Genomic DNA, 121,896 nt, shown 5'->3' with positions numbered 1-121,896 from the left:
AGCACTATGGGTGTACCTACACCCCAAGGAATGCAGCAGTTTAAGAAGGCAGCTCACCACCACTTTCTCAAGGGCAATTAGGGATCGGTAATAAGTGCTGGCCTAGCCAGTGACGCCCACATCTAATGAATGAATAAAAAAAAACACACGTGTGAACCACTTGAACTGCTAATTCCTTGGGGTGTAGGTACATCCACAGTGCTGTTAGGAAGGGAGTTCCAGGATTTTGATCCAGCGACAGGGAAGAAACAGCGATATAGTTCCAAGGCAGGACGGTGAGTGGCTTGGAGGGGAACTTGTAGCTGGTGGTGTTCCCATGCATCTGCTGCCCCTGTCCTTCTAGGTGGTAGAGGCTGCAAGTTTGGCAGGTCCTATCGAAGTTGCTTTGGTGAGTTGCTGCAGTGCATGTTGTAGATGGTACACACTGCTGCCACTGTGCATCGGTGGTGAAGGGAGTGAATGTTGAAGGTGCTGGATGGGGTGCCAATCAAGCGGGCTGCTTTGTCCTGGATGGTGTCGAGCTTCTTGAGTGTTGTTGGAGCTGCACCCATCCAGGCAAGTGAAGAGTATTCCATCACACTCCTGACTTGTGCCTTGTAGATGGTGGACAGGCACTGGGGAGTCAGAGGGTGAGTCACTCGCTGCAGAATTCCCAGCCTCTGGCCTGCTCTTGTAGCCTGGTATTTATGTGGCTGGTCCAGTTCAGTTTCTATGCAAGCTAATTCTTTCCATAGATTATTCCCTCCCTCAAGCTCAAATTATTTTAACTCCCAGTTGTCTCTGGGTACCGGTATATGTGGATCTCTTTAGATGACCATGTCCATACCTACCTGCTGTCTACTTTCTGTCTTATGATCCATCCTGTCTGGGATCTGGTTATCGCCCTGTCCAACCCCTCCCCCACCTATCCAGTTTAAATGATTTTCAATTGCTGCCTTAATCTTGCATAGAAGCCTCTTTGTTGTTACCAGCCAGTACAAGTCCTTTTTATGATGATAGTTTTTTTTCACTGATCCATGGAATGTGACATCGCTGGCTAGGTCAGCAGTTATTGCCCATCCCTCTTCCTTGAACAGAGGCCCAACCAGTCCCCATCCACCACCATCCTCCTCCACCTGACTGAACTTGTTCTCACATTGAACAACTTCTCCTTCAACTCCACGCACTTCCTTCAAGTAAAAGGTGTTGCATGGTCCTAGTTATGCCTGTCTTTTTGTGGGATATGTCGAACATTCCTTGTTCCAGTCCTACTCAGGCCCCCTCCACCAACTCTTTTTCCAGTACATTGATGACTGTGTCGCTGCCGTTTCCTGCTCCTGCCCCGAACTGGAAAACTTTATCAACTTTGCTTCTAATTTCCATCCTTCTCTCACCTTTACATGGTCCATCTCCGACACTTCCCTTCCCTTCCTCAACTTCTCTATCTCCATCTCTGGTGATAGGTTGTCTACTAATATCCATTATAAGCCTACCAACTCCCACAGCCACCTCGAATACACTTCTTCACACCCTACCTCCTGTAAGGACTCCATTCCATTCTCCCAGTTTCTCCTTCTCCGACGCATCTGTTCTAATGATGCTACCTTCCATGACAGCGCTTCTGATATGTCTTCCTTTTTCCTCAACCGAGGATTTCCCCCCACTGTGGTTGACAGGGCCCTCAACCGTGTCCGGCCCATTTCCCGCACTTCTACCCTCACCCCTTCCCCTCCCTCCCAGAACCGCGACAGGGTTCCCCTTGTCCTCACTTTCCACCCCTCAGCCTCCATAACCAAAGGATCATCCTCCGCCATTTCCGCCACCTCCAGCGTGATGCCACTACCAAACGCATCTTCCCCTCCCTGCCCCTGTCAGCATTCTGAAGGGGTCGTTCCCTCTGTGACACCCTTGTCTACTCCTCCATTACCCCCACCACCTCGTCCCCTTCCCATGACACCCTCCCCTGCAATCGCAGGAGGTGTAATACCTGCCCATTTACCTCTTCTCTCCTCACTATCCCAGGCCCAAAACACTCCTTTCAGATGAAGCAGCGATTTACTCTTACTTCTTTCAATGTAGTATACTGTATTCGCTGTTCACAATGTGATCTCCTCTACATTGGGGAGACCAAACGCAGACTGGGTTACCGCTTTGCAGAACACCTCCACTCAGTCCGCAAGCAGGACCCTGAGCTTCCGGTTGCTTGCCATTTCAACACTCCCCCCCTGCTCTCATGCTCACATCTCTGTCCTGGGGTTGCTGCAGTGTTCTAGTGAACATCAACGCAAGCTCGAGGAACAGCATCTCATTTCCCAATTAGGCACACTACAGCCTGCCAGACTGAGCATTGAGTTCAATAATTTCAGAGCATGACGGGCCCTCCATTTTACTTTTATGTTCAGTTATTTTTTTCTTTTTCCTTTTTCATATATATGGTAAATGGAAAAGTCCTGGGGAAAATAGATGTACAGAGAGATTTGGGTGTTCAGGTCCATTGTTCCCTGAAGGTGGCAACGCAGGTCAATAGAGTGGGCAAGAAGGCATACGGCATGCTTTCCTTCATCGGACGGGGTATTGAGTACAAGAGTTGGCAGGTCATGTTACAGTTGTATAGGACTTTGGTTCGGCCACATTTGGAATACTGCGTGCAGTTCTGGTCGCCACATTACCAAAAGGATGTGGATGCTTTGGAGAGGGTGCAGAGGAGATTCACCAGGATGTTGCCTGGTATGGAGGGCGCTAGCTATGAAGAGAGGTTGAGTAGATTAGGATTATTTTCATTAGAAAGACGAAGGTTGAGGGGGGACCTGATTGAGATGTACAAAATCATGAGAGGTATAGACAGAGTGGATAGCAAGAAGCTTTTTCCCAGAGTGGGGGATTCAATTACAAGGGGACACGAGTTCAAAGTGAAAGGGGAAAAGTTTAGGGGGGATATGCGTGGAAATTTCTTTACGCAGAGGGTGGTGGGTGCATGGAACGCTTTGCCAGCGGAGGTGGTAGACGCGGGCACGATAGCGTCTTTTAAGATGTATCTAGACAGATACATGAATGGGCAGGAAGTAAAGAGATACAGACCCTTAGAAAATAGGCGACAGGTTTAGATAGAGGATTTGGATCGGCGTAGGCTTGGAGGGCCGAAGGGCCTGTTCCTGTGCTGTAATTTTCTTTGTTCTTTGTTCTTTATTTTTTGTGTTTATTTTATTTTATTTCATCCTAGTTTGTTCAGTTTGCTTACCCACTGTTTTTTTTTCATGTTTGTACTTGCGGCTATTCAATTTTCAGTCTGTTAACACCCTATCTGTACTAATACTTTGTCTTTCAACACACTATTAACATATTGTTTGCCTTTGCTCCACGACCTTCTGATCAGCTATTCTGTGACCTTGTCCTATCTACACCTTCTCCTTTGTTATCTCTTGCCCCACCCCCACTTTACTTGCTTATAACCTTTTACATTTCTAATATTTGCCAGTTCTGAAGAAGGGTCACTGACCTGAAATGTTAACTCTGCTTCTCTCTCCACGGATGCTGCCAGACCTGCTGAGTATTTCCAGCATTTTTGGTTTTTATTGTCCGTCCCTAATTGCTCTTGAGAAGGTGGTGGTGAGCTGCCTTCTTGAAACGCTTCAGTGCTCCCAGTTGTTAATGCAAGTTGTTTTGACACCAGGTTGCCAGCCATTCCTTTGCATCCTTAATTTTATTAGTGACTTTCCCTCCTTACTCAAACACTGGAAGTATACCAGAGAAAACTACATCTCCTATCTTTTGAGTTTTGAGGAAATACTTGTATTAATCCCTTTTATGGCCTCTATATTATTTCCTATTATAACTGTTACCCCAATGTGGACCTTGTACTGACCCCTTGAAACCTTTCCCTGCCATGCACTGCTCTAGCTAATGGTAGCCAGCTCACCATTCTGTGAACTTTGTCTTTCTAGCATCCGCTGCTATCTATTTTAGCATCACATTATCACAATCCTGTCCTTGATGAAAATGGTCTTTAGCTTGGATGATACAATCTCTAGCTCTGAAGTTTGTTTGACCATTTCACTGACCTATCATTTCTCATTTAATGAGTCTAATGCTAACCACTGGTCCTCAAAGATCCCCTCACTATTGCCTGACCCCACCCCTGCCTCAGTTCATCTGCTGTTGAAACCCTCATCCATGACTTTGTTACTTTTAGACTTGACTATTTCAATGCTCCCCTGGTCAACCTCCCATCTTCCACCCTCCATAAACTTGAGCTCTTCCAAAACTCTGCTGTCTGTATCCCAACTCACACCGAGTCCCATTCACCCATCACCGCTGTACTCGATGAGCTGCATTGGCTCCTGGTTCAGCAACACCTCAATTTTAAAGTTCTTATCCTTGTTTTCAAAAGCCTACATGGTCTCATCCCTCCCTACCTCTGTAAGCTCTTTCAGCCTTGCAACCCTCTGAGAGCTCAGTGCTCCTCCAATTCTGGCCTCCTGTGCATCCCTTATTTTAATAATTCCACCAGTGACAGCCTTGCTTTGAGCTGCCCAGGCTCTAAACTCTGGAATTCCCTCCCTAAACCTCTCTGCCTCTTTACTAGTTTCTCCTTTATGGCACTCCTTAAAACCTACGTCTCTGACCATCGTTTGTCCATTTTCCTAATGCCTCCTTCTGTGGCTCAGTGTCAAATTTGGTTTGATAATGCTCCTGTCAAGTGCCTTGGGATGTTTTATGTTAAAAGCGCTATTTAAAATGCAAGCTGTTATCTACCCTTGTAAGTTCTTGTATCTTGCTCTGAGGCCATAACTTTTTATTTAAGACAATTGTATCTGACTATCCTTCTAATGCATCTGGATTTCTTATTTTGAACATTCCACAGCAAAAACACCTCATGGCCTCTATTTTAAATTTTACTCCAGTCAAATACTATCTCTTCAGTCTTATCTTTCCTATTTGCCCTCTTTCATACAAAACTTTTCACTTTACTGTCATCCTCTTTGCATTTCAGCTGCCTTCGTGAATTATTTTTAATTTTGCCTCAGTGGCCTCCTCTCCACTAGTTTTACCCACAGGTGCTCATTTACAGCTGAGCACCTCTCCCCTAATAGCAATTTCTTTTCACCAGCTCACCTTTTGAAATGCATTATTACTTATATGACCCTTTTTTAAAGAAAAAAACCCTTACTCCTCTTTATCTGCAGCCATTCCTGAGGCTTTCCAGAGTAGGGCTGTCAGGGTGAGTATTTCATCATGAGGCTCATCCTCAATGAGAGCTCCTACTGGAGACCAGTAGATACCTGTAGTTTTATCCAATCTTGGGGAACTGATCGCGGGACTTTTCCAATGTCATCCCAAGACAGAGGCTGTAAAGGGGAGTGCGGGCAGGATTGGAGGCAGGATCAAAACCTGAGCTAAAGACATTCACCCCATCCAACATGGCAGCTAAGCTAGGGCATTGTGATAGTTCACGGTAACGTCATGCACCTATTTTCAAATGAGTTTATAATTTGTATTCTTTTTAATAGTAGAAATATAATAAGAACTTTGGAATTGTTTGGAGCTGCGTTACATAGCCAGAAACCCTGTTGATGCATGCAAATGGAGGGTTTCTGCCACTGAAGTAACTTCTGGAGCATCTGGAGCACTGCGAGGCCTTATCCAGCCCTTGGTTTTGTGTTCAATCTTTCGCTTTGTTCACCCACTAGTCTTCAGTCCTCGCTATAACTCAGGACACAAAAGGGTAAGAAAGCTGCTGTCCAGATTGCCTTAATGATGGTTAATGCCTTTTTTTATTCTTTCACGGGATGTGGGCATCGCTGGCTAGATCAACATTTATTGCCCATCTCTAATTGCCCTTGAGAAGGTGGTGGTGAATCGACTTCCTGAACCACTGCAGTCAATGTGGTGTAGGTATACCCACAGTGCTGTTAGGGAGTTCCAGAATTTTGACCCAGCAGCAGTGAAGGAATGGCAATATAGTTCCAAGTCAGGATGGTATATGGCTTGGAGAGCAATTTGCTGATGGTGTTCCCATGCATCTGCTTCCCCTGTCCTTCTAGGTGGTAGAGGTTGCGGGTTTGGAAGGTGCTGTCGAAGGAGCCTTGGTGAGTTGCTGCAGTGTATCATGTAGATTGTACACACTGCTGCCACTGTGCATCGGTGGTGGAGGGAGTGAATGTTGAAGGTGGTGTATGGTGTGCCAATCAAATGGGCTGATTGGTCCTGGATGGTGTCGAGCTTCTTGAGTTGTTATTGACTGAAAACTGGCATCTGTGATGCTGGGAACCTCAGGAGGAGGCCGAGATGGATCATCTACTTGGCATTTCTGGCTGAAGATGTTTGCAAATACTTCAGTCTTGTCTTTTGCACTGATGTGCTGGGCTCCCCCATCATTGAGAATGGGGACAAAAACAGAAGATGCTGGTTAAACTCAGCAGGCCTGGCAGCATCTGTGGAGACAGAAGCAGAGTTAACGTTTCAGGTCAGTGACCTTTCATCAGAACTGATGTTCTCTCTGCACAGATGCTGCCAGACCTGCTGAGTTTTTTTAGCACTTGCTGTTTTTATTTCAGATTTCTAGCATCCACAGTATTTTTCTTTTATTTAATTGAGGATGGGGATATTTGTGGAGTCTCCTCCTCCTGTTAGTTGTTTAATTGTCCACCACCATTCACAACTGGATGTGAGAGGACTGCAGAGCTTAGATCTGGTCCATTGCTTAGCTCTGTCTATCACATGCTGCTTCCATTGTTTGGCATGCATGTAGTCCTGCATTGTAGCTTCACCAGGTTGATATCTTATTTTAGGTATGCCTGGTGCTCGTCCTGTCATGTCCTCCTGCGCTCTTCATTCAACCAGGGTTGATCCCTGATCTGGGGGATATGCCGGGCCGTGAGGTTACAGGTTGTGGTTGAATACAGTTCTGCTGCCGCTGATGGCCCACAGCGCCTCATGGACACTAAAGGCCTGCTACCCGACCCGAACCCGACAGGAGCCGACGACATGTGTCGGGTTCGGGTCGGGTCGGGTCGGGCCCCTCATCCGGGTCCGGCTTTCGGGCTCGGGTCAGGTCGGGTCAGGTCGAGTCCAGGTTGGGCTGGGTTGGGTCGGGCCAGACACACACGGTAAGTGCTCTGCTGGTATTTATTGAAATGAAAAAACTTACCTGAGCTGGGAGTCCAGGAGGAAACTGAGTCTGCACAGTGAGCGAGTGACATCATTATGATATCATCACGCATGCGCTGCAGCTTCCTGGAGGTTCCGAGTCTGAAGGTAAGTAAAGTGATGGTCGGGTTGGGCTTGGGTCGGGTCGGGTCGGATCGGGTCGGGTCGATTCGGGCTTGGGGCAAAATCGGAGGGACTTGGGCTAGGTCGGGCCTGCTGTAGTTCCGTCGGGTTCTTTTTCACGACCTAAGCAGGCCTTTAATGGACGCCCAGTTTTTAGTTGCTAGATCTGTTTGAAACCTATCCCATTTAGCACAGTGGCAGTGCCACACAACACGATGGAGGGTATCCGCAATGTGAAGACAGGACTTTGTCTCCACAGGGACTGTGCGGTGGTCACTGCTACCAATACTGTCATTAACAGATGCATCCCGGACAAGTAGATTGGTGAGGACAAGGTCAAGTAGGTTTTTCCCTCTTGTTGGCTCCCTCACCACCTGCCACAGACCGGGTCTAACAGTATGTCCTTCAGGACTTGGCCAGCTTGGTCAGTCGTGGTGCTACCGAGCCACTGTTGGTGATGGACATTGAAGTCCCCCACCCGGAGTATATTCTGTGCCCTTGCTACCTTCAGTGCTTCTTCCAATTAATATTTAACATGGAGAAGCACTGATTCATCAGCTGAGGGAGCAGTAGGTGGTAATCAGCAGGAGGTTTCCGTGTCCATGTTTAACCTGATGCCGTGAGACTTCATGGGGCCCAGAGTCAATGTTGAGGACTTCTGGGACAACTTCGTCCTGATTGCATACCACTGTGCTGCCACCTCTGGAGGGTCTGTCCTGTCAGTGGGACAGGACATACCCAGGAATGGTGATGGTGGTGTCTGGGACATTGTAAGGTATAATTCCATGAGTATGACTATGTAAGGCTGTTGCTTGACTAGTCTGTGGGACATCTCTCCCAATTTTGGCACAAGCCCCCAGATGTTAGTAAGGAGGACTTTGCAGGGTTGACAGGGCTGAGTTTGCCTAGGTTGATGCTTTTTAGTCTGCTTGGTTTCATTGTTTTTAGACTTTTCTCCAGTGGTTTGGTTCAACTGAGTGGCTTGCCAAGACATTTCAGAAGGCATTTAAGAGTCAACCATATTGCTGCATGAAACTTTCCTAGAATAAAGCCAGAGCTAGCTCTCAAATTTCTTTTGATTGAGATCACAAGTGTGTAAGTAAATCAACACAGTATAAACCCATGACCACCACTCAAAGGCACAGTACCACCCATCACCAGCACCACCTCTTTTGTTATGTTAAATCAACAGATCACGACAGCATTGTGTGTGGTATCGCTTTATAGCAACATCAGGATGAAGTGCTTAACACAGCTTAATATCGGCATGCATTGGAAGACAGCCTCAGTATTGCAGGCACCTCAATACAAGATCAAGTTTTGGTTCCTTTACATCCACTTGAATGTAAATCCACTGCAAAACATCATGCAGCCTCCAAGGTAACCAGTTTGAACATGCTGATTAAGATGGTATCACATGCTGCTTATATACAGAGCTAGGGACTGTACCGTACAGCCGACCCTTACTAGCATCTTTTGGTATTGGCTGATTTTTTTTTTACCCAAAAGCACACTAGAGTGGCATTTTGTTTTGGATTTTAATACCTCCAGATATTTGCATCAAATTCGTTCTTATCATTGTTGTTATTGAATGACTCACCCCCACAAAAGCCCAAATTTAGGTTGTTGTTAGAAGTCCCTGCTATATAGCAACATGCACTGCCTAAACTCATAGCAGCAAGTAGATTACAGATAGATGGACAGAAGCAAAGACAGAGATTCGATGGTGACATGTATGACTATTATAAGCCTGATTCATACAAAAAGGAGATAAAGGATAAGGTGTGGAAAAAAGCACTTTGTGTATTAGATCAATAACCAGTAAGGGTTGAAATTAATGATTGATTTTCATTCTGCTGTGGAAGATTCCCATTTTCTTACTAACTGCTTTGATGATGTCCTTCTCCCCAACCAGAATCATATGGAAGACAATTTATAGAGGTTGATAATGAGCAGTGGAATATTGTGACCTGTGCATAAGGGAACTGACTGTAATAACTTCATATAGTCAAACTTGCGTGAAGTTCCATGCTATTTCAGTGAGATTTTTGGAAGTTTCAGTGAGATTCAAGGTCACTCCATAGACCTCAGTGAGTCTTGGTGAGATTCCATGAAATCTCAGCGAGTCTCTGTGTCACTCCGTGAAACCTTGATGAGTCTCAATGAGACTCCATGAATCCATGATGAGTCCTGTGGTAGCTTTATATAAATCGTTGTTAGTGGAGGAATGGTTACCACCATCTGAGTTTTGATACTGTGTGCTGTTGTTAGTGACTATGATGCTGAGTAAGTCTCAGTGGGCTGCCATAATATTCTAATATGCTTCTACAAAGTGGAAACTTGGAATAGTGCCTAAAACCACCATTTAACAAAAAAGATTAAACCTCAAAATTGGAAATCCAAGGTTGGAAATTTAAATTTCTGCAAACACAGAGTTCAGATTGTATGAGGATAATGGGATGGGATTCTCATTAAAATAGCTGCACTGTAATACTGTAATGTTAAATATGCCAATTTACCTCCTTAAGGATGTGCAAAGATGTCCTGCTCCAGTTTGTATCACATACAAAAATAGGTAAAACCAGACTGGGATGAAATTACACTTCAACACATTGGTTAACGCAGTCACTTTGTGCACTATTCTAATAAAGTGTTAACCTGAAATTTCAACACTAGAGTTGAAAGAATAATAATAAATCAACGTGTCTGACCAATGGACATTTGCCATTCCAGTGAAGCACCACAGATAGCATCAAAGCAGTCCAAACTAAATGGCCTGTTAATACAGTAGAAAGGAAAGTTCAGTAACATACTGATGTACTAGATGCCACTATTGTATTTGATTAAATACTGTAACATATCCTATTTACAGAGAATTCAAGACATCTAGAGATGCAAAATCATTACAACACAGTTTCTTTCTTCAGATTCAATACGAGGCTCCAGAGAATGGAAAGGGGCATCGGAATGGACTCTCAGCTTCAAAATCTTCAATCTAACATCGGTAGAGTTAGAATTCAACAAAAACACAACCGGAGGACGACTATTATTTGATTAATATGCTACTTGGAGAAGCTGGATACTTCTTATGACCAGCTGCTTATGGGAAGTATTTATCAACAAGTATTTTCTATAGCAACAAAAGCTCCTGGCCATTTAATGAAGATTTGAGTGTTAAGTAACAATTGGCATACATAGGATAGAGAGAATGAAAATAATTCTATTCTATAAGGTGTTTCAGAGAGATTTCATGCAATGGATCACTATATTTCTAAGTCTCCTGTTCTGATTACTATTGTCACCACATTGTGTTCGTTTCACTGTTAATACTTGGGATCTGTGTCTCTACAGTTGTATGTAACAAGGCACAGCCAATAATTCTACACCAACTGAATTACTTGCACAGCCCCATAAATATTGAAATTAGAGTTCCCAAATCACCCCATTCAGGAACATCAAAGTTAATTCTGGTCGCTATTGGTGGCCACACTTCTATTGCCTGAACCCTAGGCTCTGGGATTCCCTCCCTAAACCACTCTATCTCTCTCCACCCTTAAGACACTCCTTAAAACCTTCTTCTTTGACTAAACTTTTTATCAGTGTCAAATTTTGTTTGATAACACTCCTGTAAAGCACCTTGGGACATTTCACTATGTTACAGGTGCTATATAAATCCAAGATGTTGTTGTTGCTGTTAGTTTTCTTTTGTTTGTTGGGTGGTGGATGGGCGGGTGGAGGAAATAAATTTTGTTTCCATCAGATGAGGGCTGTAAGAACTGGGAAATAGAAAACTTTCATCACTTCAGCATTCAGTATCAGTATCAAATCAATACACAGCAGCTTCTGCATGGGATGGATTAACACTGTCCCCACCCTACGCCAACAAGATGGGCTTACCCCACCCAAACTCAGCAAAGCTTCAATATAGCAATTCCATTTGCCATAAAAACTATACATTTTCTCCTCGGAGCAAGATGTCTACATTAGGTAAATTATGGGCTATTTTGTGTTGTAAACCCACACCCAACAGTTGACCACCACCACTCCCAATACATGTCAGTTAGGACCCTAATGGCCAGCAGGGAGAACAAAATAGGGGAGTTAGGGGGCTGTAATCCATTAGGCTGGGCTTGTTTTATACGCAGGTTCCAAAGGTAACCAATGCCTCATTTTTTCATCTGATGGATCTAATTTTTCTTTTTCCAGATGGGAGCAAACAGTTCAATCAATTAAGGGACGAGGGTTATGTGCTTACTTGCCATGTTATACTGATTGTTCAGAACACAACAATTTACATCCCAACAAAACCAATTTCAAAATAAATTCAACTGTTGGCTAAGCACAGATGGGAACTTGTGTTAATGCACTGTGCCTGTCACTTGCGCAAGTTTCATGTCTTGCCTCGTTCAACTGCCTTGTGAGCAGACATTTTATCTAGACTCCCTACTCTGTGACCTTATCAATCAAATGAGCTGCACAGATGTCTCTATATTGCTTCATAATGACACTGATGATGGGATTCTACACAAAATGCCTACTTCAAGATTACATGATTAGCAATTTGAAAGCATAAAACACAGGAACAAAATGAGGGTGAATGACTGGTAAGCACCCTTAAAACCATTTAGAATTATGTTGTAATTCAGTGAATACTTAATCCTCCTTTACTTGTTGATGCCTTTTATTGCTAACTTCTTTAACTGCAGGAAAGTGGAAATACAGGTAAATGTAACTAATTATTGGAGGTGTCTTGATACATTAAACAGAAGATTTGTCAACAAAAAATACAAAAAGATGACAATGCTGTAACTCAAATAAAAACAATAAATGCTGGGAACCCCCAGCAACTGTAGAGAGGACAGACAATATATCAAAGCAAGCATTAACCCTTCACCTGAAATGTTAACTTGTCTGTTCCTTCAGATGTTGAATATTTCCAGCTTTTTTTGCTTTTGTTTCAGAAGCTGTTTGGAAGTATTTTTTTATCTTCACTTTTCTCCCTTTCTCTGCCAGAAGCGCTATATAGAGTGGGGATTTTACAGGTGCCAGAAATCTTCCAGTATGTGACCAGTGATTGTTGTAAGCTATTCAACTTTTGAGTGCAGGCAGGCAGGCAGGCAAACTGAGCCTAATTCTATTCTATTCAAACATACATGCTTTACCAGCACAAGGCACTGGACAACAAACAGGAATGAGATAAAAACAAGAAATGCTGATTTCAATAATTTCAGAGCTTGACGGGCCCCCTTTTTTATGTTTAGTTATTTTTTCTTTTTTTCTTCTTTTCTCTTTTTAATTTGGTTATTTTATTTTAGTTTTTTTAGTTTGGTTAGTTTATTTCTACTGTGCCTACTCTCTGTTTCTGTTTTAATTGTTTTTTTAATGTTTGTGCATGGAGTGCTTTGTGCTTTACAGTCAATTCTCACCCTCTCTGTGCTAACGCTTTGTCTTTCAGCACACCATTAACATACCATTTGCCTTTGTTTCATGACCCTCTGGTCATTTATTCTCTGTGACCTTATCCTATCAACACCTTCATCTTTGTTATCTCTTGCCCTAGCCCCCGCCTTACTTGCTTAAAACCTTTTATATTTCTAATATTTGTCAGTTCTGAAGAAGGTTCACTGACCTAAAATGTTAACTCTGCTTCTCTCTCCACAGATGCTGCCAGACCTGCTGAGTATTTCCAGCATTTCTTGCTTTTATTTCAGATTTTTAAAAATTCATTCATGGGATGTGGGCGTTGCTGGCCAGGCCAGCATTTACTGCCCATCCCTAATTGTCCTTGAGAAGGTGGTGGTGAGCTGCCTTCTTGAATCACTGCAGTCCATGTGGGGTAGGTACACCCACAGTGCTGTTAGGAATGGTGTTCCAGAATTTTGACCCAGCGACAGAGAAGGAACGGCGATATAGTTCCAAGTCAGGATGGTGTGTGACTTGGAAGGGAACTTGCAGGTGGTGCTGTTCCCATGCATTTGTTGCCCTTGTCCTTCTAGTTGGTAGAGGTTGTGGGTTGGAAGGTGCTGTTTAAGGGGCCTTGGTGCATTGCTGCACTGCATCTTGTAGGTGGTACACACTGCTGCCACTGTGCGTCAGTAGTGGAGGGAGTGAATGTTTGTGGATGGGGTGCCAATCAAGCGGGCTGCTTTGTCCTGGATGGTGTCAAGCTTCTTAAGTGTTGTTGGAGCTGCGCCCATCCAGGCAAGTGGAGAGTATTCCATCACACTCCTTACTTGTGCCTTGTTGATGGTGGACAGGCTTTGGGGAGTCAGGAGATGAGTTACTCGCTGCAGGATTCCTAGCCTCTGACTTGCTCTTGTAGCCATGGTATTTATATGGCTACTCCAGTTCGGTTTATAGTCAATGTAGCCCCCAGGATGTTGATGGTGGGGGATTCAGCGATGGTAATGCCGTTGAATGTCAAGGGGAGATGGTTAGATTCTCACTTGTTGGAGATGGTCATTGCCTGGCACTTGTGTGGCGTGAATGCTGCTTGCCATTTATCAGCCCAAGCCTGGATATTGTCCAAGTCTTGCTGCATTTCGACACAGACTGCCTAAGTATCTGAGGAGTTGCGAATGGTGCTGAACATTGTGCAATCATCAGCGAACATCCCCACTTCTGACCTTATGATTGAAGGAAGGTCATTGATGAAGCAGCTGAAGATGGTTGGGCCGAGGACACTACCCTGAGGAACTCCTGCAGTTATGTCCTGGAGCTGAGATGATTGACCTCCAACAACCACAACCATCTTCCTTTGCGCTCAGTATGACTCCAACCAGCGGAGACTTTTCCCCCTGATTCCCATTGACTTCAGTTTTGCTAGGGCTCCTTGATGCCATACTCGGTCAAATGCTCCTTGCTGTCAAGGGCAGTCACTCTCACGTCACCTCTTGAGTTCAGCTCTTTTGTCCATGTTTGAACCAAGGCTGTGATGAGGTCAGGAGCTGAGTGATCCTGGTGGAACCCAAACTGAGTGTCACTAAGCAGGTTATTGCTGAGCAAGTGCCGCTTGATGGCACTGTTGATGACACCTTCCATCACTTTACTGATGACTGAGAATAGGCTGATGGGGCAGTAATTCGCCGGGTTGGACTTGTCCTGCTTTTTGTGTACAGGACATACCTGGGCAATTTTCCACATTGCCAGGTAGATGTCCGTGTTGTAGCTGTACTTAAACAGCTTGGCTAGGGGTGTGGCAAGTTCTGGAGCACAGGTCTTCAGTACTATTGCCGGAATATTGTCAGGGCCCATAGCCTTTGCAGTATCCAGTGCCTTCAGCTGTTTCTTGATATCACGCGGAGTGAATCGAATTGGCTGAAGACTGGCACTTATTATGCTGGGGACTGCAGGAGGAGGCCGAGATGGATCATCAACTCGGCACTTCTGGCTGAAGATTGTTGCAAATGCTTCAGCCTTATCTTTCACACTGATGTGCTGGGCTCCCCCCATCATTGAGAATGGGAATATTTGTGGAGCCACCTCCTCCAGTTAGTTGTTTAATTGTCCACCACCATTCACGGCAGGATGTGGCAGGCCTGCAGAGCTTAGATCTGATCTGTTGATTATACGATTACTTAGCTCTGTCTATTGCATGCTGCTTACGCTGTTTGACACGCAGATAGTCCTGTGTTGTAGCTTCACCAGGTTGACACCTCATTTTGAGGTATGCCTGGTGCTGCTCCTGGCATGCCCTCCTGCACTCTTCATTGAACCAGGGTTGGTCTCCTGGCTTGATGGTAATGGTAGAGTGGGGGATATGCCGGGCCATGAGGTTACAGATTGTGGTTGAGTACAATTCTGCTGTTGCTGATGGCCCTCAGCGCCTCATGGATGCCCAGTTTTACATTGATAGATCTGTTCAAAATCTATCCTATATAGCATGGTGGTAGTGCCACACAACATGATGGAGGGTATCCTCAATGTGAAGGCGGGACTTTGTCTCCACAAGTACTGTGTGGTGGTCACTCCTACCAATACTATCATGGACAGATGCATCTGCGGCAGGCAGGTTGGTGAGGATGAGGTCAAGTATGTTTTTCCCTTGTGTTGGTTCCCTCACCACCTGCTGCATCCCCAGTCTAGCAGCTGTATCCTTTAGGATTCAGCCAGCTCGGTCAGTAATGGTGCTACTGAGCCACTCTTGGTGTTGGACATTGAAGTCCCCACCCAGAGCACATTCTGTGCCCTTGCCACCCTCAGTGCTTCCTCCAAGTGCTGATCAACATGGAGGAATACTGACTCATCAGCTGAGGGAGGGCGGTAGGTGGACATCAGCAGGAGGTTTCCTTGTCCATGTTTGACCTGATGCCATGAGACGTCATGGGGTCCAGCATCTGCAGTATTTTGCTTTTATATTAAACAGGAATGAGAACCTTGCCTAATCTGGAGCATTGAGGCCAACTTTATTCCCAGATTCTGTGATAATAGTTTTAATTAAAACTAAGATCAAAAATTTGAAAACATTATTGCAAAACTTTGTGCTCTTGATCATACAGCACCTGTTGCATAGCAAAAAAATCTCCCCTCGTAACATTGTGTTCTTACAGCCATGTTTTCAAGTACACTACACCAGGAACTCAACCCTCCTGAATCCTCCTTTACATTCGAATGCCCCCCACCCCACACCATTTAAAAACTAACTCTCTGCTGGAACTCATTTGCACTGCTTTTAAATCAGTTATAGACAACATTTATTCTACAGAATTGCCTCATAAACGTATAAAAGGAAGACAGCTATATCCTCTCTCTTGTCTCGTGTATCCTTTGTTAGTGTTTTTGTGCTTTAGTGCAAATGGTTAGAGGCAGCCGGAGAGCAGGCATTTAATACAGAACTTCCTCCTGTCCATGTCATGACCTTGCATCCAGTGATACTATGAATAGGAATAACATGTCGAGGACAACACTTGGCATTTATGATGTTACGTGAGGGGAGGTTCTGTACAAAACGCTTACACCCTTTCGTCCTCTAACTTGCAGATCAATATTGCAATAACTAAGAAACCCAGGAGTGTCCAGATATTTCCCAATACAACTTGAAGCACTTTGGTAGAATATATTTTCCCTTTAAGCTCTCTCTTTCTTACTCTGCTCTAGGTTTGTTCTTGAAAAATAGGTCAATAGTTGAGTCAGAGTTTCAATGGAAATACCCATTTTAGCATTGTCTATCACCTAGGTTGGATTGAAACTATAGTTCCTGGGTAGTAGATGACTCCATCTTCATGTTCAAATGGTTTGTAATAACCTAACTATTGACCCAGGTCAATATTTGTGTTGGAATATATTTAGAACCTAAAGTTGACTGTTAAAGACGTTGCTTAATTTGTCTTTTAAGCACTGACTTGTCAGCTTATATTGAATCATTTTAGGTCAAAATTGTATTTGCATAAGAGACAATAGGTAGGAAATTCTACAGAGACCTTTGAGAGGGTAGAAGTACGTTGTGGCATGATTCGCATCTGGCATTGTGCTTACTAGTGACCCTGTCCTAAATCTCAGGGATGGCGGTCATTTGAATACTTAGAGCAGGTACCAGCTCTCTTCGCAACGCAATAGAGGTGCCTGCTCACTGAGGAAGCACAGGTTGGAGTGACACTATGCTGCTTCAAAAGGAAGCAACAGAGGCCTGAAACAGGCTGAAGTAGAAAGGAAAAAAATGTGTTTCCACCTTTTCAACAGTAATCTATCCTCTTGGAATTATTACCATTCCCTTCTAAGCTGTAGGGAACTTCCCTAGACCCAGAAGGCCCTACATCTGCTTTTAGCCCAGGAATGGCCCAGACATGGGCCCCAAAATTGTCCTTGATGTAATAGAACCTAGGGTCTAAGAAGCCACCTCGAGTGCAATTTAGAAGGAAGTGTAGGAAACCTGGCAGATCCAGATTCTGCCCCAAAATCCAGATTCCGCTGCAGTTTCACCTCTTGGATGGGACGTTTTAGTGCGGCAAGTATAAGTCAGCACAAACATTCATCATGGAGGGATTGGGAGTGGGGTGGGGGGCTGCATGCAGGTTGCAGCTGGATTGCCTGCCCTGGGACAGGACACCCAGTGTTAACATGTGCCAGTGCAAAGGGGTTGAGGATACTGGCGGTCCCTCCAAGTCAATGCATAGTTCAGCTGGTTCTAATCAGAGGAAGTTTGTTAAGGAGAGGCCAAGTGTTTCTAGCTAGTAGAAAAGAGACACAAACCCACATGGTAGCTTAATGTGACAAAGTCTTCCTAAAAATTGTCTGGCAACCTCTTTTGAGGGAGTTGGGGGAAGAAATAATGCCCGAATAACCATGCACCATTTTTCTCACAGTGATGTCTTGCATGTATGGTGCAGTGATGTGTTCCAAGGTGATTGTGTCAGCATATATTTTGTATGTAAACAAAGGTTAAATGTTGATTAAACACTTTTTATGAAGATGGTGTCCCTTCATCAAAGTATTTTGGGATTAAACAGAATGAGAGAGACAAAAAGAGGGAGGAGGAGGGTAGTGAATGAATTTGATGGTGGAAACTAAACGTGGGCTCTGGTCAGAATGTTGATCAGTCACTGGGAATGGGATTTGCGTTGTACAGAGTGTGCCAGCGCTCAATCTTCTTATCTTTGTTCTTCAGACACTCGTACCAGTGCTTCAAGCAATCTCCTTTTGCATTAATGCCCATTATAATACTGCCTGTTACAGAGGGGAGAAAAAACGCTATTATACACAAATAACGCCAAAAAAAATAAAGACAATGGACTAGAGAATCAGGTTCTCCAATCACTGCAGTCAAGCCATTGCTATCCTTATTAAACTTAATTTAGTTCTATCCTATACTGTTCCCCGAGAAATGACACTAACCCAATCTACGTATAATACTACCCAATGGTTCTGATAAAAGGTCACATACCTGAAACATTAAGTCTGTTTCTCGCTCCACAGATACTGCCAGACCTGCTAAGTATATCCAGCATTTTTTGTTTTTATTCTACTATCTGAAGGAGTTTTCCTCTCCTCACCTACCTGAGCATGGGGGTTGAAACACACCTAAAGTGTAACAGGACCAGAGCTCCTCCTTATTTGTGGGGTCAGGTCACTATAATGGCTCCAATACTGCTCCAGTGCAGAAATGCCCTTTAGAAATGGTTTGCACCTAAAGGAAGGAGTGGAAATTATGCCCTTCTTCTGGGGGGCAAAGAAAAAGTGCCAGAAGAATCATGCACCTGTAAACGCTGCCAGCTTCAAGGCCTTTTGCCACTGTCCAAAAACAGCATCCAGTTGGGCTGCAACCCCAATATTTGACCCACTATCCCTTTTTTTGGAGTCTCTGGGAATTTGCAGCCTTCTTGGATTTTCCAACCTGAAGGTGTCTGGGCAAAGTACTGTGGCCCATTTCCCAGGGGTGTCATTGCCAAGCAGAGATCCAGAAAATGGGACAGGACGTGTGCTGACATCACTCCCTTGTCATTACTATCTGATTTACATGTTTCAGCTTATTCCAGGCAAAAGCTCCTCTGCATACCCCAGAGAAACTTGCAGAAACGCGCATGAAACACAGAGCTTGGAGACCCAGCATCATCGGATTCAGCCCCTTTTTTCTCTGACTGCTGAAATAAGCATACTCTGCACACAAAACAGAGGGAAACCCAAGCTGTCCTTCCCTTTCAATTAATCCGTATATATTTGAAGAAGTTTTTAGCGTGAGGAAAGAGTTCTTCCTGAGATTTAATGGACGACTTGATTCTTGTAATCCAAACAGATCTTTAATAGTTATAATAAGATTAATATTCTGAAAGGCTAGGACTAATCTGTTTAATCGGTTTCCCAGGTTTAAACCACACCACTTGTTCAATTAAACCCTCACTAGATTAAACAGAGATGGTCGAACAGCTGAATCGTGTGTGGCCTGAATTCCTTGCCAGCATTTTAAATGTTGAACGGCAGAGCCTAAAAAGATAAATGATCAGCTTGAGTTTAACAATTTGAGTTAATGACTTTGGCACAATTTTGCTGAAAACATTGGTGTTAATGTCAATTTTCCACCCCTAGATTGTTGTGGATTTGGGCTATTGCTAAGTTTCTAATCTTCTATCTGCCCCAGTGCCAGTGGCAGGAAACTACCGCTTCGGGTGATGGGGCCTGGACCAGTTGTTAACTATTTCCTACATTTCTTACTGAATTTTTCCAGTAGATGTCATTCACATTCTGTTCGTTCCTCATCCATTGTGGTAGAATGTTTACCTTTCCTGTCTTTGTCTTTCAAACACTTGCATATCTGTGCTCCCGCATGCCCCGTCCCATTTGACATAAACCTTCATGTAGTGCGTGCACTTTACACTTCATTCAAGCATTTTCATAGAATTGTTACATCGCAGAAGGAGGCCATTCAGCCCATTGTGTTTGCACTGGCTCTCTGAATGAGCAATTCAGAGACTTAGTGCCATTCTCCTGCCTTCTCCCCTTAACCCTGCACATCCTTCCTTTGTAGATAACAGTCTAGTTCCCTTTTGAATGCTTCAACTGAACCTGCCTCCACCACACTCTCACGCTGTGTGAAAAAGCTTTTCCTCATGTCGCTTTTGCTTCTTTTCCTATTTATTTTAAAGCTGTGCCCTCTCATTCTTCATCCTTTCACAAGGAGAAATCTGTTATATTTAAAATTTGTTATATTGTTTATATGCAATAGTTAATACATTGTGAAAGTTGTTAGTAAATTTGAATGCCCAACCTCTTTTTTTTTGGTTTTCCTTTTTGTTTTCTTGAATGGATCCTTACTTGACCTTGGCAATCCTGTAAAAGGGGCATTTCCAGCCTATCCATGCTAGATCTCACTTTCAGAGACCAAGACCTGCTACAATTTTTGGATTTCCAGCTCTCATCGTCTTTATTTCTACCTTTAACAGTTCATCCTGTGGTTCCCAACCCTTTCGTTTTGTGCGCTGAATTCCATATATTGTGATCAAAATAGTAAGCTCAGTGATGAAGGCAGAAACTAGAGAGTGAATGAGCTATGAACATGTGGCACGAAGGAAGGGGAAGTAAAGAATGACTTGCAGAATATATCTGAGATCACACGATAGTTATATAGGGCCCAACTAAATCAAACTGGCCTAAAATCTCCCAGACTGCCAGCACTAGCATTCCAACATGTGATTTTATTCCTCCTTTCATTGGGTGCCAATGCCTAGGAGATAAAAGTAAATGGAAGCAGGCACCATCTACATCCCCACTCAAGAATTCTCAACCCATGGTCTCTGCAATAAATATTGCAGACGATTGTGGCACCCTCACCTAGATAACACTGCAGCCTAGCAAGGTGGAAAAGTATTTTCCCAATTCAGTGTTTCCTTTCCTGCACTGACAAAAACCAATGAGCATTTCTCAAGTGGATTTCCCATCAGGAGTGAATGTAATACTGATGGATTAGCTTCACCCAGGTAGGAATATTAGTCCTTCTTGGTGTTAGATGCTAGTTACTTTTTGGTAAAATCTTCAGCAGTGGGGTTCTTCATCACCTTGGTCTGTCTGAGGAATGGCAGACAGAGGACGAAGTAATTGTAAGGAGGGAGGGTTAAGCCTACAGCGATCTGTCACTGAGTATCCTGAAAGGGGGGAATCAGTCTCCCAACAAGCTGTGAGGCTAAATTAAATCACTGCATGAGGACTTAGATTGAGCATTTGTTGATGAGTAAATATATTATGCACCATTGTACTTGGATGTTTAGAATGTCAAGATGGTTTGTATGACATAAACTGCCCTGTTGTGAGATACGCTAGTTGTGTTTACATATATATTTACGGTTAGGATTAGGTTTAATCTTATATGGTTAAGGTTTTTTGCTCTGGTGTTATTAGACACATGTTGATTTGCACTGTAGCTAGAAATAATGAAATGGTTAAAGTTGTGCATTCCCACGATGCTTTAAGGTTTAATGTGTCAAGGGAGAATTTAGGTGACTATTTAACCTCTGTTGACTTCTTATAGTTGCCACATGCGAGTCTTGAGATAAGGACAAGGAGGTCAGGATGATTAGTTGCATGTTAGGTGTTAAACATGCCAAGTTTTATAATAACTACCTAAAATCTGGGGGTCTTGTTCACAGTAACCATCATCTAGCACTGTGTGTGACTAGAGACCTACAAAAATCCTGAGCTTTCCTTAAAAATTTGTAGAGACAGTCAGGATCGAAAGGATCAATGAGAATTATGTTGGAGAAAAAATGAATTCCATTTATTTCTCTGTATGTCTGCTGCTTAGAGACATTGGGGGGATTTTATGTGGGCCACTGGCTGAAGTGCCAGCGAGAACCCTGCATCACCTCCTCTGGAGAAGGCCTGCAGCATTACATGCCAATTAGGCACTTAAGTAGACAGTGGGGGCTTTCCCTAGGATTAAGAACACTGGCAAAGGAAGTCCCGTCTGCTGAGAACTGCCAGTAGTTCTTTTACTGAGCAGCACCAGCGCAGAGGTGGTGGCTACTGCTGGCAATGAACCCACCGGAGGCCTGGGATCATCAAGGGACTCAGACTACAGGTGAGTCAGGACGAGAGGGGCTTCACAGGGTAGGGATCATGGGGGAGGGGTGTAGGGGGGGTCAGCAGCAAGGGCAGGGGGTGGTTCTCAGTGTCCCCCCCTCAAGCACTAAGTGCCTTTTCACGAGGGGCCCCCTCCACCGCACCCCCGCATCATTGTTCAAGTGAAGCTGCAATGGGTAGATGCTCCTAGCTGGATAAGAAGCATTAGGCTAATCAGTGGTTTTAGCGAATTGAACTCCAGTTGTACTTTGTGCACAGTTAGGGTTCCTGAGCCTCAACTCTGCCAGTCTGCACCTAAGCTCTCTGGACTTGGATAAACTGAATGTGTCACATGACTTCCTCTGTAAATTGAAATGGAATCCGAAAGCTAAAGTCTGAATGCTATTCCCTGGGGTGTGCTCCCTTCAATGAAATCATTTCCAACTCACAACTCACCAATATAATCATTGGCTTTGCCAATGTCGTAATCCCACACGGAAAGCTCCAGAGTTTTCTTGGCCAGGTCACTGTGTTTAATATCATAGAAGAATTCCTACATGAAGAAGAATGAAATTGGTAACCACATGTTTTCATGCTTTGACTAATACTAGAAGAAAATAAACAACCTGTGTGAGCCACTTAGAACGGAATTGAGGGCTCGAGATAGAAGTGAAGGAACAATGTGGGCCCTAATGGATTTTGAAATCTAATGTAACATAGTTTCCCTCAGGACCCTTTGGGATGTCTGACTTCGGCTATGCTTCAATAAACCCTCCCCAGCAGCTAAAGTTTACATTTTCAATTTCACTTTGGAAAAATATAATAGCCACAGTCAATGATTATTTTATTAAAGGGTACAAATATGTCCTTTCTCTTTGAACTCATTCTTTCACATTGTTACTGCCACGTGGTGTGATGTGGATGATTGCCACTCTTCAACTCCCCACCTGACCTCAGCAAGTGTATTTGTATTACAGTTTAGCCCCTTGGTGTTTTACTTCTCAAATAAACAGACAGTGACAGGTTTTCTTGTAGGTTTTTTAAAAACAGAAAGTCAATTGTTTAATGATCAATACGTCTTATCCTGAAATTGTTGCAATCTCATTCACTCGCATTCGCTCGCACAAACACACACAAGAGGAAACAGATTGAGGAGGGAAAGGGTTAGGTGGGCTGTGGCAGGGGAGAAGGGTTACGATAAACATGTTGAATTCTCTTGAGACTCAAGTTCTAGATAGTTGCAGGCCTGATATGATTGTAGATTTCTCTCTTGATTGACGGTTCTGTTGAAGATGGTAGCTCACTTCGAGCTCTTTCTGCTGTATAATGTAGATGTCAGAATTTTTCAGTCAGACGTGTTTTCAGAATCCTGGAATGCTAGCTGTTACAAATTGCTTCACTTTCTGGGTTAGTCTCTCTCTCCCTCTGGCTGTCTTTGTTTTTAAGGTAAAACTGTGTATCCTCTCACCTCCTGTTCGGAGACACTCTGGTTTCTTTCCCATAGTGATCACACAAGGTCCGCGGTTGTGGCTACTTCACACCTCCTTTGTTTTAGAAGGAGACATTCACTTCCGGAGTGTTTTTAGGATAGGTGTAAGATGGGTTTCATTAATGCCTTTTTGCTCTGAAGATGTGTCCTTTGTCTTTGTCAGGCTGTTTGAATACACAAAAGGCTAATCCCCTTTTTCTTTGGCAGCCATTTTTGACCATTGTTCACTTTCTTAAAAAAAGGTTCATGTTTTTAAAGACAAAGCCAGTTTTTTCATAACTCTTCAGGGTTAGTCTTTGAATGTTGAATCATCGCACATCTGACGTGTGTGACACCTCCCCCAGAAAGGATTTCTTTGGATTTCATTTTTATGTTGTTTGGGTTTAGAAAGAGGGAAAAAGAAATAGCAAGATGGTTTAGGGTCACACCACTTTACGCATTCATTTCATTCACTCCTCAGGCTTCCAGCCTACATTTTTCATCATCCTTTCTTTGGATGAGGTGCCATCATAAAATTACATTTCTTTTGGTTATGTCTTGCCAAATGGAGTTGTAGTTTCTCTCACACCAGTTTGTACTACTTTAGGAATGTTAATCTCCAGGATCATGTGATTGTTGATGAAGCTTGTAGTATGCAAATTTCTGTTACTGCTTGTGACAAGGTTCCCAGTTTGTACAAGCTTTAACCCCTTAACTACTGCTTCCATAATACATGGTGTTTACCGTTCAGGTTCTGGCACATTGATGGTTCTTATTTCTAGGGTAATAGCGGCACTGTTTTTTAGCCCATGCAAGGGATCAAGGATTTCTGCCTGCCCTTTGTTCTGGCTGGGTTCTGACTCTAAATTATTGGGTTTGATTAGTTTTGGATTTGGAACCTGAGTGTGTGATTCATCAGAGGGTAGATCCATGCTGACTTCACTATTAGTTCTCTTGTGATTTTCACAAGTGTGGTTCACTTTAGGGTATGTTACCTTCCCTTTTCCTTTTACTTCAAGGATAGGTGTTTCCCTAATCTGCCCCATGTCCTCTGGGACACTACTGCTCGCAGGTGGTTGTTCAGCTTCCACTGCACTCCCCTGTGGCACTTCAACTAGGTGAGGCATTTCCCTCACTGTTGGCTTTCCTGTTTGGGAACTTTCATTGTCGCTATTTAAATTTTAAAAAAATGTTTCAGCTAACCATATCTTGGTTGCTTTTCTTGTAGTTTTATCAGCTTGTATTGTAGCCTCTTTAAATCTTTTTGATTCTATCTGGGCCCTTTTAAATTCTTCTGGCTCTCTCATCCCCTGTGGGATTTTTGGGTCTTCCCCAGCCCTCTGCAGTTGTGCAAAGTTTTGTTTTCTCCCCTCAGTTTTTCCAGTTTCTGTGGGCTGCTCTGGACCCTCTGGGTACAATATTGTGCTTCCTGCCAAGTCATTACCCAGCAATAGGTCTACCCCTGAATGGGTAAGCTTGGAATGATTCCAATTGTCACTACCCCAGTGACCAATGTACTCTGTCGGTAAATTTTAATTAAGGGAACGTTCAACCATTTGCCAGTAAGCCCTTTTACTATTACCATGGTATTTGTTCTGCTTTCCTGTGGCATTTCTGTCAGTTTAGTTGCCAGTTGGGTTTGAAAATAACCAATATCCCTAAGGATTGTTATCTCCTTGTTTGGTGACTAGAACACAAAAGGAGTCATTTTTCCTTTGTGCAAAAAATTCTGATATGTGCTCTGCTCTTGTGTTGTATTAGACACATGCTTATAACCTTCAAAGCCACAGACACAGGCTTGACTGCTTTGCCTCCTGCTGGTTTTTTGCATACCAACAATTGGCCTGGACATGCCCAGATTTATCACACTGGAAATACATCTGGCGGACCCCTACTGGTTTATCCCCTGGTTCCTTCCTTTAAAAGTTGGAGACTGGTCGGGTTTTCCTTCCCTGCTCTCCTTTTCTGGCAAGCCCATTTCTGCTTCCTTGACACCCCTGCTATCTCTCCCTTACTTGTACGAGTTACTAGACCAAAATTTATTCAGAGTTAGGGATTTATGCATTAATTCATAGTCATTGGCCATTTTTGCAGCTTCCCTTACTCTTGTGTTTCTTTGTTCTTCGATGTGGGTTCTTATGCTACTTGGGATGCTATTTTTAAACTCTTCCAGCAACATAATTTCTCTCAAATTTTCATATGAGGGTTCTAGCTTGAGAGATTGTATCCAGTGATCAAAAGCCATATGTTTGATTCTTTCAAATTTAATGTAAGTCTGTGAATCTTTTCTAGGTGTGTCAGATTCTTTGTCAATATGCTTCCGGTACCAGCTCATATGCATTTAGAATTGCAGTTTTAGTTTGTTCATAATCAGAGGAACTTTCTTCTGATAACAGAGAAAAAGCTTCATGAGCCCTACCCATCAACTTGCCTTGTAAGAGCAGTGCCCAAAATTCTTTTGGCCATTTTAGCCTGGTGGCTATTTTCTCAAATGAGATAAAATATGACTCAACCTCCTCTTTATTAAATTTTGGCACTAGTCTTGAGTGTCTCAGCACATCAAAGTTTTACTCTGAATTGGGTATAAGGTTGGAGTGACTTGCAACATTTTCATTTAAGGTTTGCAGTCTCTGTAACTCAAACCTTCTAGCTGCTTCCTCTCCGTGCATCTCTCTTTCCTCTTTTTCCTTTTGAAACTGCATCTCTTCCCTTTCTTCCTTTTCCTTTTGAAACTCTCTTTCCCCTTTTTCCTTTTGAAGCTGAAACTTTCTTTTTCATCTGTAACCGAATTCTAGCTAGAATTATTTTTTCAGACTCTGATTCTAGGCTTTCCTCTTCTAGTTCAGGAGTGAGTTTAAAATGGTTGGAATTACTTTTCATCTGTTTGGGTTTCTTTGCTTTTTGTTTGCAAGTGATTCCCACCTCTGTAGCTAAGCTTCTTAAATCTTCAACACATGATTTGTTTACCTTATCATGGGATATCTCTCCCTGCTCTACAAACTCCTTAGCATTAAATGTGGCCATCTCTTGTTTCTAGCACAAGAGAAAAGACAGAAGAAAACAAGAAAACCTGTTTGTTTATTTTTCCACAAGCTTAGAGGTCAGTTTTCCTCCCGTTTTCCAAATCTCTCATTCATCTGGCGGTTCAGATCCTGGCATCGAGCCCCCAACTTGTTATGGCCACGTGGTGTGATGTGGGTGATTCCCACTCTTCACCTCACCACCTGACCGCAGCAAGTGTATTTGTATTACAGTTTAGCCCCTTGGTGTTTTATTTCTCAAATGAACAGACAGCGACAGGTTTTCTTGTAGGCTTTAAAAAACAGAAAGTCAATTGGTTATTGATCAATACTCCTTATCCTAAAATTGTCACGACCTCATTGATTCACTCATTCGCTTGCACAAACACATGCAAGAAACAGACCGAGAAGGGAAAGAGGTAAGTGGGTTTTAGTGAGGGAGAAGGATTCCGGTAATTCAGTTGAATTCTCTTGAGACTCAAGTTCTAGATAGTTACAGGCCTGATATGATTGTAGATTTTTCTCTTGATTGACAGTTCTGTTGAAGATGGTGGCTCACTTCCAGCTCCCTCTGTTGTATAATGTAGATATCAGATTTTTTCAGTCGGGCATGTGCTTTTTGGCTTGCTGGAATGTCAGCTGTTACAAATTGCTTCACTTTCTGGGTCGGTCTGTCTCTCTCTCTCTGGCTGTGTTTGTTTTTAAGGTAAGACTGTATCTCCTCTCACCTCCTGTTAGGAGATACACTGGTTTCTAACCATGGTGATCATGCAATGGCCCAGGTCATAGCAACATCACACCTCCTTTGTTTTAGAAGAAGACATTCAAATCTTGTGATTTTCACAAGTGTGGTTCACATTAGGGTACATTACCTTCCCTGTTCATTATACTTCAGAGATAGATGATTCCTTAATCTGCCCCATGTCCTCTGGGACACTACTGTTCGCAGGTGGTTGTCCAGCTTCCACTGCACTGCCCCGTGCCACTTCAACTAGGTGAGGCATCTCCTTCACACTTGGCTTTCCTGTTTGGGAACTTTTTTTGCCCCTATTTAAATCTTCAAAAAAGGTTTCAGCTAACCATATCTCAGCTGCTTTTCTTTTAGTTTTTATCATAGCTTCTTACAAGGGACCATTTCCTTGGGGTTCCAGCATGGTCTGTAGCCCCGCAATTTCCCATTGTCGCCTGCTCTCCTCCATGCCATCCCCCTTCAGTTTCAGGCAGGAGTCAGCGTCATGACATTTAAATGTGGCCCACTAGTTAAAATTGTCCAGGCCCCTAGCAGGCACCATCGCGGGCACTTTCCCACCTGCTCCAACTGTCCACTGCTGTCCCACTCCAGGTTAAAATTGGGACTTCTGATCCTGAATGATCCTCACTCCAATTTGGAAGGTGCTGAGTGGAGGCCGGGTTTTGTTTCTCCATAGCCATTTGACTGAGACTTGGCTGAACTCATATCCTACCAGTGTGTGGCACCGAGGCTTGGTCTGGTGTACCTCATACAGAGCCACTTCATAAACTAATAATGATATGTAACAACAATAAAGATCAATATAGTGTTCACGCTGTGTTATAGCATATGAACTTCAAAGTCATTTTTGTGATATTAGGAGATGGAAATATTGTTTTCTTATGATATCTGTTCATCCAATTCTTGGGAAGAAGCATGAATCCAGGTTATATCAATATATGAAACATTGTTCTGCTCATTTAAGCAACAGGCTCTAGTGTTAGTGTAGGGAACTACAAACTCTTCATGAACTGTATAATAATTGTATGATTTTGGTTCCTAGTTTCTCTCTTAACCCTCATGTTTCCAGACTGATTCTTTTTTTCCCTTCTCCTAGCCTCGGCACACCGAGGCCAAATATATTCCACCCCAATATATCTTGCCTGGGGAATTCTGAATATTAACAGATTAGTATAAGGAGTTATTTTATTGATGGTGGAATCATGTGTATCGGATGTTTACACACAAGATTAGTGAGCCTCACCTCATTAAATTCAGGGTTCAGCGTCTTCTTCTTGATCTGAGTTTTTTGCTTGGCCTTTTTTCCCATGTCAGGCTTGAGACAGCTGAAAGAAACCAAGAGAAACTGGCATCAGGGTTTTAACTATATCAAGGCTGGAATTTCATGAGAAGGGGAGAGTTTTTGTCCAGTCAGTACCATTTATATCAAATATTACAGGCCTGTGGCACGGAATCATCATGAGTCTGATTTAAAATTTTAAAAATGTCTTAAGTTATTACTTTCTGCCTCTTCTGGAGTTTCCCCATGCCACACATTAGTCGTTAGCCAAGTGCCTTCTGCACTGCCACTGCCACTGCTGTTGCTGTGCAGTGTCTCAGGGAAACGCTGCACCGAGATTTGCTTCTCTCTTCTGTGGATAACTCCATCAGATTATGGTGGAGATCAGGAACTCATTCAGTGGGAAATCACAGACATGAATCTATGTCTCATTTTACTCAATGCCTTGGCATGTTGGAATTTCAAAGCCCATAAATGTAATTTGTAAACTCTCTAAGTCCTCGAAAGGCACTAACGGGCTGTGGTAAACTTCCACAGGAAACAGATTCCAGCCACTTCTCTCAACTACTCATTCTTTACATTTCTTTTTATATTATTTATATATTTATTTGTTCATGGGATGAGGGCATCACTGGCAAGACCAGCATTTATTGCCCACCCCTAATTGCCCTTGAGAAAGTGATGGTGAGCTGCCTTCTTGAATTGCTGCACTCCATGTGGTGAAGGTACGCCCACAGTGCTGCTAGGGAGGGAGTTCCAGGATTTTGATCCCGCAAATAAACGATGATATAGTCCCAAGTCAGGATGATCTGTGACTTGGAGGGGTACTTGCAGGTGGTGGTGTTCCCATGTGTCTGCTGCCCTTGTCCTTCCAGGTGGTGGAGGTCACGGGTTTGGAAGGTGCTGTTGAAGGAGCCTTGGCAGGGTCCTGCACTGCATCTTGTAGATGGTACACACTGCTGCCACTGTGCATCGTGGTGGGTCATCAAACCCATGATGATTCCATGCCACAGGCCTGTAATATTTGATATGAATGGTACTGACTGGACAAAAACTCTCCCCTTCTCATGAAATGTTTAAGCTGGTGGATGGAGTGATGATCAAGCAGACTGTTTTGTCCTGGATGGTGTCGAGCATCTCAAGTGCTGTTGAAGCTGCCTTAAGCAGGCAAGTGGAGAGTATTCCATTACACTCTTGATTTCAGCCTTGCAGATGGTGGACAGGCATTGGGGAGTCAGGAGGTGAGTTACTCGCCTCAGAATTCCCAGCCTCTGACCTGCTCTTATAGCCACAGTACTTATATGGCTGGTCCAAAGAACAAAGAACAAAGAACAGTACAGCACAGGAACAGGCCATTAGGCCCTCCAAGCCTGAGCCGATCTTGATGCCTGCCTAAACTAAAATCTTCTGCACTTCCGGGGTCCGTATCCCTCTATTCCCATCCTATTCATGTATTTGTCAAGATGCCTCTTAAACGTCTCTATGGTACCTGCTTCCACCATCTCCCCCGGCAACACGTTCCAGGCACTCACCACCCTCTGTGTAAAGAATTTGCCTCGCACATCCCCTCTAAACTTTGCCCCCCTCACCTTAAACCTATGTCCCCTAGTAATTGACTCTTCCACCCTGGGAAAAAGCTTCTGACTATCCACTCTGTCCATGCCGCTTATAACTTTGTAAACCTCTATCATGTCGCCCCTCCACCCCCGTCGTTCCAGTGAAAACAATCCAAGTTTATCCAACCTCTCCTCATAGCTAATGCCCTCCAGACCAGGCAACATCCTGGTAAACCTCTTCTGTACCCTCTCCAAAGCCTCCACGTCCTTCTGGTAGTGTGGCGACCAGAATTGCACGCAATATTCTAAGTGTGGCCTAACTAAAGTTCTGTACAGCTGCAGCATGACTTGCCTATTTTTATACTCTATGCCCCGACCGATGAAGGCAAACATGCCGTATGCCTTCTTGACTGCCTTATCCACCTGCGTTGCCACTTTCAGTGACCTGTGGACCTGTACGCCCAGATCTCTCTGCCTGTCAATACTCCTAAGGGTTCTGCCATTTACTGTATACGTCCCACCTGCATTAGACCTTCCAAAATGCATTACCTCACATTTGTCCGAATTAAGCTCCATCTGCCATTTCTCTGCCCAAGTCTCCAACCGATCTATATCCTGCTGTATCCTCTGACAATCCTCATCACTATCCGCAACTCCACCAACCTTTGTGTCGTCCGCAAACTTACTAATCAGACCAGCTACATTTTCCTCCAAATCATTTATATATACTACAAACAGCAAAGGTCCCAGCACTGATCCCTGTGGAACACCACTAGTCACATCCCTCCATTCAGAAAAGCACCCTTCCACTGATACCCCCTGTCTTCTATGACCGAGCCAGTTCTGTATCCATCTTGCCAGCTCACCTCTGATCCCATGTGACTTCACCTTTTGTATCAGTCTGCCATGAGGGACCTTGTCAAAGGCTTTACTGAAGTCCATATAGATAACATCCACTGCCCTTCCTTCATCAGTCAGCTTCGTCACTTCCTCAAAAAACTCAATCAAATTAGTAAGACACGACCTCCCCTGCACAAAACCATGCTGCCTCTCGCTAATAAGTCCATTTGTTTCCAAATGGAAGTAAATCCTGTCCCGAAGAATCCTCTCTAATAATTTCCCTACCACTGACGTAAGGTTCACCGGCCTATAATTTCCTGGATTATCCTTGCTACCCTTCTTAAACAAAGGAACAACATTGGCTATTCTCCAGTCCTCTGGGACCTCACCTACAGGCTACAGCCAATGAGGATGCAAAGATTTCTGTCAAGGCCCCAGCAATTTCTTCCCTTGCCTCCCTCAGTATTCTGGGGTAGATCCCATCAGGCCCTGGGGACTTATCTATCTTAATGCTTTGCAAGACACCCAACACCTCCTCCTTTTTGATAATGAGATGACTGAGACTATCTACACTCCCTTCCCTATGTTCATCATCCACCAAGTCCTTCTCCTTGGTGAATACTGATGCAAAGTAATGGTAACCCCCAGGATGTTGATAGTGGGGTTTCAGCAATGGTAATGCCATTGAATGTCAAGGGGATACGGTGAGATTCTCTTTTGTTAGAGATGAACATTGCCCGGCACTTGAATGGCATGAATGTTACTTGCCACTTATCAGCTCAACCTGAATATTGTCCAGATCTTGCTGCATGCAGGCATGGACTGCTTCAATATCTGAGCAGTTGCAAACGGGACTGATCATTGTGCAATCATCAGCGAACATTCCACTTCTGGCCTTATGATGGAGGGAAGGCCATTAATGAAGCAGCTGAAGATGGTTGGGCCTAAAGGCCTGCTCGGGTCTGCAAATGAGACCTGACCCGAGCTCGACCGAACCCCATCTGACCCCGAGCCTGACCCAACCAGAGCACCTTCCATTTTTTCCCGCGCCCAACCCGACCTGACCATCAGTTAACTTACCTTCCGTTTTTCACTTTGTTCCTTACCTGCACAAGCTTAAAATAACTGTAGCAAAACCACCTTTAAAGTCCAAAAAGTAAATTAACATTCAAGTCACTTACCTGAGGTGCGAATAGAGGGTGTCCGATCCAGCTCAACCCGACCCTAGCCCGAATGCCAGACCTGGAAGTGCGACCGAACCCGAACCCGACACATGTTGTTGGGTGTCGTCGGGTTTGGGTCGGGCAGCAGGCCTTTAGTTGGGCCTAGGACACTATCCTGAGGAACACCTGCAGCAATGTCCTGGGCTGAGATGATTGGCCTCCAACAACCACAACCATCTTCCTTTGTGTTAGGTATGACTCCAAACAGTGGAGTGTTTTCTCTCTGATTCCCATTGACACCAGTTTTGCTCGGGCTCTTTGATGCCACACTCGGTCAAATGCAGCCTTGATGTCAAAAGCAGTCACTCTCACCTCACCTCTTGAATTCATCTCTCTGTTCATGTTTGGACCAAGGCTATATAAGGTTTGAAGCTGAGTGGTCCTGGCAGAACCCAAACTGTGCATCGGGGAGCAGGTTGTTGCTGAGTAAGTGTTGTTGTTAGCACTGAAGACAACACCTTCCATCACTTTGCTGATATTTGAGAATAGGCTGATGGGCTGGCAATTGAATGGATTGGATGTGTCCCGTTTTTTGTGAACAGGACATACCTGGGCAGTTTTCCATTGTTGGGCAGATGCCAGTGTTGTAGATGAACTGGAACAGCTTAGCTAGTACTGAAGTCTTTAGTACTGCAGTCAGGATGTTGTCAGGGCCCACAACCTTTGCTGCATCCAGTGCCTTCAGCTGTTTCTTGATATCACGTGGAGTGCATCGAATTGGCTGAAGATTGGCATCTGTCATGCTGGGAAGCTCAGGAAGAGGCCTTGATGGATCATCCACTCAGCACTTCTGGATGAAGATGTTGCAAATGCTTCAGTCTTTTACACTGAAGTGCTGGGCCCTGCCATCATTGAGGATGGGAATGTTTGTGGATCTTCCTGCTTCAGTTAATTGTTTAATTGTCCACCACCATTCATGACTAGATGTGGCAGGACTGCAAATCTTTGAACTGATCCGTTGGTTGTGGGCTCGCTTAGCTCTGTGTATAACATGTTGCTTCCACTGTTTAGCATGCATATAGTCCTGTGTTGCAGCTTCCTCAGGGTAGTGTCCTAGGCCCAACCATCTTCAGCTGCTTCATCAATGACCTCCCTTCAATCATAAGGTCAGAAGTGGGGATGTTCACTGATGATTGTACAATGTTCAGCACCATTCGTGACTCCTCAGATACTGAAGCAGTCCATGTAGAAATGCAGCAAGACCTGGACAATATCCAGGCTTGGGCTGATAAGTGGCAAGTAACATTCACGCCACACAAGTGCCAGGCAATGACCATCTCCAACAAGAGAGAATCTAACCATCTCCCCTTGACATTCAATGGCATCATAATCGCTGAATCCCCCACTATCAACATCCTAGTGGCTACCATTGACCAGAAACTGAACTGGAGTAGCCATATAAATACCGTGGCTACAAGAGCAAGTCAGAGGCTAGGAATCCTGCGGCGAGTAACTCACCTCCTGTTCACTGTCGCTTGCTCAAAATCCTGGAACTCCCTTCCTAACAGCACTGTGGGTATACCTACCCCAAAAGGACTGCAGCGGTTCAAGAAGGCAGCTCACCATCATCTTCTCAAGGGCAATTAGTGATGGGCAATAAATGCTGGCCTTGCCAGTGACACCCACATCCCAGGAATGAATAATAAAAAGAAAGTTGGAGTTCCTTTTTAGGTACGTGACTTTATACAGTGTTAGGACATGAAAACCAATCACAATCTTGCCTTCACCCAGCACTCAACACAAACATCCATTTTCCAACAGAGGTCACAGGATAGCAGTTAGGGTTGAAAACTTTGATATTTATCCCTCCCCACTCTGAGGTCATTGAGGTTAGCTGTAGTCTTTGGTCTGCGATTACATGTTGCAGGATAACAAGACAATGTCAATATCTGGTCCCAGATGTACACGAATATTTGCACTGAATGGCAATTCTTGCAATGACCTACTCACCTGATCCTTGAGCTGCTGCCCCATTTCAGCAGGCACATCTTAGCCAGCCTGCGAAGCCCTCACCTCAGGCAGGCAAGGGCCTCATTAAAATTCAATAGTCTGGGTCTCCTGTAATTGAGACCCTGATGATGTATTAACACTGGATATTCCTGTTTGGCAGCTGACAGACTCACAGGAGCATTGGGGGTGATGGAGCAGCAGATCTAGAATAGGTCTAAAAAGCTATGCATTTTTTTTGTAACAGTTTCCTGGTGGGCCAAGAGGAGCAGGAGTGTGTCACCTGGACAAGGAGCTCTAAGGCGACAGGCTTAACTCCAGGGTTACGATCACATACTCCCCGTCTCACCACTTAGCTGCCTGCTGCGGACCGCGCACAACAGATAGGAGGCTACTTAAATATGCAAATCGGTGTCCTACACCTACTGTAGGATCCTGATTGCAATTTTCAAGGAAAAATGGGTGAAGTATGCACAGCACATGCTCGTCCCACTTTCTCCAAGTGTTTAGAGACCTAACCAGCAGTCCTAAAAGTACCTGGAAGACCTTTCCTCTTTGCCACACAAAAGTCTTCATCCTGCCACTGTCTTTCTTCCGACATTCGCTCCCCACCTTTCCCTGATGGGCTTTGCTGTTGAATATGTGCCCATGGTAGGATGCCCTGAAAGTTGTTCGGGCCTCTCAAATGCCAGTTTGGATGGTGCAACACCGATAATGCACCCAACGCAAATGGTTGCACCATTGAGGAAACACACCAACAGACATAGAGGGAAACTTTGTTGTTAACAAAGTGAGCTGTGAGCCATGTTTGTACTGTAACTGAACATGTACAATGGAATCTATCTGAGATAATCAGGAACTGAAAATAACAGGCCCAGAGTCAGTTATGAACATTTTGTCCTCAATTGCTTGGTACGGTTCAGGCAGTCATCAATTTTTACCTAACTTAGTGCAGTAGTAATAGAGAAAATGAACTGATCGCTAGATGAACAAAAAGCAACACAGAATGCTTGAACAAAATTATCACCACGAAAACTTGGGCTGAGAACAAAGATTGGAAAAAATAAATATCAGGCAGAAAGCAGAGGCTAGATGCCAAAACAGGCCCACTGAGAGAAAAGAACAAGAAGCAACGACTAGGCATGAGACGGACCCTTAGGCAGAGAACAGACAGGCAGCAAATTCTACACATTGAGACCCACTGGCAGAACATATGTGTGTTGCTGAGTTTGCACAATGAAACAGGCTACCAGAACAGTACAGCCTAGACAGAAAGCAGGGACTAAAACTGGACTCTGACAGGCCCAGTGGAAAAGGTTAGGAAGGATGCAACAAGTAGAAAGGCAGGTACAGCATTACATACATTTTGACAAACGGGTCAGAGTATCCATTGGCATCCATGGCAGCTAAATGAACACAACGTATAATTCCCACGATCAGGCCTCCCTGCTGGCTGTTGTACAAGAGGGAGATAAGAATCCGGCCTCGCTCTTCAGTGTCAACACCATGCTCGCCCTGCAGGGAGAGGGCAGAGAATGCATCAGTGAGAATATGCCCATAGAATGGGTCAGACTGAACCCTACTCTAAATATTTCTATACAACATCATGCCGGGCTGTGCATAATTGAGTTATTAATTTCTTCCAGAATATACCAGTTAAAGGACCATGTTACCATATGAGGGTGTTGGGGGAGGGGAGGTGGTGGCAGTGTCTTGGAATAGGCAGGATCCACTCGCTCCCCAAGGACACATTGTACAGCGAGCTCGTCACTGGTATCAGACCCACCGGCCGTCCATATCTCTGCTTTAAAGACATCTGCAAACGCGACATGACGTCCTGTGACATTGATCACAAGTCGTGGGAGTCAGTTGCCAGTGATCGCCAGAGCTGGCGGACAGCCATAAAGGCGGGGCTAAAGTGTGGCGAGTCGAAGAGACTTAGCAGTTGACAGGAAAAAAGACAGAAGTGCAAGGGGAGAGCCAACTGCGTAACAGCCCTGACAACCAATTTTATCTGCAGCGCCTGTGGAAGAGTCTGTCACTCTAGAATTGGCCTTTATAGCCACTCCAGGTGCTGCTCCACAAACCACTGACCACCTCCAGGCGCTTATCCATTGTCTCCCGAGACAAAGAGGCCAAAGAAGAAGACTCGCTCTGAAAACTCTTGTTAGAACAGCCAATGTAACTCTGCAGTCAGAACACACTGCTGCACTAAGAAAGTAGTTCAGAGTTTTTTTTATCAGGGAACTGACTTACAGGAACTGCCCTGGGAGTGGCACCTAAAAATGCTATATAGGGAAACTGTACCACAGATACCATTTAAGGGAAGTGTATGACAGGAGCTGTAACTCCTCTGACAACTCCTCCTCCTTTCAGCACCTCGTCTTGTTCCACCTCTCATGCCTCTCATATAAAATCCTTATTCTGCTTTGCCCAAGTATCACACCAAGTTTCTCTCGGAGATATCTTTGCTTTCCTCCCTTAGCCTCTGCACCGAGCGACCTCTCATCCTCTCAACCCCCTTCACAACTCTGCTTTCTCTCTCTTCAACGCCCTCCTTTCCTCCCTGAAGCTCTCCCTTTATATAAACTCTCCTATCCATATTTGCAGCCACTCTTCAATCTTGCCGTCTCACGTGGCCTTGCTACACCTATTGTAACTATCATTGATAAAGCAATCTCTGATCATTTCCTTATATTCCCCCTCTACACGTATCCCCCTTTCCCCCTCCCAACCCCTCTTCCTTCTGTGTCTGCTCCTGGAAAGAACTCTTCCTTAAGTCATTAGGCACAGCACTTTCAACTATTTAGCCTTTGGCACACAATTCATCATGACATGTCTGCGGCTGCCGATTTGCTAAATCACACCCACTCCATCACTTTCAATGCCCTTGTCCCCATTACAACCATTACACTCTCTCACCCTAGTTGTTCCCCTGGTATACCCCTAATCTCTGCTCCCTTAAAACTAAGCAACACAGATTTGAACGTTTTTGGCAGTCAACTGGTTTAATCATCTGTCGCCAAATCTGGCTGGACCACATAAAGCCTGCTTGCCATCGCTAAAACTGGTTACTATTCAAAGATCATCCAGAAATGCAAAGATAACCCCCAACTTCTCTTCTCCACCACAAACTATCCTCTTAAACTCCCCTCCCCCTGCTTCCTCCACCCCCAACTCCAGCAAAAAATGCTTTTTGTCGCAAAGATCGAGATCATTCGTTCAGCTGCCTCTGCCGCTTCCCTTCCTTCCCCGAGCCCACTTGGCCAAACTTCCCCTAATGTTCCCCGCTGCCCTTGCATTGATCTTTTATCTTTCTCTAGGTTCTATCCCATCTCCTTGCCTTGCCCTCTCTGAACTCATCTTGTCCACGAGACCAACTTCCTGCTCCCTCGATCCTATTCCAACCAAAATGTTGACCACCCAACTTCCCTTCCTGGCCTCCATGTTGGCTGATTGTTAACGATTCCCTCTCCTCGGATAATGTTCTTCCTCCCTCCTCTTCAAATCTGCCAACATCATCTCTCTCCTCAAAAATCCATTCTTGAACCCTCTGTTCTTGCAAATTACCCCCTCCTACCAACCACTCTTTCCTCTCTAAAGTCTCTGAATGCCTTGTCGCCTCCCAAATTTGTGCCCATCTTTCCTACAATTCCATGTTTGATTGCCTTCTGTCAGGTTTCCCGCCATACCACAGTACCAAAATGGCCCTTATCAAATTCACAAATGGCATTCTTTGTGACTTGACCAAGGTAAGCGAGCTGTCCTAGTCCTTCTCATCCCATCTGTCACCTTTGACAGTTAACTATACCTTCCTCCTCCAACACCTCTCCTCCGTCGTCCAGCATGGAACTGTCCTCACTTGATTCCATTCTTATCTACTGAATCATAGCCAGAGAATCACCTGCAACGACTTCTCTTGAGCAAATTAAAGCACATGGCATAGGAGGTAATATACTGGCATGGATTAAGGATTGGTTAACAGGCAAAAAACAGAGATTAGGAATAAATGGGTCATTCACATGTTAGCAGTCTGTGACTAGTGGGGTACTGGAGGGATCAGTGTTTGGTCCCTAGCTGTTCACAATATATATCAATGATTTGGACGTGGGGACCAAATGTAGTATTTCCAAGTTTGCAGATGACACAAAACTAGGTGGGAATGTGTGTTGTGAGGGAGATGCAAAGTGGCTTCAAGGGGATTTGGACAGACTTAGTGAGTGGGCAAGTATATGACAGATAGAACGTAATGTGGAAAAATGTGAGGTTATCCACTTTGGTAATAGGAATAGATGTGCAGAATATTTCTTAAATGGTAAGAGATTAGAAAGTGTAGATGTACAAAGGAACCTAGGTGTCCTTGTCAATAAGTTACTGAAAGCTAAATTGCAGGTGCAGCAAGCAATTAAGAAGGCTAATGGTATGTTAGCCCTTATTGCAAGAGGATTTGAGTACAGGAGTAGTGAAGTCTTGCTTCCATTGTACAGAACCTTGGTTAGACCACACTTGGAGTACTGTGTGCGGTTTTGGTCCCCTCACCTTAGGAAGGATATTATTGCCATAGAGGGAATGCAATGAAGGTTCACCAGACTTGTTCCCTGGATTGTGGGACTGTCCTATGAAGAGAGATTGGGGAAACTGGGCCTGTATTCTCTAGAGTTTCGAAGAATGAGAAGTGATCTCATTGAAATCTACAAAATACTAGATAGACAGGGTAGATGCAGCTAAGGTGTTTCCCCTGGTTGGGGAATCTAAAACCAGGGGACACAATTTCAAAATAGGGGGGAAGCCACTTGGGACCGAGATGAGGAGAAATTTCTTTACTCAGAGGGTTGTGAATCTTTGGAATTCTCTACTCCAGAGGGCTGTGGAAGCTCAGTCATCGAGTATGTTTAAAGCAGAGATTGACAGATTTCTAAATCCCAATGACATAAGGGGATAATGAGGATAGTGTGGGAAAGAGGCATTGAAGTGGAAGATCAGCCATGATCATATTTAATGGTGGGGCAGGCTCGATGGGCTGAATGGCCTACTCCTGCTCCTATATTCCTCTTCCCACTCCTGCATCGCTAGCTCTGCAGTCCTCCAAGGATCTATTCTTCACCCCCTTCTATTTCTCATCTACAAGTTACCTCTCAGCGAGATCAACTGAAAACACATGAGGATTCTCTGGTATGCTGGTGACATTCAGCTCTATCTCACCACCAGTTCTCTGGACTCCTCCACTGTCTCTGATTTGTCATACTTGTTTGTTTGTCTGAAATCCAATGTTGGATGAGCAGAAATTTCTTCCAACTAAATATTGGGAAGACAGAAGCCATTGTCTTTGATACCCAGTACAAACTCTGTTCCCTGGCCACTGCTTCCATCCCTGGCAACTGTCTGAAGCTGACTCAGACCATCATAAACCTGGTGTTGTGTTTGACCCTGAAATGAGCTTCCGAACACCCATTCACTCCATCACTTAAATTGCCTACTTCTACCTCCACAACATCACTGTAACATCACCTGACTCTGATCCTGCCTCAGTTCATCTGCTGCTGAAACTCTCATCCATGCCGTTGTTATCACTTGAATATTTCACTGCACTCCCAGCTGGCTTCCCATCTGCCACCCTACATAAACTTGTGTTCATCTAAAGCACTGCTGGACATATCGTAATACACTCCAAGTCTCATTCACGCATCACCCTAGTGCTTGCTGACCTACATTGGCTCCCACTTGACAATGTATCAATTTTTAAATTGCCCTGCATGCCTGTGAGATATCTGCACGACTCCAATTCTGGCCTCTTGAGCATCCCCAATTTTAATTGCTCCACCATTGGCGGCCTTGCTTTCAGCTGCTTGGCTCTAAACTCTGGGACTCCAACCCTAAACCTTCACTGACTGTCTATCCTCCTTTAAGATGCTTCTTAAAACCTACCTCTTTAACCCGGCTTTTGGTCATCTGTCCTGATATCTCCTTCTGGGACTTAGTGTCATCACTCTTGTTAAGCACCTTGGGATGTTTCGATAGGTTAGATGTGCTATATAAATGCAGGTTGTTGTATGGGGAAACTGTACAGCAAATACTGCACAAGGAACGCATACTATAGCAACGAGACTGAGAAACTTTAGTACAGATACTGTCCCTGCTCCCTCCTGCATTTTGGACTTTTACCAGGTTCTTAAGGAACACAGACCTGTCTTGGCAAGCATAGGCTCTGTCAGGCCTATCAGGAGTTGAACTGGGAGGAATTTTTTTGAGGAATACCAGGAATGGCCCAGCTACACTCCCTCGATGTTAGGGAGAATGGGTGAAAGATCTATCCTCACTACCCCCACCAGAATATCTTGGGCTCCTCTGGACAAATAGGAATCCTGACAGAACCATATTTTGCACCTACCACCCACCCCCCCACTCCCCCGCCTCCCCAACCCCGGTACTTACTCCAGAGATGCGCTCAGAGCTGAATTGGAACAACAGCCCTTGAGTATTGGACACAGGGTTAAGCCTGATCCTGTCCTTACCTTCCCTTTTATTCACATACTCATTTTCCAGCAGGAGTCACTGGATAGTTCCCAGGAGGTGGATCCTTGGTCAACACATTCCTACCTACCCCCAATTAACCTTTGACCCGCTTGCTTATCAAGAATCTATCTACCTCTGCCTTAAAAATGTTTGAAGACTCCACTTCCACCGTCTTTTGAGGAAATGAATTCCAAGCCTCACGGGCTGTGAGCCCGAGTTCTAGATTCTCCCACAAGGGGAAACATCCTTTCCACATTCACCCTGTAAAGACCCCTCAGGATCTTCTATGTTTCAATCAAGTTGCCTCTTACTGTTCTAAACTCCAGTGGATACAAGCCTAGCCTGTCCAACCTTTCCTCATAAAACAACCCGCCCATTCCAGGTATTAGTCTAGTAAACCTTCTCTGAATTGCTTCCAACTCATTTACATCTTTCCTTAAATAAGGAGGCCAATAGTACAGTACACCAGATGTAGCCTCACCAATACCCTGTAGAGCTGAAGCATAACCTCCTGACATTTTGTATTTAATTCCCCTCATTATAAACGATAACATTCTATTAACTTTCCTAATTACTTGCTGTACCTGCACACTAATCTTTTGTGATTCGTGCACTAGGACACCCTGATCCCTCTGCATCTCAGAGCTCTGCAATCTCTCACCATTTAGATAATATGCTTTTTTATTCTTCCTGCCAAAATGGACAATTTCACATTTTACCCCATTTGCCAGATCTTCGCCCACTCACTTAACCTATCTATGTCCCTTTGTAGCCTCCTTATGTCACCTCCACAGCCTTCAGGTTAAAAAGTTGTAACACAGTTCATAACATTTATTTTTATTAGAGCAAAATACTGAAGATGCTGGCAATCTGAAATAAAAACAAGAAATGCTGGAAATACTCAGCAAGTCTAGCAGCATCTGTGCAGAGAGAAGTAGAGTTAATGTTTCAGGTCAGTGATGAAGAGTCAGCATTTCTTGTTTTTATTTCATAACATTTATTTGCCTGGGGCATCTGCTTAATATAAGCTGTTATGAAAGCAGTAATTGTATAGACTTAGCAGTTGGCAGGAAAAAAGACAAAAGCGCAAGGGGAGAGCCAACTGTGTAACAGCCCCGACAAACAAATTTTTCTGCAGCACCTGTGGAAGAGCCTGTCACTCTAGAATTGGCCTTTATAGTCACTCCAGGCGCTGCTCCACACACCACTGACCACCTCCAGGAGCTTACCCATTGTCTCTCGAGATAAGGAGGCCAAAAAAGAATTATATAAGGAGTGCAGCAGAGCATGATTTAAAAAAAATATATAGGGCTAGAAATGGGCTTACCCCTATTTTTGGGGGAGGGATCACGTTTTGTGATCACCCCGCACTCATTCCATTGGAGGTGGCAGGACGCAAATTTGGTGCTGCCACCTTATTACCATTCTTGCAGTGTAGAGTCAAGCAGATTCCAGGTTGCTGTGGCTGCTTCTGCACTCAGCAGGCGGGGGCAAACAGCATTGTGCTGAGAGAACATGGTGCAACCATTACTCTGTAAAGGTAATCTATCCCTCTTAAAGGGAAGCTGCACTGAATAATATTGCTGCAATTTAAAACATTGAAAATGGAACACTAGGGCAGAGAGAGGGTTCCAGGGTGACGATGTGGCCCTGGACACATTAGTGGTGGAGGTCAGCAAAGGGAAGAGATGGCATGGTTCCTAGGTGGGTGGAGGGGTCCATGAGGTCCTCAAGGACCATCCTCAGAAGGGAGTGGAAGCAGGTGATCAGGGAAGTCAATTCCTGACGTCTGGACCTAAGGACCTGGCAGCAATGCCACAAGAAATCTAATGATCTCACATAGGTGGTCAACATTAGTGAATGTTCTTTCACATAACATCTACCCACTGCTGCACCAACCTTTCACGCTGCTCAATGCGCCACACCCCCATCACTCACTCAGCAACAGCCCCTGGCACTCTGCACTCATGTTGAACATCCAGATAATCCACCTTCCCTTCACACATCTACCATTGCTGCCAGTCTCACCCCCACCACTTACTGCCTCCATACACCTCCAGCTATTCAGTTATGATAGACACATCACCCAATCACAGTGCTACACAATCACTGACATTCTGCCCTCTCTCTCTTGTGGGATGAGATGGTACACAATAGAAAGGAGCAGAGCTGAACTGGCAGGGAAGCAGGACACCTGTATCTCCTGAGCCCTACAGAGGAGATGGCTCTCTGCCTCATGGCTTCAACAAAGCTGGTGTCATCCGATGTTGTTGAGAACATTGAGGATGATTTCTTCCTGTTTTATGTCCCTTCTCAACTCACAGCTCACCTACAAGCTGCTAATGGGTAACCGTGGACCTCTTGCTTCCCACCCTACACCCCACTTCCCTTCTCATTTTCTGCTTTATGGACACTTAAGAACTGCTGCTTGCCCAGACACGGCAGCTCAGAGGAAGAGGGAGCAACAGCCACAGCACTAATGAAGAAGCTCCATCACTTGATCTGACACTCATAGCTGCCAGCTCAGATACTGGCGCTGCATGTACCTTGAAGGATACTGTAGAGTTAGGATCAGCACATGGTGGTCACTGGCCATGAATGAGCCAATTGGCAGAATAGGCATTAGGTTTTCCAGCCATGTCTCAGCTGTTTTCCAGCAGCTTGGAGCCGTGATGTGCTCAGGGGTACTGTGCCTCAATCCTCTTTCTGAAGTGTGAGTGAACCCGTTGGCTTTATATGTGCCATCCCATATATGGGCTAATACATGCAAGTAAAATACATTGAAAGATGTTTCCCATCATTTACTCTGATGAAATCTGGATGCCAGGGTTACCAGCTTATCCCAGGTATCCCAATTCACATGTTAGCAGAAAAGGCCTTGGAATTTTTCCAGAGAGGTGTCAGTGCTGTTGCTCCCATTGCATTTCTGTGCATAGACCCCAGGAGTTGCAATTAGCCAGGAAGAATACAGCATTTTTCAAGCAGGTCAGACGGAGGCTGCCTCTTCCTTTGCATGTCACAGGCCACTTATATTACCACACATTGTGAGAAGTGTTCTATATAACTGTTTATATCATGTTTCACTGTTGGGCTTATATAATACCAGCTTTTATAACAGCTTCTTAGAGAAAAGTAAATGTCCCAGCTGTTACACCCTTGGATGCATTTTTTTTCTCCAAGGTCCACTACTGATAGTTTCCAGCCCCAGTTCAGCACTACTCCCTGATGACGGCCCTCGAGCCCAGTATCAGCATCAAATGACCCTGCGTTGAAATGTTATATGAGGTCTGGAGGACACCTCCATGATGGATGGAAGTTCTCGATCAAACTGGAGAGACCTTCACTATCAGAAAGCCCAGGTTCATGTCTGCATCAGGTATTTGAGAGAGGGGACAGACTATTCAATTCAAATACAAGCATCCTCTGGGTTTTGTTTTGAATACATGTTTGATTTGTGCTGATTCAAATTCCCTAAGCCGGTCCTGGCTCTCTGCAGTGCAGGAGGTTGGGGCAAGTGATGGTTACTTCTCTGAGCCAGAGGCATCCCTGAGCAGCAGTCAATGATGTCAGGAAGTGGGGTGGGGTGGGGGGTGGGGAGGCACTGCTGCAGCCTGAAATTTAAAGCTGAAAGATTGCCCAGGACACTGGAGGCAGCGCCTGAGAAATCTATGCCCCATCGGTTAGGATTATATTCACTGGAGTTCAGAAGAGTGAGGGGGGATCTCATAGAAACCTATAAAATTCTAATGGGATTTGACAGGGTAGATGCAGGAAGGATGTTCCCAATGGTGGGGTAGTCCAGAACCAGGGGTCATAGTCTAAGGATATGGGTAAACCTTTCAGGACTGGGATGAGGAGAAATATGGGCGGCACAGTGGCGCAATGGTTAGCACCACAGCCTCACAGCTCCAGCGACCCGGGTTCAGTTCTGGGTACTGCCTGTGTGGAGTTAGCAAGTTCTCCCTGTGACCGCGTGGGTTTCCGTCGGGTGCTCCGGTTTCCTCCCACAGCCAAAGACTTGCAGGTTGATAGGTCAATTGGCCATTATAATTTGCCCCTAGTGTAGGTAGGTGGTAGGAGAATGGTGGGGATGTAGTAGGGAATATGGGATTAATGTAGGATTAGTATAAATGGGTGGTTGTTGATCGGCACAGACTCGGTGGGCCAAAGGGCCTGTTTCAGTGCTGTATCTCTAAATAAATAATTAAAAAAAATAAAAATAAATAAATATTAACCTTGTTTACAACCCAAGGGCACTCAGGTCAGTTGTCGTGACTATAATGCCACTTTGTTTGTAGATCAGCCAACCCACTATAGACAAGGGATCAAACCTAATGTTGCCTCGTCTAGGCTTGGTCCTCTGCTGAAAGGTAATTTAACCTACAGGACAATCAGATAATCCCAACAGAGGAGGTTTAATCACTCTATAATTTCATATTTCTGTTGCCTATTGGCACAACTTGATGCTGTACCACTTGTATGCCAAATTGCATGATCCAAGTCTACTTTGGGAGATCGGGAAGGATGTTCCTGATGGTGGGGGAGTCCAGAACCAGGGGTCATAGTCTAAGGATACGGGGTAAATTTTTCAGGACTGAGATGAGGAGAAATTTCTTCACCCAGAGAGTGGTGAGCCTGTGGAATTTGCTACCACAGAAAGCAGTTGAGGCCAAAACATTGTATGTTTTCAAGAAGGAGTTAGATATAGCTCTTGGGTCTAAAGGGATCAAAGGGTATGGGGCGAAAGCGGGAACAGGCTACTGAGTTGGATGATCAGCCATGATCATAAAGAATGGCGGAGCAGGCATGAAGGGCCGAATGGCCTACTCCTGCTCCTATTTTCTATGTTTCTATGTTTACTTCCCTGACCTGCCATTTGTTGCTGAGCCTCCAGTCTGCACCAAGTGTCATCAAGGGGCATACGACGGGAAGAGGGAAGGAAGGGGTAGTTATTAGTTTGCCCAAAGTGAAGATGGGAAGCATCAGTTCATCAGGGGATTGGGGATGGCAGGGCCAGTGGTTACCCTTGCCATTTCCCTTTCAGACACAATAAAACAAAGCACATTACAGAGCTGCAACAAATCCAAGTTTACCTCATCCTCATAAAGTGACATTCCTCGTATTGATCCAGCCGTTGAACCTCGCTTTACCTATGGAAATATTCACAATGCATTTAGGGACTGTGTGGGGGCAGCAAGTGAATAAGTTAAAATGTCAGTCAGCCCATCCCTACCTCCAATATCAATCCTCTAAAGTTAGGAGTGCGAGCAGACTCCTCTCAACACTGTCAGCATTGTCACATTACCAACGTATTGCCTATTCATGCCTTATTTAGGGCATTCGTGTGACTCGCGTCCACTTGAAACAGTGTCGAGACCACCCGGAACTCATTTTACACACAATCTGATCTCTGACAGAGAAAGTTTCAACCCCCTGGTTTAGTTGATTGAAACCCTGTTCCTGGAGTTGAAAATTCAAAGCTTTAACTGACAAGGAGACCCAGCCCTCTGAAGAATAAATATCTGGTATTCCCTTACTGGCACCACTCTCTCCAGACAGATGTTGAAGTTCTTTGCTTGATTGGGTTTGAGTTTTTTTAGAGAAACTCTGGTCTCTCCGATGAATTCATTGTGACCAAATTTATCTTCATCCAGAACAGAGATCCTGTATTGAAAAGAGAGCAATTCAGGTTATGACGACAACACCAAGCACAGTGTGCATTTATATAACACCTTTCAGGCAGTAAAGCATCCCAAGCTGGTTCACAGAAGTGTTACCAAACAAAATTTGACACCGAACCGTATAAGGAGATTTTAAGACGGAAAACTAAAAGTTTGGCCAAAGAGGTCGGTTTTAATGAGTGTCTTAAAGGAGGAGAATCGGCTGCAGAAGCGGCGAGATTTAGGGAATGAACTCCAGAGCTTGGGGCTAGGCAGCTGAAAGCATGGCCACCAATGGTGGAGTGATTAAAATCAGGGCTGCGCAAGAGGCCAGAATTGGAGTAGCGTAGAGATCTGGGAGGGTTGTAGGGCTGAAGTACGTTACAGAGATAGAGGCTGGAATTTTACAGTGGATGGATGGGAGCCAGACTCCAATGTAAAAGTAGGTGGTGAACCCGCTTCCGCCTAGCCTGGGGATCCGTCCCGTACTTTAAGGGTCCCCAGGCTTTAATTGTCCCGAGGCGGGACTTCCACCCACTTGAGGGAGGAGGTCCCGCCTCAGTGAGCTGCCGGCCAATCAGCAGGCTGGCAGCTCTTAGTCCCAGCAGCGCCACCGGGAGCGGTGGCCACTGCTGGGATTGCAGCCCAGCCAACGCCATGGATCCACGAGGGTAGGTAAGTTGGGCATGCCTCACCAGTGGGATGGGTGCTTCCCTGGTGAGGCTGGAGTGCTCGTTTGGGGGGTGGGGGGTGTTTTGGGTCCCGGGGGTGGGGTGGGAGGCAGGGGCGGCCCTCAATTGGGCACCCTGTGCCCGACTGCCATGCCCCCCCGCTCCCCCCTCACCCAGGTCACGGAAAGACCGGCAGCTATCGCTGGGTGGCCTTTCACGTCCTCAGCGCACCCGCTTGCCATGGGTAAAATACCCTGGAGATGAGCGAGGGCCCTTAAGTGGCTACTTAAGGGTCTTGATTGTCCTTGGGCGGGTGGGCGGGCGGGCTGTTTCCCACCCCCCGCCCAACACTGTAAACTTGTCTGCAGGTGGAAGCGGGGTGGGTAGGCCTCCTGGAGCCTGCTGCTCAATTTTACCCCGCCCCCATGCCACCATCCGACCCACTGGGATGGTGTAAAATTCCGGCCAGAGAGGGGTGAGGCCGTGGAGGTATTTAAAAACAAGGATGAGATTTTAAAAATTGAAGTGCTGCTGGAATGGGACTTGGAGCGAGTTAGGATATGGGCAGCAGAGTTTTGAATGAGCTCAAGTTGATATAGGGTGGGAGATGGGAGGCTGACCAGGAGAGCATAGGAATAGTCAAGTCTAGGGATAGCAAAGGCAGATTCACAAGAATTCAGGGGCTTTATTACAAATCAGACAAATAAAAGAGTGAGGGAGATCAGAGAAACATGATATCATCTTTCTTGAGAAAGAATTGACACTTAATTAGTGGGCTGCTTTGGTCTAACCAAATTCTTGCAATTTGGAAATATTCAGAAATATTTGGAATAAAGTTTATTGAGATCGTAAGACACAAGCCAGGCAATTGTGAAGGTTGATCTTGTAAATAGCAGAGATGGGTGGGAGAAAGACAGGGATAGGCATTGAGAAAAACATTAAAAAGCAGAGAGAACCTTAAATGTCAGCAGAGAAACCTGTAGTCTAATAAAGACAAGAGGCATAGACAACAACTCAGAAACTTGAGGCAGAAACAAGAATATGGTTAAAAACTTAGGGTAAATAGAGACACAGGTTAACACATTTAAACAATGAAGTCCTCCTTCTTTTCTCACCAATTTTCTTTTATTGCCCGCTCCCACCCCCCCACCCCCCTCCCCCCCCACCCCAGCACAAGGTGTTGCCTTTTTTGCTAGTGAGTTCAGTAGTGTACCCCGCCGCAGTGGAGGTGGCGGCGGGAGGGGGGTTGATCAGATAAGCTAACCCTGTCCTTGTTCGTCATCCATATACATGCACTTACAGCATGGGTCACTGGAGATGGATTGAGGTGGGGTGGGGAGCCCTGGTTGATTTGCCTCACCTTATCCATGGCGCACTGAGCCCAATTGTAGTGCTCCTCTTGCAGCCCAGGCTGAGATCATCTAATTCAGCTTAGAACGGCAATTAAACTTGTTAAACTTGGAATCTTCCCAGTTGTGTGGTTCAGCTGGGTAAACCTGCTGACCCACTGGGAGAGTGGAAGGCCAAATTTTATTTAATTTATTATAGTGAATTTTTTTGTAATGCCTTTATGTGGTTAACCATATTTCAGTGTTTTCCTTTTTTATGGGGTTTTTAAAAATCAATTTAATAGTATTTAACAGTGTTCAGGACTGAGATGAGAAATTTCTTCACTCAAAGGGTTGCGAATCTTTGGAATTCTATACCCCAGAGAGCAGTGGATGCTCAGTCATTGAGTATATTCAAGACAGAGGTCGATAGATTTTTGGATACAAAGGGAATTAAAGGATGTGGGGATAGTGTGGGAAGGTGGAGTTGAGATAGGGGATCAGCCATGATCTTGAGAAATGGTAGAGCAGGCTTGAAGGGCCAAATGGCCTACTACAGCTTCTATTTCTTATGTTCTTGCTCCTGCTCCTAATTTGTATATATATTCATATGTATGTTCATTCAATAAGGTGCCACATAAAAGGTTAATGCACAAGATAAGGGCTCATGGAGTTGGGGGTAATATATTAGCATGGATAGAGGATTGGATAATAGACAGGAAGCAGAGAGTAGGGATAAATGGGACATTTTCTAGTTGGCAGGCTCTGACTAGTGAGTGCCACAAGGATCAGTGCTGGGTCCTCAGCTATTTACAATCTATATTAATTACTTAGATGAAGAGACAGAGAATAATGTATATAAGTTTACTGGCAATACAAAGTTAGGTGGGGAGGTGTGCTGTGAGGACACAAAGAGGCTGCAAAGAGATATAGACAGGTTAAGTGAGTGGGCAACAAGGTGACAGATGGAATATAATATGGGGAAGTGTGAGGTTATTCACTTTGGTAGTAAGAATAGAAAAGCAGAATATTTTTCAAAAGGCATGGAACTTGTAAATGTTGATGTTTGAGGGTCTTGGGTGTATTCGTACAAGGAACACAGAAGGCTATCATGCCGGTACAACAAGCAATTAGAAAGGCAAATAGTATCTTGGCCTTTATTGCAAAGGGATTGGAGTACAAGAATAAGGAAGTCTTGCTACAATTGTACAGGGCTTTGATGAGACAACATCTGGAGTGCTGTGCACAGTTTTGGTCTCCACATCTGAGGAAGGATGTACTTGTCTTGGAGGTGGCACAGTGAACGTTCACTAGACTGGTTCCTGGGCTGAGAGGATTGTCCTATGAAAGGCTAAGTAAATTGGGCCTATAATCTCTGAGCTTTAGAAGAATGAGAGGTGATCTTATTGAAACATATAAGATTCTGAAGGGCTTGATAGGGTAGACACTGAGAGCTTATTTCCCCTGGCTGGGGCACTGTCTCAGGATAAGGGACTGAGCAACTAGGACTGAGATGAGGAGATATTTCTTCACTCAAAGGGTTGTGAATCTTTAGAATTCTCTATCCCAGAGGGTTGTGATGCTCCATCATTGAATATATTTAAGGCTGGGATAGACAGATGTTTTGGTCTCTCAAGGAATCAAGGGATATCACAGAATCACAGAATTGTTACAGCGCAGAAGGAGGTCATTCAGCCCATCCTGTCTGCACTGGCTCTCCGAAAGAGCAATTGGCTTATTGCAATTCCCTCACCTTCTCCCTGTAACCCTGCATATTCTTCCTTTTCATTAAACAGTCTAATTCCCTTTTTAATGCTTCAAGTGATCCTGCCTCCACCACACTCTCAGGCAGCACATTCCAGAACTTAATCACTCGCTGCGTGAAAAAGTTTTTCCTCATGTTGCTTTTGCTTCTCTTACCAAATACTTTAAATCTGTGCCCTCTTGTTCTCGATCCTTTCACGAGTGAGAGCAGTTTCTCCCTATTTATTCTGTCCAGACCCCTCATGACTTTGGATAACATTATCAAATCTCCTCTTAGCCTTCTTTTCTCCAAGGCAAACAGTCCTAACTTCTCCAAACTATCTTCATAAGTGAAGTTCCTCATCACTGGAACCATTCTCGTGAATATTTTCTGTACTCTCTCCTCCAACGCTCTCACGTCTTTCCTAAAGTGTGGCGCCCAGAACTGGACGCAATACTCCAGCTGAGGCCGAACTAGTGTCTTATACAAGTTCAACATAACCTCCTTGCTCTTGTACTCTATGCCCCTATTAATAAAGCCCAAGATACTGTACACTTTATTGACTGTGTTCTCAACCTGTCCTGCCACCTTCAATGACTTATGCACATATACATCCAGGTCCCTCTGCTCCTGCACCCCGTTTAGAATTGTACCCTTTATTTTATGTTGTCTCTCCATGATCTTCCTCCCAAAATGAATCACTTCACATTTCTCTGCATTGATCTTCATCCGTCACCTGTCTGCCCATTCCACCATCTTGTCTACATCCTTTTGAAGTTCGACACTATTCTCCTCACAGCTCACAATGCTTCCAAGTTTCGTATAATCTGAAAACTTTGAAATTGTGCCCTGTACACCAAGGTCGAGATCATTATTATACATCAAGAAAAGAAAGGCTTCCAACACTGACCCCTGGGGAACACCACTACAAACTCGACTATGGAGAGCGATGGAAAATCAATTTGAGGCAGAAGATCAGCCATGATCGCAATGAATGGCAGAGCAGGCTCAAGGGGCCATATGGCCTACTCCTGCTGCTATTTCTTATGGTCTTACAGCTGATTGTATGCTTGAAAGTAGTCCTATGATTACAATCGTGCTCCTATGATTACAATCGTGCTGTCATGTCATGTCTGAGGGACTGACAGGCAAACCTTGTGAATCTTGAATTAATTCTTTAAGTGATTATACATTCCCTTAAGAATTAAAAACAAGCAAGAGACATAGAAACAGATTGTAAAAGATTCTATAGGTCTGTAAAAAGGAAGAGATTAGCGAAAGTAAAGGTCGATCCCTTAGAGACATAAACAAGAGAAATTATAATGGAGAATAAGGAAATGGCAGAGACACTAAATGAATACTTAGAGGGGCAGTTTTGACACTGAGACCGCCGGGAGTGGTGGCTGGGGGGCTCGGTAGTGTATAGGAAATCCCTTAGTCAGACGTCCACACATGCTGAGGGGTTTTCGCGTGAGATGTGACAGGTAGGTTTCTCGCCCAGAGGTCAGCCTAATTGGCAGGCTTGGCTTGCAGTTGGGCAGGAAATATTGAAGCCACAGGACCAGGTAGGCCTAAGTGTTGATTTGTGGGTGGGGTGCCTGATCCCTGACCCCAGTGGTGGGGTGGGGGGGGAGGGATGATCCCCTAGACCTGATGGCCTACATCCTAGGGTTCTAAAAGAGGTGACTACAGAGATGGTGGATGCACTGGTTTTAATCTTCCAGAATTCCCTTGATTCAAGAATGGTCCCCATTGACTGGAAGGTAGCAAATGTAACACTACTATTCAAGAAAGGAGGGAGAGAGAAAACAGGGAACTGTTGGCTAGTTAGCCTGACATCAATATTGAAGAAAATGCTAGAATCTGTTATTAAGGACATGATAACAGGGAACTTAGAAAATCATAATATGATTGGGCAGAGTCAACACAGATTTATGAAGGTGTAACAGAGGTAGATCAGCCATGATATTGAATGGCGGAGCAGGCTCAAAGGGCCAAATGGCCTACTCCTGCTCCTATTTCGTATGTTCTTATGACTATTGCACAATACATTCATTCAGGAAGATGCCAGGTCCCTTGTGCCTGTTCTCAATTTCCAATACTGTCTGCGGGACAATGGCAAAAAATGGTCAGGAGTTTATTCTTTTACATCATCAGGAAACTGGAAGCAACATAAATGATCATGAAAACTGCTGAACAGATCAGACAACTACATACCACATCCATTGTATAAAAACTGAGAAAGAAAAAAAGGCAAAAATTGAAAGATAGATTGTCAAAAAGAGATAGCCATAGGCTATCTGCAAGATGCCAGGCACCTTAGGTTCAAACCTGAAAAATAAATTCACTTGAAGATTACCAGAGAAGTTTGAGTTGGTGGAAGATTCCTAGAGGTTTCTCAGTTGGCTGAAGGTTACTGGAGGGCTTTTTGGTTAGCTAGAGATTGCGAGAGGGGCTCTTTCCTTATGTGTCTATGTCTACATTTCTCACCTGAGAGTTTTTCTCTGCATGTCATCCTCAATGATTCCATGGTACGTTAGCCGTTCATTCCACACAGGATTTCGGGTGTTGCGCAGAGTTTTTGTGCGCAGCTTGTTTGACTGTGTGTTTGGAATATAAACAAGTTAGATGTCAACTCATTAAATTCCTCAGGTTGCCATTTTGGGTGTCTCAAAAAATATCAACAATTCTGACATTTTATCAGGTTAATATTTTTATTTTCTCTAATCCCTTGCTCATCTTTCCTGAGGGCAATGTTTCATGGTAGGATACGGCTTTCTTAGCCCAAAGTCAGAGAGGCCAATGTACTATCTCATCGCTACTCAAATACGATTACCTGACTCAGTACAAACCAATGTCAAACCTGGAACCTGCGGTGAGTAATTCACCTCCTGACTCCCCAAAGCCTGTACACCATCTACAAGGCACAAGTCAGGAGTGTGATGGAATACTCTCCGCCTGCCTGGATGGGTGCAGCTCCAACAGTACTCAAGAAGCTCAACACCATCCAGGACAAAGCGGCCTGTTTGATTGGCACAAACATTCACTCCCTCCACCACCAACGCACAGTGGCAGCAGTGTGTACCATCTACAAGATGTACTGCAGCAATGCACCAAGGCTCCTTTGACAACAACTTCCAAACCCATGACCTCGCCACCTAGACACCACCATCTGCAAGTTCCCCTCCAAACCACCAACCATTCTGACTTGGAACTATATCGCCCACCGTTCCTTCACTGTTGCTGAGTCAAAATCCTGGAGCTCCCTTCCTATCAGAACTGTTGGTGTGCCTACACCCCAAGGACTGCAGCAGTTCAAGAAGGCAGCTCACCACCACTTTCTTAAGGGCAATTAGGGATGGACAATAAGTGCTGGCCTGGCCAGCGAAGCCCACATCCCATGAACGAATAAAAAAAAACTTTAGGATCTGTGTGCTCAGTACTGTAACAGTAGGTGAACCTGCTCACCATTAAATCAGGGGAACTCCATCTGGTTTATTGATTCATATTGAAAATGGATTTATATTTTTTGGGCAGTTCTGATTCTGGTTTCTTTCTCAACTGACAGGGTGGCCAAGCCAGCAGCTCTGCTCAGTGATCCCAATGTTTCTTTGTAAATCCAGTTGGTCTGAAATGCTTCAAAGGACCCAGTGTTGCCAGGAAATGCTTTGCTTTCCACTTTGGGCCTTCTCCTAAGTAGACTGGCTGAAATAAAGACCTTTTCTGAGGAATTTGGAGAGTAAGGGGAACATAATGGAGAAGATTTTGACTTTGTGCTGAACTGGGCTGCTAACTCACTAGCACCCAGTATCTAGTTACAGTATCGCACAAAGATTGATCTCAATGTGCTTCTGGAGGTTAAAATAGTAGGGTAATAAATTTCATGTAGACATATTAATTTCTGATGTGAATGAAAACTGTTGTGCAGACATGGCACTTCAACTGCAACTTCTCACAGACAGTCCCTGTACATCATAAGTAACTAAGCCACAGAAACCCAAACTGATGTAATTGTGATGCACATGCTCCATCTTGCTGCTCATCATGGCACAGATACACCCCCATACATCAAAGTGGTCATTGAACAGATTTAGTGGCCATAGAACACTCTTCACCAGTACTAATAGTAAATTTCATGAATATACGGTTCACTATCTGACAGGAACATCTTACCTTGCTGGCTCCAGGCAGGAGGTGTATTTTCACATATGGATCAGCCAAGCCATTGGAGTCCATGGGTTTCAGTCCCTGTAAGGTAGAAAGGGCACAAATGCCCAATCAGTACTTGGGTTACCAGTCTGTAGCTGAATCCCACAACGTGACCATATGTGAACAACATGGAGTCGCCACCTCCAACAGTATTTCTGTTTGACTTGATACTGAGTTTAGTGCTAATGATGTACTGCAGACTTCATGCACTAACTAGTAGGTTGAAGTTGCCCAAACACATTTCATGTAGCACCTTCATAGGTAGCAGTAATAGATTTTACTCCTGTTGGTCTGAATTGGATGCTAACACAGATCTCCAAAGTAACTATAGCTCCTGATTCCCCTAAAAGCACAGTATTCCAACTGACCCTAGCACCCAGCGACCCTGAAATTCTAACATACTGCCACACCCAGTCCCTAAGGCTACATGTGCATATCATACAGCAGGAACTCATTAACGTTTCTTTGTATTAAAAGCATTTTAAACCACCTATTTATTGAGAACTTATCAATTCTTTGGAATGAGAGAACATTTCACATTTGACCAGAAACTGCTTTAATATCTTTGGTGACCCAGTATCCTCATTTTGAGTTTAATTAGAAAATGAGTAAATCAGACAGCTCACCTTTGCTTTTATGATGGTGCAGTGCAAAGCATTGTTGGCCTGGTCATAGATTAGACTGAACTCCAGTGCTCCCAGTGTAGCTGTGAACACAACCAATATAACTTTCTCAACAAAACTGTCGCCAGTGTAAGGTATGAAAGCAAAGCAGTCACTCATAGCATTCATTTTGGTTTAAAATCGTAATCATTTTAATAGCTATCATGCTTCAAGGTAAATGCAGTCCCATCATTTAAACTGTACATTTGTGTATAATTTAGATTAACAATATAATGTATTTATTGCAGAGGAATGGATGCCCTATGGTCTCAGTTGATAGGCTGTTATTATAGTAGGGGTTCAGATAGTAAATGTTTGAGCCTGAAATTTATCTTGTGCTATTATTATTGTATGATCACATGGTCCACTACTTTAACAGAAATATTAACCCAAAATGGATTAAAATCATCGGCTAAAAAATTTAATGTAGACATATTAACCATTTGTATGATTGTATGGCACAGTGTAATTTCTGAGCTTCAATCTGCTGTGTAAGGTCTGATATTATGGACTGTAACTGCACTCTTTTTGTTACAGTAACCCAGGTCGCTATGCCCTGGATCAGGATGGCCAATTGGCATCAAAGTTAATGACGAGGTTTGGCACTGGATTTCTCTCTCAAAAGAACATTAGAAATAGGAGCAGGAGTAGACCACATGGCCTGCTGAGTCTGCTCTGTCATTCAACACGATCATGGCTGATCTTGGGCTTCAATTCCACTTTCCCGCCCGCTCCCCACATCCCTTGATTCCCTGAGTGGCCAAAAATCTGTCTATCCCAGCCTTAAATATATTCAATGATGGAGCATCCACATCCCTCAGGGGTTGAGAATTCCAAAGATTCACAACCCTTTGAGCGAAGAAATCTTTTCTCATCTCAGTCCTGAATGATCAGCCCCTTATCCTGAAACTGTGCCCCTTTGTTCTAGATTTCCCAGCCAGGGGAAACAACAGCTCAGTATCTACCCTATCAAGGCCCTTCATAATCTTGAATGTTTCAATGAGATCACCTCTCATTCTTCTAAACCCCAGAGAATATAGAACCAATTTACTCATAGGACAATCCTATCATCCCAGGGACCAATCTGGTGAAACTTCACTGTATCGCCTCCAATGCAAGTATATATTTCCTCAAATATAGAGACTAATATTTGCACGCAGTACTCCAGGTGTGCTCTCACCAAAGCCCTAGATTATGATCGAGAACACTTGGAAGTCTTCCATCTACTGTGTTTCTCCTCTAAATGTTTTTGCTGTATTTCTGGCTTACTTTTTGGGCTGAATTTCATCAATGCGGGCGGCACGCTGTGAAGTCGATGGCCTTCCGACACGCAAGTGCGGTCGCACAGCCCCCATGAGGTTATGCACGGGGGCTCATTTAAATGGAGGGTGTGGAGCAGCTGCCCCGATGACGTAGAGGTGGCAGCCGCCACATCCCCGGCAATGGCGTCCGGCGCCACCGTGCAGGCACTGGTGCCGTTTTTAAAGGGCTTCTAGTCCTTCAGGATATATTAAGATATTTAAAGGTGCCGATGTGATTAAGAAAATTAATAGACGTTTAATGTAACATTGAATCCCCTCGCCCACCCCCACCCCCACCGAGTCCTCAACACAAAAATACAATTTTTAAAATTCCGAACTTTCCCCCCGAACTTCAGTATCTTTGACCCTCAACCCCTTCCCACCATCCCCACAACCAATAGGAATAGTTTACTCTGCTCCCCCATCCACCGCCCTGATAATTTTATTCCTCCCTTCTCCCCACCAGTGTCTCGCCTCGGAACTCCAACGTAAAATCGGCGTGAGACGGCCACCATTGGCAGGTGAGTTAATTTGCATTTTAATTATCCTCATTTTAATATTTTAATGAAGGCGGGGGGGGGGGGGGGGGTGTGGGGGGGCTGCACCAAGGCCTCACCACTGCTGCTAATATCCGGCGGGGCCTTCTCGGCGTCGTGGCTGGACACACCCGCTAGCATTTTGCGGCCCTCCCCGCCACAACCCACGACACCGAGGGGCTGACAAAATTCAGCCCTTTATCTCGCTCTTTAGTGTGTGACACAAAACAAGAACACAGTTTACACCAATCCAAAATCCCAACCAAGACAAGAACTGCTCTTCAAAATGACCTAGATCAAAATGTTCCTCTCCTGCAACCATAGCCGGGGAATTACTATTGCCAATATCAACAAGCAAACACAAAGGGTGACATTTTTCAATTCCTGCCAGCACGTTTCAGACAACTGCAGGCAGCTGCCCACAATTTTCCATCCACGTCAAATGGACTATCGGGGCCTTGACATTGGTGCAAGCCCAGAAGATTTAGGTAGTATAAAAGCAAAATACTGCAGATCCTGGAAATCTGAAATAAAAACAAGCAATGCTGGAAATACTCAGCAGGTCTGGCAGCATCTGTGAAGAGAGAAACAGAGTTAACGTTTCAGGTCAGTGACCCTTCTTCAGAACTGGCAAATATTAGAAATGTGAAAGGTTATAAGCAAGTAAAGCAGGGGTGGGGCAAGGGATAACAAAGGAGAAGGTGTAGATAGGACAAGGTCACAGAATAGCTGACCAGAAGGTCCTGGAGCAAAGGTAAACAATATGTTAATGGTGTGTTGAAAGACAAAGCATTAGTACAGATAGGGTGTTAACGGACTGAAAATTGAACAGCCGCAAGTACAAACATGAAAAAAACAGTGGGTAAGCAAACTGAACAAACTAAGATAAAAGAAAATAAAATAAACACAAAAAAAATGAAAAAAGAAAAAAGAAAAAAATAACTAAAAATAAAAGTAAAATGGGGGGCCCGTCATGCCCTGAAATTTAGGCTTTAGTGCAATCATGTGGCATTCCCCTGTCGGCTGTTTCAGTTGAAATGTTCACCCATATAAAATAGCAGACAGAGGAATTCTATGTATGGTGGGGTGCACAAGCAGCAAATTCAGAATTAGACACGTTTATTCCAAATGCTGCTTTCATCCCCACTCCAGGGCTGGGATTGTATCTTGGCAATGGGGGTCTCAACCCAGAGAGCCGAGAGCCCTGCATCGCCTCCTCTGGGGAAGGTCCCGCTGAATCAAGTGCCATTTAGGCACTTAAGTGGACAGCAGATATGTAGGCAAATCTCAGAAAGGTGTAAAAACAATAGGGTAATAATAGTAGGGGATTTCAACTTCCCCAATATTAACTGGTCTTAGTGCAAAAGGCTTAAAAGGGGCAGAATTCTTAAAGTGCATATAGGAGAGCTTTTTGAGCCAGCATATAGAAAGTCTTACAAGAGAAGGGGGCAGTACTGGACCTAATCTTAGGGAATGAAGTCAGACAAGTGGTAGAAGTGTCAGTGGGGGAGCATTTCGGGGATAGTGACCATAACTCTAAGATTAAAGGTAATTATGGAAAAGGAAAAAGATGGACCGGAAATAAAGGTACTGAATTGGGGGAAGGCTGATTTCAATATGACAAAACAGGATCTGGCCAAAGTGGACTGGGAACAGCTACTTGTAGGAAAGTCTACATTGGACCAGTGGGAGTTATTCAAAAAGGAAAGAGTAAGAGTTCAGGGCCAACATGTTCCCGTAAAGGTGAAGGGTAGGTCCAACAGGTCCGTGGAACCCTGAATGTCAAGGGATATAGAGGATTGGATAAGGAAAAAAAAGGAGGCTTATGGCAGATTCAGAGGGCTGAAAACAGCAGAGGCACTAGAGGAGTATAGAAAGTGTAGGGGGTATTAAAAAAGTAATTAGTAGAGCGAAGAGGGGGCAGGAAAAAATACTGGCAGACAAGATAAAGGAAAATCCCAAGGTGTTTTATAAGTATATTAAGGGCAAGAGGACAACCAGGGAAAGAGTAGGGCCCATTAGAGACCAAAGTGGCAATCTGTCTGTGGAGCCGAAGGACATAGGTGAGGTTTTAAATGATTACTTTGCATCTGTGTTCACTATGGAGAAGGATGATGTAGGTGTAGAGATCAGGGAGGGGAATTGTGATATACGTAAACGAATTAGCATTGAATGGGAGGAGGTATTAGCTGTTTTAGCGGGCTTAAAAGTGGATAAATCCCCAGGCCCAGATGAGATGTATCCCAGGCTGTTAAGTGAGGCAAGGGAGGAGAAAGCAGGGGCTCTGACACAAATTTTCATATCCTGTCTGGCCACAGGAGAGGTGCCAGAGGACTGGAAGACAGCGAATGTGGTACCATTATTCAAGAAGGGTAGCAGGGATAAACCAGGTAATTACAGGCCAGTGAGTCTAACATCAGTGATAGGGAAACAATTGGAAAAAATTCTGAGGGACAGGATTAATCTCCACTTGGAGAAGCAGGGATTAATCAGGCATAGTCAGCGTGGCTTTGTCAGGGGGAGATCGTATCTAACTAACTTGATTGAATTTTTCGAGGAGGTAACTAGATGTGTAGATCAGGGTAAAGCAGTTGATGTAGTCTACATGAACTTCAGTAAGGCTTTTGATAAGGTCCCACATGGGAGATTGGTTAAGAAGGTAAGAGCCCATGGGATCCAGGGCACTTTGGCAAATTGGATCTAAAATTGGCTTAGTGGCAGGAGGCAGAGGGTAATGGTCGAGGATTGTTTTTGCGATTGGAAGCCTGTGACCACAGGGATCGGTGCTGGGACCCTTGCTGTTTGTAGTGTACATGAATGATTTAGACTTGAATATAGGAGGTATGATAAGTAAGTTTGCAGATGGCACGAAAATTGGTGGTATCGTAAATAGTGAGGAGGAAAGCCTTAGATTAAAGGACGATATAGATGAGCTGGTAAGATGGGCAGAGCAGTGGCAAATAGAATTTAACCCTGAGAAGTGTGAGGTGATGCATTTTGGGAGGACTAACAAGGCAAGGGAATATACAATGGATGGTAGGACCCTAGGAAGCACAGAGAGTCAGAGGGGCCTTGCTGTACTTGTCCGTATATCACTGTAGGCAGCAGCACAGGTAGATAAGGTGGTTAGGAAGGCATATGGGATACTTGCCTTCATTAGCCGGGGCACAGAATGTAAGAGCAGGGAGGTTATGATGGAGCTGTATAAAATGTTAGTTAGGCCACAGCTGGAGTACTGTGTACAGTTCTGGTCACCACACTATAGGAAGGATGTGATTGTACTGGAGAGGGTGCAGAGGAGATTCACCAGGATGTTGCCTGGGCTGGAGAATTTCAGCTATGAAGAGAGACTGGATAGGCTAGCGTTGTTTTCCTTAGAGCAGAGAAGGCTGAGGGGGGACCTGATTGAGGTATACAAAATTATGAGGGGAATTGATAGGATAGATAGGAAGAAACTTTTTCCCTTAGCCGAGGTGTCAATAACCAGGGGGCATAAATTTAAGGTAAGGGGCAGGAGATTTGGAGGGGATTTGAGGAAAAAAATTTTCATCCAGAGGGTGGTTGGAATCTGGAACGCACTGCCTGAAGCGGTGGTAGAGGCAGGAACCCTCACAACATTTAAGAAGTATCTGGATGAGCACTTGAAACGCCATAGCATACAAGGCTACGGACCAAGTGCTGGAAAATGGGATTAGAATAGATAGGTGCTTGATGGCTGGCACGAACACAATGGGCTGAAGGGCCTGCTTCTGTGCTGTATACCTCTATGACTCTATTAAATTAGAGCTCCTATCAAAGGGTGCCACCTGAAACATTACAGCAACAAATTGTATTTATATAACACCTTTCGTGCAGTAAACATCCCAAGGCATTTCACAGGAATGTAATTAGATAAAATTCCACACCAAGTCACACAAAGAGATATTAGGACAGGTGATCAAATGTTTGGTCCAGGAGGTAGGTGTAAGGTGTGACTTGAAGTAGAGGTAGAGAGGTTTAGTGAGGCAACTCCAGAGCTCCAGGCCTGGGCAGCTGAAGGTACGGCTGCCAATTGTAGAGCAATGGAAAACCAGGATGTGCAAGAGGAGAGAATTGGAGAACCGCAGAGATCTTGGAGGGTTTGTAGGGCTGGAGGAGGTCACAGACACAGGGATGTTAAGGTCATGAAGCGATTTGAAGATAAGGATTTGAATCTTAAAATCGAGGTGTTGCCGCCGAGCAAGCATAGGGGTGACAGGTGAACGGGACTTGTTGCGAGTTACTCTCTCTCTTCCAGAGGGTGTTTGATTGCTGCGCCTTTCCAGTATTTTCTGCTTTTCAGTTTCACACCAGCTGTGAAATGTTGGATTCCTTTAATCATCTTTGGGAGTATTCTATCACAGATTATACTTGCGGTTCATTAGGCTTTTGTAATGAATCCACTTGTATCTGCCAGCCCTGGTATTACTCACTGGCTTCATCCGAATCATAAATGTCCTCGTCCTCATCCTCTTGCTGTTGCTGTTGTGAGGAAGGAGGCAGACCTGATGCCGTGCTTGGTGCTGTATACTGCGAATGCTGGCGGACAGCTCTCTCCTCCTTCAGTGGGGTGTAACTGGCATCCGATGATGGGGTGGGCTGATTGGCCACTGAATGCGACAAGGAGGGAGACCCTACCACTGGCAGAGAGAAACAAACAAAAGAAAACAGAAAGCAAAATCATTTCGTCTTCATTTCAAGTTGAGGATCTGTTTGATGGCACCAAGATGAAACCAGGGGATCCACAGCCAGGAAGAACTGAAATGAAAAAATGGAGCTGCTCATGACGGTTCTTACTTGGCTTTTGCTCCGGATATCTGGGAGTCACTCCCTGACCTGGTCTATAGGTTCCAGAGGCACCTGCGAATAGGGAGACCAGAAATATGTCAGTTTAACAAGGCTGAAGAGTCTGCAGCTCTTACAATGACAGTATAAAAAGAACCAGAATAGAGTTTCATTAAAGAGCCCTCATGAATTCTAATAGGAAATTCTTAGGGGAGTAATTTGTGTTGAAAATCCTCATCTATTCTAGACAAATTAAAATACTTGCCATTATTAAATGTGATGTTTTTGTATCAGCAGGCACGGAGATTCAGGGTGAATCTTCCTTGCTGCCAAGCTGCTGTGGTGTTGTCACTGACTGGGAGTGTCCAGACTGAATCCAAGGTAAAATATGGGGATTCAGGGGGAGTGGGTGAGACTGCCTGAGAGCTGAGAGCGAGCTGCTGCCTATGGGAAACGATGTTAGGAGCTTGGATTACTGTTTCTCCACTCGACAGCATTAAACACTGGTTTTGGCCCTTGGTCACATTTTCTCAAAAATTAAGATGAGGCAGGTTCATCTAATCAGGGAGGTACCTACCTGCTTGAGGTGGCTGGGTAGTTTGGTGTGGAGCTGAGGGTGGTCGCGAACCCTGAGCTGAAATGTTACGTCGTCCACCTGAGAAAGAAGAGCAAGTGAAAACTAGTGTCAACAGGAAGACTAAGTACTTTGTGGTAATGGACAGAAAACACATAAAAGACAAAGCATAACAGTAACTATGCCACAATCCAGGCAGAAGTTAGAAGAATGAGCATGTTAAAATATTCAAGTGATGAAGTTCAGCAACCAACAATTTATAAGAGTACATTACTTTAAAGCACTTAAACACAACACTCTGTAATTTGTTTTAGTGCTCCGGGCTTGCATTAAAGTACGATTCATGACATTTATATAATATCAATCACACTGAATCTTCTCAAAATGTTTCACACAATGAATTACTGTGAGATGCAATATCTGCCATTACATAAGCAAGCACATTTTGCATAGGTAATATCCCACAAACATGAATGAGATGACTAACTGGTTTATCTGCTTTGTGTGAGTTACCAGGGGAACTAAATGTTCTTCAGATAGCCCAAAGGATATTTCACAAGTAAATGTCTTTGAAATTATTTACTCCAAAGAAGAGAAGGCTCAAAGGATTTGCTCAAGGATTCAAGATACTTAAAGGACGAAATAAATGGAACCCCAGTATGTTCATGATTGCCTTCTAGAATTGGGCAATAGAGTCCTACTTAGAAAATGGAAGGTTCGATTTAAGTACTTTACACAGAGGGTGGTGAATCTTTGGAATGGAATGCTCATTTGACATGGTGGAGTCACGACAGCGTGAAGACATTTAAGGGAGAATTAGGTAGATATTTAAGGGTGTGGGCAATTGAAAGGTCTTAATTTTTGGGTCGGTCAGAGGAACTGCATAGTCCTTTCTACTTCTGTACTCTCCTCTGTTTCTAATCACTGAAACGGGTCCTTGGTTTAACATCTCACCAAAAGGGTGGCATCTCTTGACAGTACAGCAGTCCCTCAGCCTAGATTATGCACTCAAAAGCTGGCATTGCGTTTCACCTACAACTTACAAACTGCAGATGAGAGTGCTTTCAACTGAGCCAAGCTGACATGTCAAGTAACACTGGTGTCATGCATGTCAGGATGGGATACCAACCAATATACTAACCAGCAGTCAGTCAAATCTTTTCATCTTTTCAATATGTCAAATGCCACTGATGCCGCTGGAATGACTGAGATTTACTTTGAATTCAATTAGAGGCTTGGAATACTTTTATAAATCATTGAATGATACAACACAGAAAGCCCGTCATGTCTGTGCTTGTCAGCTCTTTAAAAGAGCTGTATATAATTCCTCTGCCCTTTCTGCAGAGTCCTGCAAGATGCTCCCCTTCAAGTATTTATCCTAATCCCTTTTGAAAGTTACTATTTGCTTCATCCACCCTTTGAGGCAGTGCATTCCAGATCATAAGTTGATGCATGAAATAATTCTCATCTCACCTCTCGTTCTCTTTCATTTTAAAAAAGTCATGAATTGTCACATTGGCAAAATGTCGAGAGAGGCTAATATGTGGAGTCAGAGCTCATGCAAATATTGCTAACAGCCTCTGGTGGTTTGAAGGTATGACTCCAAAGGATTGCATAACTCTGTCAGTGTCCCACCAAAGGAAATTCTGCATGTATGCTAAAGGGGAATAGAGAGGCACTTTGGGGGTGAATAAAATGGCAAGGGGGAATAGAGAGACATGGGGGGGATTAGAGAGACACGGGGGTGGGGGGGGGAATAGCGAGACACGGTGGGGGAGAATAGAGAGACACAGGGGGAATAGAGAGACACAGGAGCGGGGGAATAGAGAGACACAGGAGGAATAGGAAGACACGGTGGGGCATAGAGAGACATGGGGGGGGTGATAGAGAGGCACAGGAGGAATAGAGAGACACAGGTGGGGGGAATAGAGAGACACGGGGGTAATAGGAGACACTGTGGGGGGGGGCACAGAGAAGCACAGGAGGAAGAGATAGACACAGGGGGAATAGAGAGACACGGAGGGAATAGAGAGACACGGAAGGGAATAGAGAGACATGGGGGTGAAATATAGAGACACGAGGGGGGAATAGAGAGACACGGGGGAATAGAGAGACATGGGGGGCGGGGAATAGAAAGACACGAGGGGGAAATAGAGAGACACGGATGGAATAGAGAGACACGGGGGGAATAGAGAGACACGGAAGGGAATAGAGAGACATGGGGGTGAAATAGAGAGACACGAGGGGGGAATAGAGAGAGACGGGGGAATAGAGAGACATGGGGGGAATAGAGAGACACGGAGAGGAATAGCGAAACACGGGGGGGGGGGGGTGGGTGGGGAATAGAGTGACACGGAAGGGAATAGAGAGACATGGGGGGCGGGGAATAGAAAAACACGAGGGGGAAATAGAGAGACACGGGGGGAAATAGAGAGACACGGGGCAGGGGAATAGAGAGACACATGGGGAATAGGGAGACACGGGGGGGCATAGAGAGACATGGGGGTGCAATAGAGAGACGTGAGGGGGGAATAAAGAGACACAGGGGGAATAGAGTGACACGGAGAGGAATAGAGAAACACGGGGCGGGGGGGGAATAGAGAGACACGGAAGGGAATAGAGAGACATGGGGGGGAATAGAAAGACATGAGGGAGGAATGGAGAGACACGGGGGGGAAATAGAGAGACACGGGAGGGGAAATAGAGAAACACGGGAGGGGAAACAGAGAAACACGGGAGGGGAAACAGAGAAACAAGGAGGGGGGGAATAGAGAGACACGGAAGGGAATAGAGAGACACGGGGGGAATAGAGAGACACGGAGAGGAATAGAGAAACACGGGGGTGGGGAATAGAGAGACATGGAAGGGAATAGAGAGACACGGGGGGGAATAGAGAGACATGGGGGGGAATAGAAAGACACGAAGGGAGAATAGTGAGACACGGGGGGGGAATAGAGAGACGTGGGGGGGAATAAAGAGACATGGGGGGAATAGAGAGACACGGAGAGGAATAGAGAAACACGGGGGGGGGGGGGTGGAATAGAGAGACACGGAAGGGAATAGAGAGACATGGGTGTGAAATAGAGAGACACGAGGGGGGTATAGAGAGACACGGGGGGAATAGAGAGACACGGAGTGGAATAGAGAAACACGGGGGTGGGGATTAGAGAGACACGGAAGGGAATAGAGAGGCATGGGGGGAATAGCGAGACACAAGGGGGGAATAGAGAGACACGGGGTGCGGGAATAGAGAGACACAGGGGGAATAGGGAGACACGGGGGGGGGAATAGAGAGACATGGGGGGAATAGAGAGACATGGGGGGGAATAGCGAGACACGAGGGGGGAATAGAGAGACACGGGGGGGGTAATAGAGAGACACAGGGGGGGAATAGAGAGACATGGGGGGGGGAATTGCGAGACACAAGGGGGGAATAGAGAGACACGGGGCGGGGGAATAGAGAGACACAGGTGGGGGGAATAGAGAGACACGGGGGGGGGGAATAGAGAGACACAGGAGGGGAATAGAGAGACATGGGGAGGAATAGTGAGACACGGGGGGATTAGAGAGACACGGGGTGGGGGAATAGAGAGACACGGGGCGGGGGAATTGAGAGACACAGGGGGAATAGGGAGACACGGGGGGGGGCATAGAGAGACATGGGGGGGGAATAGAGAGACACAAGGGGGGAATAGAGAGACACGGGGCAGGGGAATAGAGAGACACAGGGGGAATAGGGAGACACGGGGGGGGTGCAATAGAGAGACGTGAGGGGGGAATAAAGAGACACAGGGGGAATAGAGAGACACGGAGAGGAATAGAGAAACACGGGGCTGGGGGAATAGAGAGACACGGAAAGGGAATAGAGAGACATGGGGGGGGGGAATTGAAAGACACTAGGGGGAATAGAGAGACACGGGGAGGGAATAGAGAGACATGGGGGGATGGGGGGGGAATAGAGAGACATGGGGGGGGAATAGAGAGACATGGGGGAATAGAGAGACACAGGGGGGAATAGAGAGCACAGTGGGGGAATAGAGAGACATGGGGGGGAATAGCGAGACACAAGGGGGAATAGAGAGACACGGGGCGGGGGAATAGAGAGACACGGGTGGGGGGAATAGAGAGACATTGGGGGGGGAATAGAGAGACATGGGGGGAATAGTGAGACACAGGAGGTGAATAGAGAGACATGGGGGTGAATAGTGAGACACAGGGGGGAATAGAGAGACACGGGGCGGGGGAACAGAGAGACACAGGGGGAATAGGGAGACACGGGGGGAAAATAGAGAGACACGGGGGGGGGAAATTGAGAGACATGGAGAGGAATAGAGAAACACGGGGGGGAATAGAGAGACATCGGGGTTGATAGAGAGACACGGGGGTTGATAGAGAGACATGGGGTGAATAGAGAAACACGGGGAAGAAATAGAGAGACAAGGGGGGAATAGAGAGACACGGGGGGGAATAGAGCAACACAGGGGGGGGTGGGAATAGAGCGACACCGGGGAGGGGAATAGAGCGACACGGGGGGGGGGGGGGGGTGTGTGGACAGACACGGGGGGGGGGGAGTGGGCGGGGGGGAGTAGAGAGGGGATTTCAGGTCTGACTGCATGAATTTATTTACACAACTCAGGGACCTTACTGAGCCATCTACATGCCGGCCTTAAACATGCCACACAACAAAAGAGGCAAGAAGCTGGTCCGATTCTCCAACTTCCTCAAAATCATCTCTGGGAAGAATAACTGGCTTGGAAAGGAATGAAGAACTTTAAGCATGCATGGATCAGAAAGGAGTGAGGAAACTGAGAGGGATAAAGGGTGAGGTTAGTGGCACTAAAGCATTTGAGGGAGAGAGCAGCCGCTGAACATGAACAGTCTGATCCACACCGTTAGCACAATGCATCAACAATGTCACTCAGCAAACACCAGTGATGGAATATTCCCACAAGGACTGTCAATGGGAATCCTCCATGCCGATGTGATTCACAAGAACATCATCCGCGAGTATCATGCCCCTCCACAACCTGCAACCCTCTATAAAATCCATCTTGAAAAATACATAAAGCACTTTTGAAGTATCATTAAGTAATTCAAGCTGTGCCACAGTTCACATTCTCTCTGCTATTAATGCAGTAAACAGCATTCATCTATAAATTCCATTTCATAAGAACTAAGAGAATGTGCTTCATTCCCGCTCCACTGAAACTGCACAGCATTCAAGATGAGGATATGAGAAGATAATTGTCAATTGATTGTCTGCACACAGAATAAAGTTATTTGTAGATAGATAGCAAGAGAGAGAAAAAAAATTGAGTGCACGTGAAAGGAAGCAAGAGTGAGAGAATGGGCAAGAGAGAAGGAAAGGTAGATAACATAGCGACTGGGGGCGGGCACTGGGTGAGAGTAAGCATGAGCGAAAGAGATAGAGTCCTGCAGGAGGTTTGAATGGAATCACACACCAACCATTTCAAATGACTTCACTAACCTGCTGGACTCCTATTGGTGTCACTCTCCATGTCACCACTGTATCCATCCTGACTCTCACTTTCACCATATTCGCTGCTGGCTACCAGTCGTGATTCTGGTGGCCTGCGTCCTGAGGAAACGTAACTGGCAGGAGCCCGGCCAGTGGGCACAGACCCAACTTCACTGCCTGAAAGAGAACAGTTGGAAAATTAAGGCTCCTCTGTCAGCACAGGTAGGTTATCAGGCTAATAAAGGTAGATATTCCAACTAACAGGATGGCCACTGCAGGTGGAATTGATCAAAAAGGGAATGGGAAGTTGGGCATCCAGCAATCTCGCTGCTTGATCATCATAAAAACCCTCCTGGTTCACTAATTTCCTTTAGAGAAGAAAACATTCTGTCCTTCCTCAGTCTTCCCGGTAAGCGACTCCAAACCTATACCAACGTGGTTGATTCTTAACTGTCTTCTAAAGTGGCATAATAAGCCACTCAGTTGTGTGCATTTTCTATGAGTGATCCAAGGTGAAGGTCCACCACCATCTCCGAACAAACAAACAATTACTCAATCTCACATTCCCAGTGGGGAGCCACACCAAGAGGGGGCACAGGTCAGAGAATTAAGATTACTGTGTTGGGAACTCAGGATCATAGAATTCCCCCTATACTATAAAATATAAAGGTATGTTATGCATGCAGTAATCTATACTTCCATTTTCTGCTTTCAAAAATGTGATGATCTCTGACTAAAGGTCTTCAGGATAAATTGCAGAAGCTCCACGTTGCCATCAGAAATGCGGCAGGGCAAGATTTCCATCCACTGTCTGCTTTGACCATGACCCATTCTATCGGGCGGTGTGGATCAGTGCTTTGACAAACAGTATGATGGAATTGTTCCAAATATTGAGTGTTTTCTATAACACAAGCCAAGGGCAAAAGAAGGAAAAGACTACAACTCCAATTTTACAAGTGAGGAACATAGGAGCAGAAGGAGGCCATTCAATCCTTTCAGTCTGTTTTGCCATTCAGTTAGATCATGGCTAGTCTGTATTGCAACTCCATTTTACTCCATTTGGTTCTATACTTAATACCCTTGCCTAACATAAATCTATCCATCTCAGTTTTGAAACTTTCAATTGACCTAGCCTCAGAAGATTTTTGGGAGACTGAGTTCCATATTTTCGCTAGCACACCCTGTTTCATTCCTAAATGTCTTGGCTCTTATTTTGCAATTATATGGCCAGTTCTGGAATCCTCCATCAGATGAGTCAGTTTCTTGCTATCTACCCTATCAAATCCTCATCATTTAAACTTTATTTGATTAGATCACCACTCATACTTCTATACTCAAGGGAACACAAGCCAAGTTTATGCAACCTATTCTCAAAATGTAACCCTTTAAGCCCCAGCATCATTCTGATGAAGCTGTGCTGTAGCCCCTCCAAAACTAATATATTCTTTCAGAGGTACAGTGTTCAGAACTGAATGCATTATTCCGTGGGGGGGGGGTTGGGGGGGGGGGGTGGTGTCTGACCAAGTGCCTGTACAACTTAAAAATAACTTTAATAACTTTATCTCCTTTACATTCCAGCCTCCTTGAGTTAATAACCAACATTCCATTAGCTCTATTGATTGCTATCCACTGGCTTTTGGTGATTTGTGCAAATGGATACTCAAATCTGTTTGCTCCTCCACAATTCCAAGCTTCTAACCATTTAGAAAATACTACCATTTGTCTTGCTTGGATCCAAATTGGATGACCTCAGACTGAACTCCATTTGCCTTTATTCAAAAAGGGAGGGAGACAGAAAGCAGGAAGTTACAGGCCCGTTAGCATTTGTCATAGGGAAAATGTTAGAAGTTATTATTAGAGATGTTATAACAGGGCACTTAGAAAAATTCAAGGTAATCAGGCAGAGTCAACATGGTTTTATGAAAGGGTAATCATGTTTAACCAATTTATTGGAGTTCTTTGAGGAAGTAACATGTGCTGTGGATAAAGGGGAACCGATGGATGTACTGTACATAGATTTCCAGAAGGCATTTGATAAGGTGCCACAGCAAAGGTTATTGCAGAAAATAAAAGCTCATGGTGTAGGGGGTAACATTTTGGCATGGATAGAAGATTGGCTCACTAACAGGAAACAGAGAGTAGGCATAAATGGGTAATTTTCTAGTTGGCAAGATGTAACAAGTGGTGTGCCACAGAGATCTGTGCTGGGGCCTCAACTTTTTACAATTTATGCAAATGACTTGGATGAAGGGACCAAAGATATGGTTGCTAAATTTGCTGATGACAAAGATAGGTAGGATAGTAATTTGTGAAGAGGACAAAAGGAAGCTATAAAGGGATATAGATAGGTTAGTGAGTGGGCAAAGATCTGGCAAATGGAGTATAATGTGGGAAAATGTGAAATTGTCCATTTTGACAGGAAAAATAAAAAAGTATATTATGTAAATGGTGAGAGATTGCAGAGCTCTGAGATGCAGAGGGATTTGAGTGGCCTAATGCATGAATAGCAAAATTGCAGGTACAGCAAGTAATTGGGAAAGCTAAAGAAATGTTATCATTTATTGCGAGGGGATTGGAATACAAAAGTAGGGAGGTTATGCTTCAGCTATACAGGGCATTGGTGCGACCACATCTGGAGTAATGTGTACAGTATGGGTCTCCTTATTTAAGGAAGGATGTAAAGTCGTTGGAAGCAGTTCAGAGAAGATTTACTAGACTAATACTTGGAATGGGTGGGTTGTCTTATGAGGAAAGGTTGGTCAGGTTAGCCTTGTATCTGCTGGAGTTTAGAAGAGTAAGAGGTGACTTGATTGAAACATATAAGATCCTGAGGGGTCTTGACAGGGTGGATGTGGAAAGGATGTTTCTTCTTGTGGGAGAATCTAGAACTAGGGATCATTGTTTAAAAATAAGGGGTCACCCATTTAAGACAGAGATGAGGAGAAATTTCTTCCCTGAGGGTCGTGAGTCTTTGCAAATCTCCTTCAAAAGGCAGTGGAAGCAGAGTGTTTGAAAATTTTTAAGGCAGAGATAGATAGATTCTTGATAAGTAGGGGGGGGTGTGAAAGGTTATTGGGGGTAGGCAGGAATGTGGAGTTGATGTTACAATCAGATCAGCCATGATCTTATTGAATGGCGGAGCAGGCTCGAGTTGCCAAGTGGCCTACTCCTGTACCTAATTCGTATGTTTGTACGCCACAAATGACAGAAAAATGGATGAATTGTTCACAATGGAAACATGTGGGCAATGCCGCTCCCTATGATTTTGCTAGATTGTGGAGGTCATGCTGTTGGAGGCAAGCCAAAAGAGAATGGCCCTATTTGGAGCTGAAGGCCACCCACAAGTAAAAGCCAAAGTACCACCTGCATTGATGCAAGTCACTAGCTGAATTAATGCTGTCACTAGCACTTGGCTGAAAAGGAGAAAGAAATATGCTGGTATAAGAAGCAAGATAATAGTGAATGTGCTCCTCCATTTTGGGGAGTCCATTAAATACGGCACAACATTGTGAACTGCCAAACCCTGAGAGATAGCATTTGAAGTTTTGTGCACAACGACTGCCCTTTTTGCACACAATCTTTTTCATCATGCCTAACTTGCAAGGCACACAGTTCTTGAAAATGGCAGTCGGAGTATCAACAGACGCAGAGGTGTCCAGATCTCAGTTGTTCAGGGATTTCTCAACGGGATCAACAGCCATGGATGCCGATAATAGCCCTATTCTCTGAAGTGGCATCTGCTCAGTGTTTCTTCTTCAAATAATGCTGACCAGCATAGAATCGCAGTGTAAGATGTTATTTACACTCACTCAGTCCCATTTCTTGGCTTACTCCCAAATAGTGAGCTGGCTTTACCTGATGTGTACTTTAAAAATATATTACCAGCAGATCTCCCACATTGCTGTTCATGCTGAGATGGAGGACGTTGTTTTGTCCTATATTATATATCATGAGGGCCACTGATCTACATTGTGTTATCATTAAACGTGTGGGATCCTTAGTGATATTTGAGTTAATTTCCATGATTCTATGCAGTTTTGTGTGGGAAATTTATAGCACAGGTGTTGATTTCCATCGCTTACAACTCATGAAGCTGTATCAGTATTGTGTCAGTACTGTGACAGGGGTGGGACGCAGGAGATGAAAATTTCAGTTGCAATTTTTAAATAGCCAGGAACAGTTGAAGATTTCAGCAGCAGGCTGGGGGAACAGTAGATACATAGTGAATCTTTTGCGTGAGTTGTTTCATTGCATGTCGCTGTAATAGATGGCTCATGTGAGGTTTTGTGGCATTTAAAGAATGTCTTCTAGTGGATGAATGGCATCAGAGAAAGGAGCAGGACAATGGAAGAAGATTTTAAAACCTAGGGAATCTGCAGGAGAATTCCGTCTTCCACCAACTTGCTAAAGTGAAACTAGTTTTCTCTCTTTTCCTGGGGTACCATTTGCTGTTCCTTCATTTCAAAACTCTCCCTGAACATATATAGCTGCACCTTGTCCTTTCCTGTCTTTTTCTATCCTTCTGGAATATCTTTGCCACTGCACACTAAATTCACTTTGATCTGGGATGCCCCATGCTTCACAGAATCCATATGTTATCATTTACCTTTAATTCAAGCATCTTGTTGCAAACACTTCTGGAATTTAGCTTTGGCACTGTTTTATAAAACTGAGAGTGGCTGGTGGTCCTTTGTGCCCCATCCCCAGTGAGTAGACGGGTATATGTATTCGTGCATGTAATACGTATAAGCATCACCCAGTATGGAATGGAGCCATACAAACCAGGAAGCTTCCAAGCTGATGCCAACTAGGGAAACAGCTGTAACACTACAATTGGGCTCAATGTCCCTCAACTTGAAGAGAGATATCAGCCATAGCTCTTACTCCAGATCAGGCAACTAATGTGTATGTGTAGACATCTGATGAGGCTTGATTGTGATGCCTCCTACAATGGAGCAGCCGGATAACACTCACTGATGTTGTAAAATAGTTCACATGTCAGGACTGATGGTTTAAACAATTCATTGCTGCCAACTCCTTTCCGGTGACTCAGGAATCAGTGTCCATTGCAAACAAGCAGAAAATTAGGACGGTGAGACAGATTTATATAACAGCTGAAGACAAAAATAGAAATTGCCATTTCAATGTCTATCCAGCAGAGCTTTGATTACAGCCACGGGGTTTCATTTAAACAGGATGATACTTCTAACAGCTTTGCTTTTCGACTCTATAAGTCAGCTTTATGCAAAGGGTACAAAACAGACTCACATTGGAGCTACACTGATACCTCCTTGTCTCCAACTGCAGTTCATGGTTTATTTACTTGAGATGATAGCTCTGTATTAACTAGTTTTTTTCCATCCCCTGCAGGGAAGCCAACTGGGCAGCAGCTTGCAGACCGCGTGCTGTCTCATGTTGAGGCAGCTGATACTGCATGCTTATCTTTCCATTTAAAGGGGCCGTCTGGATAAAATGACATATCTCTATACCAAGTTCGCAAAAGTGTGAGGTGTTCCCGAGGATTGGCGCACTGATGCTCAGTGCCATGAATGTGAGGACATTGTTTTCCTTGCACAGCTCTTGAGATGAGCCCTGCTGAGCAGAGGGAATTCTGTGAGGAGAGGGGTAAAGAATATTGGACTGGGGACATCCGTCTTGGGTGAGACATCAGGGCAAGCACTTGCACCCTTCTGATGCCCCATTTCACAACTTATACCAGATCCCACCATAGGCCAGGCAACTGGGAACTCCCAGCATTGGAGTTTTCAGCCTCACTCCCTCTGACAGAGTTTTAGCACCTGGGGTGGGTCCCTGGAAACTGCTAGTGGTTTTGGGATGAGGGATTTTTTTTGGAAGCATGTGAGTAGCATCTTTGCACTTTGAGAAATTACAGGCCAATGAAAAGGCTGCTCAAGTATGAGAAAGTGAGCAGAATGGTCAACTTCTGCTGGTGTGTAAAACTGACAGTACTAGACGGCCATCCACTATATAGGCCCAACTTTCCAATCAATGCAGTCAACGGAAAGGAAACTTGAGCACTCGATCCGATTATGCCAGTTTTATGTCCCAGTTGTAGTTAAAAGTTCCGCCTTATGTCTCGTGAATAATCTGATCACACCACTATTACCAGCATCAATTTATTTTTGATGGATAATTCACACTGTGGCAACAAACTTCAAAGTGGCTGTTTTCTTCTGACAGAAGGCTTTAGCTCTTTCAAGTCCTCTTTTCATTCAGAATTGTTTGAAGTATTTCTGGAACAACTCCCAAGGCTGCTGGTTTCCATCACGAGGACACATTCCATAGCATTGGAGCAACGATTAGCTGAGCGTTCATAGCTGAGAGACTGTCAACGGTTACAGCTTTGATTTCTGCTGTTGTCTTTTTTTTTTACCAGTGTGGTTGAGGAAGGGTCCTAAAGGCCAATGACTAAGTAGCTGGTCACTGACTTTACTGCCCACTCACAGCCAGCCAAGCTGGTGGCTTCTCCCTGTGGCAGTGTTTACACTTGTTATTGGAGTCGACACTGTCAGCATTGCCAAGGAACAAAATTGTTGTCAGAAGCATTGCTGCAATGTAAAAGGAGGTGTTGGAGGGTTTGCCTGCTGTCTGTGGGTCATAGAAAACTAGACATGCCAAGAGATGTGGACTCATCAATTATGTATCTATAAAAGCAGGATCTTAGTTAATGATAGAAAGACAATGCAATATTCCCTGTGTTAATGGGCACTTTGCTCCTTTGTCAAAGAAAAATAAAACAGGGTGGATTTTCCTGACCTTTGCCCCCAGGACTCTGATCATTTAATGGTGCCTAGGGAATTCCAGTAAGACGGGCGTAGAGATTGGGCTGAGTCTGCAGTAGGTGAAGGCCTGTCACAGCGTTATATAGAAGCTGGGAAAGTACAGTCAGAGTTTTCCACCTCATTCTACTGCTTGACCACATGGTGAGTGCCATGGTGGAGTTGGGGGTTTGTGGGGTTGGGGGAGGAAATCAAAGAAGATGGTGCTGTGGCACGCTCCTATACCCCCGTCAATGGGAGAGTCCACAGGGGTTCAGGGGTCAGGGAAAAGATTGGGAAGTAAGAAATATTGGGAGACATTTTAAATTCCACCCCAAATATTTAACTGCAGTAAGTATCTTGTGGCTGCCAATCTCCATCAGTGACCAGAAAGTAACATGGTTTTTGTGAAAGGGAAATCATGTTTAACCAATTTATTGGAGTTCTTTGAAGATGCAACATGTGCTTAGATTTCCAGAAGGCATTTGATAAGGTGCCACATCAAAGTTTACTGCAGAAAATAAAAGCTCATGGTGTAGGGGGTAACATATTGGCATAGATAAAATATTGGCTAGCTAACAGGAAACAGAGAGTAGGCATAAATGGGTAATTTTCTAGTTGGTAAGCTGTAACCAGTGGTGTGCCACAGGGATCTGTGCTGGGGCCTCAACATTTTACGATTTATATGAATGACTTTGATGAAGCGACCGAAGGATTGGTTGTAAAATTTCCTGATGATACAAAGATAGGTTGGAAAGTAATTGTGAAGGGGACGTAAGGAGGCTACAATGATAGATAGGTTAAGTGAGTGGGCAAAGATCTGGCAAATGGAGTATAATGCGGGAAAATGTGAAATTGTCCATTTTACATAAGAACATATGGCAGGAAGAATAAAAAAGAAGTATATTATCTCAATGGTGAGAGATTGCAGAGCTCTGAGATACAGAGGGATCTGGGTGTCCTAGTGCATGAATCATACAAGGTTAGTATGCAGGTACAGCAAGTAATTAGGAAAGCTAATAGAATGTTATCGTGTATTGTGAGGGGAATTGAATACAAAAGTAGGGAAGTTATGCTTCAGTTATACAAGGCATTGGTGAGACCACATCTGGAGTACTGTGTACAGTATTGATCTCCTTATTTAAGGAAGGATGTAAATGTGTTGGAATCAGTTCAGAGAAGGTTTTCTAGACTAATACCTGGAATGGGTGTGTTGTCTTATGAGGAAAGGTTGGACAGGCTAGGCTTGTATCCACAGGAGTTTAGAAGAGTAAGAGGCAGCTTAATTGAAACATGAGTTTCTGAGAGGTCTCAACAGGATGGATGTGGAAAGGATGTTTCCCCTTGTGGGAGAATCTAGAACTCGGGGTCACGTTTAAAAATAAGGGGTTGCCCATTTAAGATGGAGATGAGGAGAATGTTTTTCTCTCAGAGAATCGTGAGTCTATGGATTTCTCTTCCTCAAAAGACAGTGGAAGCAGAGTCTTTAAATATTTTTAAGGCAGAGGTAGATAGATTCTTGATAAGCAAGGAGGTGGAAAGTTATCGGAGTTAGGCGGGAATATGGAGTCAAGGTTGCAATCAGATCAGCCACGATCTTACTGAATGGTGGAGCAGGCTCGAGGGGCCGAGTGGCCTACTCCTGCTCCTAATTCGTATGCTTGTATATATGTTCGTAAAGCCTGAGATGCATGTGCCTTGTTTTCTGTTCCTTCAGTCGGGCCATTCCTTCAGCTGCCTGGGCCCTAAGCTCTGAAGTTCCCTCCGTAAACCTTTCTGACCTTCTTTAAGACACTTCTTAAAACCTACCTCTTTGACCAAGCTTTCGGCCATTTGCCTTAATACATTTTTCTGTGGATCAGTGTCATATTTTTGTTTGAAATGCCCCTGTGAAGCAGCTTGAAACATTTATTACGTTGAAGGCACTATATAAATACAAGTTGTTGTTGTTCAGCCGGCAACAAGGGAAGAAAGCCAAGCGATGCTGGGGTGGACAGGAATAGGAATAGGGTAATTTGGATTCTCTGATCCCGTTTATTGCCAAACCAGGGAAGGGCAGGGAGGAAAATCTCCCCTAATGAATCGACAAGCAAGAAAAACTTTCATTTATACTTAATTTCAGCTGGTAGCAGCAGTATAACATCACCATCTGGTGACAGGAGGCTGCTGAATATCCCTGCATAACAGCTTATCACTGCCTTGAGAGAGTAGAAAATACAAAACTTAATACCAGTTTGTATTGCTTCAGATGAAATGATGAAAATGAATCAGAGCAGGGAACTGGAGAGTGAAAGAATATTAAATTGATGTATTCCTCATTGAAATCAAAGGATAACATTTGTAACGCTCCCAATGCATTACAATGAGTAATGCTGTAATACTTCCAATTCCCTTTACTTCTGATTAAAATCATAGAATTTTACAGCACAGGAGTTGGCCTTTTGACCAATATTGACCGTGTCAGATCTATGAAAGAGCTATACACTCAATCCCAATAACCTGCCCTTTCCCTATCGCATTTTATTTAATGTTTTAAAAACCTATTTCTCTTTTTAAAGCTATCCTGCGTTTTGTTTCCGCCATTGTTTCTGGTAGGGCACACTTTGTTCTACAGTTCTCCTGAGCTGTGAAGCGGGGAGTCTTTTCTCTAGATAAGGTTTATCTATAATGCAGAAAAGCAAGGAACGTGTAAGGTAGAACAGCTAGAATGGAACACGGCGAATTTCAATGCGATGAGAAGCGATCTAGCCAGGATAAAATGGCAAAACTGTAATGAAACAAGGGGTGATCGTGGGTGGCACAGTGGCGCAGTGGCTAGCACCACAGCCTCATAGCTCCAGCAACCCGGGTTCGATTCTGGGTACTGCCTGTGCGGAGTTTGCAAGTTCTCCCTGTGACCGTGTGGGTTTTTGCTGGGTGCTCCGGTTTCCTCCCACAGCCAAAGACTGGCAGGTTGATAGGTAAATTGGCCATTATAAATTGCCCCTAGTATAGGTAGGTGGTCGGGGAATTGAGGGAAGGTGGTGATGTGGTAGGAATATGGGATTAATGTCTCTTTCTCTTTGGCCTCCTTATCTCGAGAGACAATGGGTAAGCGCCTGGAGGTGGTCAGTGGTGTGTGGAGCAGCGCCTGGAGTGGCTATAAAGGCCAATTCTAGAGTGACAGGCTCTTCCACAGGTGCTGCAGAAAAATTTGATTGTCGGGGCTGTTACACAGTTGGCTCTTCCCTTGCGCCTCTGTCTTTTTTCCTGCCAACTGCTAAGTCTCTTCCACTCGCCACACCTTAGCCCCGCCTTTATGGCTGTCCGCCAGCTCTGGCGAACGCTGGCAACTGACTCCCACGACTTGTGATCAATGTCACAGGACTTCATGTCGCGTTTGCAGACATCTTTAAAGTGGAGACATGGACGGCCGGTGGGTCTGATACCAGTGGCGAGCTCGCTGTACAATGTGTCTTTGGGGATCCTGCCATCTTCCATGCGGCTCACATGGCCAAGCCATCTCAAGCGCCGCTGACTCAGTAGTGTGTATAAGCTGGGGATGTTGGCCGCCTCGAGGACTTCTGTGTTGGAGATACGGTCCTGCCACCTGATGCCAAGTATTCTCCGGAGGCAGCGAAGATGGAATGAATTGAGACGTCGCTCTTGGCTGACATACGTTGTCCAGGCCTCGCTGCCATACAGCAAGGTACTGAGGACACAGGCTTGATACACTCGGACTTTTGTGTTCCGTGTCAGTGCGCCATTTTCCCACACTCTCTTGGCCAGTCTGGACATGTCAGTGGGAGCCTTTCCCATGCACTTGTTGATTTCTGCATCTAGAGACAGGTTACTGGTGATAGTTGAGCCTAGGTAGGTGAACTCTTGAACCACTTCCAGAGCGTGGTCGCCAATATTGATGGTTGGAGCATTTCTGACGTCCTGCCCCATGATGTTCGTTTTCTTGAGGCTGATGGTTAGGCCAAATTCATTGCAGGCAGCCGCAAACCTGTCGATGAGACTCTGCAGACACTCTTCAGTGTGAGATGTTAAAGCAGTATCGTCAGCAAAGAAGAGTTCCCTGATGAGGACTTTCCGTACTTTGGACTTCACTCTTAGACGAGCAAGGTTGAACAACCTGCCCCCTGATCTTGTGTGGAGGAAAATTCCTTCTTCCGAGGACTTGAACGCATGTGAAAGCAGCAGGGAGAAGAAAATCCCAAAAAGTGTGGGTGCGAGAACACAGCCCTGTTTCACGCCACTCAGGATAGGAAAGGGCTCTGATGAGGAGCCACCATGTTGAATTGTGCCTTTCATATTGTCATGGAATGAGGTGATGATACTTAGTAGCTTTGGTGGGCATCCAATCTTTTCTAGTAGTCTGAAGAGACCACGTCTGCTGACGAGGTCAAAGGCTTTGGTGAGATCAATGAAAGCAATGTAGAGGGGCATCTGTTGTTCACGGCATTTCTCCTGTATCTGACGAAGGGAGAACAGCATGTCAACGGTCGATCTCTCTGCACGAAAGCCACACTGTGCCTCAGGGTAGACGCGCTCGGCCAGCTTCTGGAGCCTGTTTAGAGTGACTCGAGCAAAGACTTTCCCCACTATGGATTAATGTAGGATTAGTATAAATGGGTGGTTGATGGTTGACACAGACTCGGTGGGCCAAAGGGCCTGTTTCAGTGCTGTATCTCTAAATAAATAAGAGATGCTTCAGGTATAGGCTAGATACATTCCAACAAGGGCGAAAGGTAGACGAACCAAAAACAGGGCTCCTTGGATGATGAGGAAGATAGCGATTATGATGAAACCAAAAAAGGTGTATGATGCATGTCAAGTGAATTCTTCAAGTGAAAACCAGGCCAAATACATACGTTGAGAGGGGAGGCGAAGAGGAAAATAAGTCTGGCAAAGAGAGAATATGAGAATAGAATGGCAGACAACATAAAAGGAAACCCAAAAATCTTCTATTGGCATGTAAATAGTAAGTGGGTAGTAAGAGGCAGATTGGGGCCTATTAGGGACAAAGAAGGTAATATATGATTAGAGGCAGGGCAATAATTAATGAATACTTTGTATCGGTGTTTACTAAGGAAGAGGAATCTGACAAAATATCCGTAGAGGCAATGGATAGGGTAAAAATTCAGCGGGACGAGGTACTGAAAATGCTGGATATGCTTAGGGTAGATAAATCACCAGTCGAGATGGCTTGCATCCCAGGTTGTTAAAGAAAGTAGGAGTGGGGATAGTGGAAGGGCTTACCATAAACTTCCAATCTTGAGGATTGGTGAGTGGCAAATGTGACACCCTTATTCAAGAAAGGGTGTAAGGATAGTCCTAGTAACTATATGGCCAGTTAGTTTATCAGTGGTGGGTAAGGTTTTAGAAGCAATAATCAGGGTTAAAAAAAATATACAGACATCTGGACAGGCTGGAGTTAATTAAGGATAGCCAGCATAGATTTGTAAAAGGCAGATCAGGCTTAACTAATCTCATTGTATTTTTTGATGATGTAACAGCGAAGGTTGATGAAGGGAATGGGGTGGAAGTTGTCCAAATGGATTTTAAGAAAGCATTTGATAAAGTGTCATATAAAAGGCTGGTTAACAAAATTGAGGCTTATGGAATAAGAGGGTCAGGGCCCAACTGGATAAAAAAATTGGCTTATGGACAGAAAACAGCAAGTCGTGGTAAATGGTTGTTTTTCAGAGTGAAGGATGGGAGACAGTGGCGTTCCCCAAGGGCCGATGCTAGGACCACTGCTTTATTTGTTATATATAAATGACACAGATCTTGGAATACAGAGAGGAATTTCAAAATTTGCCGATGATACCAAACTTGGAGGAGTGCCAAACAGTGAGGATGAGATGAACAGCCTGCAACTGGACATAGATAGGCTTGCAGAATGGGCAGACAGATGGCAGATGGAATTTATTGCTGGCAAGTGTGAGTTGACGCATTTTGGCAGAAGGGATAAGGTGAGACAATCTAGACTTAATGGCACAGTTTGGACCTGGAGGGGGAGGGGGCATGAGCATCGATGTCTGGAGGTAGCAGGACATATTGAGAGAGTGGTTAGCAAAGCATATGGGATTTTGAGCTTCATAAATAGAGGCATTTGTGTACAAAAGCATGGAAGTTACTCTGAACCTTTACAAAGCTCTGATTAGGCCCCAACTAGAGTATTGCACCCAGGTCTGGTCACCACACTTTAAGAAGGATATGAGGGTCCGTGAGAAGGTGCAAAGGAGAGTTACCAGAATGGTTCCAGGGATGGGGAATTTTAGTTACAAGGTTAGTTTGGAAAAGCTGGGGTTATTCTCCCTGGAGCAAAGGAGATTGAGGGGAGATTTAATAGAGGTGTACAAGATTATGACAGGCTTAGATAAAGTAGACAAGGAAAATCTGTTGCTATTAACTGAAGGTACAAGGTCTAGGGGTTACTGATTGAAGGTTTAGGGCAAGAGATGCAGGGGAAATGTGAAGAAGAACTTTTTTATGCAGCGAGTGGTAATGACCAAGAACTCGCTGCCCACGAGGGTGGTGGAAGTGAGACAATCAATGACTTCAAAAGAAATTTGGATGGGCACTTGAATGAAATAAACTTGCAGGGCTATGGGGATCAAGTGGGGGACTGGAACTGACTGGATTGCTCTGTGGAGAGCTGACATGAACTTGATGGGCTGAATGGCCACCTTCTATGCCATAAATGATCCTATGACTCTATAAAAAATGACTGAGAGGTGGCCTGATAGAGGTCTTTAAAATCATGAAGTGGTTTGATAGGATGAATATAGAGAAGATGCGGCACAGTGGCGCAGTGGTTAGCACCGCAGCCTCACAGCTCCAGGGACCCGGGTTCGATTCCAGGTACTGCCTGTGTGGAGTTTGCAAGTTCTCCCTGTGTCTGCGTGGGTTTTCTCCGGGTGCTCCGGTTTCCTCCCACAAGCCAAAAGACTTGCAGGTTGATAGGTAAATTGGCCATTATAAATTGTCACTAGTGTAGGTAGGTGGTAGGGAAATATAGGGACAGGTGGGGATGTTTGGTGGGAATGTGGGATTAGTGTAGGATTAGTGTAAATGGGTGGTTGATGTTCGGCACAGACTCGGTGGGCCGAAGGGCCTGTTTCAGTGCTGTATCTCTAATCTAATCTAATCACTAGTGGGGGAGTCCAAAACTAGGCGTACTGGTATATTATATTTCACTAATAAGTCTAATAAGGAGTTTGGGAGAAAATTCTTTATTCAGAGAGTTGCGAGAATGTGGAACTCATTAGCAAACGGACTGGTTGAGGCGAATAGCTTGGGTACATTTAAGGGGAAGCAAGATAAATACATGAGGGATACGTTAATAGGGTTAGATGAAATAGGGTGGGAGGAGGATCATGTGGAATATAAACATAGACCAGTTCGGCCAAATAGCCTGTTTTTGTGCTGTAAATTCCATGTTAATTCTATGTAATGTATGAGATTATACTCTCTTAAACCTCATGTGAATCAATGATCTATTAATAGCACTACAATCCTCAAGCATCTTTTTAAAGGTATCTACTTTCTCTGGTAGTCTATTCTACATATAGCTTTTTTAAAAATAACCACAAGGTAGGATATAGTTTTATTCAGAAAGTACTTCTTCTCCGGCCCCTCTGCCCAAAATAAATGTTACCCTCACCTGGAAAATATTGTTCAGTGAGTGAAGAAACTTACCTGACTTTCTGCTGCCTCCTCTTTTCTCAGCTGGATCTCCTGTGCAACATAGAACCAAAAACTGTTAGCAGAACCTTCTCACCTGAAGAAACATTGCCAAGGGGGAAGACCAACAAAACGCCAAAGGCGTGACATGAAGCTATATTTTACTGGGGATATCAGGAATTGTTAGGGGCCCACCAGAAGCTTTGGGTTGTCACAGCCCCTTTATTTATTATGTTTGATTTAGTATATATTTCAATAAACTAAGTAGATATTAGGGTAGATGACTTCAACAAAAAGAGGTAAGTTTTAAGGAGTTTTAAGGGCGGCACAGTGGCGCAGTGGTTAGCACCACAGCCTCACAGTTCCAACGACTCGGGTTCGGTTCTGGGTACTGCCTGTGTGGAGTTTACAGGTTCTCCCTGTGACCGTGTGGGTTTCCGCCGGGTGCTCTGGTTTCCTCCCGCAGTCAAACACTTGCAGGTTGATGGGTAAATTGGCCATTGTAAATTGCCCCTAGTGTAGGTAGGTGATAGGAGAATGGTGGGGATGTGGTAGGGAATATGGGATTAATGTAAAATTAGTATAAATGGGTGGTTGTTGGTTGGCACAGACTCAGTGGGCCAAAGGGCCTGTTTCAGTGCTGTATCTCTCTATGACTCTATGTGTAGATTAAAAATGTGCAGCGATTGTTGCGAAATGTGGGCATCACCCTCAAATTAAAAGCAATTAAAAAAAATTCCTCTTCTCATGACAGGCTGGTGCTGTGGGGCAGGGGGAATGACGGGAAAAGGAGAGGACAACTATTTATTCATTGAAGCAAAATGCTAATGTTTGAGCCAAACTCAGGAAATCTCATGGAACTCAGCAAGAAAGGAACACAGAAATAAAAATCCAAAACCATGGAAGGGTGGGTGAGGAGGAAAGGTTAGAGTCATAGAGTTATACAGCACAGAAACAGGCCCTTCGGCCCACCGTGTCCGTGCCGGCCATCAAGCACCTAACTATTCTAATCCTATTTTCCAGCACTTGGCCAGTAGCCTTGTATGCTATGGCTTTTCAAGTGCTCATCTAAATACTTCTTAAATGTTGTGAGGGTTCCTGCCTCTACCACCCCTTCAGGCAGTGTGTTCCAGATTCCAACCACCCTCTGGCAGAAATTTTTTTTCCTCAAATCCCCTCTAAACCTCCTGCCCCTTACCTTAAATCTATGCCCCCTGGTTATTGACACCTCCACTAAGGGAAAGCGTTTCTTCCTATCTAACCTATCTATGCCCCCCCATAACATTGTATACCTCAATCAGGTCTCCCCTCAGCCTTCTCTGCTCTAAGAGAAATAACCCTAGCCTATCCAGCCTCTCTTCATGGATGAAATGCTCCAGCCCAGGCAACATCCTGGTGAATCTCCTCTGCACCCTCTCCAGTGCAATCACATCCTTCCTATAGTGTGGTGCCCAGAACTGTACACAGTACTGCAGCTGTGGCCTAACTAGCGTTTTATACAGCTCCATCATAACCTCCCTGCTCTTATATTCTACGCCTTGGCTAATAAAGGCAAGTTTCCCATATGCCTTCCTAACCACCTTATCTACCTGTGCTGCTGCCTTCAGTGATCTATGGACAAGTACACCAAGATCCCTCTGACCCTCTGTACTTCCTAGGGTCCTACCACCCATTGTATATTCCCTTGCCTTGCTAGTCCTCCCAAAATGCATCACCTCACACTTCTATGTCAATTGATAGCAAAGTGTCTTTTATAATTTCAAAAGTGCATGTACATTTTTGAATTTTAAAATAGCACAGATTCATTTTCTGGATGTTCCCCAGATACTAAACTGCAGAATTATAGAAATGAAATAAATTATTAAATTTAGTAATTGCATCAGTATTTTGTGGCGAGGCATTAAATTCTACCAGAATAGAAAGACCCCAGGTTTGATTCTCTGTTAGTGATTGCTGGGGTAGCTTGAATTAATCTACGTTTCCCTTGAGCTACAGAAGGAATAGACAGGTCGTATTCCAGCTTATTCCATCTGTAAAATGTGGGTATGTGAGACAAACTGTATGTGTGCGTGGGGATGGTATCAGGCTCTGCAATGATGCCTCTATGGTGGTATACTCTGCTAATACTCACACAGTTTTTCAGTTAAAACAAAGGAATAGACACTTGCTTGAGATATCAGGGCACAGCAAGCACCTCTGAACCCACATCCCAGCCAGTTACCAGCTTCAAGTGAGGAGGGACAAAACCTTCTAGGGGTTGGGTAGCGGAAAAGATACACCATTCTCAATAGCTGTGCTCAGAATCAAAGGTTTAAAAGCAAATGAATCGACATTTCTGCAGTCCTTGTAGAATCAGTTCTTTCTTAGTGACCCATCTCCCTGACCAGGTCCCGGCACCAGTCACTATTGTTGTACTCTAGTCACCAATGTGCACCTTATGGGCACTACTCCTTGTCATACATGGTATTTTTTACTTGTTTAGTTTGGGAGAGCAGTGACACTGCGCCAGCTCCTGGCACCAACATTGTTGTGAGGACCAGTACCCTTACCCTGACAGCAGAATCACAGACCTGTGGAAATGCAACAGTGGAATAAGAAAGACAATATTAGCAGTTTAGACGCAGGCAGCTATTCTACGGCCAACACACTTCAGGGATTCAAACCTAACAAGCAACCATGTCAAACAGCTCCAGGAGGAGTCCCCATCATCATTCTCTGGCAGCTTGTTTGGAAATACAATTCACATGCACGTACTGGGATTTAACATGCTGTATTTCTGCTGAAACTGTCTTACCATAAGAGGCCTGCTCAGCAGGGATAGCACCCTCTGCTTGACCTGAGAAGCACAAATAGGAGAAAATGAAAAGAATACAGACTGTTATGGGCCAGCTTTACAGTCTGATGATCAAGCAAGCAAAAGCGTTTAACAGCACAGAAAGAGATAGATTGATGAAGAGGCTTCCCTGTTAGTTTAGTGCGTCCATGCTCTGCCCAGTGTACAACTGAGCCATTCAGATTAGGAGAGTCCCAGCTTTGATCCCATTATCTGCACTGTAATTCATTGGCTGGAATGTCTTTTGGGACATCCCAGGAATATGACAAGACTCTGCTTCCGTGTCTCTTTGGGTGGGAGTCAGGTGGAATGATTCAAAACAAGGAGCAGATTGATTAGGAAACAGAGCTCAGAAAGTGGAAAGCATTATCCCTCTGATTTGCTCTCCACACACAGATGTCTCCAGACTGAATTGCCTACAGCCCATCTCTAGTTTCTTTGAGGGCAATAAGAGCGAACCACATAGTGTGACATTGGAGTCACATGTAGGCCAGACCTAAAAGAGCATTAATGAGCTAGTTGATTATTTTTACGTGCTACCCTACAAATTACCAGATTTATTCAATGCAATTTTACAACTGGCCACGGTGAGATTTGAACTCACAAACTTTGGGTCGCTAACATAACCACAAGGCGACGATACTTTCAAAGGGCAACGTAGTGGGTTAGCACATTATCTTTTCACCTCTAGGATTTGAGACAGTACCACATCAGGCAGAAAGTCTCCTCTATCAGCCGCTAGTAAGGGCTCAGTATGAAACAAGTCTGAAGCTGCCTCAATACATTTCCCTTGAGTGCAAAACTTCTCGGAAAGGATTTTGCAAAGCATTTTCTTTTGTAAACATAAGAGCTAGCAGGGTGTCACTTTTATTCATTTTCAATTCACATCATCTTTGTGCGGTGTGTGTGGAAAACAAATAAAAATTTGACAAATACATTCATAGGGATGGCTCCTGTAGATAGGTTTATCTTATCATTGTCTTCTACCAAACAGACATCCTAACGACTGATACGAGAATATCTAAGGCATTCTACCTTCCCTGGGCTGAACATTTCCATCTAAAGCAACGAAAGCTCCCTTGGTGGGAAATCAATCTCACCGCTGGTCTGATGCTCAAAGGTTAATTTACCAGTGACAATGAGTTAAAGAATCAAAATAAAACACATTTTCACTAAGTGGTCTAACCAACTGAACAGTAGCAAGTTGGACAATTTCAGCTTGGTAACATTCTAGCTGCTGTCAGAAGGTGTGGGTTCAATCCCCACTGCAGGATTTGAACGTGTAATCGGTGCCGTACCGAGGGAATATTGCCTTGTCCAAGGTGCAGTCATAGAACATAGAACATAGAACAGTACAGCACAGTACAGGCCCTTCGGCCCATGATGTTGTGTCGAACCTTTAACCTACTCTAACATCAAACTAACCAGCTACCCTTCATTCTACTATCATCCATGTACCTATCCAAGAGTCACTTAAATGCCCCTAATGTATCTGCTTCTACTACCACCGCTGGCAGCGCATTCCACGCACCCACCACTCTCTGTGTAAAGAACCTACCTCTGACATCTCCCCGAAACCTTCCTCCAATCACCTTAAAATTATGCCCCCTGGTGATAGCCCTTTCCACCCTGGGAAAAAGTCTCTGACTATCCACTCTATCTATGCCTCTCATCATCTTGTATCACTCTATCAAGTCACCTCTCATCCTTCTTCGCTCCAATGAGAAAAGCCCCAGCTCCCTCAATCTTTCTTCGTAGGTCCCTCCAGTCCAGGCAGCATCCTGGTAAATCTCCTCTGCAGCCTCTCTAAAGCTACCACATCCTTCCTATAATGAGGCGACCAGAACTGAACACAATATTCCAAGTGTGGTTGAACCAGGGCCTTATAGAGCTGCAGCATAACCTCGCGGCTCTTAAACTCAATCCCCCTGTTAATGAAAGCCAACGCACCATACGCTTTCTTAACAACCCTATCAGGCGGCACAGTGGCGCAGTGGTTAGCACTGCAGCCTCACAGCTGCAGGGACCCCGGTTCGATTCTGGGTACTGCCTGTGTGGAGTTTGCAAGTTCTCCCTGTGTCTGCGTGGGTTTTCTCCGGGTGCTCCGGTTTCCTCCCACAAGCCAAAAGACTTGCAGGTTGGTAGGTAAATTGGCCATTATAAAAATTGTCACTAGTATAGGTAGGTGGTAGGGAAATATAGGGACAGGTGGGGATGTTTGGTAGGAATATGGGATTAGTGTAGGATTAGTATAAATGGGTGGTTGATGGTCGGCACAGACTCGGTGGGCCGAAGGGCCTGTTTCAGTGCTGTATCTCTAGAAAAAAAAACTTGGGTGGCAACTTTGAGCGATCTATGGACATGGACCCCAAGATCCCTCTGTTCCTCAACACTACCAAGAATCCTGTCTTTAAGCCCGTATTCCGCATTCAAATTCGATCTTCCAAAATGAATCACTTCACAAATGAAGTCATCTGAGGGAAATATTAAACTAAAGTCCATTTACCCATTCAGGTGAGGTCTGATAAGCTATTCAAACGGAACCAATTGAGAAGATTGAGCCACAGAAGAACCACCACTCATCCAGAGACCACAGATACTTACTGAGGACAGTGTTGAATTCTCTGGGGGGCTTTGACATTGGCAGGATACCGATTCTGGTTCCCAAGGGAAACAATGGGTCAAATATTTCTCTGGTTCTGGCTGGTCTATCTCAATGGAGTAAAGGAAAACTGGCAGAAGCATTACACATTGTAAAGGAGCCTATTTGATTGTCTTAGATTTTCTCTTGGGTGCCCGTCACTCCCAGAGGTGGTCTGTGTGTCTCACATTCAGGATTGTGCCCATACTACTCGATATCAAGTTATACAACACTGTAACTCTGGGGTGTGACAATACAACCCCCTCATGATCTGAACTAGATATTGAGTCTTCCACATGTGTCCTCACATTTGTACCTCCAATCTTTTCGAGGGCGGACTGAAACATTTGGTGAGGTAGCCGGAACTGAATAATTAAGCTGCTTTACATCAGAGTCAGCAACTTAATGCACAGAGTAACAGGCAAAGCAAATTCCACACACTGCATCTCATTTCCAAATAATATGGGGAAAAGATTAAACTACATACCCTATCCCTTCATGTGCTGCGTTACTTGCTTTTGGTATACCTTCCTTTCTTCTAAAGGTAAAAACTGCATTTTAACATCTAGCTCCAGGTCTCAGTCTTACATCCTGCAGTCTTATGCTTAAAAACTTGTAGTTCCTGTAATGCTGACATACTCCTTATTAGTGATTCACCATTAGGCCTATCAATAAAAAACATCACCTCTCCAACTCCCTTTGGATCGGAAATAAAAGGAAACATCAACTGAGCAATAGTCTTGGGACAAGACAATTGGCCCTCATTGTCTCGGTTGCAATGTTCCACAAATTGGTTTATCTGGCTTCAGTATGTACCTTCAATGTCTGCAGCAGGTGGCCCTTTTGGTAATAAAGTTGTGTAAATTCACTTTGTTTTTAAAGACTCCACTGAAGCATAATCCCAAAATCCCTTCCACAGAAAATAATAGTGACACTGCCTCACTGTCTTCTGTTCACTCATCTTGGTTAAAAGTGCCAGGTTTCCCTCCCGCTATGCCAACGAAACTCAAGATGCCCCTTACAATGGGGACCACTTTGAACAGAAAAACAGAAACATTCCACGGCCAGATCTTTGTGGGTCCAGGACGTGAACCTGGCCTAGTAAGCCCCAAAACCACTGGTGAGTTAGCCAATAACCAGACTTGATCAGGTGTACCTTTGGCAACCGGACACCAGGTCTGAAAGACAGCACGGGAAACCCGTCACTCAGAGTCCATGCCCTCTGACCTTTGCCCTGCTTACGCCAATGACCTTAGAAGGGACAGGTGGAGGGTCAGCCAAGACCATCTCAGAAACTCAGGCGTAAGACCAGGACTCAGCATATCCGTGCAGATTTCAAGGAAAATGAACTTAGCAAAACAGAAGAATAATATTCTTGGGGGTGGGGTTCATTCATTAGTTACTTGCCTGGTAGCTAAATCTAAAACAAGCCACCACGCAGGAAATCAGTAAATGGAAAACCCCAGTGGGAACAACACTTCAGGATAACTATAGTATAATGTTACCAGGCTATTATTTTTATTCATTCATGGGATGTGGGCATTGGTGGCAAGGCTACCATTTTTTGCCCATCCCTAATTGCCCTAGAGAAGGTGGTGGTGAGCTGCCTTCTTGAACCATGCAGTCCATGTGAGGTAGGTACACCCACACTGCTGTTAGGGAGTTCCAGGATTTTGACCCAGCGACAGTGAAGGATAATAAACAAAGTGTGAGGCCTGCTCTAGGGGGTAAATGGACACTTTTCCACAATTAGTTACTTTGTTATATTAAGTTACAAAATGAAGAAGACCAATACCATTGCGTATTTATATCAAGCATCCACCTTAATCAGCTGTTCACTGTGTAAGTTAAATATTATATAGCTAAGCAAGTATTTCTATTAAGCTCTTTATAATTTGTTAACCCAGATGCACGGCTGAGATCGCTCACCAGGCTGCCGCATGGCAGCTCAAAGTCTCCTAATGATTTGCTCGTGAATAAACAGGAGCAATTTAATACAAAAACAGCTCATTTATTTGAAGAAAATCGGTTCAATTCTGCCTGAAAATGAAGCTTTATAAGTGAACAGTGAACACAATTTGCTAGATGAAAAGTTTTGCAATTTGCGGGGATTAGAAGAGATAGGCGCTTGGAAGGAAAAAAAGGTACAACTAATCCCAGCAGATAACAGGCTCTTTTGTCTGCAATTTTAGATCCATTTTCCCAGAGCGCATTCAGAAAACAATGATTTATGATAATACATCTACACCAGCCATTCATTTTTTTTTATTCATTCGTGGGTTGTGAGCATTGCTGGCTCGGCCAGCATTTGTTGCCCATCCCTAATTGCCCTTGAGAATGTGGTGGTGAGCCACTTGCTTGCTTAAAACCTTTTACATTTCTAATATTTGTCAGTTCTGAAGAAGGGTCACTGACCTGAAACGTTAACTCTACTTCTCTCTCCACAGATGCTGCCAGACCTGCTGAGTATTTCCGGCATTTCTTGTTTTTATTTCAGATTCACGGAAGCCCTCCTATGTGCTCCAAATGACCTGAATAATAGGATGTGCTTACAACCTGTATTTTAAAAATAACCTCCATGTATCTCTCTCACCAATCTCTACAGTCAGAGAAATAAACGCATATTTCTTCAGTGTGTGTATAACCGAGCCTTTCAAAAATGACACTGAGCTATTTTGTAGAAACACAGCAACTGCAGACCTGCCATAAAGACATTTCTACACATAATGCTTTTGGCCCAGTTCCCATTAATGGAATCACATTCTCAGAACACAAATTTCAAAACGAGTAATCTGCATGAGTCCAACATAACAGATCAATGGGAATTTAACTTGTTTCAGAGAAAAGTACGACCCTAAATGTCTGGGAATTATAAAGTGTGTTGCTCAATACACAGCATCTAACACCCACTTTCCATAAAACACTCAATTACATGTTCAATCTAGATGGCATTCGTTCATCTATGACTTCACCCAGGGCACACAAATTCTACTCATTCGATCACAGTATTATTCATGGGGAGTTTGCGTGTTCTCGATTTGTGGATCAGCCTCGATCTCTGGGGACTCCAAAGCACCTGCAGTTGATCCTTCTCGAGGTACCCCTAAGACCAGCATTGACACCAGCAGAACGAACAGCAGTACCATAGAGACTCTGTCTGCTCCCACCTGAGTATTCCCGTGCTTGAATGAATGTGAAGCAAACAAGATCATGGCACATAATTTAGAAAATGAAGTAAATGAGAAATAGGGCAGAGTGTGCACAGCCCTCTCTTATTTAATCATAAAGCCTAAAAATAATCTTCAGTTTCACCAGCAGAATGCAAATGGAGAGATTATATCAATGCAGCGTAACAAGGTGTGCAATGTACCTTGCATAATCAGGCATGTAAAAATTGCACAGCTGGGTTGCATGGTGAATTGCGAGCAGACTTTTTAAATATGAAACCTCAGCAGACATTTAAAAAAGGTAATCAAAGTTGTTGATGGATGATTTTGATGCCCATTGTGTACAGATGAACACGTCACTGGAGCTAGCTGAAAAAACATGAGAAGCATGTTAATAAGGTAGGGGTCATTTCGTCTCTTGTTAATGGTCCTCTACAGGACAGGAACTGCATTCTTTGGTTAGGAGAATTCAGTGTGCATATATATATATAAGGAGAATTCAGTGTATATATATATATATATATTAGTTAGGAGAATTTTATATATTTAAAGATTCCAGTTCCTCAATCAGAGTCAAATGTTCAATGCAACGTGGGACAACGACACTTCATTGTTGGATCTCAATGAGCCACCTCCACTTTCAAAATATTAGGGTCTTTTCTTTTATAATCTACAAATGAAAGCACATGGGGGGGTGGGGAGGCAGGGTGTAATTTTATGCTTTTCCCCACAGTGAGTTTGGAGAAATGGAACACATTTAATCGGGCAGGATGGTGGTTGGGGGGGGTGGGGGGGTGGGGGGTGGCGGGGGAACCTCACCCCTTCCCGCCTCCGCCCTAATTAAGTTTGTTGCCGGGAAGGCCCGTGGTCAGCCTTCCCGCTCCACTGCCAATTGAGGCCCTTAGATGGGCAATTAATGCCCAATTAAGGGCCTCATCCTGCCTCTGCCGATATTAGCCCAGTGGCGGGTGGGCCTGTCACCACACAGGGAGCATGCCAAGCAAATCCGTGTGAGTTGCTTGCCGGCTCCGAGATTGGCAGGGGGGAATCTCTCGTTTAAAGGCACGTAGTGCCTGATCAAGGGACCTGGCATTGGGAAGGGGGGAAAACCCCCTGAGAGCCATGCCCCTGCCATTGTCCTTCCCTTACACTGGCTAACTGGCTGCAATCTACCATCCTGGCCTAGATTTGTACATCCCATTTGGGGCAGAATTACAGAAGGAGTTTGTGTCAGATAATAGGAGGAGAAATTTAGCTAACTTCCTAACCTCCAGACACATACTTGGACAGAGGTATTTGAATATTAGTGACAGGAATGTCATCTGGGAGGAGTCTTCACAGTTGTTTACAGACCAAGTGACCCACTTCTGCTTCAGATGCGAATGGATTTGGGGATTTTAAGATTGCAGTATATAAAAATCATCTCTTGAATAAATTACGTTGTAAAAATGGTTAATTTTTCTCAAAGCATTTTAAACTCATTTCTGGAAAAGGTTTATTTGAAAAAGCTATGAGACACATTCTTAAAATTAGGAAAAGAATGTGGCCTCAGTGAGACATTCTTCATGTGTGAGCCGACTCAGTGACCATGGAAGTGCAAAAGACAAAAGTGATCCTGTCCTCAGGATCTACATACAGGCACTTTCCAGGAGGGCTCCTGATGGGAAAGGAAGCAGGAACCTTGCACTAGTGAGAACTAAACCAGAGACCTTCTAATCTGAATGGCTCAATCCCAACTCATGTGGAAGAACCCAGTTTTTCCCCAATTCAGATTCTGAAGAGAATTTTCACTCACCTCTGTTCTGAGTCCAGTTGTGAGACGTTTTCTGCTCTGGACCTGGAGGCTCCTGTGAAGGATGTTCTCCCTTAGAAGACTCTAGACTTGCCTTGTTAACAGGCATAGGTTCTGGCAGCACCTGTTTAGGCAAACCCTTAAAAAACCAAGCGCCAGAACGCTTCCAGACCTGGGTGAGTGGCAGTGAAAAACTGAATTTAGTAGGTTAAAAAAAAATTCAGTCTGACAAATCCATACTAAAAAAAAACATAATCCTGAACTTTGCGCTCATCAAGGTATTAGATGCAAGTTCTGTGAATGGAGCAAATTTCTATTTTAAATACTCAGTGCCAGTCTCAAACACTAGAAACACCCAGGCCAGGTCTAGGATGAGTTAGATTCCCGCCCGAGTAGGGCATTCCTAAGTAAAGTGTAACCAGTGTGACATTTGCACCTCCCACACTGCCTCTCTGAACCACATTGCTTCTGTCACTCAAAGCTGGCATCAGTTTGGGTTTGTTCATATGCTTTGGACTTATGCTCAGTAACATACCAGATTCCCAGTTGTGTGCCAGTTAACGCAAATAGTGGGGTCAAGGAAGCTTTATTAAAAAGGACAGTAATGTATTTTATAGAAAAGGATGAATAATTGTGAAGTGAGACCCCTGCAGGAACAAAGTAGTGAATTAATGGCAGAAACTGTGGGGGGGGGGGGGGGGGGGGGGTGGCGGGCGGGGTGTGGGGGGGAGCACATTCTTTGTAAGTATTTCGGATGAGTGTTTAGAGAAGAGGTGGTTACTGGAGAAGAGGTGGTTACTGGAGAAGAGGTGAGTCCAAATTGGTTAAAAGTGAGATGAGAGATTACATAGATTATAAACACAGAAACAGGCCATTGAACCGAACCTGTCCACACTGGCGTTTATGCTCCACTCAAGTCTCCTCCCATCCTTTCTCATCTAAATCTATCAGCATAACCCTCTATTCCCTTCTCCCTCATATGCTTATCTAGCCTCTGCAATTACATATATAATAAATAATAAGGAAGTATTAGAGAGGTTAGCTAAGCTAAGGGGACACATCGAAAACTTCCGAGGGAAGTGAGGAAGGAAATCATACCGGCGCTATAAACTATGGGTTGGATTTATCATGTGACGGGATTGATGCTTTGGGGGCTGGGGAGAGAGAAAAGATTGCATGTCAAGGCCGGGAGAGCTTTTAACTCCCGGATTTCATTTCCAGCAGGAAGTTAGGAATCACTGCCTGGATGGTGGGTGGGAGTGGGAATTCAGACAGTAGACGTCTGCCACCAAGAACTCACGGGAACGGTAAGTGGGTTGGATGACTCCAGGGGAGGCATCGTGGTTGGGGGAGATTGGGGAGCCCAGGGCAGGGGAAGGCCCAAGCTTTCCCTGCAGGGCCTGGAGGAGCACACCAGCCAGAGGACCCCGCCAGCTCCGTGCGCTTGCAATTTAAAATTGCAGTTGGCCGGATCAGGTTGGGACAGGCACAGGTAAGTCCCCAGCTCGATTTAACAACTCACCTTTTGCTCCTGGGCAGGGGCATTAAAACTGGCCCCTATATTTCAGGGGTATATTGAGAATCAATGCATTGCCAGACAACTGGAGATTGACCAAAGTAATACACAATTTCAAAAAGACAGACGAAGCTAACCTGGCTAATTACAGACAAGTTAACATCTGTGGTAGGGAAAATTTTGAAATTTTAATTGAAGATAAAATTGCTACATATTTAGATGAAGCAAAAATAATGAGAAAGATCCAACATGAATTTCAGACAGGAAGACCATGCTTGACAAACCTGATGGAGCTCGGAGGACATGGATACAGGAGATTTCAGCGGATGTGATTACGTGGGCTTCAGAAAGACTACAACAAAATATCACACCAGAGACTACTGGAGAAGATTAAGGGATATAGAATTAGTGGGAGGACAGCAAATAGATTAAAAACTCACTGGAATGGTGGAAACAGTAGAAGTTAAGGGAAGTTTTTTCAGAGTGGTTGGAAGTGGGTAATGGTGACCCAGAGGATCCCGTTCTGGCACTTCCTTTGGTCACTGTGTACATGAGGGCTACATGGAGTGGAGTCAAAATTTGCTGAAGCCATAGTAAATATTTAAGAAGACCAAAGAAATCTGCAAGGGCATACTGATAAGATAGTAGAATAAGCAAAAAACATGACTATTGTAATTCAATGTCTATATGAGGCACATCTTGGTAAAAACAAGTAATAATTGTACAGTGAATGAGGGTCGGGCGTGGAAGAGTAGAGATCAAGATGACATTAAGTGCAATAGTTCTAGTTGATAATGCCATAAAAAAGCTAGTGGAATATGCAGTTTTGTAGCAAAAGGTAATGGTGTTTCAATATAAGACCACAGCTGGAAAACTGTGCGCAGTTTTGGGCTCCACATTCAACAGTGGCATGGCAAAGAAGAAGGCCATCCATGAGAGCTCTCTGCAGAGAAATCTGGTCAGTCCCACTCCTCCGCTCAATCCCCATAGCCCTGCAAGTTTATTTTTTTCAAGTGCTCATTCAACTTCCTTTTGAAATCATTGATTGTCTCCATTTCTACCACCCTCGTGGGCAGCGAGTTCCAGGTCATTATCACTCGCTATGTAAAAAAGTTCTTCCTCACATTCCCCCTGTATCTCTTTCCCAAAACCTTCAATCTGTGTGCCCCTGCGTCCTTGTACCATCAGTGAATGGGAACAGTTTTTTTTTGTCTAATTTATCTAAACCTGTCATAATCATGTACACCTCTATTAAATCTCTCCTCAATCTCCATTGCTCAAGGGAGAATAATTCCAGCTTTTCCAACCTAACCTTGTAACTAAAATTCCCCATCCCTGGAACCATTCTGGTAAATCTCCTCTGCACCCTTTCAAAGACCCTCACATCCTTCTTAAAGTGTGGTGACCAGAACTGGGTACAGTATTGCAGTTGTGGCCTAACCAGAGCTTTATAAAGGTTCAGCATAACATCCCTGCTTTTTTACGCAATGCCTCTATTTATGAACAAAGAACAAAGAACAGTACAGCACAGGAACAGGCCATTCGGCCCTCCAAGCCTGCGCCGATCTTGATGCCTGCCGAAACTAACATCTTCTGCACTTCCGGGGCCCATATCCCTCTATTTCTTTCCTATTCATGTATTTGTCAAGATGTCTCTTAAACGTCGCTATCATACCTGTTTCCACCACCTCCCCTGGCAGCAAGTTCCAGGCACTCACCACCCTCTGTGTAAAAAACTTGCCTCGCACATCCCCTCTAAACTTTGCCCCTCACACCTTAAACCTTTGTCCCCTAGTAACTGACTCTTCCACCCTGAGAAAAAGCTTCTGACTATCCACTCTGTCCATGGCGCTCATAACTTTGTAAACCTTTGTAAATCATATCGCCCCTCCACCTCCGTCGTTCCAGTGAAAACAATCGAGTTTATCCAACCTCTCCTCATAGCTAATGCCCTCCAGACCAGGCAACATCCTGGTAAACCTCCTCTGTACCCTCTCCAAAGCCTCCACGTCCTTCTGGTAGTGTGGCGACCAGAATTGCACACAATATTCGAAGTGTGGCCTAACTAAGGTTCTGTACAGCTGCAACATGACTTGCCAATTTTTATACTCTATGCCCCGACCGATGAAGGCAAGCATGCCATATGCCTTCTTGACTACCTTATCCACCTGCGTTGCCACTTTCAGTGACCTGTGGACCTGTATGCCCAGATCTCTCTGCCTGTCAATACTCCTAAGGGTTCTGCCATTTACTGTATACTTCCCACCTGCATTAGATCTTCCAAAATGCATTACCTCACATTTGAATCCCAAGATCCCATATGCTTTGCTAACCACTCTCAACATGATCTGCCACCTTCAAAGATTGATGCACATGCATCCCCATGTCCCTCTGTTCCTGCACACTCTTTAGAATTGCACCATTCAGCCTATATAGCCTCACCTTATCCCTTGTGCCAAAATGCATCACCTCACATTTGTCAGTATTAAATTCCATCTGCCACCTGTCTGCCAATTCTGCAAGCTTATCAATTCCCTGTTGCAGGCAGTTCATATCATACTCACTGTTTGCCATTCCTCCAAGTTATCAATGGTATCAATGGCAAATTTTGAAATTCTACTCTGTATTCCAAGATCTAAATCATTTATATAGAGCAAAAAAAAACAGTGGCTCTTGGGAAAACACCACTGTCTACCATCCTCCAGTCTGAAAAACAATCATTTACCACAACTTGCCATTTTCTGTCCTTAAGCCAATTTTTTTATCCAGTTGGACACTGACCCTCCTATTCCATGAGCCTCAGTATTATTAACCAGCCTTTTATGTGGTACTTTATCAAACACTGACTTAAAATCCATCTTGACAACCTCCACTGCATTCCCTTCATCGACCTTCGCTGTTACCTCATCAAAAAAATACAATCAGATTATAGGAAGAATGTTGATGCAAAAGGGAGGGTACAGGATTCACTGGGATGCTGCCTGGTCTATCAAAGTATAATATAAAGAAAGATTTGAAAATGTAGCGCTATTTGCATTAGAAAAGAGGAGATCCAGAGTTGATTTGACAGAGATGTTTAAATTTATGAAGGGATGGGACAAGGTCAATAGAAACAGATTGTTTCCAGTGGCTCAGGGATTCAGAACGAAGGGACCCAGATACAACATTAAATGTAAGAGATTTAGAGTGGAGAGCAGGAGAGGCCTGTTTTACACAGAGGGTTGTGAGGCTGTGGAGGGTATTTCCAAGGTTAGTGATTGAAACTGAGGCCATGTCTACATTTAAGGACAGGTTAGATAGACGTTTGAAGGGAAAAGGAACAAAAGGGTTTGGGACCAGAGTGGGCACACAGGATCAGCACTGCAGCTCGTGTGGAGGATACCCAACATGAAATGGGACATGGGACAAACAGCCTGTTTCCATGTTGTAGGTTCTATGTATGTTTTTCTATATCGTGCCCTGCATCTAACCTATGATATATTCAATCTGGGAGGCATTGATACACCTCGGTAAGCAGCAGAATAGTTCCACTCCCTTCACAAAGTTACAAAATCCAAAACACAGAAATATTCAATTTTAAAACAATTGATTTATCACCGTTGTAATGAATACATCCTCACATATACAGTGAAGGAGCAAGTGTGGTAAGCATCAAATTTTTATTGGACAGTAGCATATGGCACATAGCAGGGTTCATTCAGTTAGAGATTTATAGAGGAAAGCAGTGGTGCTTTGAGAATTCCTTTTATAGTTTGACAATGTGAGCAATGAGATTTACCTCATAAGTATCTGCAACACCAGCTTGCTTCGAGTGCGGTGTCTGTTCTCTGGGGAACCCAAGGCTGTGCTGAAATCTTTATTCCATTTAAATCTAATACAAATCCCCAAAGCAATCTAACACTAGAAGAGTCCAGCTGCGAATGTGAGGAGTTTCACATGGAGTTTTTATGTCCTGGTAGGGGGGTGGTGGGTGGAAATGGAATGCTTTCTGTTTGACTGATCTCACCTCCTGGATACATTCTGATTATGTTTGTATTACTGGACTGTTCTGATCTACTGGAAGAGGATGCCTTGCAGGGGCTGATTGCTCAGGTATAATGGCAGCTTCTGTTAGAAGATTCCCTAGCATCAGCTAGGCATATTTTAAAGAGCCCACTGGAAGTTAAGTGAAGTGTGGTGGAATATATATATGTGAAGAAAGGGTTCCTATCTCCTGGATGGATACATCAGCAGGCCACACTCAGATCCTCTAATCTGAGTGGACTTGGGCACAAGGCCCTGCCTCCTGTCTTTTCTCCAAATGAGCATCGAGCCCATGTCCATGGAGGAAATTTAGATGGTGGCTATAAGTAGGCACCTCCCACCTCATTTAAGTGAGATGGAAAGGGCTGAAAACAAGAGAGGCCAATTGGCCACTTCCCACCAACTAGGATAATTCCAGAAATCCTTGGCAAAATCAAAGTTGAGGGCAGGAATCACAGACCCAGTGGTCACAGGTCTCTGTGTATTTTTCTTCTACTTTGCCCCCAGGAACTGATCATTACCCCCAATTCAGATGAGAACCAAGCCAGAAGTGGATTGAATGTGGGACAGTGACTGTTGAGGTAACTTTTAGGGAAGTGATAGGTTGGTTGGTTTGCTGGCAACCTAAATGAAACTTTAGCCCTGGTTTTAACTCGTGGAGCAATCAGGGAGGAAGGGGTGCAGGGCAGAATGGAAACCCCACGAATTCCTTTACGTGAGACCCGGATCACTTTAACTCCCAGGCCTCATGTGCATTTCTCTCCATGGTCTCCTGCTCAAACCTGGGGGAATGATACAAGAGCCATCGGCGGGAAATCGAGTGGGGGGCCGACACCACTCAGGACCCAAGGGAATAGTCCCAGGCATAAGGTTAGTCCTGGGAGGGTCATTCAAATAAGGCTGTCAGAGAAGAGAGAAGAGAGAAGGCCGGGGCTGAAAGGCCCAAGGATTCCTTGTGGGGCCCTGAGGACCAGTCCTGCTCCACCTGACTCACAAGAACCCACGGCAAAAAAAAAAACTTGATTTGGCCTCTTCTGGGGATATTGTTTTCTCCCTGGTAGGTTTGATGGTGGGTTTGGTACACATGAGGGCTTTCCAAGATTTCATGTTAAAACAGAGTTGTGACACCGATGCTGTCAATCTAGAGTAGGCCCCATCTGCCTGGGTGGGGGAAGCCCTCTAGTGCTGAACATGAGGTAAGTCCAGTTGGTGGGTGGGTATTTGGGGTTAGAGGGGTGTGTGTTGGGGTTTGGGCGGGGGGGGGGGGGGTGGGGGGGACAGGGGGATGGTGTCAGGAACATGCTGCAACCATTCCTGTCATTTTAATCCCCTCATCTGGGCTTTTGTTTGTAAGGTATAGAAAAATAATTGATCAATTATGAAGTATAAAAGTACTTAAATTGAACCGGAATACTTTATAAATAGAAACATTCATAATTGTCTCCGAGGCAATGTTCCCACAGTGTGACAGCTTGCTTGAAGTGGTTGTTCAGTTTTTTCCAGCTTAGCTTGTTCAAGATTTAAAATTTCACAGTGTCCCCAAGTCAATGTTCCCAGGCTGTGTGTGTCTGCTTGTTTGCAGTGATTGCTTAGCTGTTGCTAGTTCGACGTGTTTGTAAACCCTGTAATGTTACTGTGACATAGCCAGAAATTGTTGGCAGCTTTATTCTCCCAAACGTAATGACACAGAACTACAGTCCCACAGAAGTAACCAGAAAGAAATAACAAGAGTTCATTTTAAAACCCAGATTCTTGGAGAATTTTCAGACAGCCTGCTTAAAATCAGTCTACTCAAACCAAAACCCAGACAGGTGCTGGGCATAAAGTCCCTGAAGATGAGGAGTGACTCAGTGCTGAAGCTAATTAAGAACAAAAGGAACAACATTTCAGCACAGAAGGCAGCAGTTGAGAAGTGGAGTGTGGGTAGATCATTACAATCTTGCAGGAGAGGCGGAAAGGATGGTCGAGAGTGATGTGTTCCAATGTGCAAATGGTATGAGATGAGCAGATGTGGGTTCCAGGGTAACCTTTACTCCACGTTATTTATGTGCCTCAGTGAGATGATAAGTTCCTGTGGTGATGACAGAAAGCAACATCTACCATCAGGTAGTGAGCAGCTACCCGCGCTGCCTTCCGACAGTAATTTGAACAGTTCAGCTGTGATGTTGACATGGCAACAGTTGCTTCACAGCAGTGTCAGACATTCAGGCACAAACTATGCACTGAAAACTGTGTGAAATGTTGGGCCAACGATGGCATTAAGGAAGAAACAAAAAACACAAAATACCCGGTAATTAAAAAAATCACACTATGGCTTTGTGTTTTTATATATCTGGGTTAGTGGGAATCCTAACTTAATTGTGTCTGAAATGTTCCCGAGTTATAAATTTCACCCTTTCGCTTTGTTGCCTGCAAATCTTGACTCTTTGAAGTGTTTCCCTCGCCAACATCATCCATAAACAGGCACCTGCTTCAACCAAAACCATTCCGGAACCAGCAGCTGGGCCTTTTGTGAAGAGGGCCGAGAGAATGGCACCACTCTCCCTCCAATTATCTCCTCTCCTGTACTGGGATGGTGCCCAGTCTTTGTTTAGTACCATACTTTAATTAAATACCATTGCACCTTACAATGTGTCATCCTGCCCCCTTCAAACAATTCCACGCAGTCTGTGGACACAGTATCCAACTGGTCTCGATTGATATATTTCACTGGGAATAAGGAAAGCCACAAACATAAATGAACACTGGTGCCTACCTCTCGTTGCTCACTGCAAATCTTACACAGCCACACGGTCTGAGGACGATTGGGCGTTTCAATCCCACATTTCGTGCAGACATTCTGGAGGCAAAAGAGATAAACAATTGGCTCAGTTATTAAAAATGAACTGAAAGTTCTTCCAAATGTGCTCACGACCGACTGTAAGTGAGAAAGTCATCAGGCTGTTTCGAACCCAGCCCGGTCAAAGAGAGAATGAAGATGGCCTCTCTTTCCATTGGGAGTGGGAGATGGTGGGGGTGGAGTTGCTGCTGATGGGCGGTCAGTGCTTCTTAGTTCCATATGGCTGATCTCACCTGACTCAGCAGAATGGGCCACAACGATCAGCCTCAGTAATGGGCTGGAAAATAGAAAATAAAACTTAACAACCAGATTCCTTTCCCAGGTCAGTGCAGCAAAACCCATCCCTCATCACCCTGCTGGAAAGTGAGGCTGCGAAGATGCCAATTAAGGACAATACTGGGTTCTGCTGGAATTTCATCCAGTTAAAGAGTGAAAGAGTGTTACCAGAGCCTTGGAGCAGCTCCTTCAGGAAGAGGATTCCAGGGAGACTCCCATTCTGATTTTTCCTCCTAGTCTGTGCAATGGGAAAACAGGTTGAACCCTTGAGGGTTTAATTTCCTCAATGTACTGCTTTTAGCAGACTGCTAACATAGAGTCATAGAGTTATAGAGCTATATAGCACAGAAAAAGGCCCTTTGGCCCATCATGTCCATGCCGGCCATCAAGCACCGTACCTATTTGAATCCCATTTTCCAGCACTTGGCCCGTAGCCCTGTATGCTATGGCGTTTCAAGTGTTCATCTAAATAATTCTTAAATGTTGTGAGAGTTCCTGCCGCTACCACCCCTTCAGGCAGTGCATTCCAGATTCCAACCACCCTCTGGGTGAAATATTTTTCCTCAAATCCCCTCCAAACCTCCTGCCCCTTACCTGAAATCTATGCCCCCTGATTATTGACACCTCCACTAAGGGAAAAACTTTCTTCCTATCTACCCTATCTATGCCTCTCATAATCTTGTATACCTCAATCAGGTCCCCCCTCAGCCTTCTCTACTCTAAGGAAAACAACCCTAGCCTATCCAGTCTCTCTTCGTAGGTGAAATGCTCCAGCCCAGGCAACATCCTGGTGAATCTCCTCTGCACCCTCTCCAGTGCAATCACATCCTTCTATAGTGCTGTGACCAGAACTGTACACAGTACTCCAGCTGTGGCCTAACTAGCGTTTTATACAGCTCCATCATAACCTCCCTGCTCTTATATTCTATGCCTCAGCTAATAAAGGCAAGTATTCCATATACCTTCCTAACCAACTTATCAACCTGTACTACTGCCTTCAGTGATCTATGGACAAGTACAGCAAAGTCCCTCTGACCCTCTGTACTTCCCAGGGTCCTACCATCCATTGTATATTCCCTTGCCTTGTTAGTCCTCCCAAAATGCATCACCTCACACTTCTCAGGATTAAATTCCAATTGCCATTGCTCTGCCCATCTTACCAGCCCATCTATATCGTCTTGTAATCTAAGGCTTTCCTCCTCACTATTTACGACACCACCAATTTTCGTGTCATCTGCAAACTTACTGATCATACCTCCCATTTTCACGTCTAAATCATTAATGTACACTGCAAACAGCAAGGGTCTCATCACCGATCCCAGCACCACTGGTCACAGGCTTCCACTCGCAAAAACAACCCTCAACCATCACCCTCTGCCTCCTGCTACGAAACTAATTTTGGATCCAATTTGCCAAATTGCCCTGGATCCCATGGGCTCTTACCTTCTTAACCAATCTCCCATGTGGGACCTTATCAAAAGCCTTACTGAAGTTCATGTAGACTACATCAACTGCTTTACCCTCATCTACACATCTCGTCACCTCCTCGAAAAATTCAATCAAATTTGTTAGACATGATCTCCCCCGACAAAGCCATGCTGACTATCCTTGATTAATCCCTACCTCTCCAAGTGGAGATTAATCCTGTCCCTCAGAATTTCTTCCAATGGTTTCCCTATCACTGATGTTAGACACTGGCTGGTAATTACCTGGTCTATCCCTTCTACCCTTCTTGAATACTAGTACCACATTCACTGTCCTCCAGTCCTCTGGCACCTCTCCTGTGGCCAGAGAAAATTTGTGTCAGAGCCCCTGAAATCTCCTCCCTTACCTTCCATAGAAGCCTGGGTTACATCTCATCTGGGCCTGGGGAATTATCCACTTTTAAGCCTGCTAAAACCTCCTCCCTTTCAATGCTAATTTGTTTGGCTATATCACAATCCCCCTCCCTGATCTCTACACCTACATCGTCCTTCTCCATAGTGAACACAGATGAAAAGTAATCATTGAAAACCTCACCTACATCCTCTGGCTCCACACACAGATTGCCACTTTGGTCCCGAATGGGTCCTACTCTTTCCCTGGTTATCCTCTTGCACTTAATATACTTATAAAATGCCTTGGGATTTTCCTTTATCTTGTCCGCCAGAGTTTTTTCCTGCCCCCTCTTTGCTCTCCTAATTACTTTTTAAGTACCCCCACCCCATACACTTTCTATACTCCTCTAGTGCCTCTGCTGTTTTCAGCCCTCAGAATTTGCCATAAGCCTCCTTTTTTTCCCTTATCCAATCCTCTATATCCCTTGACATTCAGGGTTCCTTGGACTTGTTGGTCCTACCCTTCACCTTTATGGGAACATGTTGGCCCTGAACTCTCACTATTTCCTTTTTGAATGACTCCCACTGGTCTGATGTAGACTTTCCTACAAGTAGCTGCTCCCAGTCCACTTTGGCCAGATCATGTTTTATCATATTGAAATCAGCCTTCCCCCATTTCATACTTTTATTTCCGATCCATCTTTGTCCTTTTACATAACTACCTTAAATCTTACAGAGTTATGTTCACTATCCCCGAAATGCTCCCCCACTGACACTTCTACAACTTGTCCGGCTTCATTCCCTAAGATTAGGTCCAGTACTGCCCCTTCTCTTGTAAGGCTTTCTATGTGCTGGCTCAAAAGCTCCCCTGATGCACTTTAAGAATTCTGCCCCCTTTAAGCCTTTTGCATTCAGACTATCCCAGTTAATATTGGGGAAGTTGAAATTCCCTACTATTAATTCCCCATTATTTTTACACCTCTCTGAGATTTGTCGACCTATCTGCTCCTCTATCTCTCCCTGACTGTTTGGAGGCCTGTAGTACACTCCCAGCAAAGTGATTGCCCCCTTTTAGTTTTTAAGTTCTATCCATAAGGCCTCATTTGAGGAACCTTCTAAGATATCATCCCTCCTTACTGCAGAAATTGACTCCTTAATCAATAGTGCAATGGGCCACCTCTTCTTTTACACTCCACCTGTCATGCCTGAAGATTCTATACCCTGGAATATTGAGCTCCCAGTCCTGCCCTTCACTCAACCATGTCTCGGTGATAGCAATAATATCATATTCCTATGTGTTAATCAACACCCTCAATTCATCTGCCTTACTAGTAAGACTCCTTGCGTTAAAATAGATACAATCCAGTCTTGCATTATTCGCTTGTGCCTTAACAGGTCTATATTTGCTCTGCCTTCCAGACTGACTTACTTTCCCTTCTATATATGGCTGTGCATCACCCCCTACTGTACCTCCACTCTGTATCCCATCCCCCTGCCAAATTAGTTTAAACCCCACCACCAGCCCCCCCCCTCAACACATCAGCACACATCACTCTGATATTTTACCAGAGTTGTGAACCAGTTTAGTGACTGTGTTAAAATAGTGTAGTTAGGAATTTAACACAAAAAATTAGCTAATTGCCTAAAAATAGCACCCAATGGAAACTGAACCAAAACTTATGAAAAGCCACAATCAGTAATTCTTCATGGTCTAGACTGCATCCCAGCGTTCCATGGCACTACAAGTTGCACAGTGACACACAGAGCTGTCAGATAGCCTTGTTTACCTCGTGGCCTCAGACACTTTTTCAATTTACCCCCTCCCCTTCTGAAGGCACAGACTCCTGCAGTGAAGTTTAATGGACACCAATTAACCTCAACTGGTGATGTCTCTTGTGTGAAGGATTTATATTGCAGCAACAGACAGAGACAGGTCTGCTGGTGTAGGAGCAGTTACTGTCATTCTCACTAATTAGCTGGGAGGAAATATCTTCTGAAAGTAAAATCTGTTCCAAAGAAAATTCCCAAGTATTTGGGCTGCGGATGTAATGTGGTGTATTTATCCAGACACTTGCTATTGGCACAAAGACTGCAGAGCTACTTTAAAGAATGGCAGAAAGCCCGTTTATGTAGATAACCAAAGTTTTTACTACATTAGAGATGCTGGGGTTGTTCTCCTTAGAGAAGAGAAGATTATGGGGAGATTTAATAGAGGTGCCTAAAATTGAGGGGTTTTGATAGAATAAATAAGGGAGAAACTGTTTCCCTTGGCAGGAGGGTCATTAAGCAGAGGACAGAGATTTAAGATAATTGGCAAAAGAACAAGAGGGGAGGGCAGACAAATTAATTTTTTTTCGCACAGCAAGTTGTGATCTGGAATACGCTGCCTGAAAGGTGGTGGAAGCAGATTCAATAATAACTTTCAAAAGGGAATTGAAGAAACACTTGCAAGTTATAGGGAAAGAGCGGGGGAGTGGGATTAAGTGGATATCTTACAGCACAATGGGCCTAATGGCCTCATTCTATGCTCTATGATTGTATGGTTTCTGGCAAAATTACTGCAGTGGAGCAGGAACAGGAGCAACTCCAGAAACGTTCTGGTGCATGTGATTGCACCACTTGTAAATATCAAGGGCAAGGATGTTCATAAAGACTACCAGGCCAATGAGAAACAAATGTGCCTGGAGCATTTTTACTTTGAAGATAAATAAATCTGTGTTTATTGCCTGTCAGGGAGTTAAAAGAAAAACCTGAGCAACCAGAGTTGGAAAACGTAATCATCTCAAATGTCCCTTCTAAGTCAGAGTCCCAATTCACATAATTAGGTGTTGTTCCACAGGCTACAATGCAGCATTGCCATTTCACTTACAAAAATAAGCAGATTGATGTCCTTTAAATAGGTTAGAAATGTAAAGCAGTTCTTTTGTGAGTGGGCTGATGTTTCCAAGAAGAGACTGAAAAGGAAAATATCAACATGGAATCTCTGTAAATAAAGACCTGAGACAAATTTCTGTTTTTTTATATCAGATCTCGGGGGGAGCTTTTGTATTAATGAAGATGAGAAATGGAATACTTTCCATTTCAGGCATCTGGTGTCAACAGACATTTCCAAGATCAAGTAAAGTACAGCCAGGTGCTGAATAGAGCTCCCCATCCTCTACCCTCACAATCCCATCCCAGGTCAGTTCCCAGCACCAGCCATTCTGTGGCCTCTAAGTGAAACAGTCAGGACTAGGAACAGTTTGGTTCTCTGGTTTTCATCCATAGTAGTAACTAAAATTGTGATTAACCTTATAAAAAAAAAAGTCTTAGGTAGCAAATAAATCCTGTTTTTATAATGCTGCATCACCTTGAAATATCTCGAAGCACTGCAACTTCTACGGAGAAGGAGTAATTTTGCTTCAACTTATAGTGTTTCCAAATTTGACAGTGTGGGGAATTGAATTAAAAATCACTAATGATGGTTATTAACCAGGGTAGACACTGAGACATCGTTTTCCCCGGCTTGGGAATCTAGAACATGGGGGGCACAGTCTCAGGATAAGGGGTCGATCATTTAGGACCGAGATACGAAGAAATTTCTTCACCCTAAGGGTTGTTTATCTTTGGAATTTTCTACCCCAGTGGGTTATGGATGCCCCATCGTTGAGTATATTTAAAGCTGAGATAGTTAGATGTTTGGTCTCTCAGGGAATCAAGGGATATGAGGAGCAGGCAGGAAAGTGGAGTTGAGGCAGAAGATCAGCCATGATCGTGTTGAATGGCGGAGCAGGCTCGATGGGCCAAGTGGTCTACTCCTGCTCCTATGTTCTCATGTTCAGGGTGTTTCTGCTGCCTTTGAACATTAGGTTCATTAAGTTGCTTCACAAAATCGGACTCAGTACCCAGCCCATTTCCTTCATGGTGTCATCCATATTATTAGTTTTTTTTATATAAATTGGACAGAAATAACCTAAAGGGGACGTTAAAGTTAATCAAGTCCATGTATCGATTTAAACATTAACTCTGTTTCTCTCCTCACAGATGCTGCCTGACCTGCTGAGTATTTCCAGCATTATCCATTTTCGAAATGGATTTCCAGCAGTATTTTGCTTCTGTAAAGTTAAACGGAATTCTTTTATGATGTTGCAGTTCATCAATGGGGCACAAACAGCTAGTACCTGGACTCACGGAAATGATGCAGGGCAATGCAGGTGCCCAGCAGAGACAGGTTATTTATGACAGGGAGAGAGAGAAGCCCTGCCGCCTACCCCTCTTAGACAATGAACCGTTCCCAGCCCCGGGAAGACGTGAATATATGAACGAGAAAAAAAAAGAGAAAAATGAAAGTTATGAGGCCACTTTTGAAAGGCTCCACTCCCAGCACAGTGCCATGCTCAGTGGGCCAGAGACAGGGTGATTAGAGTCAAAGTCAAAGAGTTATACAGCACAGAAACAGGCCCTTCGGCCCATTGTGTCTGTGCTGGCCATCAAGCACCTATCTATTCTAATACCATTTTCCAGCAATTGGCCCATAGCCTTGTACGCTATGGCATTTCAAGTGCTCATCTAAATTCTTCTTAAATGTTGTGAGGGTTCCTGCCTCTACCACCCCATCAGGCAGTGTGTTCCAGATTCCAATCACCCTCTGGGTGAAAAATATTTTCCTCAAATCCCCTCTAAACCTCCTGCCCCTTACCTTAAATCTATGGCCCCTGGTTATTGACACCTCCGCTAAGGGAAAAACTTTCTTCCTATCTATCCTATCAATGACCCTCATAATTTTGAATACCTCAATCAGGTCCCACCTCAGCCTTCTCTGATCTAATGGAAACAACCCTAGTCAATCCAGTCTCTCTTCATAGCTGAAATGCTCCAGCCAAGGCAACATTCTGGTGAATCTCCTCTGCACCCTCTTCAGTGCAATCACATCCTTCTTATAGTGTGGTGCCCAGAACTGTACACAGTACTAGAATTAGAATTAGAATTAGAATTAGAATATTACAGCGCTGTACAGGCCCTTCGGCCCTCGATGTTGCGCCGAGCTGTGAAACCATCTGACCTACACTACTCCATTTTCATCCATGTGTCTATCCAATGTCCACTTAAATGCCCTTAAAGTTGGCGAATCTACTACTGCTGCAGGCAGGGCATTCCACGCCCTTACTACTCGCTGAGTAAAGAAACTACCTCTCACATCTGTCCTATATCTATCACCCCTCAACTTGAAGCTATGTCCCCTCGTGTTTGCCATCACCATCCGAGGAAAAAGACGCTCACTATCCACCCTATCTAACCCTCTGATTATCTTATATGTCTCTATTAAGTCACCTCTCCTCCTCCTTCTCTCCAACGAAAACAACCTCAAGTCCCTCAGCCTTTCCTCGTAAGACCTTCCCTCCATACCAGGCAACAACCTAGTAAATCTCCTCTGCACCCTTTCCATAGCTTCCACATCCTTTCTATAATGCGGTGACCAGAACTGCACGCAATACTCCAGGTGCGGTCTCACCAGAGTCTTGTACAGCTGCAGCATGACCTCGTGGCTCCGAAACTCGACCCCCCTACTAATAAAAGCTAACACACCATATGCCTTCTTGACAGCCCTATTAACCTGGTTAGCAACCTTCAGGGATTTATGCACCTGGACACCAAGATCTCTCTGCTCATCTACACTAACAAGAATCTTCCCATTAGCCCAGTACTCTGCATTCCTGTTACTCCTTCCAAAGTGAATCACCTCACACTTTTCCGCATTAAACTCCATTTGCCATCTCTCAGCCCAGCTCTGCAGCCTATCTATGTCTCTCTGTACCCTACAACATCCTTCGGCACTATCCACAACTCCACCTACCTTAGTGTCATCTGCAAATTTACTAACCCACCCTTCTACACCCTCTTCCAGGTCATTTATAAAAATGACAAACAGCAATGGCCCCAAAACAGATCCTTGCAGTACACCACTAGTAACTAAACTCCAGGATGAACATTTGCCATCAACCACCACCCTCTGTCTTCTTTCAGCTAGCCAATTTCTGATCCAAAGCTCTAAATCACCTTCAACCCCATACTTCCGTATTTTCTGCAATAGCCTACCGTGGGGAACCTTATCAAACGCCTTACTGAAATCCATATACACCACATCCACTGCTTTACCCTCATCCACCTGTTTGGTCACCTTCTCGAAAAACTCAATAAGGTTTGTGAGGCACGACCTACCCGTCACAAAACCGTGCTGACTATCTCTAATGTACTTATTCTTTTCAAGATGATTATAAATCCTGTCTCTTATAACCTTTTCCAACATTTTACCCACAACCGAAGTAAGGCTCACACCGAAGTAAGCTCCAGCTGTGGCCTAACTAGCATTTCATACAGCTCCAACATAACCTCCCCGCTCTTATATTCTATGCCTCAGCCTAATAAAGGCAAGTATCCCATATGCCTTCCTAACCACCTTATCTACCTGTGCTGCTGCCTTCAGTGACCTATGGACAAGTACAGCAAGGTCCCTTTGACCCTTTCAATTTCTATATTAAAATGATCGAAGCCATAACTTTGATGGCTAGCTTCTAATTCCTGCCGTCTCCCTCCCAGCACTGCTCCTGCAACTGTTGCAAACCACAAATCGACAAGCATTGGAGATTTTAATGAAGCAGTCGGAAGGGGATGAGAGCGGAGAAACATTACCTCTCATGTCTGAGTGTAAAATAGCATCTCTGATTGGGAGGACACCCTTTAGGAGGTAAGCTTTGAATTTTTAATTTTGCAGTAAATAAACAACAAAACTGGAGGAGTTATTAAACTGAATGTGCTCGCCCAGTGTCTTCATTTCACTTTGTGAATACAGTAGGCTGGCAGAATTTCTTAAAGGACATCACTCCTGCAAAGATGTGCGACCTTTTTGTTTTTGCCATGACTTCTCCAGTTGATGCTGAGCTCACTGCACCGACTACACACAACACATCAGTTACCTTTTTGCAGTCTTCACACACCACGGTATGTGATCCCAGCAGCCCCAGCTGCTCCCCGCACAAGATGCAGCGCGATAAGCCGTCCCCCAGGACATTCTTTCGCATGTTGTCCAAACGATCCACGAGGCGCCTGAGTGTAAAACCAGAAAAACGCAGTGTAAAACCGCACGGTGTTTAAAACTCGCTTTCAACCAATGAGTGCAGTTTTCTGCTGGCTGGGTTGGGTTAAAATTACACCATTTAAATTTAATGAACAAATAAGAAAAATAAATGAACCGTTCCATCACCTCGAAATACAGATTAATGTTTGACGACCAATTTTGAATTTGTGAATAATTTTGGAATTTTTAAACAGAAAGTGCAACGTTTAATTATTTAGGAACATAGGAGCAGGAGTTGGCCATTCGGCCCTTCGAGCCTGCTCCGCCATTCATTATGATCATGGCTGATCATCCAACTCAATAACCTGTTCTTGCTTTCTCCCCCTTATCCTTCGATCCCTTTCGCCCCAAGAGCTATATCTAACTCCTTCTTGAAAACATATAGTGTTTTGGTCTCAACTGCTTTCTGTGGTAGTGAATTCCACAGGCTCACCACTCTCTGGGTGAAGAAATTTCTCCTCATCTCAGTCCTGAAAAGTTTACCCTGTATCCATAGACTATGACCCCTGGTTCTGGACTACCCCACCATCGGGAACATCCCTCCTGCATCTACCCTGTCAAGTCTTGTTAGAATTTTATAGGTTTCTATGAGATCCCCCCTCACTCTTCTTAATTCCAGCGAATAGAATCCTAACCGACTCAATCTCTCCTCATATGTCAGTCCCGCCATCCCAGGAATCAGTCTGGTAAACCTTCACTGCACTCCCTCTATAGCAAAAACATCGTTCCTTAGATAAGGAGACCAAACTGCACACAATATTCCAGGTGTGGCCTCACCAAGGCCCTGTATAATTGCAGCAAGACATCCCTGCTCCTGTACTCGAATCCTCTCGCTATAAAGGCCAACATACCATTTGCCTTTTTTACCACCTGTTGCACCTGCATGCTTACCTTCAGCGACTTGTGTACAAGAACACCCAGGTCTCGTTGCATATTCTCCTCTCTCAGTGTATAGCCAATCAGATAATAATCTGCCTTCCTGTTTTTGCTACCAAAGTGGATAACCTCACGTTTATCCACATTATACTGCATCTGCCATGCATTAGCCCACTCACTCAACATGTCCAAATCACCCTGAAGCGTCTCTGCAACCGCCTCACAACTCACCCTCCCACCCAGTTTTGTGATATCTGCAAATCTGGTGATATTACATTTAGTTCCCTCATCTAAATCGTTAATATATATTGTGAATAGCTGGGGTTCTAGCACCGATCCCTGGGGTACCCCACTAGTCACTGCCTGCCATTCGGAAAAAGACCCGCTTATTCCTACTCTTTGTTTCCTGTCTGCCAACCAATTTTCTTTCCATTGCAATACACTACCCCCAATCCCATGCGCTTTAATTTTACACACTAATCTCTTATGTGGGACTTTGTCGAAAGCCTTCTGAAAGCCCAAATAAACCACATCCACTGGCTCCCCCTCATCAACTCTACTACTTACATCCTCAAAGAATTCTAGTAGATTTGTCAAGCATAATTTCTCTTTCATAAATCCATGCCTACTCTGTCCAATTCTACCACTGTTCTCCAAGTGCTCTGCTATAAAATCTTTGATAATGGACTCTAGAATTTTCCCCACTACCGACATCAGGCTGACTGGTCTATAGTTCCCAGTTTTCTCTCTACCTCCCTTTTTAAATAGTGAGGTTACATTAGCTACCCTCCAATCTGTAGGAATTGGAGAATGGGCCAATCAGCCCAATGAGTCTGCTCCACCATTCAATACAATCATGGCTGATCATCCACTTCAATGCCGTTTTCCCACACTATCCCCATATCCCCTTATGTCATTTGTGTTTAGAAATCTGTTGATCTCTGCCTTAAACATACTCAATGACTGAGCGTCCACAGCCCTCTGCGGTACAGAATTGCAAAGATTCACAACCCTCTGAGTAAAGGAATTTCTCCTCATCTCTCTCCTAAGTTGCTTCCCCCTTATTTTGAAATTGTTTCCCCTGGTTCTAGACTCCCCAACTAGGGGGAAATACCTTACCTTCATCTACCCTGTTTATCCCTTTAAGTATTTTGTAGGTTTCAATGAGATCACCTCTCATTCTCCGAAACTCTAGGCCCAGTTTCCCCAATCTCTCTTCACTGGACAGTCCTGCCAACCCGGGAACAAGTCTGGGGAACCTTTGCTGCACTCCCTCTGTGGCAATAATATCCTTCCTAAGATAAGGGGACCAAAACTGCACACAGTACTCCAGGTGCGGTCTAACCCAGGTTCTCTACAATTGAAGCAAGACTTCACTACTCCTGTACTCAAATCCTCTTGCGATAAAGGCTAACATACCATTAGCCTTCTTAATTGCTTGCTGCACCTGCATGTTCGTTTTTAGTGACTTATTGACAGGGACCCAGGTCCCTTTGTACATCTACACTTTCTAATCTCTTACCATTTAAGAAATACTCTGCACATCTGTTCCTCCTACCAAAGTGGATAACCTCACATTTTTCCACATTATATTCCTTCTGCCATATACTTGCCCACTCACTAAGTCTGTCCAAATCCCCTTGAAGCCGCTTTGCATCTTCCTCACACACACATTCCCACCTAGTTTTGTGTCATCTGTGAACATGGAAATATTTGGTCCCCACATCCAAATCATTGATATATATTGTGAACAGCTGGGGCCCAAGCACTGATCCTTGCGTATATTTATATTTATTAATATAAATAAACAATAATTAATTTAATAATTTACTTAATTTAACAATTAAGAATCAAATCATTAATTCATTAATAAAATAAAAATATTAATTATTGATATTTATTATTGCTAATCACCAATTACACTGAAAGGATTTAAACAAATACCTCCCTTGATTGGTGAAGAACTTGAAAGTCACCATCTGATGAGGATGAATTAGCAGGGACACTTCCCCCCTGCCCAATCAGCTTATTCTCTTCTGTTGAATTCCGATGAGGGCTCTCCTTCCAAAATGTTGCCAGACCTGCTGTGTATTTCATGGAATCATAGAAACTTACAGCACAGAAGGTGGCTATTCGGCCTGTCGTACCTGTGCTGGCTCTTTGGAAGAGCAGTCGTGCTCCGTATGTCTAGTATTTATTTTTCACGTGGTCGCTGTTGTGAACAGGAGCCGATGCCTGGGTGATGAGCTCCCCCCTACCCCGCACCCACTTCCCCCCCGCTCCTCCAGTACAGGACTCACCGAATTCGTTCCTGCTCCATCTCTTCCATCTTCTCTGCACGGGCAATCACCCTGTTGATGATTTCCTTCTCCTCCTCCGTTAGTTCCTCATTTTTCCGCTGCTTTTCCGTTTTGTTCGTGTGGACTGACCAGCCGGCTCCGAGTCTGTCACAGGTTTTCAGATAGCGTTTAAAGACACATCCACAAATACATACTGAATACTTCTGGTTCCAGAGGAAGCTGGACAATTACACCCATCTACACATACAGGAGACAATCAATTCTCACTCCACATCTGTACAAGGGTCACATTTAAAGGGATGCTATCTAGTGGGAGCAATTACCTTTTCTCCCCTTCATACTTGATGGCACTGACTCTTCCAGGTTATAGTTCCTTTAGTCACCAAATCACTTGGCCGTATCTCACCCAAGTAACCATTTTACCATCTGTGTGCCCAGACAGTGACTGTTGTCAGGCTATTCACCATTAGGGGAGAAACATCGCAATCAGGACTACATGTGACTCCCAGTCCTACACCAACATGGTTGATTCTGAACTATCCTCTGAAGTGGCCGAGCGAGCCACTCAGTTCTAACAAATTGCTACCAGTGGTTGAAGGCGGCGGCCCACCAGCACTTTCGCAGGGCAACTAGGGATGGGCAACAAATTCTGGCCGTGCCAACGACGCCCAATTCCCAAGAATGAACTTAATAACAACCTGATCTTTTCTTCCCCGGGGTGTCTTCTTCATTCACTCCAGCAGCGGAGTGGCTGGGGTTGTGGGCTGGTTACTATATAGTGATCAGGGGAAGACACCCTGACAGATTCCTACCCCGCCTTTTCCTCAGGGTTTGAAAACAATTGGGATTCTCACTGCTACTATCACTAAAATCAAGAAACTCAGCACAGACTGGGGCTCAATCCCAGGGCCGTCCAGGTCTGTGTGAACCATTGCCTCACCAAGCAGTACACTTACCAACTGAGCCAGAATTAGAGATCCATGGGATTAGGGGGAATGAGGAATTGAAGGAAATTAGTATCAGTAAGAAGGTTGTATTGGAGAAATTAATGGGGCTGAAGGTTGATAAGTCACTGGGACCTGATATTCCACACCCCAGAGTGTTGAAAGAGGTAGCTATGGAGATAGTGGATGCATTGGTGATCATCTTCACAAAATTCTATAGATTCTGGAGCGGTTCCTGCAGATTGGAAGGTCGCAAATGTCACCCCACTATTTAAGGAGGGAGAGAGAAAACAGGGAATTACAGACCTGTTAGCCTTACACTAGTTGTTGGAAAAATGCTAGAATCTATTCTAAAGGGTGTGATAAATGGACACTTGGATAATAATGATCTGATTGGGCAGAGTCAACATGGATTTATGAATGGGAAATCATGTTTGACAAACCTGTTGGAGTTTTTTGAGCATGTTACTAACAGAATTGATAAAGGGAAGTCGGTGGATGTGGTATACTTGGATTTTCAAAAGGCTTTTGATAAAGTCCCCCCACAGGAGGTTGGTTAACAAAATTAAAGCACTTGGGATAGGAGGTAATATACTGGCATGGATTAAAGATTGGTTAACAGGCAGAAAACAGAGATTAGGAATAAATGGGTCATTCTCACATTGGCAGGCTGTGACTAGTGGGGTACCGCAAGGATCAGTGCTTGGGTCCCAGCTGTTCACAATATATATCATTGATTTGGATGTGGGGACCAAATGTAATATTTCCAAGTTCGCGGATGACACAAAACTAGGTGGGAATGTGTGTTGTGAGGAAGATGCAAAGCGGCTTCAAGAGGATTTGGAGAGACTTAGTGAGTGGGCAAGAACATGGCAGATGGAATATAATGTGGAAAAATGTGAGGTTATCCACTTTGGTAGGAGGAACGGATGGGCAGAGTATTTCTTAAATGGTAAGAGATTAGAAAGTGTAGATGTACAAAGGGACCTGGGTGCCCTTGTCAATAAGTCACTGAAAGCTAACATGCAGGTGCAGAAAGCAATTAAGAAGGCTAATGGTATGTTAGTGTTTTTCACAAGAGGATTTGAGTACAGGAGTAGTGAAGTCTTGCTTCAATTGTATAGATTCTTGATTAGATCGCACTTGGAGGATTGTGTGCAGTTTTGGTCCCCTTACCTCAGGAAGGATATTATTGCCATAGAGGGAGTGCAACGAAGGTTCCCCAGACTTGTTCCGGGGATGACGGGACTGTCCTATGAAGAGAGATTGGGGAAACTGGGTCTGTATTCTCTAGAGTTTTGAAGAATGAGAGGTGATCTCATTGAAACCTACAAAATACTTAAAAGGGATAGACAGGGTGGATGCAGCTAAGATGTTTCCCCCTAGCTGGGGAGTCTAGAACCAGGGGACACAATTTCAAAATAAGGGGGAAGCCACTTAGGACAGAGATGAGGAGAAATTTCTTTACTCAGAGGGTTGTGAATCTTTGGAATTCTCTACTTCAGAGGGCTGTGGAAGCTCAGTCATCGAGTATGTTTAAAACAGAGATTGACAGATTTCTAAATGCAAATGACATAAAGGGATATGAGGATAGTGTGGAAAAAAGGCATTGAAGTGGATGATCAGACATGATCCTATTGAATGGAGGAGCAGCCGCGATGGGCTGAATGGCCTATTCCTGTTCCTATGTCCTATGTTCCTATGAGCCAATGTGGGATGGAGAACTGTTGTCGTCATCACCAATGATGACTCTGAAAGTTCACTGGAATTCACTGAAAGCATTTTTTTTCATCACCTCATGTCTGCTTTTAACTCTCTTTGATACTCTTTTCATTTGATTTGAAATCAGTATTTTATAACTTCTTTCATTGGGATCTCAGGAATATATTCACATTTTATGAAGCTATTATATATACAAGTGTACATTCCTACCTATACTTTATGAAGGCACTGTATCATTAAGAGTGCACTTGCATAGACATTTAATAAGGCCACTGTATATTAAGGTGTGCCACAAGTGTAAATTAGCATTTATTGAGGACTTGAGCACAAAAACCAAGTCTGACAGGGATTGCTGCATTGTTGGAGATGTTGTCTTTCGGTTGAGATGTTAAACCGAGGACCTGTCTGCAGTGAATCATAACCCCTCCCACACAAATATACATGGGTCATCCTCCAATCAGAACAAGCAATATTGGATTTCCACCTGAAACTGGGGAGGTACTAGGCAGACTGGGATCTGTTGCTGGAGACTCACTCAGCACAAACTAAAGTATATTTTATTGAATATTAACAGCTTGCAGTACAGACCATTGCTATTCCCTCTTTTTTGGAACAGTCAGTAATTCCTTGAGTCCATCCTCATCCTGACCATCTCTGTATGCTGTAGTGAGCGGATGCCCTCTGTGCTGTCTGCTGTAGAGTGAAGAGGTGGCCCCTATACATTTTATGCTGCAGAGAGAATGTGGACTGTACAGGATGCGTTCCATTGAGGCAGTGATTGCTATGCTGTGATGAAAGGAATGTCTCTCACGAGTGGCATGTTGGCTCAATTGCTAGTTAAATTTGAAGACTGTCATTTCAAATCCCAATAAAAGATTTGAGCACATAAACTAGACTGACACTCCAGTGCAATACTGACGGAGTGCTGGACAGCCATAGAATGATGCAGCACAGAAGATGGCCATTCGGTTCATCATGCCTGTACTGTCCCTTTGAAAGAGCTATCCAATTAGAGTCCTAGAGTCATTACAGCACAGAAGGAGGCCATTCGGCCCATTGAGTTCTTTAGTCCCACTCCCCTGTTCTTTTCCCATAGCACTGTGAATGGGGTCATCATTTGGATGAAACGTTAAAAAGAGCTCGTTATTCAGTCAGTACCTGCACCTTTGCTCTGTGAGGTTAGATCAAGTTTTTGGCAAGTTTACTCTGGTTTTCCAACAACTGTTTGGTTGTTGGCAAATTACTTGTGCAGCCTTATTGATGAATCCTTTCACTGTGAAGCTTGCTGCCTCCAAACTGGGATTAACATCCCAGGTTGGCTTCTCGCCAGCTTTGCTTCAGTTGCTGCCAGTGTCAGACTTGTTAAAGTCATTTGCAGTCCTTAATATATTTAATTTGCATAATTACACCTTGAGCCCAATTGTTTATCAGTAAAGTGACAGGCAGCAGAGGAGAAAACTATCATCAGGCAGATCCAAGATCCAGGATGTGGTATGTTTGGCAATCGTTTTCCTTCCATTATCTACTCTGTTCACTTCCTCTCCTTGCCCCTTTGCTGGGGTACTGTTCCATGGGTGGAAGATGCCCTCAAGCCCCTCCCCAACTGGCCACTCTTCATGTTCTGTGCCAGGCAGTCTACCAAGTGAGGGAGAGGGTCCAAAGAAGAGCCAAATCCTATCCACCAAATTTTCACACAGGAACACTCTGTAGTCATGGGTTTGCTCCATAATGATTAGAGTCAGAGTTTTGGCCAGTCATCCCCTCCCTTACCAGGGAGCTAAGCCAGCTTTTGAGTCTCGACTGCTGCTCCAATTTAGATCAGCTACCTGAACACAGAGCAAATATAGAACCAACTCAGTCACATTTTGCATCATGAAACACAGTGGATACAGGGCCAGGAAGAGCATTGCCATCCTGTCTCCTTTACTGAAATGGACCAAAGGGCCCTGTCTGGTGACTGGGGGGCTTTGTGTATGTGCCATGGGAGTCCTCCCTGGGGGTACCAACTGGAGGGGCCTACCCTGTGGGTTAAATCTGGTTTAAGTGGGGAAGGAAAAGAGATTGTTCTGTGAAAGGCCTTAAGTGGGGTAACGTCTCCGTTCAGCAAATGGCACCACAGGTTGAACATTCACTCTAGTGTTCTCTTTAAGAATATCCTTCCTGTTGCAAGATTGTATAGACTGGGTGCACCCTAGGACAATGACAGAGAGAAAGGGGGAGAGATGCATAAACACTTCCTAGAAGAATCTAGTGACGATAATGCGGCACTAGGACTGTCTCTCACCAACCGATGGCTGTGCCTGTGTCCAACTGAGTTGACCTTGCACCACAAGAGAAGATCAACTCATTCAAATCGTTTTCAGATGCTCCTGCCACATGTAAAGTGCTGAGTTTGTGTCTCAAGATTGGGGGAATGGGATTTCAGACATCAGAGAATGTAAAAAGCCGTTGATGCCTAAACAGGAAAGGTTATTCAGGGAGGAGGGCATGGGGAAGGAAAGACATCAATCCGTTTGAGGCTCAGAATTGAGCAGGGCCTCACACAAGGGCAGGAACACCCAGGAAACAAATGCCCCCTTCAGTGCCCATTGATGGTGTTGAGTGAATGCAGCCCCTTCTGTCGCTTAACAGGGGGAGGAGGATGTTCCCTAATAGGTCCTTATTGAGCCTTGTGAACAGACTACCAGCAGGCTACATGCAGTTTGCAGCAATGAGCACACGTAGACCTACAGCTTTCAGACCTGATAATACATAGCACTGCATTATCGGGTTGACAGATCTCATGGGAGAGATGCAGAGTAAGCGAACCATACAGAGAAAGAGATAGAGTGAGAGAACCACGCATAGCAAAAGAGATAGAGTGAGCGAGCCATACACAGAAAGAGAAATAGAGATAAAATGGAAGAGCCATACAGCAAGAAATAGAGTGAGAGAGCCATACAGAGAAACACTTACCAGAGTGGGAGAACCATACGCAGCAAAAGAGTGAGAGAGCCAAATAGATAGAGAGAGAGAGAAAGTGAGCAAACCATACACAGTGAGAGAGACAGACAGAAACAGTGAGAGTGAGAGAGCTATACACAGGGACAAAGAGTGAGAGCAGGAGAGAGAGAGGGAGAAAAAAGAGGAAAGAATGATTCTGATTCTATGATAGTGTATCCAGGAAAGAGAGAGATAGTGGTGTTCCTTGGATAAATGCAATTAAGCAGAAAGAATGAAAAAGGATATTTGCTGCCATGCTTTTCATTAAACTTTCATGTGCATCAGACAGCATTGCGAAAATATACCAAACTATCCAATCAGGAACGTGTCCCACAGAAACAATCCATTATATTGCCAATAAAATGAAATGCTGACCGAATCATATACAGTGCCAAGGTGCAGAGATTTGGGTTTCTCTTTGCTGGTTCCAGGAGGGTGAAGGGTCCTCTTGGTATCAGTGCTGCTGCCAAGGCTCTGGCTCTGTGTAGCCAGTTCTCCCATTCAAAAATAAACAGATCTCTCTGTCTGTGGGGAATTTGTGGCAATTTTGCCATGTTTCTTACCTATTAAAATCTATCACAACCTTACTGGGTGGAGCACAGACTACAGCATAGACTCTGAACAAAGGAGCGTCATTTATTACATTTCAGAATTGCAATAAAAAAATTTACAAGACTACTGCAAGGCTGCATAAATCATAATAATCTCTCATCACTGTCTTGCAGGAGATAATGTGACTGAGCTCTGGTGTAGCCAAGTAGAGACACACTGTAAGCAGTCTAGTTCCTTCTTGCTTTTCTCTCTGATCGTTCCCCCTCACCACTCCATGCACTGCCACCACACCCCACCCTACCACCACCCTAAATTTTCTGTCTCTCCCTCCTAAACCTGCTGGTGGCAGCAGACGTGCGGTACCACTGACACCAGTCCCTCTCCTGTATTTCACCCATTGCCGTTCACCATGTGACAGACTACTCGAGTGCAGGGTTGGGGGAGGGGGGGCCTCATGTCCACATCCACACACTTTCCAGCAAGGGGTCAGTGCACAGCAACCAGAAATGGGAAAGCTGGCCACTTCTTTCCGAAACACTCAGAGATCACTGCAGCTTTCCGAAACACTCAGAGATCACTGCAGCTGGGTTCAGACCAACTACGTCAAGATTCAGGTCAAGGAGTGTTTCTTGTGATTGTTCTGACTGGACGGGAAAGTGAAAGTACTGGGCAATGTGTCTGATTAGAAGGGTCAACATATGAGCAGTGAGTCAGCTTAGACGGGTTAATGAATGGATATTTGGTCAAGTCTGAGGGATCTGAGAGTGTGTGAGAGGGTTGGCACATGTGAGGGACGGGGGGGGGCGCGTGTGAGGGACGGCGGGGCAGTGTGTGAGGGACAGGAGAGGCATGTGAGGGAGGGGGTGGCGTGTGAGGGATGGGGGGCATGAAGGGCAGGGTCGCAAGGGGCCGGAGGGTGTGTGGGGGGCGGGAAGCATGTTGGATTGGATGGAACTAAAAGTAGCATTGTTGGAAGGTTGATTTCTGGAAGTCAGTGCTTATTTAACTATCGGCAGCAGTTACACCACACATTATGGGATAGAAGCACATGAAATAATAAGGATGCTTAGTGAGTAAAACTGCAAAGTGGGGTTACAAAAAGCACTTGAGTACAGAGGACCGAGCCCTGTGGCACCCCACTAGTTACATCTTGCTAACCAGAAAAAGTCCTATTTATCCCGACTCTCTGTTTTCTGTTGGTTAGCCAATCCTCTATCCAAGCTAATAAATTGCCCCTAACCCCATGTGAACTTACTTTGTATATTAACCTTTTGTGCAGCACCTTATCAAATGCCTTCTGGAAGTCCAGATAAACTACATCTACAGGATCCCCATTATCCAATTTGCTTGTTACAGCTTCAAAGGACTCTAGCAAATTAGTCAAACACGATTTACCCTTCATAAAACCATGCTGACTCTGATGGATTGTGTTTTGACTTTCTAAATGTTCTGTAATTACTTCCTTAATAATGCATTCTAAAAATTTCCCAATGACAGATGTTAAACTAACTGGTCTATAGTTTCCTACTCTCTGCCTCCCTCCCTTTTTGAATAAGGTAACATTAGCTTTTTTCCAATCCACTAGAACCTTTCCCGTATCCAGAGAATTTTGGAATATTATAACCAATGGATTCACTATCTCCACTGCCACTTCCTTTAAGACCCTTGGATGTAGGCCATCAGGCCCTGGGGACTTGTCTGCTTTCAACCCCAATAGTTTGCTCAGTACTTTTTCCCTAGTGATGATGATTGTTCTAAGTTCCTCCCTTTCTATAACCTCTGCATTACCTGGTACTATTGGGATGGTACTAGTGTCCTCCACCGTGAAAACTGAAGCAAAATACCGATTTAGTGTCTCTGCCATTTCTGTGTTCCCTTCTATTAACTCCCCAGTCTCATCCTCCAATGGACCAACATTCACTTTAGCTACTCTGTTCCCTTTTATGTACTTATAGAAGCTTTTACTATCCATTTTTATGTTTTGCACTAGTTTTCTTTCATAATTTACCTTTGTTCTTTTTATTACTTTCTTAGTAACCCTTTGTTGAGCTTTAAAAGTTTCCCAATTTTCCAGTCTGCCACTGGCCTTTGCAATATGGTATGCCCTAGTTTTTGTCTTTATGTTATCCTTAACTTCCTTGCTTAGCCATGGATGGTTTTTCCCTCTCCTAGAATCTTTCTGCCTCTCTGGAATATATTTCAGTTGGGACAAATTGAATATCCCCTTAAACATCTGCCACGCTCATCAACTGTCCTACCTTGTAGTCTTCCTGCCCAGTCCACTAGGGCCAAATCTGTCCTCATGCCTATATAATTACCTTTGTTTAACTCCAGAATGCTCGTGTGGGACCCCAGCTTCTTGCCTTTAAACTGAATTTGAAATTCTAGCATGCTATGATCACTCTTCCCCAGAGGATCCTTAACAATGAGATCATTAATTAATGCCACCTCATTACACAACACCAAATCTAGAATAGCCTGCTCCCTTGTTGGTTCCACAACATATTGATCCAAAAGACAATCTCTAATACATTCAATGAACTCTCCATCGAGGCTATTGCAAGAAAGAGATTAAAATCAGATGGGGAGAGAGCTCCAAAAAAGACTGCTAGAAATAATAAAAACAAGGAATGCTGGAAATAATCAGCAGGTCTGGCAGCATCTGTAGAGAGAGAAGCACAGTTAACGTTTCAGGTCAGTGACCCTTCATCAGAACTGGCGGATATTAGAAATGTAAAAGGTTTTAAGCAAAT

The 121,896-nt window shown here is 44.4% G+C and overlaps 1 protein-coding gene and 1 long non-coding RNA gene across 4 annotated transcripts; one reads left to right on the top strand and one right to left on the bottom strand.

Moving 5' to 3' along the window:
* The first annotated feature begins 11,730 nt into the window (after positions 1–11,730).
* On the top strand, positions 11,731–109,308 carry LOC137382617 (uncharacterized). 3 transcript variants are annotated; one of them, XR_010977229.1, is made up of 4 exons: positions 11,731–11,852; positions 55,141–55,200; positions 56,371–56,425; positions 109,230–109,308. It is a non-coding gene; the product is annotated as an uncharacterized lncRNA (long non-coding RNA). The 3 variants fall into 3 exon arrangements; XR_010977228.1 differs by lacking the exon at positions 109,230–109,308 and adding an exon at positions 61,541–62,059; XR_010977227.1 differs by lacking the exon at positions 109,230–109,308 and adding an exon at positions 61,538–62,059.
* On the bottom strand, positions 17,775–113,016 carry rph3ab (rabphilin 3A homolog (mouse), b). The gene is made up of 18 exons (XM_068054789.1): positions 112,944–113,016; positions 109,607–109,736; positions 100,477–100,560; positions 92,186–92,354; positions 84,544–84,585; positions 81,765–81,803; positions 67,306–67,473; positions 61,821–61,898; positions 60,892–61,098; positions 54,568–54,647; positions 53,906–53,980; positions 52,223–52,332; positions 45,867–45,993; positions 45,423–45,479; positions 35,180–35,331; positions 28,215–28,296; positions 22,189–22,285; positions 17,775–17,910 (listed from the first exon to the last, which is right to left on the bottom strand). The coding sequence occupies exons 1-18, from the start codon at positions 112,970–112,972 to the stop codon at positions 17,780–17,782; spliced, it is 1,857 nt and encodes a 618-aa protein (XP_067910890.1). The 5' UTR covers positions 112,973–113,016; the 3' UTR covers positions 17,775–17,779.
* Between the last annotated feature and the right edge of the window lie 8,880 nt (positions 113,017–121,896).

This window comes from Heterodontus francisci, chromosome 23, assembly GCF_036365525.1.
Source record: "Heterodontus francisci isolate sHetFra1 chromosome 23, sHetFra1.hap1, whole genome shotgun sequence".
In the NCBI taxonomy this organism is placed as follows: Eukaryota; Metazoa; Chordata; class Chondrichthyes; order Heterodontiformes; family Heterodontidae; genus Heterodontus; species Heterodontus francisci.
Note: the sequence above shows the minus strand (reverse complement) of the source record. Positions and strands in the feature narration are given on the sequence as shown.

What these genes read in the sequence shown, in the direction of transcription:
- rph3ab (XM_068054789.1), bottom strand. Translation starts at nt 112,972, where the DNA reads ATGGAAGAGATGGAGCAGGAACGAATTCG. An exon ending in TGCTGAGCAGGCCTCTTATG is followed by an intron (nt 81,804 to 84,543) that starts GTAAGACAGTTT and finishes TATGTTGCACAG; the next exon opens with GAGATCCAGCTGAGAAAAGA. An exon ending in TACCCAGCCACCTCAAGCAG is followed by an intron (nt 61,099 to 61,820) that starts GTAGGTACCTCC and finishes TCTCTCTGCCAG; the next exon opens with TGGTAGGGTCTCCCTCCTTG.